The sequence below is a fragment of the Natator depressus genome, chromosome 20, assembly GCF_965152275.1.
Source record: "Natator depressus isolate rNatDep1 chromosome 20, rNatDep2.hap1, whole genome shotgun sequence".
In the NCBI taxonomy this organism is placed as follows: domain Eukaryota; kingdom Metazoa; phylum Chordata; order Testudines; family Cheloniidae; genus Natator; species Natator depressus.
In genome coordinates this window covers 1,991,061-2,104,472 of record NC_134253.1, presented here as the reverse complement: position 1 = coordinate 2,104,472, position 113,412 = coordinate 1,991,061, and the positions used below count along the sequence as shown (strand labels likewise).

General features: G+C 53.3%; 6 protein-coding genes across 10 annotated transcripts; 4 read left to right on the top strand and 2 right to left on the bottom strand.

The window, feature by feature from the left end:
- Window positions 1–8,281: 8,281 nt before the first annotated feature.
- Window positions 8,282–11,828, top strand: PYM1 (PYM homolog 1, exon junction complex associated factor). Its single transcript, XM_074935538.1, has 3 exons — window positions 8,282–8,358; window positions 9,266–9,353; window positions 11,312–11,828. Exons 1-3 carry the CDS (start codon window positions 8,328–8,330, stop codon window positions 11,826–11,828), a joined length of 636 nt encoding a protein of 211 aa, XP_074791639.1. The 5' UTR covers window positions 8,282–8,327.
- Window positions 11,829–18,860: 7,032 nt separating this feature from the next.
- Window positions 18,861–24,470, top strand: MMP19 (matrix metallopeptidase 19). Its single transcript, XM_074935046.1, has 9 exons — window positions 18,861–19,100; window positions 20,272–20,360; window positions 20,659–20,789; window positions 21,273–21,488; window positions 21,667–21,912; window positions 22,199–22,321; window positions 23,073–23,237; window positions 23,403–23,530; window positions 24,185–24,470. The coding sequence occupies exons 1-9, from the start codon at window positions 19,008–19,010 to the stop codon at window positions 24,419–24,421; spliced, it is 1,428 nt and encodes a 475-aa protein (XP_074791147.1). The 5' UTR covers window positions 18,861–19,007; the 3' UTR covers window positions 24,422–24,470.
- A 450-nt stretch (window positions 24,471–24,920) lies between these two features.
- LOC141974859 (transmembrane protein 198-like) lies at window positions 24,921–32,127 on the bottom strand. The gene is made up of 6 exons (XM_074934878.1): window positions 31,900–32,127; window positions 30,059–30,101; window positions 28,009–28,241; window positions 27,106–27,681; window positions 26,296–26,444; window positions 24,921–25,949 (listed from the first exon to the last, which is right to left on the bottom strand). Exons 3-6 carry the CDS (start codon window positions 28,226–28,228, stop codon window positions 25,824–25,826), a joined length of 1,071 nt encoding a protein of 356 aa, XP_074790979.1. The 5' UTR covers window positions 28,229–28,241; window positions 30,059–30,101; window positions 31,900–32,127; the 3' UTR covers window positions 24,921–25,823.
- Window positions 32,128–38,466: 6,339 nt separating this feature from the next.
- DNAJC14 (DnaJ heat shock protein family (Hsp40) member C14) lies at window positions 38,467–51,105 on the top strand. 3 transcript variants are annotated; one of them, XM_074935011.1, is made up of 7 exons: window positions 38,467–38,553; window positions 40,392–42,143; window positions 43,246–43,352; window positions 44,448–44,567; window positions 44,939–45,099; window positions 45,432–45,534; window positions 46,469–51,105. In XM_074935011.1, exons 2-7 carry the CDS (start codon window positions 40,680–40,682, stop codon window positions 46,668–46,670), a joined length of 2,157 nt encoding a protein of 718 aa, XP_074791112.1. In that variant the 5' UTR covers window positions 38,467–38,553; window positions 40,392–40,679; the 3' UTR covers window positions 46,671–51,105. The 3 variants fall into 3 exon arrangements, with proteins under 3 accessions (XP_074791112.1, XP_074791110.1, XP_074791109.1); XM_074935009.1 differs by lacking the exon at window positions 38,467–38,553 and adding an exon at window positions 39,685–40,022; XM_074935008.1 differs by lacking the exon at window positions 38,467–38,553 and adding an exon at window positions 39,685–40,234.
- Window positions 51,106–51,350: 245 nt separating this feature from the next.
- ORMDL2 (ORMDL sphingolipid biosynthesis regulator 2) lies at window positions 51,351–55,196 on the bottom strand. Its single transcript, XM_074935376.1, has 4 exons — window positions 55,137–55,196; window positions 53,242–53,416; window positions 52,553–52,704; window positions 51,351–51,825 (listed from the first exon to the last, which is right to left on the bottom strand). The coding sequence occupies exons 2-4, from the start codon at window positions 53,413–53,415 to the stop codon at window positions 51,690–51,692; spliced, it is 462 nt and encodes a 153-aa protein (XP_074791477.1). The 5' UTR covers window position 53,416; window positions 55,137–55,196; the 3' UTR covers window positions 51,351–51,689.
- Window positions 55,197–55,332: 136 nt separating this feature from the next.
- On the top strand, window positions 55,333–102,829 carry SARNP (SAP domain containing ribonucleoprotein). Of its 3 annotated transcripts, none has more exons than XM_074935373.1 (11): window positions 55,333–55,492; window positions 57,835–57,934; window positions 58,553–58,599; window positions 62,393–62,496; window positions 65,724–65,775; window positions 69,364–69,437; window positions 70,451–70,479; window positions 71,133–71,158; window positions 73,317–73,385; window positions 100,394–100,483; window positions 102,393–102,829. In XM_074935373.1, the coding sequence occupies exons 1-11, from the start codon at window positions 55,457–55,459 to the stop codon at window positions 102,432–102,434; spliced, it is 669 nt and encodes a 222-aa protein (XP_074791474.1). In that variant the 5' UTR covers window positions 55,333–55,456; the 3' UTR covers window positions 102,435–102,829. The 3 variants fall into 3 exon arrangements, with proteins under 3 accessions (XP_074791474.1, XP_074791476.1, XP_074791475.1); XM_074935374.1 differs by having other exon boundaries at window positions 55,334–55,492; window positions 62,393–62,460; XM_074935375.1 differs by lacking the exon at window positions 73,317–73,385.
- The last annotated feature ends 10,583 nt before the right edge of the window (window positions 102,830–113,412 follow it).

Below are 113,412 nucleotides of genomic sequence, written 5' to 3'. Positions count from 1 at the left end.
GCAGCTGGAATTTCCCCTTCGCGGGCTGCCGAGCATTTCTCTGCCGGCTGAGCGGGTGTGTGGGCGGGAGGTGCGAGTGCTGTGGGGAGTTGATGCCGCCTCTGCACCTGTTTCCATCTCACGTTCCCCTGCTACCCTCCTTCGCGAATCCGCCCGGGGCCTGCTCCGCGGCCTGGCTTTGCAGCTGGGGACAGCGGGGCCGAGAGAGGAGAAGGGACTTGCTCAAGGCCCCGCAGTGAGTTAGTGGCAGAGTTGCTTGGCAGTTCCTGGCCCACTGCATGGAGACCCAGGCGGTGCTTCCCTTCATGGATTGCACACTCCCCTCAATGCAGCACACCAGCCTGGAGCCGGGGGGGCCGGACTCTGGAGCTGTGTGCTCTGCCCCCCTCTCTAGTCATACATCCCCCCCCCGTTTACTACAGAGCCTGGGAGAGCCTCCAGCAGCCGCACCCAACCAGCTGCTCACGCCGGGAGCAGCTCAAGCAGCCTGCAGCGCTCCGGCTCGCCCCTAGGACCATGCAGACCGGTGCTGCAGCCAGACCTGCCGAAATTCTGGCCTGTCGCTCAGCCGCAGCGGAGCCGGAACTAGGAGCTGAGCAACAAAAGAGCCTGAAAAGCGGCGCTTTTATCTCCCCTGGGGAACTCCGGCCATTGCCGCAGCGTGTGCCCTCCGTGCGAGGGCAGGATGTGCCCACCCCGTGCCCTGCCTCGCCCCTGGAATCCTCCCCCCCACAGGGTGGCGACCGCGGGGCGCAGCGGCAGATAGCGCCACACATCCCGGGCCTTGGAGGGAACGAAGTCAATGGCTGTGCGTGTGAGCACGTGTGTCCATGCGTGTACACACGGGTCACGTCGGGAGGATGGAGGGAAGGCCCCACGACCGAGCATGTGGCGAGGGGGGATTTCGTTCCTGGGACACCCAGTGCAGAAGCCACCTGGGAAAGCCGTTCCCACCTGGCAGCCTGCGTGGGCTGCCCTGTGCCTGGAGACCGTGTCCCCCTGGCTGACCCAGCTGGCCAAACGGGCCCCTCGGTCAGTGGGAAGGCCCAGGATCCAAGGAGCCACGTTGATGGAGCTCGTGGGGCAGGAGGGGTCCCTCCAGGCTGGGGCTTAGGCCCCCATGGTGGCGGGCGGGGGAAAGGCACTGTGCTGTGGCCCTGGCTCTCAGAATGAAGCGGGCACCGTCCCCAGCCTGGTGTTCACTCAGAGGACTGTGCTGCCAATAGGGCTGTCGAGTCTAAATCCCAGCTCGGATGAATCACACAGCTGCGGCGGGGACAAGGGCTGCCATGGGCCGACCCTGCTCCCGCTGATGAATTCTTCGAAGGCAGCCGGTTCGTCAGGCTTTCAAACGACAGCCAGGGTGGGGGAGGAGCATATTTACCATCCTGTGGACCCCAACGGGAATGGGGGAGGGGAATGATTCAGATTGGGGGGATCTGAAAAATAGGGGTGTCCAGGGGGTTCCTAGCCACGCTGTGTAGTGCATGACAGCCTCAGTTTGGAGAAGAGGTGAGGGTTGGGCTATACCGTGAACGGGGTGTATGTGTGTATACACACACCATGACTCACACTCACGACTTCACCGCGACGGCAAGGCTAGAGCCCAGGTCTGCTTGCTCCTACCCCTTAAAGGAGAATCCCCAATAGCTGAAAGCAGTCGGGTGCTATGGTACACAGTTGCCATCCTCATCCCATCCCGTAGAGGGCAGTGTTGAGCATAGACATGAACCAGGCCACTAGAACCTACGTATTGCTAAAAGCTCCCCCATTTGTCAAACATAAGAACAGCCAGCCTGGGTCAGCCCAACGGTCCCTCTAGCCCAGTTTCCTCTCTTTGACTGCAGCCGGTGCCAAGTGCTTCAGAGGGAATGAACAGAACGGGGCAATTATCCAGTGATCCATCCCCTGGCATCCAGTCCCAGCTTCTGGCAATCAGAGGCTTAGGGACACCCACGGTTGCATCCCTGACCATCTTGGCTAATAGCCAGTGATGGACCCATCCTCCGTGAACTGATCTCAATCTTTTTTGAACCCCATTATAGTTTTGGCCTTTACAACATCCCCCGGCAAGGAGTTCCACCGGTTAACTGTGTGTTGTGTGAAGAAATACTTCCTTTTGTTTGTTTTAAACCTGCTGCCTATTAATTTCATTGGGTGACCTTGGTTCTTGTGATATGCGAAGGGGTAAATAACACGTCCTTATTTCCTTTCTCCACACCAGTCACGCCTTTATAGCCCTCTGTCATATCCCTCCACGGTCATTGCTTTTCTAAGATGAACAGTCCCCGTCCTATTAATCTCACCTCAGACAGAAGCTGTTCCAGACCCCTCATCATTTTCGTTGCCCTTCTCTGTACTTTTTCCAATTCTTCTAAAATATCTTCTTTGAGATGGGGCGACCAAAACTGCATGTAATATTAAAGTGTACTTTGGATTTATATAGCAACATTATGATGTTTCCTGTCTTATTATCTATCCCTGTCCTAATGGTTCCTAACATTCTGTTCGCTTTTTTGACGGCCGCTGCCCATTGAGTGGATGTTTTCAGAGAACGATCCACGATGACTCCAAGATCTCTTTCTTCTGAGTGGTAACAGCTAATTTAGACCCCATGAGCGTATATGTAGAGTGGGAATTCTGTTTTCCAAGGGGTATTACTTTGCACTGATCAATGTTGAATTTCATCTGTCATTGTGTTGCCCAGTTACCCGGTTCTGTGAGATCCCTTCGTAACTCTTCACAGTCTGCTTTGGACCTAACTATCTTGTATCCTTTGCTAACTTTGGCACCTCACTCTTTATTTCTTTTTCCAGATCATACATGAATGTGTCTAACAGCACTGGCCCTGGAACTGATCCTTGGGGGACCCCGCTATCTACTCTTCACTGTGAAAACTGATCATTTATTCCTACCCTTTTGTTTCCTATCTTTTACCCTGTTATTGACCTGTGAGAAGACCTTCCCTCTTATCTCACGACTGCTCACTTTGCTTGAGAGTCTCTGGTGAGGGACCTTGGTAAAGGCCTTCTGAAAGCCCAAGTTCACTAGATCCACTGGATCACTTTTGTCCACGTTTGTTGGCCCCCTGGAAGAATTCTAATAGATTAGTGAGGCATGATTTCCCTTCACAAAAGCCACGTTGACTCTTCCCCAGCAAATGGTGTTCATCTGTGTGTCTGATCATTGTCCACAAACAATGCATGCCCCAACCATGCACCCCAACTCAGGCCAAGTCGGGGAGAGCCTTTCCAGCACAGGCCAAGAGCCTTCCCATGCACAGACAGGCAGCCTGCTAAGGCTGACTCTGTTGAGCAATGACAACAGCTGGCAGGAGCCAGCTTTGCGCCCTAGAGACTGCAAACAGAGCGGCGCCGGTCGCCGTTTGGAAGGCTCACCCCCATTGGGACCAAGATGGTGGAGGGAAGGGGGTGGACGTGGGGAAGTGCAGAGAAGCCAGGTACAGAGGAGCAAGTATGTTCCTGCCCTGGGATGAGTCACAGGGTGGGGCCCTGCCCACTTGTGGCACCCACTTCCCTGTCAGCCCCAGTGCCGCTGCCCACGTCTGAGTGAGAGCGAGAAACCGCCAGAGAACAAAGAGAAAGGAAAGGAGGAGCGAGGCTGCTTGAAAACAACTGAGTCGCACTCTGCAGAGCGGGGCCCCGGCGCTGACGCCACCACAGATAAGCTCTACTTCCTTCAAGCAGGGCTAGAACCCAGGAGCCCTGACTTTCCGCCCCACTGTGTTCCAGCCACGAGCCCATGCTCCCTCCCAGAGCTGGGGACAGAACCCAGGAGTCCTGACTCCCAGTTCGCTGCACTGGCCATGAGACAACACTCTCTCCTAAGCTAGGATGAGAACCCAGGAGTCCTGACTCACAGCCCTCCCTTCTAACCACTGAAATTACTGAACAAGACTAGAACAGAAGCCACGATGCAGCAGTCCCACTGTGGATTTCTGCCTGGCCGAGAGCGCCGGAGCAGAGAGCTGCGAGGTTTCCGTCTCGCTTTGCTAATGATTGAAAAACACACAAAAAAGAAGGAGCAGAATCGTTGTTCTGGGCAGCCCACCGACATCTCCGCATAGCCCCAAAAGCGCCGGGCTCGGAGCTAACTGATGCAGCCTGACGGCATGTGGGAATTCACAGGCAGCATCTGCTCTACGAAATGCACATGGCCTGGATGTTAGCTTCATCACGGTCTGTCTCCCCTGCACCTGTGAGCTGGAGAAGGGGGAAAGTGGCAGACTGGAGGAATGGAGTGAGAGGCAGGGAGGTGTGTGTGTGTTAGAACGCGTGACCCCGGGGAGCAGCACTCCAGAACTACCTGGACAGACAGACAGACCAGACAGACACAGAGACGCCCTGAGGCTGGTCTAATTTACACTCAAATTCCCTTGGCTCCCTCTGGCCCTTGGGGAGCAGGGAACAGCCACAGTGCAGCATGCTCTGGCCACTCCCCCACGCTGCCCCTCTCAGGCCCCAGCCTGCTGCCAGAGCCTGAGTGTAAGTGGGAATCAGACTTGATCCCCTGTGTCACGCTGCTTTTCTACTGGCTCAAGCCCAGCCCACCCTGCAAGTGCCCGGACGGACCATGTGTTTGAGCCCTCATGCCGTTGTTTACACTAGAGCCAAGCGAGCGTGCAAACCCCTTGCCCCCGTGCAAAGTTTACCGGTGGGTTTCACACCGGTTTGCACTGATGTTAGCGACGAGGGAGTTGGAGCCCGGTCTGGCTCTGCGGGGCCAAGTGCAGCTGTGTCCAAGCCATGGTTTGGGACTGATGAGGGGGGGCGTCCAGCCTGTCCCCACCCCCTTTCCTAGGCCCACTAGAGCCAAAGCATTGGGCCCCTCGCCCAGGTGGAAATGATCAAGCCAAAGCCGTGCTGTCTTGCCCTGTCTCCCCAGCGCTCAGCACAACGTCTGCTGGGCACTCGCCGCAGGACGGTGAGGCGGGAGCAGCATAAGGCAGGCGGAGGGACCTTCTCTGGGACCTTGGTTTCTCCTGAGCTCAAGCCGGGTCTGTGCAGGCAGCCGCTCGAGGAGGCGTGAAGCAGACACAGATCAGCAGCTCTGCTTCCTGAACAGGCATGTGTGTATCTCTCGCTGACATCAGAGCTCAGCCCTGCCAGCACGGCTTCCCTACCTGCTGGCCACTTGACTGATAAACCTCAAATCTCTGCCGATAGGGATCACCCACAGAGGCTCCTCAGGGCGTGCCCCGATGATTGGAGCACGCTGATTGAGTGCCAGGGCTGGCAGCAGCGCCCTAGGGCCACGAGCCCTGCGGCGGGAGGGCTGCTTGGCTGGGACGCTGCTGGCGTTGCCCACTTGGCGGGGATACCGAGGGAGTTCAGCCTGGGAACTGGGAGGGCTCAGGAGTGAGGGGCACCGGCACAGCTGTGCGCTGGCAGTTGAGGGGAAGGAAGGGACGTACCCAGGCCTGTTATCCCTCACTCAGCAGGCCTTTTATCCCTCACCCTTTATCCCTGCCCAACAGCTGCTGTCTGTCTCCATAGCAATACAGAATACAGAGATTTGTAAAGTCCTGGCACTGTGCTGCCCCCATGTAGGAACAGCAGCAAGGCAGAGACGTCCCGCAGCTAGAGCAGGGCCTGGGGCGTGGGGCGCCTGGCTTCTGTCCCCTGGGGGACAAACCTCCACTCCCTCGGCCTCAGTTTCTCCAGCAGTAAAATGAGGGTGACAAAGCGCACACCTTGACCAGGGCCCCAGGGAGCAGCCATTCACGGATGGGCCAGCTCCTTGGATCGCAGGTGCCTTGCGGTTCTCTGGCCAACACATGCTCACCCTCCCTTGCCCCTGCTGCCAGAAATTCCCCTGGTGCTGGATTGCCTCCCTTTTGCTCCCCTTGAGAAACTTCCATACAGCCCAGTCCTCAGGGAAAACGGTGTTAAGTCCCCCCCAGGTAGCAGTAGCGGTGTTAAGGCCCCCCTGCCCCATTAGAGTCTTACTAAGTTTCGCAGCATACAAAGAAAAAGTGGAAGGGTGGAGCCTAGCCCACAGCCCCACCCACAAAGCCTCTATAAAGTCCAATCAGCTGCTCATCTTTCTCCCCAATATGGCTGCTGCTGGAGACCCTAATGCAACAGGTGAGGGTAGTGAGATCCCTATATCGTGAGAATCCTATTTCCCTGAGAGGTGCTTCTCTGTTTAGTTGGCAGCTGCTGGGGTGCAGAGGGGGGCTCCATAGGGTGTCTGCAGGCTGGCCCCATGCCTGTGGGAAGGCTGGCCTCATGGCATTGCTGTTTACAGAGTCTATTTTTAAGCTGCTGTCATTCTGTTCCAAAAGCAGGGTGCACTTTATGGCTTTAAACGCATAGGGAGCGCCTGGGTTTTGCCTAAATAAATTATGGGTGTTCCCTGCCTGAGGAATGGATCTAATCCCTGTGTAACTAAATTACCCCATGCTCTACTAATTGGATTGATCATTGTAAGTAGTTAATGAACTCCAGCCAATCTTTTCAAACCAAATTCTTTGCTGATATGGAAATAATTATCTACTGACCTGGAGGTTGTGAATCAAATCAGAGGCTTTATTGCAACTCCAGGGGAAATTGTCTTTTCCCTGCCATCTGGCCTGGCTCTCCAGCTGTCCTGATGCCTTGTTAAGGGTGGCAGGGAGGAAATGCTATATAGCTGGGCAGGGCAAGTGGCTCTTCTGTCACTAACTAAAGAAACAAAACGAAACACACATCTCTTGGGTTGCAAACTTCATCCCCAGTGTTAATCAGAAGGTGGAATATGCCGCAAGAGGTCTGCTTGGCCCGTCTGCTTGCTTCCCTGGGGAGGCAGGATGGCCCAATGGTTATGGTGCTGTCTAGGATGGGGGAAACCCAGGTTATGTCCTTTCTTTGCCCCGTGAGTACGACCAGAGCCTCTCTGTGCCTGTTCTCCTCCTGTAGAACGGGGATCGTTGCATTTCCCAGCCTCACTGGGTGTGTGGGGTAAGAACGTGAGAGGCTCCGATACTAACTGTTGGGGGCTGAATACGTGCCTATGACAAACAGCTCAGCAAGGGTGGAAATACCGTCTGTCACTGCCAAAAGTGGTCAGGCAGCTGCTGTGCTGTGATCAGCCACTGTAACAGCTTCCCTAGCGTGCTGTTCCCTTGGCCTCCCTCCCCGCCCCGCTGCCACTTGTCAGATCTTGGGTTGACAGCGCCTTGAGGTGGGGGCTGGCTTTTCGCGGTGGGGGAGGTGTGTGGACACAGGGTTTCCAACCCCAAGTGTCCAACAATCCATTCTAGAGCCTGGAGGCCAGTGTGGCCCATTCGATCACCTGCTCTGACCTGCTGCCTAGCACAGAACAGAGGCTTTCGCCCAGTGCCCCCTGTGTGGAGCCGGAGAGCTAGTGTGTGGCTAAGGCAGCCAGGAGACCCCAAGCGATGATCACCCACCGCTGTGGGGAGCTGGGTCCAGGGGTTTAGCCCCAGAACGTTAGCAGGGAGGGGGTTATGTCCCATTGGAATCAGCCTGGCTTTGGCTTCCAGGCGGGTTCTTGTGCCTGGCTTGGCTGGTGACCCAAAATCACCTTCCCGGTCTCTTGGAGGCACTAAGTAGGCTGAGCTCTGGGTATCTCCCCGGGAGCCTCTTCTCCAGCACTCGTGATGGTTGGGCGGCGCCATCTCCGCTTCCTCGGCATCCTTTTAAAAACGCCCCACCCTAGGCTGGGCCCTGTCCAGGGGGAGAATTGCCCCCCCAGCTCCTTGCTGCTACTGCGTGTGAGTGTGGACGGACATAGATGGGGGGCCGGGGGCTGTTTGCGGCTCCTGGCGGTGGGGGGGGGGATGTGGCTGTCATGAGGCGCAAAGGGCCTCAGGTGCTGACCCCCAGCCCAGCTGCAACCCCATCGCCCAGGCCAATGCGGGGCTGGGTTTCAACCTCCGACCCTGCACCCCACCCTTGGGAGACGCCCCGTTCCCTCCCCCTCCTCTCCCAGCCTGCGGCTAGTCACTCCCCGGGCAGCACCGTCTTCCCCCCAGCCTCGGGCAGGATTCGAACCCCTGACTGCCCCATGAGCTGCCCCATTTCTGCCCATCCCCCCGGGGCAGGGTTTGAACCCGGAACCCCTCCCGCCCCCCAGATGTCCCTCTGGAGGCCTGTGTCCCACGTGACTCTGTGTGTGTGTGGGGGGGGGGTCGCTTAGCCTGAGCCCCAAAGGATTCTGGGAAATGTCTCCCCACCCCTTCGAGCCCTCTGGCGGTCGGTGTCTCTTTAAAAACAAGATGGCCCCCGGCCCGGCTGCCCCCGCCCGCCACGCCCCTTCCGGGGGGCGGGGCAGAGTGGCCGGAAGTGGGTCGCGTTTCCAAGATGGCGACTCCCTATGTGACTGACGAGACCGGTGAGTGCGGAAACCGCTTCCGGGAGGGGGGAGCCCCCCCCCGCTCCGGCCTCACCTCCCCCCCCGGGCCCCTCCCCCCAGCTCCGGCCTCATCCCTCCCCAGCTCCTCCCCCCACGCCATGGCCCCTCCCCCCCTCCCCCGCCTGGGCCGCATCCCCCCGCCCTCCTGCCCCCAGCTCCCCCTCCCCCCCGCCCGCATCCCCCCCATCCTGCCCCTTGTCCCCCCCCGTGCCTTGGTGTCGTGCAGCCCCCCACCTTGTCCCCTGCCCCCCTTAACCAGTCACGTGTCTGTGCGCCCCCCCCTTCAGCCTCACTCAGGATCGCGCTGGGCTGTTTCCTCCCTGTGGCCCCCCCGCCCCGAGAAGCCCCATCCCGGTCCGTGGCCTGGGGGGCTGCGCTGGTGGAGGGGCCGCGGGGCAGGCCCTGGGGGTAGGAAGCCCCCTTCCCCTGCGGTAGGACGCGGCTCCCGGACGGCCCCATCGACCCGGCCGCACTGGCGCAGCCTTAGACTGACCCTTCGGAGACCTGACTCCTTGGGTGACCTAATTCCCTCCCCTGCCCTGTGCCTCGGTTTCCCCATCCGAGGCGCAGCCTTAGACTGACCCTTCGGAGACCTGACTCCTTGGGTGACCTAATTCCCTCCCCTGCCCTGTGCCTCGGTTTCCCCATCCGAGGGTCCAGTGCTGACCAGGGCGCGTGGCGGGGAGGAGCTGGTTTTCAGGTTGTCTGTAAACTGTCTGAACATTGCCAGAGAGACAAGGTGGGGGAGGTGACCTCTTTTATTGGACGGGGGCTCTTGGTTGGCCGTGTCTTACTGAGCAGCCTTTAGGTGAATATTGAAATCACTTTTTCCCTTCCCCCTCTTTAAAATATCCCATCACAGACAAAGATGCTTGTAACGTTTCAGGGAAGTACATTGCCTCCACACAGCGCCCTGATGGGACCTGGAGGAAGCAGAGGAGGGCCTCTGGGATCTCTTGTATGGCCCATAGTGGGTGGGCTGTTACACAGTCCAACTCCTCACGTCTGGAAACCTCGACAGCTCCTAATGCTGTGAGATTATCTGCTTCTACAGCACCAAATGTGTGGCTGGAGCTTCAGCCCATTCGGCGGACAGGTAGCCTGCTTCCTCAGCTGGGCTACCCAAGAAAGTGGCACTGGTTTCACTTAAGGTGTGATGTTAAGCTGGTGCGAACTGTTGTGCGTGCACTCTTTTGGATTCGGAGCGGTTTCTTTTGGTTTAGCTTAACCCTGTTCTTAAAGGCCATAAACTAACCTGAAGAAAGCCAGTCTCTCTGCAATAACTGTCCCCATGGGTTTGCACTGGTATAGGTTAAACTGCTACAGTTTTTGCATGTAGGCCTGAGACCCCTCCTTCCTTCAGCTGGCTTCCCTTTAGGGTAACGGCACATCTTACCATTGTCAGTCCTCTCCCAGTCCACCTCTTAGCTGGGTGCAGCGTGACGAGCCAGGCAGTTGTACATTTGGGGCCTGCTCACTGCTTGGGGTTGCTTTCCCCCAAGGATCCATGGGAGGCTTTGTGGCCGAGTTTGAAACACGTCCTTTAAAAAGAGAGGAGAGCTCAGTGCTCCACAGGCCAGACTAGGTGATCCCAAGGGTGTCTCTGGCTTTAAATCTATGAATTCTCTTCATTCCCTAATGCAAGCCAGGCATTCCTGTCAGCCCCTGGAGTGCTGATCCCAGCTCTTCTCACGTGGCAGAGCATGTTCAGTGAGCTCCCAGGGCATCTGGCTTGGCTTCAGAATTCCCATGTCCCCAGACAGGTAATTAGTGAGCTCGAATGGGGGTTGGGCTTAGCATGGTGCTGTGGATCTACGTCGGCCCCCATGGGGGCTCATCGACTCTCAAACATGGGACGTGGCTCCCACTCCTCGCTATAACCCAAGGCCAATTGGCTGTCAACTTTCTAGGCTTCCAGATTGGGCCACAAAGTTTTGGGAATGTGGCCATTCGTTGGAGTTGAACCTGCCATCTCCAAACCCTTTGGGGAATACTAAAGATGGCCTCCCTGACCCCGTCTCTCGAGGCCTTGCCCTGCCTCAGAGGGAGTCTCTGCATTAGGAATCTTGTGAGGTGTTTTCAGCATGCTAGTGCTGTACTTACACACCAAACATCCTCGCACTGGCCCAGCGTGAGTTGATCTGAGAGGGGCCACAGGGCAGCAAACCTCCTGTCTCCCATTGGGCCACATCTATTAGGAACGGTGAAACAGAGAGGCTGTCCCATGTTTCCAAATCAAGCCCCTTGAAAATCCCCCCCCCCCCCCCCAGCCCAGCGCCCCCTCGGCTGTAATGATTTATAACCATGTGTATGTACTGTTGGGTTACATCGTGAGATCTGAGTCTTTTTTCAGGTGCCTGACCAACTTTGACCCCTTCTTATACCATAAGATGTAACCTGGCGGTATGTATTAACTCCCCTTATAAATCATTCTGGTGGGTGGCTTCGGCAGGGCTCCGGATGGGTCCTGCCTGCGAGGATAACCTCAGCTGGCATTGCTAGTCTCAGGCATAGAGCTCAGGTACTCACAAACAGTGCTCAAATCCTGTAATGTTCGAAGTGTGTCTGTTCCATGGAGGCTCACTCCTCAGGTCCTGGGCGTCTCCTCCCGCCCTGAGGGTGGTGGCCAAGTGCTGTGATTCCTTTGCCCTTTAGAGTTCTCACTCAGTGATGCTGCTGTCCTGTGGGGCCTGAAGAGTGGGGCTGAGCGCTCATGACTCATTGGGTGGTGATTGGACCAGTGGGTTCTCAGCACCTCTTGCGGTGGGCTGGATCTGCAGGGGCATGGCCTTGCGGCTCTGGGTGTGTCCAAAGCGCCGCTGCAATGGGATTAGAGAGCGTTGGAGCTGATGGCCGCCACATGTACCAGCTGGCTGGCTCCTGTTCTTTGTGTGTGGGAGAGGAAAGTCCTGATGGATTTTGTTCTGTGCAGGTATGAGAATAAGTATGTGAAGTTTTTCAAAAGCAAACCAGACCTGCCCCCTGGTCTGAGCCCCGAGGCCAACGTGCAGCCAGGCAAGCAGGCTGCCAAGGCAGAGAGCGGTGAGACAGGACTGTCCAAGACAGCCAAGAGGAACTTGAAACGTAAGGAGAAGAGGAAGCAGCAGCAGGAGAAAGGGGAGAGGGAGACAGACGAACTGATCCAGTCGCTGGAGAAGGCCACCCTCTCGGGGGGCAGCAGCAGGGACAGGCCCCCCCCAGGGGATGGTAAGTCGGCCCCACGGCAGCAGCAGGCCTGCGGCGGAAAGGCCCTGGGGGACGGGGACTCCTCAGCCTCTGAGAAAACAAAGAAGATGAAAAACCTGCAAAAGAAGCTGCGGCAGGTGGAGGAGCTGCAGCGGCGGCTGGACTCCGGGGAAATAAAGCAGCTGACGGCAGAGCAGCTGGAGAAGCTGGCGCGGCGGAAGGCCTTGGAGGAGGAGCTGGAGGACCTGGAGCTGGGTTTGTAGGGGGTGGGGGGCGGGCCGGGGGGGAGACTCTGACCCAGACTCGGTGCACGCAGGGTGAATGAGTTCTGCCAGCTGTGCTGACCAGAGCCCCAGCTGCCCCGCTGGTCTCTGCTGGGTTTTTGGTTGGGTGCTGCCCGGTTTTTAAGAACAATTTTCCCAGCTATCGATGTTAGAAACTCGAGAACTCTTCACGCACCTCTCTCCTTTTCCATTGTTTTATTTGGGGGGTGGGGGGAGGGAAGGCTGGGGATGTTGTTGGGATGGGGTGGGCGGGGCTAGCACCCCATGGCTGTTTCCCCAGCCCCGTAGGATTCCCAGGTCCTCAGTGTTCTGTGTTCCAGCCACTCACTCCTCCTTTGATTTTTAAAAATGACGCAATAATAAAATTGCAGCAGTGACCTCGGCGTCTGGGATTTTGTTTTGCCTTCAAGCCAAGCTGCCTTCGGGCCCTTGCAGAGTCTCACCGGCTTCTCTGGAGAGTCTGTGCTCTGCGTGCTGGAGGGAAAGCTGAGGCGCGCGCCCCTCCCTCAGGAGAACACACCCATCCTCCCCACTTCAGCCCCACAGTGTGGTAAAGGCCTACCCAGAATGCATGGCTACCCAGAGTAGATTGTGTAGGTTTCTGGAATATATGCTTGCTCTGCGTCTTCCATGATCTGATGAGCAGAGAACTAGTAAACAGTTGCTGGCCTTTAACGTATCTTCACCAGCATCTGAGACAGCACCCACTGGAGTGACCCACAGTGGTTGTTTTAGGCTCTCTGCAAACTCGGGAAGGTGCTGCTCCAATTTCTAGATCCAATTTTCCAAGTTTTTTCTGTGCAAGTCTCGCTGCTAGAGCCTCCTATAACTGAAAGAACAGTCGGGGGCTGAGGCTGAAGAACCATCGGGAGCGGGGGCTGACTGCCCCGGCTAGTCCTTAGCGCACCCCTAGGAAGGTGAGCACAGCCCCTCGTGTGTTGGGAGTATATTGGTGTAAGAGTAACTGGCTTGAGAACAGGGACCTGTTCTGCCTGGCACTGGCCACCAGGGGCTCTGTAGGGCCGTCTAGTCCCTCGAGTGTGGTGGGCAGCCCTAGTGCTGCCTGTCCCCCTGCGGCGCGGGCAGGGGGCCTGCGAGAGCGAAATCTGAGCCGCCTCGTCTGGTCGTGCAGTGCGGGCCCGTGGACAGGTTCTGCCAGCCCAGCGTCAGCGGGAGCCAGGAACGCTTGGCCTTAGAGTGCAGGAGGGGGTGGGTGTTGCGTTTTGGGGGGTGCGGGAGGCCAAGCCGCAGTGTAGCGCTGCTGGAGAGGTGCGGGAGTCGGGGGCCTGGGTGGGTGGGTGTGTCCTACTCCTGCCAACACCGAATGAAGCTTTGGATCCCGTTGATTTGTGTCTCTCTTGGGGAGGGAGTTGCGAAGGGCTTTAAACAAAACCCTTCTGGGATTGTTGGTGGCTTCAGCGGGAGCTGAGGGAGCGAGGCCTTGATCCCCTTTGACTGGGCTCTCCAGAACACGGCCCATGGCTCCTGCTCCCCTTCGCCTTGCTCTCAGAAACAGCTGGAGAGTTTTGGCTGAAATTCCCCCAGAGAATTCAGCAGGAGGCAGATGCCGGGCGTGGGAAATTTCAGCTCTAGCTGAAATTTAAAGCTTAGCCAAGTTCTAAGCCATGAAAACAGGGTCTTGTAATGGGAAAGGTTGGAAGACCTTGAGAGGTGGTGCTAATGGACAATGGTGACTGGCCTGGACATGACCCCAGTGCTTAGATCCCCCTGGCATGTTTGTCTCCTCCAATGCCCAGGGCCTGGCAGTGCCTGTCTGCCTTGGGTTTGTGGGGATGCTGGTGGGAGCTCCCGGGGGCAGGTATTCTGTATTGGTGCAGCATGCTGGGCCCCCGATCACCTCTGGGGTGTAAATAATACAGGCCCGAGTCTTCTGCAAGTCACAGCTCTGCCTGCGGCCACCCGCTATTGACCAGCCAACCCCTCTTCAGTTCAGTGCGCAGACTGGTTGTGAGAACAGTTCTGCCACCAGCATCCTTCCCTGCCTGCCTTGCGAACTCGCCGGGGCTGATCGCCCGTGTGCACTCCCACACCGCAGGGCCAGTTTGCTTCAAGAGCAGCTCAGCAGACCCCACGGCATCGGGTCGGCGTCTCCCCTCTGTCTGCTCCTGCCCTGGGGCTGTGATGCGCTGACGCACTCTGGGTTGTTGGTGCAGCCGGGTGTTCAAAGGGCCCAGGCGGGAAGCTCCAGCCCCATTAACAGGCTGTAAGTGGCCTGCAGAGCGTGGCTCAGAATCAGCTTGGCCTGTAGGTCCCACAGAGGCAGCGCGTTAGCACGGCCAAGGAGAGGTGGGGCAGTGGGCGTGGGGTGCCTGGGGGGGGGAGCAGGGTTCTAGTTCCGACTCGGCCTCCAGAGACCTTGGGCAGGTGATTTGGCATTGCCTCAGTTTCCCCAGCTGCACAGTAACACAACAGCTGCTAGAGCGACTCAGAGTCAGGGTCCATCTCGCCCCATATCTCCCAGCAGAAGACCCTGCAGGGGGTAGATGTAGGGACATCTGCCCCCTTGCTCCCCAGCCAGCACTGGGAGAGCAATGGATGGCAAAGGGGGTGGGAACTGTGCAGACCCCGTGGTCTCCGGTGTCCTGGTGTGGGATGAGGGTTGCCAGGGGCAGCAGCCCCCCCTGTGTCTCATGGGAATGATATGTCCCTTGTCCTCCTGACAGATGTCTGAGTCATCCCTCCCTTGCCCTTAACAAGCTGCAGCTGTGGGCCTGGGACAGCAGCCCCCTGTGCATGACCCAGGCTGGCGGGTTTTTGGGTAGTGACTGGTCTTTAGGGCACAGACAGGGTGACTGACTGAAAGCTGCACCGAACACAGCTTGTCTTGCTTGCTGCCATAGCGAGAGGAGCGTGACTAAGCTGGAGAGATGCCAGCGTGACTGGCTTGGGTCTGGTCAGTGTCACCGTGTGGGTGGGCGGGGGGGGGTGTGCAGCGGTGGGGCTGCTCTGCGGGGCCTGGTCAGCGGGAGCGTCTCCTGGGTGCGCAGAGGACACTTTGTTACCAGGGTGGCTGCCTTTTTGGGAAACTGAGGTGCAGAAGGCGGGGGCATGACTTGCCTAAACTCCTGCAGTGAGATAGCAGCAGGTCTGGGAACAGAACCCAGGTGTCCTGGCTCTCACTCTGCCTGTGGTAACCCCTAGACCGCGTGGCTGTGTGGGGCCAAAGCAAGGGGAGAGCAGGATCCTGCCAGGCTTGGCCTGCGGGAGGCTGGGGGTGGCAGAAGTGGCATGAACCCGCCATGGGCTGCGGCCTGGGGCCCACAGCTGTGTAAATACCTGCCCATGTGCCAGCTCCTGCCCCACCTCTAGGGGGCGGAGGGGGGCTCACTAGCTTATTCGGGACTCTTGCTGGCTGTGAGATCGGACTCCTCGCAGAGCCTCTGGGCCGTGAGTAGCCCCGGGCTGGCTCGGAAGCAGACGGTTCTTGGCCTTTCCCCGGGCTATACAGCGGCCGGGGCACACGGCTCCGTTCCACCGCTGAGCTTGGCGCTGGGCATGAAACCCCTCGCTGCGTCTATTCGAGCTGAGCCGGTATCGGTGCGTGGGGTGACCTGATAGCCCCCCCACCCAGTTGGGGGTGGGGAGGGCACAGGCTAGCCCGTTTCCCTGCAGCTCCTTCTGACTGTGGGAACCCGTTAGCATCGTTTTGAGAGTGGGGTCCCTGTGGGTCGGGCGCTGGGCGAACACAGAGACCAGGTCCTGTCCTGGAGAGCTAAAGGCACAGACCCAGGTGGAAATGGGGAAACTGAGGCACAGTGCTGGGAAGGTGACTTGCTAAAGAGCAAGTAGAACACAGGGTCCGGACTCCCACCCTGGCGCTCTAACCACTGGACAGTGGGAGGAAAGCAGCTGAGCGGGTTGGAGCAGGAGCTGGGGCTGGGATACAAAGGCCATGTGTCATCCCCCGGCCAGCTCCCCCTCCAAGCTGCGCTCTCCCGCTCAGTGATACGCCTCCCCCGCCCGGCCTGTTAGCTCTGCCAGACCAGTCATCGCCCGCCTGCAGTTCCTGGCAGTGCTGGCTCACTGACTGCCCCTTGCCCAGCCACTCACCCATGCCAATTGAACCAGCCCAAGGCGGGGGCGAGCCCCAGGGACCTGAATGGCCATGGGGGTATTTGTTCGGCTTTTGTGCTTGAAGGTTAAACTCTTTCCTGGGGGCTAGGCTGGGCTGGCAGATGGCCTGGGGTGGGGTGGCTGGAGGAAGTGCTGCTCAGGGGGATTGGGGGGGAGTTGGGACTCCCAGCTTCTGACCCCAGAGCTGGGGATAGTAGTGGTTAGAGCAGTGGGGGCTGGGTGCCAGAACTCCTGGGTTCTGGCCCTAGCTCTGGGAAGGGAGGGGGCTCGCCTGAGTTAGAGCAGAGCAGGGAGTGGGATTCAGGGCTCCTGCGTTCTGTTTCCTGGAGTGGGGAGGCCTAATGGTTAGAGGGGGGCAGGGCCTGGGCAGATTCAGAGTTAGGACTCTGGGTCCTCAGCATGTTTTGGGGGAGGGGTCTGAACGAGTTCTATCGGGGCGTTTATACTGTATTCTGGAGACCCACTTCAAGCTCCAGCCACTATCTTACCCAAGGTGGCACAGTGAAAGGTCCTGCTCCTCTCTGCCTCAGTTTCCCTCTGGTACGGCCCTCTTTCTCCCACTGTGCCCTGATCCCAATGCTGCGCCCCATCCCTCATTCCCGTTAGCCCCGCAGGGCTGGTGTGGTGCCAGATTCTGATCCCCCTGGCCAGGCTGCATCTCCCTGTCAGCTGGTGATGGCAGGAACCCTGGAGCCGCGCCCTGATGGTTTTCTCAGCTGGGGAGTTGGCAGGAGCCGGCAGCATGGAAAATACCCGTCGTTCAAAATAGCAAATGTGGGGCAGAAGGAGGGAGCTGGGGTGTGGGAGCCGGTGTCCTGGCCCTCCCGCACTGCTGGTCTTCCCTATCTGCCTCCCTACATCCCTCTGCAGCTTCAGCCGGGGTGGGGTTCTGCTTGTCTATGGGCTCGGGCAGCTCTGCTGTGCAGGGGTTAACAGCTGCCACGTTCCACCCCAGAGATGGCTGCATTTCAGTGGTGGAGGAACTGATTGCTATGTGGACTCATTGGCCCTTGTAACTTTTATCATGGCTAGGTCCTGTCCTTAGTCCTATACATATCTAACCCCCTTTAATCCGATGCCTCTGTGCTATCCTGTTGCAGTGAGTTCCCCAGGTTAATTGTCCCATCACACCCCAATTCTTTCCCCCTTTCTGCAGGTGAGTGGAGGGGAAGGGGGGACCCTTGAACTGCCCTGGTGCCCTCCTCAACATGCTGTGAAAGGGGGGGAGCTCTTAGACTCAGGCTGCCCAGCAGCTGGTAGCGTAACGAGCTACCCATTCCCAGGTGTGCGTGTGGGGCTCACATTGCCATGGCTGCGGCTGATTCCCTGGTGCCCGGTCCTGGGGGGAACAGGGTGTGACAAAGTGCAACTGTTCTTAATGTTCTTTCTGAATACGGTGTGGGTGCCTCAGTTTCCCCTATGCATTTCTTAAGTACCTAGGTGGTGGGATAAGGGGGTGCGATTGTTGCAGAGCCCTAGAGGGCCAGTGTGATGGTGTCTGCATAGAGAATGGCCAACATCCTGTCTCCTAGCCACTGATGGCCTGGGGCCCTCCCCTGCAAGGTGCCAACTGAAGGGGTTGGAGAACAAAGAGAGTAGGTGGCCTTCTGGCCTGGGAAAGAGACAAAGGCCGGAGGAGGGGCTGGAGAGTTCAGTTTGGAGCTGGCTGGGGAAAGCAAGCCCTGCCCCCCAAGATGGGCCTGACTGAGGGGTCCTGTTCTCTGCACCTACAAGCTCTGTGTTAGCCCGTGTTCCTGTCGTCTAATAAACCTTCTGTGTTACTGGCTGGCTGAGAGTCCCGTCTGACTGCGGAGTTGGGGGGCAGGACCCTCTGGCTTCCCCAGGACCCCGCCTGGGCGGACTCACTGTGGGAAGCGCAGGGAGGGGCAGAGGAGGCTGAATGCTCCGAGGTCAGATCCAGGAAGGTGGAAGCCGTGGAAGCTTCTTGCCCTGCAGACAGGCTGCTCCCAGAGAGGAGGGTCCCCCAGAGTCCTGCCTGGCTTCGTAGGGAGCAGTTCCAGAGCATCGCCCAGAGACCCCATGACACAGGGGCCGGAGACAGAGAGGGGAGACTGACCACGCTTGTCCCGAGGGATGGGCCCCGGGGCCTTGCTGGGAGCCCTGGTCCTTTGCTGCAGTTCTCCTGGCAGCTGTTCTGAGGGGCAGGTTTGCTGGGCAGGGAGTAAGTCTGCGAGGAGAATGGGCTGCCGCGACCTGGCCGGCGCCCCGGGGCATCAATGGGGCCAGAGCCCAGCTGGCGCAACCCGGCCGGCGCCCCACTGACTTCACCAGCTTTACACCCACTGGGGTCCTGGGGGATGGGTCCCAGCCGGTTCCTAGGGGCACGTTGCAGACCCCCAGCAGCTGACCCCAGTGTTGGGTGTCTGGCTGGGAGCCAGTGGGCTGGAGAGATCCCGGTGGGGGAGGGGCTGGGGCTGTCCCGTCCGGGGGCAGAGGGTTAATTCTACTGGCTTGTTGAACTCCACCTTGCCCCCAGGGTTAGGCCAGGGGGACAGCTGAGAGCATCCCACATGAGTGACCCTGGGCTGGGTCTGGGCAGCATCTTACAGGGAGAGTACACAAGGGGAAACTGAGGCCGGGGGGGGGGGGCATGGTTGTCCCAGGGTCACACAGCAGAGCCAGGATTAGAACCCAGGAGTCCTGTGTCCTACTCTGGTGCCCAAACTGCTCAGGGCAGAGACCGTCCCGTGCTCTGTGTCTGCAGCACCTGGCCTAACGGGCCCTCCGTCCATCCTGCAGACAGGAACCGCCAGCCCGCTGGGGAAGGGGTTAACTGTCCGTCTCCCCCCCCACACCCCAGGGGCTCTGGCCTGCGGTTGCAACATGGTTTAGTTTGGAATGAGTCATCGGGGCTGTTCAAGGTTTATAAACTTGGGAAAGGGGCGGGAGGGCTGGAGAGGAGCGAAGGGCCGCAGGAACCCGGCGTGCAGGAGGGGACGAGGGACAAGGCCCAGAAAGACGGTTTCCAAGGGCTCTGAGGAGTATCTAGTGCCCCCCCTTGGAAACCGCCGTTTGCTGCTGCGGCTGGAGGCTCAGGGGAGGATGACTGGGCTGGAGCTGCTCTGCCAGGTCTGTGCCCTCGCCCTCTTCGCCAGCGCCGCTGCCAGCGACCCCTCGGAGGAGCAGGAAGCCGTGGTGAGTCGGGGCTGGGGCTGGTCTCCTGCCCCGAAGGGAGCGCTGGGGGGACCGGGGATGGGGCGGAATGGTTTGCTGAGCAAAGTGAGAGGCAAGTGCTGAGAAACTGCCCAAGGGAAGCTTTGCCGGTGCTTCCAATCCCCACCCACAGCCCCCTGCTATCCCATTCCTGAGATCCCCCTGCTCTGCCAGTGCCCCTCACTGCCGACCTGCAGTCCCCTGCCATCCCAGCCCAGGACTCCCTGCATGCCCCCGAGCTCTGTCGGTGCCCCTTACTCCTGCCCCGCAGCCCCCTGTTATCCCAGAGCTGGGGCTTGGGATGCTCCCCCAGCTGCTGCTCACACCGACCCTGATCTGACGGTCCCCCAGGGCTCCCCAGCCCAACCCTGCCAGGGTTCCCATGCCAGCCCTGAGACCTCTTCCAATCTGTGCTGAGGTGGGGACTGAGCTGGGGACAGGGGTGACCTACCAGTGCAGGGCCCCCCCACATGCCAGGGGCCTTGCAGCATGGCTGGTCTGTGCCCCTGGGGTCAATGGGACATGGCAGCGAACCCAGGCTGGACACCATGGTTCCTCCCCAGCCGGGTGGCCCTGGGAAGGGGGCCCTGTCCCCGGCTGGGACAGAAGGCCAATCTCACCGCCTGGCCAGGCTCCCCGCTGACGCGCCAAGCAGGCCGTGGGAATTTCCTGTCGGCTTGTTCACCCAGCTGTGCGGGCCACGTAGGCCTGGTGGCCAGGATGCCTGGGTTCTAACCCTGGCTCTGGGAGTGGAGTGAGGTCTAGTGGTTAGAGCAAGGGGACCGGGAGCCAGGACTGCGGGGTTTTGTCCCCGGCTCTGGCACTGACCCAAGGCAAGTCTCTTCCCCCTGCCTCAGTTTCCCCATTTGTATAATGAAGACAATGATCCCACACACACGCTCCGGGGGGCTGTGAACCGTAATTAAGGGGACAGCATTTTGAGCTCCTCAAAGCATGATGGGAAATGCCAGCCCCTAAGTGCCCCAGCATGAGATCACGCAACTCCTCTCCTGCCAGGCCCAGAGCCTGGAGGCGGTGCCGCACCCCTCTGGTCAGGGCCCCGTTTCCCACCTGCGTAGCGATGCCCAGGTCCCTGGTGACCGACGGGGGGGGCAGGAAGTGTCCTGCTGACTCATGTCCCGTCACCCCCCAGCGTTACCTGCGGCAGTTCGGGTATTTGCAGAAGCCGCTGGAGAGGCTGACGGAGGAGTTCACCGACGCCGAGCTGACCGAGGCCATGAGGTAAGGCGGGTGCCAAGCGCCCTAGGAGGGGACAGGGCCGGGCTGGGGCACGTGGGCAGAGCGGGGCCTGGGCATAGCGTGTGCGTGACCAGTGCCACGCTGCCCCCTGCGCGTGCTGCGCCATGTCAGAGAGGGGATGCCACCGGGTGCCCTTGGCTGGGCCATACCCAGATGTTCTTGGCGCCCCCCCCAGCCTGCGCCAGGGGGAACCTGTCTCCTCGAGGCTGCATGTGGAGGTCCCCTTCCCTCGAGCGTCACTGCCCCAGCTGACCCTGCTGTCTGTGCCCCCCACGTCCAGGTCTTTCCAGCTGGTCTCCGAGCTGCCTGCCACCGGCCTCCTGGATGATGCCACCCTGGCGCAGATGAGGCAGCCGCGCTGCGGGGTCGAGGACCCCTTCAACCAGAAAACCCTCAAGTACCTGCTCCTGGGTGAGGGGCGGACGGACTGCGTGTGACCCGATGCCCCCGGTGGGGGTGGGGGGAGCTGAGTGCTGGGCCGCCTGGTGGGGTCGGGGGCACAAGGCGCTCAGCGCCCCATGGTGGGGGGAGTTCTCTGTTCTGCAGACCCTGGAGTCAAATGAGGGGCTTGGGGGTCCAGCTGGGTCTGGCCGGAGCTACTTTAAGGCGTTAGGGTCATGTGGGGTTGGGGTCCAGGTTCCGGCGCTAGGGATGGGCGGGGGTCAAGTCGGCATTACGGGGCTAGGCCCAGAGGTGGAAGTTAGGGGGATGGAGCCAGGATCAGGGTGTCCCTTCGACCCCGAATGCCAGGGCAGTGAGGGGCCGGTGCTCTCCTGCCACCGGGCACTGAGGGCTAGAGGCCGGGTCCCAGCATCCCCTGTGGCCTCGGAAGGGGGCTGGTGGCTCCCACCCCTTCCCCGCTGGCACAGCCGCTCTCCTCCCTCTGCCCCCCAGGCCGCTGGCGCAGGAAGAACCTGACCTACCGGATCTACAGCTCCACGCCGGACATGGCGGCCAGCGCTACCCGCCGGGCCATCCAGGCTGCCTTCCGGTACTGGAGCGACGTGGCCCCGCTGACCTTCCGGGAGGTGCGGCACGGCACAGCCGACATCCGCCTCTCCTTCCACGGTGCCTACTCCTGGACCTGCTCCCGCCCCTTCGACGGACCTGGTACACGGAGCCGCCCGGGGCAGGGGTCGGGGACGGGAGACCTCCCCGTGAGGTGCTGCACCGAGCGGGAGGGGCGCTCCCCCGGCAGGCCGTGCTGCCCGCAGTGTGCGGCAGGGAGCGGGGCGGGGGGCTCCGTCGGGCTGGGGGGGCCGCCCTCATGTCGCGTCTCTGGGCGCAGGGAAGGTGCTGGCTCACGCCGACGTCCCTGAGGAGGGCACGGTGCACTTCGACGAGGACGAGCTGTGGACGGAGGGGACGTACCGCGGTGTCAACTTGCGCATCATTGCGGCCCACGAGATCGGGCACGCCCTGGGCCTGGGCCACTCCCGCTACCCCGCCGCCCTCATGGCCCCCGTCTACAGCGGCTACCGGCCCCACTTCCGCCTGCACTTCGACGACATCGACGGCATCCGGGCCCTGTACGGTGAGGGATGCCGGGATCTCCCCCGCCCCGGTCCTTCCCCCTCCCACACCACTATCCCACTGGCTCTGTTCCCCTCCTCACCCCAAGTCCTGCTGGGCCTGGTATCCCCACCCCCTCTGGTGTTCCACGGGGGACCCCACTCGTCCTTGCCAGGCCCCACCTCCTGCCCCATGTCTCCCCCGGGTCTGGGTCCAGCTCCCCTTCCCCCCATGCCCTCCTGGAGCCCCTTCATCCCCCGCCCGGTCTGTAGTGGGCCAGAATAATCACTGTCTGGTGTTACTTTAAGGCAAAAAGACTCCGGCAGTGACGCTGTCTGGGACCTTGCCGAGCCTATCGCCCACCTCCCCCAGCCTGCCGCCCGCGAAGGTGCCCGACCCCTGCACCGACGGCTTGGACGCCCTGATGTTCGGTGAGCCGGAGGGGCTCTTTTGTGGGGGGATTCCCAACGGGCCATGAAAGAGAAAGAACCGAAGCCCCCTGGATTCTTCAGGGTTGGCACCTGGGGACGGAGACAGATGCCGGGTGTTCGGGGAGGGCTGCCCAGGGAGGGACTGAATTAGACGTGAACATAAAATAATTGAGCCAACGGGCATGGGAACCGGGCCACCCGTTGCCGCCAGCCTGAGCTGAAATGGAGCGTTCGGTGGGATGGGGCCCTGAGCAGGACGAGTGGGTTTATGACCCTTTGGCGAGTGGTGGGGGCCGGGCAGCACCCACCTAAAACTGAGCCTGTGCCCCCTCTGCTCACTGCTGAGGAACTAACGGTCGCCCACCCTGCGCCGTGTCCCTGGTTCCGCGTTCAGCGTGGGCTCAGCCCAGAGCCTGTGTAAACCCCACGCCAGCGGCATGAGCGTTTGCCAGCCCAGCCCCGGGAGCTAAAACGTGTGCGCGAACCAGGGCAGCCCAGCCCCCGTTTGCAGCAGGGCCTGGGGCTGGGCCCCGACTTCTGTGCCATCGTTGCGGGGGCCCCAGGCCGCACCGGCTCAGGGGATGCCGAGTGAGGAAATAGATTTTGGGGCCAATTCACATTGCGACCCATCTCTGTATAAAGACAAGGCGTCATCGCTCCAGGCCGCACAGCCCTCCCCCCAGTGCCCCACATCTGTGAGATTGGGGGCAGCCCATGGGGCATTAACCCTTTGCTCCCCTCTGCCTCCCAGGCCCTTATGAGCAGACCTACGCCTTCAAGGGGGGCTATGTCTGGACCGTGACGGATTTCAGGACTGGCCCCCTGAAGGAGATCCCGGCCCTATGGAAGGGGCTCCCCGAGCGGCTGGACGCGGCCGTGCACTCCCCCCGCACCGGCAGGAGCTACTTCTTCAAAGGTGGGACGAGCCTTGCCAGGGGGTGTCAAAAGGGAGATGGGGGTGTTAGAACCAGTGGGGGATGGGGAAGGGTAGGTTGGGGGGGCTGGCTCCTGCCCCGTGGGCTTATGGGCCCGGCTTTGGGCACCATTCTGCATCGCAGAGACGCCCCCGCTTCTGCCGCAGGTGACAAGGTCTGGCGGTACCGAGGCTTCCAGCTGGACCCCGGCTACCCCAAGGCCCTGACCCGCGTCCCGGCCAAGATCGACGCTGCCTTCTACTGGCCAGTGAACAAGAAGATTTTCCTCTTCAAGGTAGGCGCCGGTGCCCAGGTGCTGCTGGTCTCTCAAGGTCCCCAGCCCGGGTGCCCCCTCCCGCCCCGGCCTCCCCTCTGGCCCCTGAGCCAGGCCGCTCCTCCCGCGGCCCAGGCAACCTCGGCACACTCCGGCTTTAGGACCCAGCAAGCGGAGCCGGCTGGGGCAGGAATTCCCAGCCCCGCCCCTTTGCCCTGCCAGCCCCTTGGGGCAGGGAGCTCCGGGACCGCCTTTCGCCTTGTTCCCATGGTACCCAGCTGCCTCCGTCCTGAGGGCGGGTTGATCCCAGGACAGGAGGACGCTGGTTGGCTGGCAAAGATTCCGACAGGGCGGGCAAAACCAGTCGGCCAATGGCAACGCAGCCCCGCTATTTGCAGGACCACGCCCCTCCTCATGGGCTATATAATAGAGCCTGGGCCCAGAGCATCCTGGGAAGTGTAGTTCACCTCCTGCAGTGGCCATTTCCACGCTGGTCCTGAGGAACTCCCTCCACCCCGCCCCAGCATCCTGCCAGATGCATTCTGGGAGAATCCTTCTGGCACATTGTTGGCTCCAAGCCAGGCGCTGGGCGAAGGGGCCAGGCGGCATGGGGAAGGGGACCTAGCCCTGGAGACCCGAGCCGCCAGCACCCCTCTGCTTTGCCTCCCTGCGCAGGGCACCGGCTACTGGCAGTGGGATGAACTGGCCTGGAGCGACTTCAGCGGCTACCCCCAGAAGATCTCCAAGCTGTTCACCGGGGTGCCCTCCCACCTGGACGCGGCCGTGGCCTGGGAGAACGGCCGGGTCTATTTCTTCCAGGGGGACCAGTACTGGCGGGTCAACACGCAGCTGCGGGTGGAGAAGGGCTACCCGCTGAGCACGGCCGAGCGCTGGATGCACTGCGAGGCCTAGGCGCCCCCTGCGGGATGGGCCCTGGTACCTGGGATCGGGGCCAAGGGGATGGAGAAGAAAAGGGGGGGAGGGGTTTTTAATGGGCCAGAGGCGCCACCTGCAGGCAGCTGGCGGGAACGGCTCAGGGACAGGACATTGCGGGGGATGGGTGCCTTGCCTGGGCATTGTACCCCAGGGAGCCCCTGCTCCCTCCCTGCACAATAAAGCCCATCACCAGGGCACGGGCAGAGCGTCATGGGGACCCTGCGAGCTCTGCGCCAGGGCAGCATGGCAGTGGGCCTCCTAGGAGTGACTGATGATAGGGGCCCGGCTGTTTTCTGCCCCCCTGTCGCCACACCAGCCAGCCCGCCCTGGAAATCCAGCACCCCCCGCAGTGGTGAACCCCAGCCCTGAGCTGCTTGGCCCCTGGGATCCTGCTGAAGGGGGCAGAGCCGGCGCCCCCAGGGCTCGCAGCCTGGAGGACACCCTGCAGACAGACACACGGAGCCAGGCGGCCAGATCCGCTCCGTAAGGCAGTTTAATGGGCCCCCCCCCGGACAGTACACAGCGTATAAACAGGGGGACCGGCTCCCCCCTGGAGCCAGGGCTGAGATGTGGGGCCAGGGCTCCCCTCCCCCATGGCCGGTGCCAGAGCCTGCGGGTTAGAAAAGTACAAAAGCAAAGTACTGCTAGAAGAGTTAGCGGGGCTGGGCTCTAGCCAGCGTCCTCGCAGGCCGGGGCGGGGATCTGGGCCCCACCCTGCTGGGCCCAGCCCCGGCAGGGGACGCCCCCCTTGCAGGGTGTCTGCGATGGCTCCAGTGCCCCGAGCCTGGGCGCTCCCTGTGCCCCCTGGGGCCAGCTGCTGACTTCCCAGAATTCTCTGTACCAAGGCCGTGGCTTGCCCCAGAGCAAAGGGCTCCAGGCCAGCCCCTCCGCACGGCGTCTGGGCCCCTGCGGCTGCTCCACCTGCAGCCCCCACAGGCCCCTCCTGGCCTTGGGAGATATTTAACTCAGGGCCCCCAGGCAGAACCCCCCAGCAATGGGCAGGGGGCTCTGCCCCCACCCCAGTGCCGGGGGGTGGGGAACAGGGGACTCTGAAACTCTGGACGTTATAGGGGGGCCCAGAGGAGGGTCCCCAACCTGACACTGGTCGAAAGGAACCAGCTGTGGCCCCCAGAGCCCCGCCTCCCCTCTGGACAGGCCAATAGGGGCAGGGGAAGGCAGCTGCTTTGAATATTTAAAGGGGCAGGCGGGCAGGTGCCCGGGCCAGGTGGGCAGCGCAGCTGCTGGACTGGGGAGAGGGCACCACGAGGGGTGAGGGAGGGTCAAGTGTCACCAGCAAAATGGTCCCCCTGCCCTCTCCCCACTGCTGCCGCCTCCACCCCTAAGGCACAAGTGGAATGAAGTGAAGCCCCTGCCCCCGTCAGAGGCGCCCGCCAGGCGTGGGGGCTGTCAGGGGCACGGTGGAGCCGCAGTCGTAGTCCAGGTCGAGGATGGTGTGGGCGGTGCCGGTGCCCAGCTGGCGATCCCGCAGGCTCTGGATGTAGCTCTGGATGCGCGGAGGGGACAGGTCAACACAGGGTGCACCCTGAGGGGGGCCCACTGCCTCCCACCCACCGCGGACGAAGATCCCCCTTCATCCCACGGCGCCAGGACCCCAACCCCTGGCTAGGCAGGAGAGCCCAGCATTCACCCCATACACTGGACATGCGGCATCCCCTTTCCTACCCCTTATAGACAGCCTGGGCCTCTCCGCTGCCCAAACCCAGCTGGCTCTGGGGCGGAGCATGGCAGCCAAGTATAACGTGGATCCCAGCTGAGCTATTCAGCCTCTGACAAGGGAGCAGGGCTCCGTGATCGCTCCGGGGAAGGAGAGAAGGGGGCTCCCCACTTACCGGTGCCAGGACGTCGCCCGCGTAGCGCTTGACGGGGTTGGGCTTGCGCCGGTAGCTGCCCTCCTGCGGGGGGAGGCTCTGCCGCTTCTTGGCCTCCCTCTGCCGGATCCGCAGCAGCTGCAACCGCTGCTGCCGCCGGCTGATGATCACTGGGAGGGTGAGTCAGTGTGAGCCTCCGCGCCGGCCCCCCCCCCGCCGGGCCCCTCTCCCGCCGGCCCCCCTGCCAACCCCCCCCGCTCCGCGCAGGCCCCCCCCGCCGGGCCCCCTGGCTCTGCGCCAGGCCCCCCCCCGCCGGGCCCCTCCCCTGCCAGCCTCCCCCCACTCCAGGCCCCCCCCGCTCCGCCCCAGGCCCCATACGTGGGAAGCACAGGACCAGCTGGGGCTCGCTCCTTCAGTGTGGCAGGGAAACTGAGGTACGGCCAAGTGAGGGAATTACCCAAGAGAGGGTCAATGGCTGGGAATAGAACTCAGGAGTCCTGATTCCCTCCCCCGACCCCACCCTCCCTGGGCTCTAACCCACCAGACCCCACTCCCCTCCCAGAGCCAGGGAGAGAACCCAGGAGTCCTGGCTCCCAGCCCCTCCAGGAAGGGGGGTCTCAATGCAGCTTGGGGCGGCGGGAGAAAAGAGCCAGGAGTAAAGGAGGTCCCTACCCCTGTGCCCCTTACCCCACCCCCAGGCTGGCTCACTGCCTCCCAGCACCACTGCTCTGCCCCTGCCCTGCAGCCCCGGGTCCCCACCCACAGGACCCCCACTCACGCTCCATCCCTGCCCCCCACGTCCCCCCCACTGCCCCTATGTCCCCCGCTCACCGTCCGTGTGTGAGTAGCCCCCGGCCGTCAGTTTCCACTGCAGCAGGAGGCCCAAGAGGCTGAGGGCTGGCCAGAGCGCCAGCACGGCCCAGCTGTGCCAGCAGAGCGGGGAGGAGGGCGCCAGGCGCAGCCGGTCATAGACGTGGTGCAGCAGGGCCAGCAGCTCCACGAAATAGTCCACGCAGACCACGATGACGGCGGCCCCGAAGACGGCCGTGGACAGCACGGTGAGTGGCTTCTGCCAGCGCAGGGCCAGCAGGGCGCAGAGCAGCGCCAGCCCCAGCAGGCTGCCCACGGGCACCCACAGGCTCTGCGGCTGGTAGAGCGGCTCGGTGGCCACCAGGGCGGCCGTGGCCAGCAGCAGCCCCAGCAGCAGCCCCGTCATGAAGAGCCCCACGCTGTGCACCAGCATGGTGACCAGCCCGCACAGCGCCCCGATGCCCAGCGCGATGCCCGCGCTCACTTCCAGGCTCAGCTGCGTCTCCAGGACTCGCTCCTTGTAGCACAGCAGGAAGATGACCAGGGAGCCGAAGAGGAGCCCCGACAGGAACATGATGGCTTTGAAGCAGCGGTAACCTGGGAAGTGGGGCCGGGGGGGGAGGGGGAGAGGTTAGCAGGACCCAGCGCGTGGGGCAGGGGCTCCGTGTGTGTGTAGGAGATGGGGGGGCCTGCGGGTCGGGAGGGCGGGGCATGGGCAGAGCTGGGGAAGGGGGGAGCCCAGAGCTGGGGCAGCAGGGGCTGCGGGTCAGGAGTGAGGGGCACCAACAGAGCTGGGGGGAGCCCAGGGCTGGGCTAGCAGGGGGCTGCGGGTCGGGAGCGAGGGGCAGCAGTGGAAGTTGGGGGGAGCTCCACGGTCACTGCCCATAGGATCCAGCCCCACACGAGCCCCTGCCGCCCGCTCACCGAAGCAGCTGTAGATGACGCCGAAGAGGCAGCAGAGGGCACAGACGGCGGCGGGCACGGCCTGGTAGCGACGCTCCAGCTCCAGGCTGCAGGGTTCCAGGCCGGGGGTGCCCGGCCCCAGCTCCGTGGCCTGCTGGTTAAAGCCCCAGGGCTCGGCTGTCAGGACGAGGGGCAGGAGGTCGGGCTCCATGCTGGGCGGGAGCCAGGGCCCTGCAGCCATCCACACAGGGAACCTGTGGGGGGGCGCCTGGTGTTGGGGGGGGGTCACAGATCTCGAGGGCTGAGCTCCTGGCTTCCCCCGCCCCCTCGTGCAGCCAGAGCCAGTCACGTCAACCCCCCCCACCTCTCCTCCCCCGCCCCGCCCCACCCCCTCCCTCTAACCCCCACCCTCTCGGCCCAGATCTCCCCTGAGCACCCCCTTCCCGGGGTCTGATCCATTCCCCGCCCCCCATCCTCCTGCCCAGGAGAGGCTAATCTCTTCACACGACCCAAGCATGGAAAAGATGACTAATTCCCCCCCAACAGCTGGAATCAACACGCAAAACGCCAGCCCCTCCCCCCCAACATCTGGCGGCTGCTCCAGAGCCAGGACACAGGGACACATCTGGCAGCCTCTCCTCGGGGCGGGGCGAGCGTGGGGGGGAATCAGAGGAGCACAAGAGGGATCTCCCCTAGGTGCTTCATACCGCACCCATCCCCACTGCTTCCCACCTGCACCCTTGCTGGCCCCACAGCTCCCTGGAAGACACCCCCCCCTCATTCCCTACAGAGACCCTCCCCCCCAGCTTTCTCCCACCTGCCCTAAAGCCCCCCACCAAGGGTTCACCTCCCCAGCTAATGTCCATGACTCGCTGCTCTCAGACCCATCCACCCCCAAAATGAGGGAATCCTGCAAAATCCAGGGGCTGGCAGCCTCTCCCTCTCCCCCTGGGGACAGGGTCTCAGGCATCGTCCTGTCAGAACCCGATGTGGGAACTGGGCCGGCCCCCCACAGCCAGGGGAAACAGAGCCTGTGAGCAGCATGGGGCCTTTCTCAGCTCCCCATTACCCGCCTGCCCTGCTGGGGGTGCCAGGAAAGTCCCCACACACTGGGTTCTGCTTGGTCTAGCCAGGTCCAGGCAAGCTGCTTCCCTGTTCCATGCCTCAGTTTCCCCTTCTGTGGAATGGGGCTCCTCTCCCTGCAGGGGTTTAATCCCTCCATGGGGGTGTGCCCAAATGGCAGGGCTCTCAGCCAGGCGGGGTTTGGAGAGACAGAGGGGACATGGGGTGGCCGCTGTGCTGCTCGAGCAGGTCCAGGGGGCAGGTGGCCTCCCAGCTGGGAGGGGAGTGGGGGTGTGGAGGTGGGGCAGGCAGCCTCCCAGCTGGGAGGGGAGTGGGGGTGTGGAGGTGGCAGCCTCCTGCATGAAGGGGGCCCGGTTATTTGATCCCAGCCCACAGTCATTTCCCCCCACCCTCTGCATGAATCCTGATGAACCCCCTCCCAAGGGCGCCAGGAACAAAAGGGCCCCACCTTCCTTGGGGCCAGAGCTGGGGTGGGGGATGGGCTGTGCTTCTCTCGACTCAGGGACCATTCATCACCCCAGAGGGGAAAGGGTCAGTCCTTCCCAGCTGGGGGGGGGGCAGGAGGGCCCTGAGCCCCCACATCCCAGGGTTCCCCCTGATGGGGCTATAGGGGCCTGATGACACCCCAGAGCCCTGCTCTGCTGCAGCCAGATCTGCCAGTGCCCCTCACTCCTGACCCGCAGCCCCCTGCTAGCCCAGCCCTGGGCTCCTCCCAGCTTTGCCGATGCTCCTCACTCCTGACCTGCAGCCCAGCCCTGGGCTCCCCCCAAACCCGCAGCTCTGCCCATGCCCCTCACTCCTGCCCTGCAGCCCCAGCTCTCTCTGGCTACAGAGACTCCCGACAGTGAGGTAGTTTAGGAGACACAAAAACCAGTGGGGACATAGACGGGACTAAACTCATTTCACTAGTGACCTGGAGCAGGACTGGGAGGGCCAGGCCCAAGGACTCAGGTTTTGTGCACTAGCCCTGCAGAGCCCAGGTGGGTACCTGTGAGCGAGGGGGGTGGGGTCACTGCTCTTCGGAGGAAGGCCTGTAGGATTTAATGGAAAGGGGTTAAATCAAGGAGACAGAGAAATTCCACAACAGACCAACAATGCCAGCAAATGGGACCCGTTCTGTGAACCATCCTGTACCATTCTGTAGTGGGGAGCGCAGGGGCTGCAGGTCGGGAGTGAGGGGCACCGGCGGAGCTGGGAGGGGGGAGCCCAGGGCTGGGAGAGCAGGGGGCTGCGGGCTGGGACTGAAGGCACCAGCGGAGCTGGGGAAGGGGGGAGCCCAGGACTGGGAGAGCAGGGGGCTGCGGGCTGGGAGTGAGGGGCACTGGCAGAGCTGGGGGGGCAGAGCTGGGAGCGCAGGGGGCTGCGGGTCAGGAGTGAGGGGCACCGGCAGAGCTAGGTGGGGGGAGCCCAGGACTGGGAGTGCAGGGGGCTGCGGGTCAGGAGTGAGGGGCACCGGCAGAGCTGGGTAGGGAGAGCCCAGGGCTGGGAGAGCAGGGGGCTGCGGGCCGGGAGTGAAGGGCACCGGCGGAGCTGGGGAAGGGGGGAGCCCAGGGCTGGGAGAGCAGGGGGCTGCGGGCCGGGAGTGAGGGGCACTGGCAGAGCTGGGTGGGGGGAGCCCACAGCTGGGCTAGCAGGGGGCTGCGGGTCGGGAGTGAGGGGCACCAGCGGAGCTGGGTCGGGGGGAGCCCAGGGCTGGGAACACAAGGGGCTGGGGATCGGGAGTGAGGGGCACCGGCAGAGCTGGGTGGGGGGAGCCCAGGGCTGGGAGCGCAGGGGGCTGCGGGTCGGGAGTGAGGGGCACCGGCAGAGCTGGGGAAGGGGGGAGCCCAGGGCTGGGAGCGCAGGGGGCTGCGGGTCGGGAGTGAGGGGCACCGGCAGAGCTGGGTCGGGGGGAGCCCAGGGCTGGGAGCGCAGGGGGCTGCGGGTCGGGAGTGAGGGGCACCGGCAGAGCTGGGTCGGGGGGAGCCCAGGGCTGGGAGCGCAGGGGGCTGCGGGTTCGGAGTGAGAGGCACCGGCAGAGCTGGGTGGGGGGGAGCCCAGGGCTGGGAGCGCAGGGGGCTGCGGGCCGGGAGTGAGGGGCATCGGCAGACCCCCGGGGGGGGCAGGGCTGAGATTCTGGGGCACAGCTTCTGTGTCAGGACCGGCACCCTACATGCTGCCCTCAGAGGCTCAGGGACACCAGCCCAGCCCCCAGCCCCCTCTGCCCTCGCTGGGCACCGCGCACAGGGCTGGCAGGAGGGGGATGAGGCCCCTGGCCGGAGGGGCTCGGGGCATGGGGGCCACGGGACCAGGGAAATCAGCTTTATGCTGGGAGCGAGGGAGACAAGGCTGAATAGTGGGGGGCATAGATGGGGGGGTCGGTCTGGGAGCTGGGGAGGGCACAGGGGCTGGGCTCGGTTCGGGAGCCCACGGGGCAGGGGGACTTGGTCTGGGAGCCCCGGGGGGCACAGGGGTGCGGGGCTTGGTCGGGGATCGACGAGGACACAGGGGTGGGGGGAGGCTCGGTCCGGGAGCCGGGGGACGGGACACGGGGGGGGGGATTCCCGATACTCAGGGATTGTTTAAAAGTTTGAGGGGTCTCGGCCCCCCCCGCTCTGTCGATACTTTGTTTTGCTGTAAACCTCCCGCGGGGGCCCCAGAACCGGGTCTCGCCTCCCGGTGCGAGCTGGGGGCAGAGCGGGGGGAGTCACCGACCCCCCCCCGGGCACCCGACCGCTCCCCAAACTTCTCCGAAGCGCCCCGGGCAGCCCCCGGTAGCCCCCCGCCCCGGGCAGCCCCCAGCCCCCGGTAGCCCCCGCCCTGGGCAGCCCCCGGCCCCCCAGCACTCACCGCCGGCCGGGCTGCCCGGGAAGGGCCCCGCGCTCCGGGGCTAGCGGCCCATCCCAGCTCGGTCCTTTTGTTGCGGGGCGAGTCCCAGGAAGGGGCCTCAAAGCGCCGCCAGCCCGGGCCCCCCGGGCCGCCCGAGCCCGGCCCGCTCCGGATTAAACTCCGCCAACGGCTCCGTCCGGCAGCAGCTGCGGGGTGACATCAGCCGCGGGCGGCCGCAAACCGCGTGGCCGGGGCAGGGGGCGGGGTCGGGGGGACCCAGGGGGCCGAGCTCCCCCCCTCCCCCCCCAGTCCGGGGAGAGCGGCAGGGAGGGGCCACTGCTGGGGCGGCTCCGGCGTCCCCCCCCCCGGGAGCCACCCCCCCGCCGCTCGCTGGATGCGGGTCCTGGATGCTTCCAGCTGGAGGCTCTGGCCGGGAAAGGGGCGAGCGGGGGGCTGGGGGGCTCCCAGTGGCCACAGGGCTCCAGGGGCCCGTCGGACCCAAGGGCGCTGCCAGGGGCCCAGCCCCTCACTCCCAGCACCGGCTCCCCAGACTCCTGCTCCCGGACCCCAGCCCCAGGGTGGGTCTGGCTGGGCTGGAGTCGGGTCTCGGTTCCCCTTGGGCAGGACTGCAAAGGCCGCAGGGCAGGGCCCATCTTGCGTTAACTCGGGGCCCTAGGCCAGGCCTGGCAGCCCGGGCCCTAGGCAGAACCGGGAATCCGAACCTTTCAGCGGGCAGCGTTGTCTGGTGGTTGGAGCACGGTGCCCCAGGCTCTGATCCTGGCCCCGTCGCTGTCGCCCGGACAAAGGCCCCTGCGGCCTGGAGCCAGCGTCCCACGGACGGGGCTTTAGCCCAGGATGTCCAGAGCCGGGTAATTAGGCCTGTCACTTCCCCCGTGGCCAAGCCTGGATTCTGGCTCCTCAGCCCAGCTGCCTGCCCTCTGCCCCCAGGACACCGGCACCTTGGGGCCCTGGGAGTCAGGACGCCTGGGTTCTATCCTGGCTATAGGGCAGTGGGGTCTAGCGGCGAGGGCAGGGGACGCTGGAGTCAGGACGCCTGGGTTCTATCCTGGCTATAGGGCAGTGGGGTCTAGCGGCGAGGGCAGGGGACGCTGGAGTCAGGACGCCTGGGTTCTGTCCTGGCTATAGGGCAGTGGGGTCTAGTGGCGAGGGCAGGGGACGCTGGAGTCAGGACTCCTGGGTTCTGTCCTGGCTATAGGGCAGTGGGGTCTAGTGGCGAGGGCAGGGGACGCTGGAGTCAGGACTCCTGGCCATGTCTACACTACACCGAGTGGTGACTGATCTGGTTTAGCTGCAGGTGGAGTTGGCCCCTTTCAGCTTCCCTCCCTGGAATGCGGCGCTGCCCTGGCCCCGTTCCTGGGCAGCCCGGCCTCTCCCTGGGGGCTTGCGGTCGCTGGCCGCGGGCCCAAGCAGGTGCCTGAAGCCACGCCAGCGTCCCAGCAACCAGCCAGACGCCAGCTGGGCTGCAGCAGAGGGGTCCCTCTGTCCTGTGGGGAGGGGAGGGCCTCGCGGGGTCAGGCAGCCCCTTTGCTCCTTCCCAGGGCCTGGCCATAATGGGAACAAGAGCACTGTGCGATAGAACCCAGGCGTCCTGGCTCCCAGCCCCCCCTGAGCTGAGGGTAGAACCCAGGAGTCCTGACTCCCAGACACCCCTCCCCCATTGCAATCTGCTCTGACCCAGCTTCAGCTGTGGGGACAGATGGTGCCAGCAACAACCAACAGTCACCGGAACCTGCCCCCAGGCCCTGCCTCTGCCCCAGCCCCAGCAACCACTGAGCCCCGGGGAGACCAGCTCCCTCCCCGGCCGGGCCTGGAGGGGCCTTAGCGTCCCTGGGGCAGTAGGTCCAGTCACAGGGGGTGACCATGCCCCAACACCGCCCTGGGAGCTGCCCATCTCCCCCTGTGCCCCAATACCCCTGGGGACTGCCCATCCCCCAACACACCTGGGTGCCCCCCATCCCCCTGATCCTGCCCCCGGCCTCGTTTTCCCAGAGGCAGGTTACTGCCTTGGTCTGTGTTGCCCCAGCCCTTTCCCCCAGCCTGCCCATTCCCCCCTCGCCGTCCCGGTGCCCTCCCCGCCCGGGGCCGGTGCCAGGGGGAGCTGCAGAGAAGCACCCGGCCCATTCACAGGAGCCAGGAGCCTGTGGGAGCCTGAGCTGCGGCCAAAGCCTGGCTCTTGGCAGCCGGATTTTCTCACCCTCTCCCCAGCCAGCTGGGCCAGCCCTGACCCGGCCTCCCCACCAGCGCAGTGCCAGGCTCCCACAGGGCCAGCAGGGCACTAGCTGGCATCCACGGGACAGAGACACCAGGAGTCTCTTTGCCATCCAGGCCTGGGGAGCGGCTGGATCTCATCTTCCTCCTTATGGGATCCCCGGACTGCCCGGAGCTATCTCTATTAGCCACACCTGGGGGGTCAGGGTCGGAGCCTTGCCAAGCATGTGGCAGAGCCACCGCTCCTGGGCCCTCGTGGCCCTGGGGTTCCCCCAAGCAGGCTGCCACCCGCCTTGCTCCCCCCGCTTCAGAGCTGATCCCTCGCCCAGTGCACCCTGCCCTCCCCTCCAGGATTGCAGCCAGGATGTGAAGGGACTGTCTGTTTGGCTCTGAGTGGATCAGGTGCAAGGTACATTGCAGATCTCCGGGCTGGTGGGGGGAGTCCAGGGCCGGGCTAGCAGAGGGCCGTGGGTCAGGGTTGAGGGGCACCGGCAGAGCTGGGGGGGAGCCCAGGGCTGGGAGAGCAGGGGGCTGCGGATTGGGAGTGAGGGGCACCGGCAGAGCTGTTGCAGGGGTGAGGTGGGGGAGCCCAGGGCTGGATCAGGACTGAGAGAGGCATGTCAATGTCATTTTTTCTATGTTACCTGTGGGGAAACTGAGGCACAGAGTGGGGGCGCTGGGAATAGAACCCAGGAGCCTGGACTGCCAGACCTCGGTCTAACGCAGTCCTCGGTCTCGCTGTCTCTCACGCCCCAGCCCTTGTGGGAGCGGGAGGCCACGGGGGACGCCGTGTCTTGGAACAATGCAGAACGGCACCCCTCCCCCCGCCCGCCCCCTCCTTCCTCCATGGTACAGTGGAAGCTCTCAGGCCCCGACACTGGAGACAGAGGGAGCTTTGTGTCTCCCCAGCACCGAGGTCGAGGGAGCACAGCACATGATCAGCCAGCCGAGCCGCACAGCCGCTGCGTCAGCCAGAGCCAGGCCGCGGGCACCTCCTGGCAGAGGGGCTGGGGCAGCCTTAGGGGCCTCCCCAATGCCTGCTCCACCTTCACAGTGATGGGCAGCCTCCTCCCGCATTGAGCTGCCAGGGCCCGGCACCCCCAGGAGGGCTGCACATGCTAGCAACAGGAGGGCTGCACATGCTAGCAACAGGGTCAGCAATGTCCTCTGGCCACCACAGGGGGAGGTTAGTGCAGCGGGACTCGGAGCAGGACTCCTGGGTTCTCTCCCCAGCTCTGGGAGGGGAGTGGGGTCTAGTGGATTGGTCCATGGGACTGGGAGCCAGGACTCCTGGGTTCTCGCCCCAGCTCTGGGTGGGGAGTGGGGTTTAGTGGATTGGTCCATGGGACTGGGAGCCAGGACTCCTGGGTTCTCGCCCCAGCTCTGGGTGGGGAGTGGGGTCTAGTGGATTGGTCCATGGGACTGGGAGCCAGGACTCCTGGGTTTTCGCCCGAGCTCTGGGTGGGGCGTGGGGTCTAGTGGATTGGTCCATGGGACTGGGAGCCAGGACTCCTGGGTTCTCGCCCCAGCTCTGGGAGGGGAGTGGGGTCCTAGCCCCAGTTCTAGAAGTCGGATTCTTTCTCACGTGGCGAGGGCCGGGCTCTGCTACTGAGTTGCTGCCTCAGCTAGGCGCAGCCCTAGTGCCCCACTCGTCCCGGCCCGGAGACCCGGGGGCACAGTGGCCCCACCTGGCGGAGGGGGGCAGAGCCGGCGTTAACGCGGGCGAAGCCAGTCACTGCCCTTGGAAAGACGCTGCTAAGACCAGGGGGGCCAATTATCTTTTTTCAAGGTCCAGACTCCAGAGAAAAGGATGCAAAAAGAACAATCATGACAGTAAGTAAATGAGAAGAAGTTGGGGTTTGGTCACACGTGCCTGGCGCGCCGGATTTGGCCCGCAGGCTGCCTGGTGACTGCCCCTGTGCTAAGGAAACACAGAGAACCCCTGATACCATCTTCCTTTGTTTAGCCCCTCTCATGGGGGAGCCTAACATGATTTACACAGTTCACATGGCAAGCGCCTCGCCCAGGACAGCAACACTTCCCAGGGTTCAGCTGTCCAACACTGAAATGCAGCTGTCCCTGGGGTGGAGCATGGCAGCTACTTACCAGTGCACAGCGACAATGAACAGGGATCAGCTACCCAGGAGGGAATTGCAGCTGTCTCTGGGGTGGAGCACTCCGGCTGTTTAACAGCAGGCAGCAGTAGGATGCACATTATGATAGAAAGGAAGAAGACTGTATCCAATGGAAACAATGGGAACTGAGGTTGGTTAATTAAGGTCACATGGTGGGAAAGGACCCACTGGCTCCAGGATTCACATCTCTGGAGAGGGTTGACGCAGGAGGTACGACCCAGCCCAAAGCCTCGGTGCCCCTCTGCACATCCAATTGTAGGGCTAGTTCCTGGTCCTGTTTACATGGGTGTAAATCCAGATCGGCTCCAATGGAGATACTGTGGATTTACAGTGTGACAGCCGAGGTCAGGATCTGGCCTTTACCTTCTCAGGGGCTCGGAAGGAAAGTCCCAAAGGGTTGGAGGAAAGGGGCAGCTGGGAGACTGGAAGGCCCCAGTCTGAACCTGTGTGGGATCATGGGCCAAATTCATACCCAGTGCAACTCAGTTGGCCCCGGTGGAGTTACACCAGGGAGAAGTTTGGCCCCAGCTGTGTGTGGGGGCGCATGTGTGGGAATACGAACCTAAGAACGGCCAGACGGGGTCAGACCAAAGGCCAGACGGGGCCAGACCAAAGGTCCATCCAGCCTAGTGTCCTGTCTGCCGACAGTGGCCAGTGCCAGGGGCCCCAGAGGGAGTGAACCTAACAGGTAATGATCAGTGATCTGTCTCCTGCCCTCCATCTCCCCCCTCTGACAAAGAGAGGCCAGGGACACCCTTCCTTACCCATCCTGGCTCATAGCCATTAATTAAAACCCTTCACCTCCATGAATGTGTCCACCTCTCTTGTAAACCCTGTTACAGTCCTAGCAGCCTAGACGACTGCTCCTTCCCCTGCAGCAGGTTGTCTTGCCCGTGATCCAGCTGTGAAGTCTCCGGGACTCTCCCGAGGGCTGTCTCTGCCTCCCCGGGTTACAGGGGCCACCAGCAGTCACTCGGGAGTCGCACTCGGAATCAGAAAAGGAGGACTTGTGGCACCTTAGAGACTAACCAGTTTATTTGAGCATGAGCTTTCGTGAGCTACAGCTCACTTCATCGGATGCATAGCATATCGTGGAAACTGCAGAAGACATTATATACACACAGAGACCATGAAACAAAACTTCCTCCCACCCCACTGTCCTGCTGGTAACAGCTTATCTAAAGTGATCATCAGGGAGGGCCATTTCCAGCACAAATCCAGGTTTTCTCACCCCCCCCCCCCCCACCACAGACACACATACAAACTCACTCTCCTGCTGGTAATAGCCCATCCCTCTTTGAAACCTCTCTTTATAATGCGCATGATCTCGGAATCAGGGGGCTGGAATCATTCGTACCGCGGGGGTGCTGAGAACCATTGAACCAAACTGTGAATCCTGCATATGACGGAAACCTCTTCAAACCAGGGGGTGCGGTAGCTCCCCGAGTTCCAGCGCCTAGTCTTGGAATGCCGCGCCACCCGGCGCAGATCTGCTTCCCCCTTCCCTGAGCCAACTGAAATAGCCGTGGGTGCTGCCTCCCTGCCAGCAGGCTGGAGTGGGGTTCGAAGGGACACGTTGCTTTCTGCTGGAGAAAGGGCTGATGCTTCTCATCGGGGGCTCTCCAAGCAGAAACACCCATTTCTGTGTCGTGGGAGCGCCGGTCAGGCACTGGTAGCCCCCTTGTGCCAGGTGGGGCACAGACCCGGAACAAGGAGATCGCCTCTGCCCCACAGAGCGTGACAGTAACACTAGCCCCACTGAGCTCTGCTGACCAGGGGGTCTCGTGGTGTGCTACAGAGTCATGGTCCCCGTTTTACAGATGGGGAAACCGAGGCACCGAGCGGGGTCGTGACCTGCCCAAGTCACCCAGCAGGCCGGGGCAGAGCGGGAATAGATCCCAGAAGTCCCGGCTCCGTCTCTCCGGATTCTCTTTCTGCGGAGGGGGCTGGGCAGTGCCCAGGGTGATGGAGCGTTGCGGGGGGCCCGGCTGGCCTGGGGGGGGGCCCGGCTGACCCCAGGGCAAGGGACTGGCTGGCTCGGGGGTGGGGAATGGGGCCCGGGGCCAAGCTGGGGCCCGATTCAAACCCGCTGCCTCTGTCCCAGCCCCAGGCTGAGGCCCGACGCGCTCAGCACAAGGCGCAGCCCCGCAGAGGGCTCCTGGGGCGCTGGCCCTTTAAGGGGAAGCCCCGCCCTCTCCCCCGGAAGTGGAAGCTGCCGCGGTCACAGGCGGGCGGAAGGCGGAAGTGGGGAGAGAGGCGGACCCGGGGGGGCAAGAGGAGGAGGAGACCCCCCCCCGGGCACCGGGAGCAGGTGAGTTCCCCTCCCCCCCGGGTCTGCCCCCAACTCCGCACGGGGGGGGGAAAGCCCCTCCCCCTCCCCCTCCCCCTCCCCCCGGTCTGCCCCCAACTCCGCACGGGGGGGGAGCCCCTGCCCCTCCCTCCCCCCCCGTCTGCCCCCAACTCCGCACGGGGGGGGGAAAGCCCCTCCCCCTCCCCCCGGTCTGCCCCCAACTCCGCACGGGGGGGGAGCCCCTGCCCCTCCCTTCCCCCCCCCGATCTGCCCCCAACTCCGCACGGGGGGGTGCCCCTCCCTTCCCCCCCCCGGTCTGCCCCCAACTCCGCACGGGGGGGGAGCCCCTGCCCCCCCCCAGGCTGAGCCCCCTTCTCATGGCGCTACCCGTGGAGCGGGGGTCGCTGCCCCCCTGCTGCCCCCTGTGGTGGGGGGCCCAGGTGAGGGGTCTCTCAGCGGGCGCTGACGTGGGGGGAGGGTCCTGGAGGCCTTGTCCCCCCCCCCCCATCACTGCGAGTTTGGCAGCTTCCCTTCCCCGACGCCCCCCCCCAGCCAGCAGCCCGAGGGGTGCGAGTGGGGCTGTCAGACCCCCCCCCCCCACTCGCCTGTCTCCAGCCCCTGGCGTGCGGGGAGCCTGTCAGAGCTGAGGCCCCGCGATGGGGGAGAGGACCATGACCTGGCCGGGTCTGTCTGATCCCCCGGCCCCCGCTCTCTGGTGCCTGTGGCCCGGTGCGGCGGGGCAGTGCTGGTATCCCCATTGTACGGGGGGGGGGTCCGAGGCACAGGGAGGCCGAGTGACACCTGCAGTGAATGGGACCCAAGTCCGAGGCTCCTGCTCTAACCACTGCTCTGTCCTTCCGCTTCGTAAGCCCAAGGCAAATCAAAAGCCCCCCCCCCCCCCGCAAGCTTTTTGTTTCAAATCTCCTGGCTTTGAAGCCAATCTCACCACTTGTTGGGGCCTGACTGTGTGATATCTGAGTGCAGTTGGCAGAACAGGAAACTGACGCAGGATGAATGTGAAGTAGCTAGAGCCCTGATACCGTGGTGAGAGGCTCTCTAGAAATAGGAGGCTGGTACAGAGATGCCACCACCCAACTGGATTAGGTTGGTTTCGATGTCAAGGTTTGGGCAAGGATTTCAGGGCCATTGATAGGGTTAAATCCAAGCAAGAGAGCTCAAGCTTGTCCTAATAGTGAGCGTGGGTTCACCGGGACTCTGCCATTTCGTGTGGGTTGTTTGTAATCCAGAGTCAAATGACTGCACTTTACTATCTCTTCTCCTCATAGGCACTTATACGGCTGTGCTTTTGTACTGACCCCTGCTGGGTTGCAGGAACAGCCTCACAGAGGGTCACTTCTGATTCTTGGTGCCAGGGCAGGAAACCTGGTGATTTAAGCGATGGCCAGTGGATTTCTCTCCAAGTGCCGGTGAAAGCTGCGTGCAAGGAAGTTCTGTATCGCCACGGCTAGCACGTCGGCTTCCCGTGTGGGGTGAGAGGGGAATTCACTGGCACTTGTGGGGGTAGATCTTTGAGAGCTGAATACCTGGGATCCGGACTACGACCGTCTGCTGACCTCAGTGGCTCAGCCGCAAGCAGCTATTGGGTGGCTGCTGCTGAGCTACGAATGAGTTGAGGTGGGGGAAGCTCTGTCTCCCCTTCCAGGGGCCCCCAGTCTGCTCTGCTCTCAGTGTGTGTCAGAAGGTAGGTCCAGTCGCATGGACTGTGGATTTGAGAACAAGCCTTGGAGACCACTCTTGATTCATGGCCAGGGCTGCCCTTCTATCCCTCACGCTCTGTGTCTTGGCCTTGAGCCTGGTTTTGATGCCTTTGATTTTATTTTATTTTGTTTAATTTGCAGGACAAAGGCTACAAAATGACAGTTGTAACTTAACCCTTGCTGGTCCAGGACAGCTCTTGGGGCAAGGCAATAGAGAAGCAGATCTCTGGAGGAAGAGGGATGTGTGAAACCAAACCGGATAGTTCCTGCTGCTGGAGTGGCAAGCTCTCCTGGAGCAGGGGTGCACCAGGTGCCAGCCTTTGTGGGCATAACAGATCCTTGTTCTCAAGTTTTGGGGATCTGGGAAGCACTGGGCCTAACGGCTGCCAGTTCTTCCAAGAATGCTGCGGTTCTTAAGGCCCAGAACGTATGTCTCCAAGCCAAAGCTGGCCGAAAGAACTCCACAGAGCCGCCAAAGGCTTGGAACCGATGGAGGCTCGGGGGCCAGCTGCTGCTGGGACTCCTAGTGTACGTGAGACATTGCTAGCCGAACTATCAGCCGAGAGGCTAGGGAAGGTGGAGGAGGCCGGCCATTCTCCCCCTCAGGGCTTTCCAGAAGGCGGAGGGCAGAGGACTTCCTGCACCACAGGGGAGGATGTTGGTTGGAATGGAAGCTGCGACCAAGTACCGATGGGGTTGCTGGAAGGGGACGGGTTGTTGCACTTCACTGAGTACAGTGCCTCTGGCTCCTGTCTGTCCAGTTACGAACGTTCCTGTAGCTGTCAGGGGGAGAGTCTGGATCCCTCCAGGACTTACCTGGAGAAGGGGAATTGCTCGTGTAGCTTCACTTGCCAGCGCTGGGCTTCGGAGTCCCTTGCAGCTGAGGATGAAGCCTTTGGTCCTGATTCAGCACCATGGCCGCAGGGCCAGGGGGAAGACGAGGAAGATGACGGAGTGTCCAAGGCCAGTGAGGACCTGTACGGCTCTGGCAGGCTGCTCAGCGGCAGGAAGAATGGGAGACGCCAGAGGCACCGCTCTGGCACGAAGGACAAGGAGGAGGGGAAGGAGAATGCCAAGCGGGAGGGTAGGTCTGTGCCGGCTGGTGGGAAGCACAAGCAGGCCAGGAAGAGGAGCCATGTGGACCGGCGGCGCCACCTAAAAGCTGAGGTCCCCAAGCAGCTGGAAGAGCTGGCCCGGGTCTGCGTCTCCTGTTTCAAGAAGCTCATCAAGCTGGTGCTGGTCATCACCCATGAGTGCGGCGAGTATGTGGAAGCTGGTGGGAGGTTCCTCTACTCGTGCTGTCAGCTCGACGCCTGGGCCCTGGGCTCAGCCCAAGGCAGCACGAGGACGTGGATCCAGCGGGCCAAGAGCAGCTCGGGGAAGGCAGCCCGGTGGCTGGGTTCCTGGGGGAACTGGCTGTGGCGGCTGCTCAGGATGCTGGGTGCCCTGCTCTTCCTGGTGCTCGTGCTGCTCCTGGGCAGCCTGCGGCTGTGCTGGCGAGTCTCCAAGTCCCTGTTTCTTGCTGGGGTAGGTAAGCTGGGCAGAACCAGCAGCATGGCCTGGCTCCTCTCGCTCCTGGGCTCGCCCTTCCTCCGCAGAACCTGGGCTCTCTTCAAAGAAACCAGGACTTGCAAGTACATGTCACACTTGCTGCAAAAGTGGCCAGGGCTGCTTGGGGCAGCCAAAGGGCTAAGGACCGATGAGTTGGGAGCGGCTGCGACTGGCCCGGATCTTAGCGCAGGGGGGCGCTACCAGCCCAGCCAGGAGGTGGCACGGCTGCTGGCCCTGGCCGACGTGCCCGAGGAAGAGCTGAACCCCTTTCAGGTCCTGGGGCTGGAGGTGACTGCTTCAGACTCGGAGCTGAAGAAGGCCTATCGTCAGCTGGCTGTGCTGGTGAGTGTGCCCTGGCGTGGCGGGGGATGGACATCGCACCCAGCCCCATGGCACCCGAGCACCCGGGGGGGCATGAGGCAGGAACTCCATTTGAGCTGCATTGTCCTCATACAGGGAGAGAGTGAGCCACTCTTCTCTAGCCTCTCCCCACTGAGGCTCAATACGCTTAATCCCCCGCCCCCATGTTACAGATGGGTAAACTGAGACACGCACTGTTAGGGTGACTTGTCCAAAGGCCACGTAACATGTCTGTTTCAGAGCTGGGCTGAGACCCAGATTCCTTCCTGCAAATTCCTTGCTTTGGCGGGTCCACCGCAAGGCCTCCACCGCAAGGCGGGTCCACCGCTAGGCCAGAGGCATGGGGATCGGTGTTAATAACTGGCAGCAGCTCCCGAGTTAGGCTTGTGCTGAGCCTGGCGTGGGCTGCAGGACCGAGCAGCTGACTGACTCTAGTCCCCGGAGCTGCCTGGTATCTCAGCGGGGGATGCTGGGCTTTTGCTGTCCTTTTATAAAGTGAAACTTCTGCTTGATGTTTTGCCCCATGTTCTTCTTGTTTTCCTGGGTTCCTCTAACAAGCCATGGTGCAGGGCAGCCTTCGCGTGCTTCCCGGCCCTGATGGCTAGGGGCAGTGGACTGATGCTGCTTTGTCACTTGGAGTCACCATGTGAGCACCGTAGAGTCATGGTGCGGGCCGCGCTGGGAGAGCTCGATGGCTTTGAGGCTCCCCTGGGTGCTGGCTGTCCCTTCTGCCCCAGCTCATCAGCTGGGCACCCCCTTTTTTGCCCTGGCCGGGATGGGGAGCCCTCCTGCCTTTGCTGCTCTGCTTGTGGTGCCTGAGAAGGAAGACAAGGAGCGACAGGTGGGGGCCGAGGCTCGCCAGCGCAGCAGCCTGGCCTTGGCCAGACCAGAGTGGCCCGTTTGGCCTTGTCTGAAGACATGTAGCACCCACTCCTTCTTTCTCCCCCTCCCCCGACCCATCTGGCGGTGCTGTTCTGTCCTGTCCCTGGAGGGGGCTCCGTCCCGGCCAGACCCCTCGCACCAGATGAGGTCAGCGCCAAAGGAGCCTCTTGGTGGTCTCAGGTTCCCATGTCTTGCTTCGCAGGTTCATCCCGACAAGAATGAGCATCCGCGGGCGGAGGAAGCCTTCAAGGTGCTGCGAGCTGCCTGGGATATCGTGAGCAACCCGGAGAAGAGGAAAGAGTATGAGATGTGAGTTGGGGGCCCCTTCCCACCCCCTAAGGCAGGACGGGGGCGAGGGATGGAGGGGAGCCTGCGGTTGCTGGTGGCGGATTAGAGAACATGGCCTCCTCCGTCCCATCTCTGTGTACTTGAGGGACGGGTGACGGGGAGGAAGGTGGGCTGGGATCTTGGGCTGTGCTGCTCAGCCCCACCGTGACTTGCTGATCTGATCTGCCCACCGAAGTCTGTGCTCTGGCTTCAGGCCTGCCCTGGGGCTGCTACTTCCCCTGCTGACTGGGGGAGCAAGGATGGTACCTTAGGACGGGTGTCTTGAGTGGGACCGGTCCTCTTCCGGTCCTCGCCACTGCAAGACGTTGCTTTCAGGCCCGAGGGGGCGATGCTCCTGTGCTGTGCTGGGAGGACACAGCCAGGAATTTCTGAGTGAGGCATCAAGGGCTTTTGATGAGCCGTGGGTCATGAGAGCAAAGGCAGAGCACGAGGGCTTTAGCCGAGAAACCTTCTATACTTAAATACCCTTTAAAAGTCGCTGTTAGGGGGCCAGAGTCTCTGTCAGAGAACCGGCAGGTGGGAATTTGAGGTGTCCGATTATAAGTGAAATCCCTCCGGCTGCTCTTCTCTGCTTGCCTATGATCACCGGTGGCCCAGGTCAGGGTGCGGGCGCTGTTGTGCAAGGAGCTGTACAAATGTGTCCTAGGGAGCTTACTGCCTGGGTTAATGAGGAGCTGCCACAGGTGACGGGAGCGAATGGGGTGGGTGGGTGGGGCTTTGGTGCGGCGTCAGACCTGGGCTGATGGAAGGAAGCTGAGGCTCTCCAGGCCCGGCTGCCCGGCGTGGCAGCCTCCCTAGTGCTGTGAGTGCTGATCTTCTGCCGGGCTTCTGACACCACGTCTCGGCCAGCGATGGCCTGGGGAAGTGGTAAGGATGTGTGCCCCCACGCTGGCTGCAGCAAGAACCTCATGCAAGCCAGCCCTGCTGCCAACGGGGGCTGAGCCCAGCAGGGAAGGGCGTGGCCTGACTGCTGGGTGCAGAGGCTGTCCTGTGCCAGTTCCTCCTGTGGGCTCCCCGCCTGGGGTGTGACTCACCCCCATGCCGTTGTGATTGCAGCAAGCGGATGGCAGAAAGTGAGCTGACAAAATCCATGAATGAGTTCCTCACCAAGCTGCGGGACGACCTGAAAGAGGCCATGAACACCATGATGTGTAGCAAGTGCCAGGGGAAACACAGGTAGGTGCTGGCGTTCGGTGACTGCTTTAACCTCCTGCTTGCAGCCCTGGTGCCCTGCCTCCTCCTGGGGCACCAAGCGTTACCCCTCCATGGGGCCTGGAGCTCAGGAGTGGGTCTGGCCCTGCGTGGCGGCCGGAATGGATCAGCCAGACAATCTTGTAGCTGGTGGGCTCATGTCCTGGCTTTCCCAGTTAGCTGCGCTTAAGACCATTGTGCTTCTTCCTTAAGCACAAGTGTTCTGTGGTGCGGGTTGTCCTAGAGCATCCTGGGAACTTGGGGTGCTGTGGGAGGGAGGACGCGTCCCTCTGGGACGGGACATGGCAAAGCTGGCCCTGCTCGAACAGCGTTTGACAATCTCCCTGCTGCTCTAGGAGGTTCGAGATGGACCGAGATCCGCTCAGCGCTCGCTACTGCGCGGAGTGCGGCAAGCTGCACCCTGCCAAGGAGGGAGACTTCTGGGCTGAATCAAGCATGCTGGGGCTGAAAATCACCTACTTCGCCCTGATGGATGGGAAAGTCTATGACATCACAGGTACGGGAGGCGTCCGTGGGGCCACGATGTGCGGCCTGACCAGACCGTGAAACTGATCAGTTGTTTGCCAGCCCCTTGAATTGCAGTTACACCAGGCTGATGAACCTGTTTAAACAGTCCCCTGCTCCTAATGTTTCAGGGACTAGCACTCCTCCCCCTCAGGATCCCTAGCCCAGCTGGAGAGGAGGATGCCAGCCCTTGGTGGGGGTGCAGCTCTCTCCTGCTTTTCCTGGGCTGTGTCATTGCTCCTGTGCTCCGGAGGCCGGGAGGTGTGATGGCTGCGGTTGCTTCCTCCCGCCGGCTGATGGTGTGTCCTGCCTGTCTGTCTGCAGAGTGGGCCGGCTGCCAGCGGGTTGGAATCTCTCCTGACACCCATCGCGCCCCGTATCACATATCGTTTGGATCAAGGAGCTCCGGCTTGGGTGGACGCCAGAGGTTGGTACTGGATGCTGTTCTGGTTCCTTCATGCTCTCACCTTGGTCTGAGTGGGTGGGGAAGGGTCAAATCTCCAATCTTGAGCACTTCTGGGGGAGCTGTGGCCAGCCATAAGTTCCCTCTGGCATCCCACTTTCCCCCCATCAGAGGGCCAAAGGGAGCTGAGTTACTCAGTGTTCGCTGGGAGTCTCCTTGTTGGGGTCAGCAAAGCTCCCCCGTTCCTAATCGTGCTACTGCTGGGCTCTGGAGCACTGCCCCCTTGTGGCAGAGTAGTGCACTGCTGCTTTAAACCATGTGGTCTGAAGACAGGTTATTCTGCACAGATAAAAATCCCGCCCCCCCCCACCCTTTCTGTGGGCTGTTGGAGGAACTCTTCCCCGCCTGTCCCGGGTCCTTGCAGATGTGTTTTAAACCAACGCCGGCCAGCGATCTGTCATCTGTTGCTCTGTCAACCCATCCTGCGTTTCCAGCTGCCTCCCCCGTTGGGTGGAAGGGTCACGGGAGCACACTGATCCCAGAGACCCCTGCCAAGTGCCATCCAATGCTGCTGAAATTAACAGAGGGCAGGTCACTGAGCCCCTGGCAGGATCTGGCCCCTTAGCCTCACAGCTCCCTTGCTGTGTGGTGCTCTCCCTGGCGAGGAGACCAGGAGTGGAGTGACTTGAGAGCCCATGACAGTGCTGGGAATAGAACCCAGGAGCCCCTGCAAACCCACTTAGACCCCCACTGCCTCCCTGAGTTGGGGACAGAACCCAGGAGTCCTGAGTACCGACCCCTCTGCTCTAACCCACTAGCCCATGCAAACCTCCCACAGCTGGCTATAGAACCTAGGAGTCCTGACTCCTTGCTGTAACCACTAGAGCCCACTGAGCTGCTTCTTGACACCCAACTACATGTGTAAGTGCCGTGTCTATAAACACTTCTTTTCCCCCAGAACTGCCTCTGAAGGCAGCCCCGCCTCAGCCGCAGACCTGCAGGACTTCTTCAACCGCATATTTCAGGGGACCCCGGGGCAGATGCCCAACCCCCAGGCAGCAGCTCCTTCTGCTTCAGCCCCGAAGACAGAGAGTGCAGCCCCAAAAGGGGACTCAAAGCAGAAAAGGCGGAAGAAAGTGCGCCGTCCCTTCCAGCGCTGAGGAGCGGCGTGGCCAGTGCGGGAGAGTAACCGGGTGGGGGCGGCTTTGCACTTGGCCTGGCAGGAGGCCACAAGCACTGACAGGAAACAAAGCTCCTGTGTACGTCCCAGTGGGCAGCTGGGCGCGTCCCGGGCTCTAGGTCGGGCACTAAAAGGGCTCTTTACAAGAAGAAGAATCTATTTTTTTTCTTTAGATATTTAAAAGCCAACCAGGCGTTTGGGGAATTTCTGGCTGATGCCGTTAACTTCTAGTGTAAAGAACCAGACCCAGTGATACCAAAGAACTCCAGCAGGGGGTGCCCTGCAGGATCCCTGGAGACACCAGCCCAGTGTGTGTGGAAGGAGGGTGTCCCTGCGGTTGGGGGGTGGGGAAGCTGGACAGAGCCATGGAATCTCTTCAGGGTTACTTTAAAAATCAGGGGATGTTTCATTTCCATAAAGGCCACATCTGGGATCCATTGGGAGGCAGCCATGTCCCTTCCCTCCGCTTGCCCCCCGTTTCTCATGCGCAGCTCCCCTTCACTCCCCCGCCCATTGACGTCTGCGTCTTGCAGCCCTCCGAGAGCTGCGGGGAGCCATAACGCATCACACACAGCACTGAGCAGGATCCCTTAGAACTGAATCGCAATTTGGCCTCTAAAGCTTCTGCAGCAGACCGCATTCTTGACCCCTCCCATCCGCACAGCTCATCGCCCCAGAAGAACCACGCCAAGCGTTGAACCCCGGTGCTGGAGGGCGGCTTGCTCAGCTGACTGGAGAATGCTCCTAGAGAGCAGCCCAGCCTTGGCCCTGGCAGACAAGACTGAGCCCTTTGTCTAACTCTTGCAGGGTCTTATCCATACCTACTCCTGGAGCCAGTGCATCTGTCTGCGCTCTCTGCTGAGCCCTGTTGCCCCAGAGGTGAAATGAGGCGTGGGTGGGTGCTCCTGTGCTGTGACTGGCTCCGTTCCCACTGTGCTGGGAGCACAGGCTGGCCCCTAGCTTCATGCTGACCCCCCGTCGGATTTTTGTTGCTGATTCCCCCTCAGCCCTGCTTCCCGGCCATGGACACCTTTTCTGCTAGCTGGGCTCAGCCATAGTCCTGAGACTTGGGAGAGCGGTTGCCCAGCGGGTTGCTCTGGGAGCTCAGTTGTGAGATGCTGTCTGCACAAGTCTCCTGATCTGTGCAGCCAGTATTGACTTTACTGTTCACAGTGATGCCTGCTGGGGCCAGCCGCTCGCATACGGGGACTAGGCTTTCCAAAGAAGCAAGGTCAAGTTTGTAAGCGCAGCCCCAACCCATCAAAACCCTGGTCTGCTTCTGCTGGGCAAGCTCCTGGCAGTCAGTCAGACGGGTCTGTAACTGTCCAGCCTCTTACTGAAGGGTTGGTCTTGGGTTCTAACAGCTGGTTCCTATTTGTCTGTACATATCTCTGTTTAATCCCATGTGCATACCTCTTGTGATAAATCTAGCTCAATCCCTGAGAGCAGCTGGGGGAGTGCTTCCCCCCCTTCCCTGGGCAGCACCGGTCCGTTCCATGTATTACACCTCGGCTTTCTGTAGGCACTTTCTGTAACCTCCTTAGGTTTGCTCTTCCAGTCGCTAACGTGCACCCAGCTCACAGAGCTGATGCTGAATTACTCTAACCCCAGTTGGAGTAAAGCTGATTTTTAAGTTGTGCCAGGAAATAAGACTCGTTTTCCTTGTCAGGGTGTTTATGGCATTCCACTGCTGAATTTCCAAAATGAATTGGATTTAGGGTAGGGCCTACACAAACAATGGTGTGGGTGTGAGCAGAAAGCTCTGCTTTAGGATTAAACTGGTGAGTGTATATTCTACAATTACCCATCCCCTGCAAAATAAACCCCCGCAGGATTACATAAGAGTATTCTCTTCACACCCAACTTGTGTACAGACACCACTGTGCAGCTGTGAAAAAGGGGGACATAACAAGCAGGAGGCCTGACCCCTGCTAAAACTGGATTTCAGGCTAGTGGAAGAAAACTAGGACAGTAACTCAGGCACTTGTCCTTATTTATCAAATCTGTCTCAAAGCGACACAAGCCACCAGGGGCCAAGCTGGGGTTGGACACACTAAACTGTAGTTTGTGGTGCCTGTCTGTTAAGTAATGCCTGAGCAGGCCGCACTGGACGGGGGGTGAGGGCAGATATTTCCTCATCACCTTCCTTAGAATGACAAGACTAAGCTCTTTAAAACAAGCCCTCCCAGCTCAGCCTTCCTCTAGGAGCTTTGTTATTTGAGCCCCTTTTCATTATTTGAAGGGTGTGATGGGAACCACCTGGCTGGCTTCTGTCAGCTGTTTCTCCCCCCAGCTGTCACTCACCTGCAAACCCTGATTCCTCTTCCCAAGGTGAACTCTGGGCAGCAGGACTGCAGAGCTCTTTCCCTCTGGCGAACTAGTTCTAAGGGCCACTGAGCTGGGAGCGAGTCTCAGCATCACATGGCTATTTGGGGGGTGTTATGTGAAGTGAATCAAGGGTCTTTAGCTGGTTCCTTGCGGACGTGCATCCATGTCCCTAAAAATCCCAGCTACGGTGGGTGCAAATGTGGTGTCCTCAGAGAGGGCAGCATGATCGTATGCAGGACCGCAGGGCCTGACCGGACCCCTGAGGAGGTGCAAGCTGTGCTCCCTCTGAGGCAGGGGGGCAGCTTGGACTGTTTCTGCCAGGGCTGTACCCGGGCTGTGGAGAGGTGGCCCACAGCGGGCGCCCCATCCCCTCTCCTGGGCTCAGTTACCTTGAGCTGAGCAGGCAGACATTAGCTCTAGGTTTGAAGTTGGTGGGAGGAGGAAGCCGTATTTAACACAGGGCCAATCACGGTCACTGGTGCACAAGGGCTGAATGGACAACGTAAAGCCGTGTAGTCCTGCTGCGCATCCAACTGATCATTTAGAAGGGCCAGGAAGCTGCCAGGAAGGGAGCTAATCATAAGAACGGCCAGACAGGGTCAGCCCAATGGTCCCGCTAGCCCAGCGTCCTGCCTTCAGATAGTGGCAGGTGTCAGGTGCTTCCGAGAGAGCAAACAAAACAGGGCAAACATTGAGAGATCCAGCCTGTCTTCCAGGTCCAGCATCTGGCCGTCAGAGGTTTAAGGTCACCGAGCACATGGGGCTGTGTCTCTGCCCATCTTGGCTAACAGCCATTGATGGACCTCTCCCCCGTGAACGTAACTCATTCTTTTTTTGAACCCAGTTAGGTTTGGCCTTCACCACGTCCCCTGGCAAGGAGTTCCACAAGTTGACTGTGCGTTGTGGGATCCATGGTTGGTTTTAAACCTGCTGCCCATTAATGGCATTGGGTGATGCCTGGTTGGTTTGTTATGGGAAGGGGTAAATAGCACGTCCCTACTCACTTGCTTCCCAGCAGTCATGACTGTACAGACCTCTGTCACCCCCCATCTCTTTTCCAAGCTGAGCCACCCCATTTTTAATCTCCTGACCTGGAAGCTCTCCCCAAGGGAGACCCACCCTGGCTCACACTCATGGAGAACCGGGCTGCTGGGGATTTGCTCTCTCTAGTTCTCAGCTGCAACAGACACCTTGGCTGGTAGTGCCTTGGTGACCCCAAAACGTACATTAAGGGGCCTTGGAAATATACCAGGTGGGAACCACTCCTCCAGTCATGTTCTAGCTGCAATCACATGGGGCAGGAAATGAGGCAGCTCCAGCATTGTAATGTCCTCCTGGTCTGTATGCTCAGGGCTTCTTGTTGGCTCCTCTCGGGCAGCTGCCACAGCCACCTTGCTGCTCCTTACCCCTTCATGTTTACGGGGAGTCTGTCTACTGCTGGGCTGTCAGCCTCCTTAGCTTGTCTCTTCATCATGAGCAAGTACAGTAAAGCTTGCCTTTGGCAGACGCCAGAGCCTCTCTTTCGCTGGGGACTCCCTCCCTGTACACTGAAAGCCACAGGCTCACCACTGCAGCTGTTGCTTTGAGCTGAGCAGGCACAGAGCGCTGGAGAGCAGCCACGCCCTAGGACACTTACCTGGTCTCACCTGCCAGCTTGCTCTGTTCTTTGCTCCCCTGAGCTTGTGTGGCTTCTGCGGCTCTGCTGCCAGGGCTGCCTAACTCAGTTCACCCCGGGGGAGCCAGAAACCGAGTTATAGGCACGTTCCCTCTCCCCCCCCCGCCTCCGAGCAACTGAGCTCCTGTCGATGTAGCTCGGCAGCCTCTCGGCGCTAGTGGAGGTTGGGGGAGGCGGTCTGGCCGGAAGCGCATCTGCTTGGGCTGCTGCGGGGCAGAGCTGCCTTAAGACGCTTAAATACGTTTTGCAAAAAAATAAGTCTTGGACAATCAATCACTCTTCCTGACCTGTATTGCCATGCGAGTGTTTGATGTCGGGTGTATTCACTGTTCACCTCCTTTGTCCTGAGGGCTGAGCACGGAGGTTTTTAAGATGATTGTGTATCTCTTTCTTATCACTTTTGTTAAATTAAAATACGATTTGAAGAAGCCTGTCTCCTCTGGGAGGTGGGGAAGGAACAAGCAGGGGGTTGTGGGATCCACTCCACATCCTCTCCCACCAGTGAATATCTTCTGTTCTTTACTGTCACACCTGGCTGATTCCTCTAAGCCTAGGGCCCCCTTGCAAGAACACCACTGTTGTCTGTCAAACGTCTTTATTACAGTAGAAGTTTATAAAACACAAGGATGGGGAGGATGCACAAACTGGCTATTTCCCCCCCTGCTGGGCAGCAGTTCTCCTCTCTCGCAGTTACATGAGCAGCAGACAGCTGACAGGGTAGCTCATGAGACACTTAGACCCCCTCCCTCCTCCCAGCTCAGTTGCCTCTCTCTCTCCACCCAAACAAAAGATAAAGCCCAAATACCGATGATTACTAGGGAGAGTAACTTAATCCCTGCAAGGGGCTCAAGCAGTGGCTGGTCCCTCGCTTGCGCCGCCGCCCTAGTTCACAGTCAGGACAGCACAGCTCATTCCTTCTTTGCCAGAGCAGGAGGCTGTTGGGATGGGCCCTCTCTTCCCTCGCAGCTGGCTTGGCAGTGCCGGGCTCGCTGAGTCTTAGTATTTGTTGATGCCAAAGACGCGCACGCCATGGAACTGAGGCAGCTTGGGGAGCAGGACGCTGAGGAGGGACGTTGTGTTGATTATAAAATGTGCAGGGTCGTATTTGGTATAAAAGCTGGTGAGGAGGTAACTGGAAGAGAGACAGAGGCAGGGTTAGTTCTGTGGCCATCCAGCCCCCAGCTGGGGTGAGGGCACATGAAAGCTATTTCTGAGGCTTGATTGACAGCAGAAGCGGTGATGCAAACTTCCCAGCCAACGCACCTCACGCCTGATGCAGAACCATTTCCCCAGCACGGGCAGAGTTCAGTCACCAAAGCCCATGCTGCCCTTGGTGCCTCTGTGCTGCCAGCCATGGGGCCAGCTGCTAGCAGTCGGGGTGCTCAGTGCACAAGCCTTCAAGGACTAGCCTGATGCCCACTGGTTCGTTTCAGGCCCGAGAGCTTGTGCCCTCCAGTGCAGTAGGCAGAGGGCAGTCACCTAGCTAAGGCATGCAGGGCTCTGGCCAGTTCCATTGAAAAGCAACGTACTCTATAGCCGCGGTGGCTTTCCCTGCGTACGGGAAGGCCCAGCATAGGCTAGTGCCTCAGTATGGCTTCACGCAGACTACAGCAATCCCATCTTCTCCCTGAGCCATTCACGCCTGCCCCACTACAGCTGGAGCCCTACACAGTGTGCTTCTGGTCTCCACGGGCTACGCAGGGGTATCGGAGAGGAGGGGAACTGCAGTGAGCCCCACTGAATGCCTGGGAGCTGCAGCTCTGGGCAGGTTTGGAGCACTCCTACCATAGGCCCCCTCCAGAGCAAGCAGGTCCTGGCAGGTCAACAGCTGACCTGCCGCAGCAGGAATGGACACTCACAGAACTACTGGTGAGATGCTGAGGAACTTGCGGGAGGAGGTGCACTGCGTCCCATAGTCTATCTGTTCCCAGTGCGTGAGCAGGCGATCCTTGCCCTGGTCCGGCGTCTCAAACGGGGTTCCTTTCACAGTGTGAAGAAACCAGTACATAACCTGCAATTTCCATGGTGAGAAGGGAGGATGTAAGGAGAGGGCCTCGGTCCTTTTACTGTTGTATCATCAACACAAGAGGGGGGCAGGGATTGGAGAGGAAACAAAGCTAGAGGGCCGCTGAGCTGTGGAACTCATTGTTACAGGAGGCCAGAGTCAAACACCACGTCTGGTTTTAGAAAAGGGCTGGCTGGGCAGGTAAGTTCTCCCTAGGTAAAGTGACTTGCTTAAGAGAGTGGCAGCTGGAACCAGAACTCAGGAGTTCTTGCTCCTAAAATAGGAGAAGGATAACGAAATGTCGTGCATCAGGCCATAGCTGATCATCAGTGGGAGTCAGAAAAGTACTTCCTATATCACTTTAAGTTTTCCCAAATACAGCACCCTCTAGCTACATCTCTCTGAGTGCTGACCCAGCAGGGAGGGACTGGGCCTCATCCCAGCTCCTCCAGGCCCAGTGGGCAAGGGCCCAAAGAGCCGAGTCTAACGCTGCTCTTTCTAGCAGGGCAGGAAAATGAGTCGGGAGGCTGAGATTTGACTCACCAGGTTGTGTATAACATTAGTGAGGGTCCAGACCACTGGAATGCTGAAGAATGGGATGCTGAGGAGAATGATATGGAGAACTCCCACCGAGATCACGTAGGCCAGCCAGATGCCACGGCTGTTCATCACTCGGGTGTTGGGATTCACCTCACTGTGGGCCACCCCAACATTCATCCTGAAAGAGAGATGGGTGTAGGAGAAGAGTCAAACGTTACTCATCTGAGAGGACGAGGTTTTCTGATTCCGCCATGCGCCTGGCACCATCTTTCCTCGGGATCACAGCTTTCTGCACATGCCCATTCCAGGTTTCTTTCTAATACTTTGTCCTTCTGCAACATCTTGCAGCCAGCGGTCCCCAGATGCTTTAAAAACATTAATGCATGAATCATCACAGCCCCTGGACTGGTTGGTAAGTCTCTGTATCCCCATCTTACGGGCAGAACATCAAGTCCCAGAGAGGGGAAATGACCGGCCCACGGCCACAAACTGAGGTAGCGGCAACGAGAAGTGGGACCCAGGCATAGCTGCCTCCTTTAGCCACTAGACCCCACTCCCTGCCCAGGGCTGGGGAATAGAACCCAGGCATTCTGACTCCCAGCCTCCTCCCCTCCCCTCCATTTACCCCCCCACTCTCATCCACTGTACGGCACTTGTTAGTGACTCTGGAAACCCCACAAGCAAAGCTGAAATTGCAGGGACCCTATGAGTTGTTTTTGCTCTGTAATTCAGGTCTTAGTTTCTCCCCATCTTTATGGCCATGCTGCCCTGCCCCCGCAATACCTACTGCTCATTCTGCATCCCATATGTCTTCCTCCCCCTGTTCCTCCTCTCAGCCCTTATATGGCCCCGTCACCCCTTCCAGTAGAATGCCACCACCTTGCTCCTTAAATCGCACTTTTCATCAGTGGATCTCAAAGCTCTTTACAAAGGAGGGCAGTATCATGCTCCCCATTCTACTGATGGGGAAACTGAGGCACGGAGCGAGGAAATGACTCGCTCAAGGTCACCGAGCAGGCCAATGGCAGAGCCGGGAACAGGACCCAGGTCTCCTGAGCAGAGCTTTAGCCACTATTACCTCTATAGGGGTTTGAGCACTGCCTCCCTGCCAGAGATGGGGCTCAGGACTGGCTTCTTGCAGGAACCACTAGACCCTGCTCTCAACCTTGCTGCCCCCTACAGGCACCCCTGCCCCCTACCATTGCCACACCCCCCCATCAGTGCCCCCCCACAGTCTGCCCCTACCATTGCCACACCCCCCTCAGTGCCCCCCACCGTCCGCCCCTACCATTGCCACGCCCCCATCAGTGCCCCCCACCATCCGCCCCGCCCCCCACCGTCCACCCCGCCCCCATCAGTGCCCCCCACCGTCCGCCCCTACCATTGCCACACCCCCCTCAGTGCCCCCCACCGTCCGCCCCTACCATTGCCACGCCCCCATCAGTGCCCCCCACCATCCGCCCCGCCCCCCACCGTCCACCCCGCCCCCATCAGTGCCCCCCACCGTCCGCCCCTACCATTGCCACACCCCCCTCAGTGCCCCCCACCGTCCGCCCCTACCATTGCCACGCCCCCATCAGTGCCCCCCACCGTCCACCCCGCCCCCTACCATTGCCACACTCCCCATCAGTGCCCCCCACCATTCGCCCCGCCCCCTACCATTGCCACGCCCCCATCAGTGCCCCCCACCGTTCGCCCCATCAGTGCCCCCCACCGTCCGCCCCTACCATTGCCGCGCCCCCATCAGTGCCCCCCGCCCCTCCCAGATCGCCCCGCCCCCTACCTAGCTTCCTGTCGCCCACCCCAGGTGCCCCGCCCCCTACAGGCAGGCGCTTAGAGCCGCTCTTCCCCCTTCAGAGCCCTCGGGCCCCGATAACGGCCCCCCAGCGCTCACCCACCCGGCGGCTGCTGCCGAACCTCCACACAGCTCCCCCGGCTCGTCTCCCGGAAGTGCCACGGCCTGCGCCCCACCCCGTTGCCGCCCGCTATTGGCTGCCCGCCTCCGACTTCTGCGCACCTATTGGTCACCGCTGTCGTCGCTGACCTCTGTCCCCGCCCCTCCCGCTGTGGCTACCAATAGGAAGCGGCGGGGCCGGGTGCCACAGGGCCAGTAGGAAGGCGCGATATTGAGGGGCGGGTTGGGCGCCCGGTCAGGAAGAGCGCGGGTCATTGGCGGGGCGGGCGGGGCCCGGCGGGAGCGACCCGAGGAGGCGACAAGATGGCGGCGGAGACCGTGGAGCTGCACAAGCTGAAGGTAACGGAGGGGGGGCGCGCCGAGGGGCCCGATCTCCCTCGCCGCAGGGCAGCCTGAGCCCCCCCCCCCGCGCCTGCGGGATAGGCCGGGCCCCGCCGCCCCCGCGCGCGGAGCTCCCGCCGGCAGCACGTGCGCGCCGCTTCCCTGGGGGCTGAGCCTCCCCGCGCTCCTGGGCGGGCTCCCGTCCTCGTGGCGCCTCCCAGCGGCCCCCCCCCGGGCTGCTTCTGGGGGGGCTTCGCCGATCCCCCCTCCCCCACAGCGGGTGCCCCAGCCCCGGGTCGTTCCTCCGTTCCCTGCGCCGCTCGGGACCCCGCCGGAGCCGTGGGGAGAGCGGGTGAGGCCTGGGGTTGCCGCAATGGATTGGGCCTGCCCCCAAGCGCCGTGAGCCCCGCCCCGCCCCCCAGTGCGTGCGGACTGCGGGGTTCGGCTGGGTGTCCCGCGGGAAGAAAATCGGCGGGGGGGGGCGCTCCCACACCCCGGGGCCGGAGGTCGCCTTCCAAACCCGGGGGCAGGGCGCCCCCCTCAGATGCTACCGCGGCCGAGAAACCCCGCCCTCCACCTGTTAGCGTGAGCTTGCTGGGCTTTCACGCCCTAGCGCGGGCACTGCGCTGAGGACGCCTCGCTGTGCCTTACTTTCGCGGAAGCAAAAGAATAAGGATTACAGGGCAGCTAAACGTCAATCACTGCACGCCAGGTACCTCTATTAACCTACCCAGAATAATCAGCGTTCTGGATTTTCTCCGCATGTCCTCTAGTTTTTGTCTTAGTAAGGCATATCACCAAACCTGTGTGATGCTAATAAACAGGAAGAAAAGGAGGACTTGTGGCACCTTAGAGACTAACCAATTTATTTGAGCATGAGCTTTCGTGAGCTACAGCATCCGATGAAGTGAGCTGTAGCTCACGAAAGCTCATGCTCAAATAAATTGGTTAGTCTCTAAGGTGCCACAAGTCCTCCTTTTCTTTTTGCGAATACAGACTAACACGGCTGTTACTCTGAAACCTAATAAACAGGCAATGTCAAATTTCTGCAGGGGAAGAAACTTGGCCAGCAAGATGTTTGACTGTAATATAATCTTGCGAGGATTGCGATTGAAGCCTGTATTTAGGACTCTTAAAATTAGCCTGGTCAGAACACTAGAAAGAACTCATTAGGGGATAATCTTGCATTGGGCCCAGGCAGAGGGACTGGATAATCTAACGGCTCTTTTGTTTCTAACTTCTGTGGTTTCAGTAACATGACTATGGTGTCATACAGAAGGGCCTTTCATCTTAATGTCTCTGAAACAGTTAAACAGAGAGGCAAATATTTTTATTTCTTAGATTTGGGGGGAAACTGATCAGAGGGAGAAGAACTGGCATCAATAAATCACTGGCACAGTTGAGGGTAGATTCAAGGAGTCCAGACTCCCAGTTTCCTGCTCTAACCACTAGAACACACTCCTCTCAAAACCCAGCAGTTGTGACTCCCAGTCCCTGGGCACTAGGCATCATCTCCTCTATGCTCTTATCTTCAGAATTTTCAGTTGACTATTACGATAACACTAATGGTAGCAAGTAATGATTGGAAGTTCTTCATATCTTGGGTATTTTGGGGTGAGTAGGAAGGTTTATACTTAAGGAGTATGGCTAGAGAGATGTAATTTTTCTGCTGCTTTTGTTCAATGTGGAGTATAATGTCTGCAGCTGTTTCTGTTCCAGTCCCCAGAGCAACTCAGAATCTGCAGGATGTAAAGCAGCTCTCAGGGGGAGCATAGCACAGATTCAGATCCTCATAATAATATCTTTCTCAAGCTTTTTTTGTCCAAGGATTGTGAAGTGCCTGTCTACAAATCGGAGAAATGGAGGCACAGAGAGAATTACAGAAATTGTGATGAAGACATTCTAGTAGAAAGAAAAGGAGTACTTGTGGCACCTTAGAGACTAACCAATTTAGTCTCTAAGGTGCCACAAGTACTCCTTTTCTTTTTGCGAATACAGACTAACACGGCTGTTACTCTGAAACATTCTAGTAGATTATCCGACTCCCTTCTAGTGCAGCACTGTTCCCTTCTAGTACATTTTTCTGTGGAATCCTAGATGTCAGTGGTAAAGTAAATGTCAAGGCTACACAAAGGGAACCAATGAAAAAGCTGGAAAGAACCCAGTCATTGACTCCTGGTCCCCCCCAGCTCTAACCACTAGTCTTAATGCCTTTTTTTTGTCAGTGCCAATGCCCATGGTTTATCTGGTCTGCTTATTGTTTGCTTGTTTTGATCCTTTTGCTTTGGTGGTGTTCCTCCTGTTCTTTGCAAACTTGAATGAATTAAGTATGCTAATGGGAAGTCTCTTCTGGTACGCAGCTTGCTGAACTGAAACAAGAATGTCTTGCCCGTGGCCTGGAGGTGAAAGGAAACAAACAGGATCTCATAAACAGACTCCAGGCCTACCTTGATGAACACGGTGGGTAACGTGCTGGGCTGGAGCAAGCGTTGCAGATCGAGGGTCCCTCTAGCAAGGTCGACTCAAGGCCCAGCTGTGGCCTCTTTGTTTTTACAGGAATTTTGAACTCTCCCTAATTGGTTCCTTTTTATAGGATTCTAGCTGTTGTGAACGGTCCCCATTACATGGGCTTGCTGTGATATTCTTTCGATAAGAGCTGTCCTGTGGCTGTAGCCTCTGAGAATCTCCCTGATGAGACAGTCCTCAGAATTTTCTTGGTGCTAGGCCCAATTCATCAGGTGTTCCTCATGTGGAGCTCCCATCCAAGTCTATGTATGGAGAGTGACTGTAATATTGAGTAATTCAAGGTGTATTCTTTTCTTCTTTGCTCCCAATTCCCACCCCCTAAAAATCCCCAACTTTATGAAGTGTCTGTATATATGTTTTGTATAACACAGGCTACAGAGCTTCTCCAAAATGATTCCTAGAATATATGCTTACATATTGTGGTGATGGACCTGATGTAAGAACCTGAACAGAATCTTTACAACATTAACTTACTTACTTAGTGTGGAGAACATCAGCCTTCTAGGAATTAATCTCTCACTAATCTGTGGATTTTTAAAAAAATTCTTTTAGCTGAAGAAGAAGCAAATGAAGAAGATGTTTTGGGAGAAGAAACAGAGGTAAATCCTATTACTGTGAGCAGATTATCATACTGTCAATCTATTTTAGGTATAGCTGTGTACCAGTTTGCCTGACGTCATCTGATCTTTGAGCAGTTTCCAGTCTGGTGGCAATGTACAGATTAATTACTCTATATCATGTCAACCACTGTTGCGGTGGGGAACTCTACCGTGAATTATCTGTAGTGTATTTGACATTGTTACTAATGGGGTTTCTTGGGGACTGCATAATTGTGGTATATGGCTGACATTACAGAATTGGACTCTTTTAATACTAACCCTAAGTATGAAGTAACGGAGTTAGTTTTAGGCCTCACCACTGAAGAGCTGATCTTATCAACTGGAAAATATTGTGCTTAAGAAAAGCGCCTGGTTAGTGTTAGGAAAACTAGTCTCTTTAGGTATTTTTATCTACCCCCAAATGTCATGTTCCTTGCTACTAAGTAGATATCTATCTATGTGTGAATATATATCCTTGTGGGTTTATTTTAAGTACCTAAAGCAGAAAAATATTCAGATGAAGAAGCATAATGCTAGGTTTGGATCATACATGTTGTGTATGCTCTCTTTGCCAGCTACCTCGCTGTGAGAATGTAGGATATTGTAAACTTGAGAATGTTCTCATCCGAAGCACATTTCCTATGTCCTCAGAAAATGTGGATTTTTTATTTTAAGTATTAGCCTTGTCAAAACAAATCTAACCCACAAATAGATATACATAAAATAAATCATTCATCCTAACACTTACGAAACCTCTCTAAGACTTCATAAAAAGACCTAGCATGAATAATAAGGTCCTTGCCCGCAAGCCTAGAGGAAAAGTAGAGCCAAATAAATCAATTGCCAATGACATCTAGGTTAAATTCGGATCTGACATATCCAGGTGTGTATCTGCTGAAGTCAAAAGAGTTGCATCTTTGTATGTAATCTCTAGATTTGGCCCCATGTCTTTGTTTTTAAATACATTGTGATTTAGTTGTTTGTTATTGCACTTTATGTTTTCAGTGTCAATAGAATTTTTGTTATTATTAATACTATAAATTCAGTTGGAAAAAAAGCTCTAATCCTGAAAACACGTATGAGATGTTGCTCATGTGAGTGGTTTTCAGTGTTGCAGAATCATGTCCCAAAATATTAGTGTGTGGAGAAGCCGGGGTAAATCTTAGCCCCTTATATTGTTCACTCAAAAAAATTAATTGCGATTAAAAAAAATTAATCACGATTAATCGCAGTTTTAATTGCGCTGTTAAACAATAAAATACTGATTGAAATGTATTAAATATTTTGGATGTTTGTCTACATTTTCAAATATGTTGCTTTCAATTGCAACACAGAATACAAAGTGTACAGTACTCACTTTATATTATTTTTATTACAAATATTTGCACTGTAAAAATGATAAACAAAATAGTATTTTTCAATTCACCTCATACATGTACCGTATTGCAATCTCTTTATCATGAAAGGGGAACTTAAAAATGTAGATTTTTTTTGTTATATAACTGCACTTAAAATCAAAAAATGTAAAACTTTACTGCCTACAAATCCACTCAGTCCTACTTCTTGTTCAGCCAATCGATAAGAGAAACGAGTTTGTTTACATTTATGGGAGATAATGCTGCCCACTTCTAATTTACAATGTCACCCGAAAGTGAGAACAGACGTTCGCATGCACTTTTGTAGCCGGCATTGCAAGGTACGGTATTTAAGTGCCAGATATGCTAAACATTTCCATGCTGATGACGCTTGTTAAATAATGCATTAATTAAATTTGTGACTGAACTCCTTGGGGGAGAATTGTATGTCTCCTGCTCTGTGTTTTACCTGCATTCTGCCATATATTTCATGTTATAGCAGTCTCGGATGATGACTCAGCACGTTCTTCATTTTTAAGAACACTTTCACTGCAGATTTGACAAAACGCAAAGAAGGTACCAACGTGAGATTTCTAAAGAAAACTACAGCGCTTGACGCAAGATTTAAGAATCTGAAGTGCCTTCCAAAATCTGATCGGGATGGGGTGTGGAGCATGCTTTCAGAAGTCTTAAAAGAGCAACACTCTGATGCGGAAACTACAGAACCTGAATCACCGAAAAAGAAAATCAACCTTCTGCTGATGGCATCTGACTCTCCTGATGAAATTGAGTATGCATTGGTCTGCACTGTTTTGGATTGTTATCGAGCAGAATCCATCATCAGCATGGACGCATGTCCTCTGGAATGGTGGTTGAAGCATGAAGAGGCATATGAATTTTTAGTGCATCTGGCAATGCAGGCTACAATAGTGCCATATGAATACCTGTTCTCACTTTCAGGTGATGCTGTAAACAAGAAGTGGGCAGCATTATCTTCTGCAAATGTAAACAAACTTGTTTATCTGAGCGATTGGTTGAACAAGAAGTAGGAGTGAGTGGACTTGTAGGCTCTAAAGTTTTCCATTGTTTTATTATTGAATGCAGTTATTTTTTGTACATAATTCTACATTTGTAAGTTCAACTTTCTTATAAAGAGATTGCACTACAGTACTTGTATTAAGTGAATTGAAAAATACTGTTTTATTTTTACAGTGCAAATATTTACAATACAAGATAAATACAAAGTGAGCACTGTACACTTTGTATTTTGTGTTGTAATTAAAATCAATATATTAGAACATGTGGAAAACATCCAAAAATATTTATATAAATAGTATTCAATTGTTTAACAGCACAATTAATTGCAATTAATATTTTCAATTGCTTGACAGCCCTATAATTTTCAAAATAAATGCCCAGAATTTAAAATTCAGGCATTTAAATTAACACTATCTGATCACTACAGATAGGTATAGTGACTACATTATGGGGTAAGCACTAGTATAGTCTTTTATGTAAAGCTTTCAGCTGTTTCCCAATGTATCTATCCTCACAGCACCCTCCATACAGTAGGGGTGTCTGTAGCGTTATCATTGTTTTTACAGATGAGGAAGGTGAGGTAGAGGTAAAGTGACTTGCCTCGATCACCAAGGAACACTGTTTCAGAACCAAAACTAGAGACAGGCTTTGCAATAGCTACTGAAGGTCAGCAGTCTGGCTCTGGGCTCTGATGACTAGACCTCAGCCCCCTCTAATAAATACTAACAAGGCTTTTGCAACAGACGTTATCCCACAGCGAGGTGCTCATTGACCAGGCTACACAGACTTGTGGGGAAGCAGAGTTTGTGCTGCCCTCTGAGTACTCTAAGGGGAGAGGCCAGCAGTGAGAATGCAGAAAGCCCAGCAATTTTAGCCCTTTTTTTTTTTGGGGGGGATCAGGAGGAATCTTAAAGTACATTAAAATGGGTAAATAGGTTCATTCTTGGGCCTCTTAACCTTTAGAGAGACTTTCCTCAGGTGTTACTAGGGCAGCTGATGAAATGTAGCTGACAGCCCTCTGGTTTAAAATGAGATAGGTCTGGTGACATGGGGCTCCCAGTAATTTTCTCCTTGGTTTGCCAGAGTCCGAGATTGTTAACCTTCAGCAGATGTTGCAAAGCCTGTCTCTGTTCCCAGGGACTGGGTGGAAAGGGAAAGCCAGATCTGATGTGCAGAGATTCAGGGGGAGAAGGATGCACTGATTGGGGACATTGTCTCCATTTGAATTCTGTATGTAGTGTGGAAAAAACTTGTTTCCAAGCACCTAGAGCTCTGAGTAGATGGTTTTTAAACCATCAAAATCCATTAATGTTGACAGTGTCCCCCTCCAATGCCTCTTCCTTCCATTCACTTGACGGGAGTATTAACCTGACCCCCTTTCTCAACTAATTGAATTACAGGAAGAAGAACAGAAACCGGCAGAGCCTCCTGCTAAAGAGGAAGAACCTCCTGAAAAATCAGCTGATGTGTATGTTTCTGGGGAATGCATGGCTGTAACTGAGGGGTATGTCTGGGTGTGGAGACCGGAGCACTCTAGGAACACTCACTAGTTCCATGGAACCTGCTTCAAAGGAGTTGAACTCTACAAAGACAAGTATCATAGTTGTGTATGTGGAGGGGGCATAGTGGAATAAACATCAGGTGTGCAGTACCTTGGACTCCCTGGAATCACAGGTTCACATCCCAGCAGGGTAGGCTCTGCCCCTCATTCTCCCCTGGCAGATAAACTGACTTCCAAGCAGTTTAGATCTTTTGGAGGAGACTTTGAAAAGCAAGGTCCTGTCTGCCCTGTTTGATCACCAAACATCCTTGACACCTGTGAGAGCAGAATTCTAGCCTGGTGTCCTTGGCCTCACCTTGTTGTTGGACTGGCTACTGCTGTCCACCTCAGGGGCAGCTGCATTTCACGGGAACTGTATATAGTTTGTGAAGGATTTGGGGATGAAAGATACTATAGAAATGTGGAAATATTCATCTGATTCCCAGTCAGTTGGCCTAGTTGTCCTCTTCCTTCTCTTGTGACAGTATCTATGCTGTATATTTCTCATTTGCTCAGGCGACATGCGGTGACGTGGAGTCGGATGGAAGAGGATCAGACTAGTAAATTAGTCTCCTCGCTTTTGCATCATGCCAACAAGTCACAGCACAGGATGTCTCTTTCCAGGCTTTTTTCCTTTCATTGTGGTTCCTAAGCATTTGCTTCCATAGCTCTGAGTTGAGTTTCCTTATTAATCCACAGACAGTTGTTTGCTTGACGCAGGGAGTGTGATTTAGTAGTTACTGCAGATGTAGAATGCACAGGGTTTAGTGGCAGAAGGGAAATAGGAAATTAGCCTGCAATTTTTGTTTTTGCTTGGATCTGAGAAGATGCATCATGTCTGTATAAAGAGAGGCCCTCTTTCAGTTTAACTGAATGGTGGAGGTTAAACCCCAGTGCATTACTGCTAGCAAATCCCTGCAACACTGAACTGACCTTCATGTGGTGCTTTTCCTCTGCAAAGCCCTTTGCTGCTAACCCTCACCACTCCTTGGCAGGCAAGGAAGTATTTATCCCCCTTATTTTCATCAGATGGCAAAACTAGGGTGCAGAGAGGTGAAGTGACTTGTCCAAGACCACAAAAGGAGTTATTGTCCCTGCTGCGATTGGCATTCAGGACTTCTTTCCTCCCGGTCCTCTGCTTAGCCCCCACCTCTTGCTACGGGAGGGTGTTTCCAGCCTGTGTTTTGCTGTCTTCCATTGCCAGTTACTGTGTGCAAGTAGTCAACATGAGCTTGTTAATGTTGCCCTCTTGACATTCACTCCTGTGCTGTGGGTCAGAACAAAGCCTCACTTAAGCCATCAGGATAGCACAAAAGTGGTGCATAGGTCTAGTGCCGGCCCTCTGCATAAGGGTAAATTTCACCTTAATTGCTTACATTCATGCTCACTCCTGGGCAGTTGGGGATACCTGAGGGAAGCTGCAGCAATGAGAATGAAGAGTTCTTTAGAGCTCTGTTCTCTGTTTCTGCATCGAAATGAGACTGTAGCTCAGCACATTGGCTTGTGGGTGCATGTGAGTGGTGTAGTTCAGATGAAACCATGTTCTGGGGCCCTTCATCTCAGCTGTAGGCACTGGTCCAGCTGTAAGTTAAAGGTTTTGTAAGGAAAAAGGGATAATTCCTTGTGTCCCAACCAACATCCCCCATAACTATAAATCAGGTTCTGATGTCCTTGGCTGCCTGGGAGCTCTGGCTGAGTGTGTCATGGCTGACTGTTTGCCTGCATGATTGCTGCCTTACCGGTACTTAAATGGTTACTATGAAAGACATGAGAGAGAACAAACTCTGATGTACAACTGTCTGCTAAGGTGGTAGAACTGCTTCAAGCTAACTTGAGTTCAGTACTTAATTTTGGACAGCAGGGGGCATCCTTTATCTGCGTCCCGAACAAGTAGCTCCTGTGGAGGCTGGAGAGTAACAAGTCCTGGTTCCTGTTCCGAATTGCTTCCTGTGAAAGTGTAATTAAACCATTACTACCTTTCAGGGCATAAAATAGGAAAACTGTCCAGGAATCTGGAACAAAGGCAGCACATTTCTCTAAATGGGAGACCTTAATGAGGCTGGTTATGACCCACTGGTTTATGGGAGTTGTTTGGGGGAGGAGGATGCTGTTTCTTTTACCCTGGGAACTTCCGAACTTTGTCTTTTCCTCCTTTGTTTTCTACCTCAAACCTCAGCCCTATTTTCAGAGCATAAACTTTGGAGCACGCCCACTCCATTATATTTGTGTTTAATCTCTTTACTGGGTCTTCACTGTAGCCAACTGTTTATTGTTAAAGAAGCGTGCATTTGAAATATCGCCAGAGCTGAGGAAGCTGGTGCTGACTTAGTGAAAGTAACCTGTGGCTGTGCCGTGAACTAGAACAGAGCAATCCTTTGTAAATGAATAGCTGTAAAGGAATAAAGCTCACACGGTGCAGGCTTTGGGCTTCTGATGGGGGAGCTGAATATTACTATTGAGAGCCTCTGGGAAATAATTGATAGGTCATTCTTGGGTGTGTGGAAGACTTGTGGTACATTGCATTTCCATATTACCTTTCAAGCAAGCTTCTCCGAGTGGTGTGTGCGTGCTGGTTAATCCTCACTTGGGAAGTATCAACACTTTCCTCAGCACTGAAGAGACTTCTTCCCTCTTGAGGCTGCGTTGGTGACAGAGCAGGAAGAAGAACCCCAGAGTTCTTGTCCCCATGGATCTTCTGTGGCAACTAGGCCACACTTCCTATCAGAGCCCCTAATGGAATCTAGGAGTCCTGACTGCCAGAGCCCTAACCCACCCCACTAGTCACACTATAGGTAGGACCCATGGGGCCTGATTGTCAAGGCTGTGGCCTCACCAAGAGAGTGCTTCCCTTTCTGTCTTATCCCTAACCTTGGGTAAGGATTGTACTTCCATACCTCATGTTCTCTTTGGTGCCTAGGTGCCACGCTGTGCTTGCAAGGGGCTGGAGAGGCATTGGTGTCCTAGGAGTGATGGCTGAGGGTGCTTTTGTTCTGTAGACCATGAACCCAATGATGGTTGAGATCCGTTGGTTATACTTACGGAGGTGGAGGGAGGCAACCCACTATCTCTGCTACTGGGACATATTATCTTAAACTAATAGGAATTCGCTGGTTGGAAATTAGATTGGTGATTGTAGGTTCCTGGCTCTGATCCATCTCTCTTCCCTCCCCCCCTGCCCCCCAATCTTCTAGGACTGCAGAAAAGAAAGTGGTGAAAATAACATCAGAAATACCACAGATGGAGGTAAGAATCCTGTCACCACCCCATCCCTTCCCTCCTTTTAGGGGTATCTGTTTTAACCTGTGTGTGTGTGTGTTTTTTACATTTGGGGATCCCTCCCTTAAGTTCCTTATCAGTGTTTTCGTTGTAAACCCTGTGAGGTTTTTCAGAGCTTTATATTGTGATTCTGAATTGCTTTAGGCTGTAGATTGTCTTTAAGAGATGTCGAGCTCTTGGTGCATTTGATTGGGACACCAGATTTTAAGGTCTGTTCCTGTCCATCGTCTGTCAGTGTATGTCACTTTCCTTTCTTCCTGTCTCATTTCTGCCACTTTATTCCTTCTTGCCAACAATCATCACAGGCCACACATCAGTGCCACCTGTCTGGCAACAGCAAGCAGGACATGGAGCTAAATTCATCCCTAGCTTGTAACTGTATTGCAGTCAGTGGATGAACTTAGTCCATGGCATTCTCTGATGTGAGTTGGCTGAAGGGGTTGCTAGAGAGGGACTCGAAGACAGACCTGCCTCCATTATCACATGGGCTATGTAAGATGCATCTTGGTTTCTGATGTCTCTAAAGCCCTATCACTGGACTGCTGTTGCCAGCTATGGTAGGCTGATATCCTGGATTCCTTGAGACATGTCAAACTGGAGAGGATAGAGCCCTGCAGAGAATATGCTGTAGGGAATAATCCTGTTTGGGATTAACTGATGAGTTAACAGATTCTCATCTTTACCTTTCGTGATTCTCTCTCTTCTTTTATGCTTACTGGTCTAATTTAAAATACACACACCAGAAGCAGCTGATGCAGTCCCCCTGTGGAAACTTTCTGCAAAATTTTTCATTCTCCAAAACACATTCTGCTTCCTCTAATGCTTTTTTCTGTCTTGATTTTTTTTTTCTCTTGTTCGCTGTAACTCGGGAGTTAGTATGAAAACACGATTTGTGTCTCCTTGCTGGTCAGCCACCACCTTGAAGTTCTAATCTTCCGTTTGTGACGTGAACAGCTCCACAGCAACCAGGGGGTGATGTCGCAAATGGAGGATTTTGACTTCAGCTGGGGGAGTAATGAGGAGAAATACATAGAAATTGATCTGATGTGGAGCCAGAACAAATCACGAAGGAGTGTCGTCTTCCACGCTTTGTGGGATGCCTTTGTCATTAGCTGTTTAAACAGCTCATTAAATGCATTTGCTGACATCATATCTACAGCCTTGTTTTCAGTTCCAAACTCTGCCAAGACCTATTCACAAAGAAAGCATGTTTTTGTCATGTAAATTACCTTTTTAATCAAGGTCTGTAGACACCTACTGGAGTAGATTTGTGTAGATGGCATCCCACTGATGTTTCTAGGACTCCTGGGTTCTAGTCCCAGCTCAGCCACTGACTTGCCATGTGACCTAGGGCAAGTCATTTCACCTTCCTGGGCCTCATTGGTCCAAGTGGAATGAAATGCAAGTGTAAAGTAAGAGCATAAGTAAATCACATTTTTTAAAATTCTGTTTTAATACCATAAGGAGCTTAGTGTAACAAAGGGTTAGTAAGTCTTTAAGAACTTAAGAATTACCTGGATCAGACCAGTATTCCATCTAGTCCAATATCCTACCCCCAACAGTGTCTAATACTAGCCCTTTCAGTGATAGGTGCAAAAATCTGCACATAAACTGCCCCCTCGTAGCCCGTAATACTCAGGCTGGCATGTGCCCAGAAGCAGGAGTGTGCCTTCCAAAGCCCTTGTCTGTGGTTATATTGTTTGCTATAACAACTCTGGATATTCTTGTTGTTCATATAAATGTCCAATCCTTTTTTTTTGAATCTCGCTAAGCTTTTGGCCTGAATTCTACCTTGGGGGCCATGAGTTCAGCAGGCTAATGCATGAACAAATATTTCTTATAGATTTTAAACATATTCCCTTTGTTTCATTAAACATACTCTTGTGCTATGGCAGAGGGTGAGTTGCAGAGCTTGGTCTAACTTCTCTAGACCATGATTTTGTATACCTCTTACTGCATCCCCCATATTGCTCTCCCCTCGAAGGTAAACAGTCCCAGTGTTTTCAGTCTCTTTTCACATAGAAGTTTGTTCCATGCTTGACAATAGTCAAGGGAATGGTTACTGCAGCTACTTTTAGTCAGAGGCACTAAAAAATTCCCAGTTGCTCTTAGCTGTAAAGCACCAAATTAACTTGTATGGTCTTGTATAAATAATAATAAGGCACTAAATAGCTAATCAAATTTCTTTCCTCTTAAGTATAAAAATACTTAAAGGGTTATAAATAAGTATGTATGTGTGTGAACACACATGCACCCCTGTGCTTTCAACACTTTCGTCCTTCGTTCCTTTCCAAGCAAGGCAGACTGCATCTTGGTCTGTGGGAGCTTTGTCTGTGGGAAAGGATGGCAGGCTGGGTCCTTCCCGTGATGGTGAATTTCAGCATTAATCGTATTTTCACTGCTAAGTGATAAACTCCACTTGAAAGGCTGAGCCAGCTGTGTGAATTGTGCCTGTCACCCTCAGAAAGACTTGTTCTAAGATTTAAGAAACAAATTCCATTTTTTGAAATAACCCTTCTTTTCGAACATTTCTTCTTCTTGTTTCACTTTTAAAAAAAAATTCTTGTTTGCATTTTTTTGGAAATCAGCTGAGGCCCGTTAAGCTTGCTGCTTTCTTCCTGCCGCTGGAGGGAAAGTCACAGTTGCTCAGTGCCAGGGCTTCTGCTTCTTTGCCTTTTGGCACAAGGTTCTCCCCGGATGAGATGTGCACGGTTCTGTCTCACCGGCTTGGCATGCCAGTCTTCGCCCAGCAGCAGATCTGTATTTTTCTAATTTAAAAAGGAAAAAAGTCCATCCTTTTGCCTCTGGGTCAGTGTGCTAATCTGTGCCTCCTTTGGCAATTCCCTTTCCATACAGATGTTTAATAAGTCATGACCTGCTGTGGTCAGGTGAGCTGCTGATACCCTCTGCTCAGATTTAAAGTTGGGGAGCTGCAGGTGCCCCGGACTTCACCGGAGAAAAGCTTTCTCTAGGATTAGATAGATTTTTATTACTATGTTGTTCATCACTGCCATAGAAATAAAGGAGAGCGACATTGCTAGGCCTGTATCCCAAAGTTTAAGGGATGGCCATGATACAGACCATGCAAATAGCAACTCTCTCCCGCTGTTTGTGGGATGAGGGCAAAGCTGATCAGCTGCAGGTCTCTGCTCTAATGATCTGTTAAGGCAGATCTCAGATGATTTTGTGACAATTTTACACACCTTTTGTTTGGTTTTCCCTTCTGTAGTGCTTTCTCTCCAAGGATCTGTAGTCCTCACAATGAGGATGGGGAATAGCTGTTTTAAGCGGGGAGGGGGAACTGAGGCATAAAGAGGTGAAGAAACTTGCTCAGTCCTGGTGAGTTTCTGGCAGAACTGGGGATGGAGCCCAGGAACTCTGATCCCTGTGTTTACATACTAGGCCGCAAATTAAGAGTGGGCTCTTGGCCTCCTAGCTTGATGGTAATGCTTTCTTGGGAATTGAATGCGGGCATCCCCAGTTTAAGATGTGCCCCTGAACTGGCTGCCAGTATGGCTGGATTAAGTCTTGCTCTTTTTCGTCTCCCTGTTTCAGAGAATGCAGAAACGGGCTGAGAGATTCAATGTCCCTGTGAGCTTGGAGAGTAAGAAGGCGGCACGAGCAGCTCGGTAAGTCTCTGCTTGGAGCGCTGTCACAATTTTTTTATTTGGTGGAAAAATGCTAGACTCTTGTCTTGTTGACAGGTCATACTGACATGGATCCTCGCCACAGCTCTGTGTGTGGGGATCTGGGGCAGCATTGGGGATTGAAAGTCTCTGGATTTTTGAGGCATGTAAGGAGGAGGTGAAAGCTGCTTCCTAACTGGATTGCCTTTCGGGAAGCTGCTTACCTGAGTTTCTGGAAGGCTTTGCCCACTTTGTAGTCCTTGTTGCTTGCCTAAGCATCTCTCGTCCTAGTACATCAAAGCACTTGTCAAATATTAACGATTGAAGCCTCACAACCCCTATACTTGTGCCTTCCCCAACAGGAGAGGGAAGTGGTTTTTATCCCCATTTACAGATGGGGAAACTGAGTCTTGGGAAGGGGCTTGGCCAGGATTATTATTGACAGAGCTCAGAATGCAAGATGGGAGTCTTAGAGCAGAAGCCTGCGAGTTAACTGCTAGGTAACATTGTCTGGCTGCCCTCCTGAGTGTCACAGGTGGCTAAGGCAGGGGAAGATTGTGCTCAAAATATGAGGCAAGTGTTTGGTATTCAGCACTTGGACGATACTTTTAAACCTGATTTGCTAGCACTAGCACAGCATGCTTTGTGTATGTAATCCGTGTCACTTACCTTGATCCTAAAATACCAGGAAATTTATGCTGCCTACTCCCTGTGATGTAGAATAACAAAGGGAAAGGTGGTTATTGAGGGGCTTTGAGGCTGCTTGTATGGAACAATGGTGCTGATGCTAGCTCTGCAGAGTTTTCCATTTTGCAAAGTAAATACAGCAGTAATCACTACAGTCGTAGCATTAACTGGAAGCTAATCCCACCCAAAGATCAATTTGTCTCAAGTGCCCTCATGAAGAATTTTTGAAGGAAACGCTCCCCCTACATCTTATGCTTGGCGACTCAGACGCTTTCCTACCCTATAGTGCAGCTCTGAGTCTCTGACAAAACTCTATTTACTTTCTACAGGTTTGGTATGTCCACAGCTTCCACTAAAGGTAAGCAAATCAAGTAGAGTTAATCTATAGAATTAACCCTTCAGCAGATATTTAACGCTTCCTATACAGAAAAAGCCAAATGGGACTTCGTGGTCTTCCAACTGCTTGTGTCCCTTTCCCTAGTGATCACCAGAATCAGTGAGCTGGAAGAAACCAGGATAGGAAATGGAAATGCATCGTCCTTGTCCTTTTTCAGAGTGGCTCTGAGCTACCTAGTTCAGTGTGTCTTTCTTGTGTCTAAACGTGGCTAGACGCTAACAGCCAGATTTTTGTACAGCGCCCAGCTGCCATGAGCAATCATTGGGAGCTGGGCTACCTTTAAAAATACCACTCCTAATTGTCAAAGCCCTCTGCTACCTCACAAGAGGGCTATCTGTATTTTTACATATGGGGAGACGGAATCAGGGATGAAGTGACTATCTCCAAGGTCACACAGCGAGACAGTGTCAGCCAGGATTAAAATGGACTTCAATTCCTGGCACTCTCACTTGTGTTCAGCTCACTAGAACATGAGGGATACCCAGCTAGTTCTGTTCAATCACGATCCAGTGGAGATTGCTTAAACTACATCTTTGCCAAGGGGGTCAGAGAACTCTGTTTAAAACTGTTCTTGCCATTTCTGATCACTGTGTCTTCCCCTTCCCCAATCTCAGGTCTGTCTGCAGACAGCAAGCCTACGGTAAGGAATGCTTATTGCTTATAATTATAGCCGATCATGCCCTTTAATCACAATACCAAAAGTGTTTAGCTTGTTCAGACAAGTCTCCATCCCCAGGAGTAAATAGTAAACCCCCAAAACAAACCAGGTAGGATATGCATGAGGTTGCTTAAGGTTATACAGGCATTAAGTTTGCTAGGACCCCCTCCTCTGTGCAATATTTGGCTGCCTCTCTCAGCTGACCGCACTCCTGGATAAGCTGGCTTTAGAACTAAATGCCTGAAGGAATAAAGGCAAATATTTTATTAATATTGCATGTGAGCTTCCCGCTTGTGTGCCTGGTGTTCTGTCTTTGGCCTTTTCGCTTGAACTGTTATATGCATTGCTCCAAGAACCTAGATTCTGTACAGCCTCCTGTTTTCCTACAGTAAATGACCCTTTCTTTCTAATGTCCAAATGGTGCACTATTCTACCTCAGATTTCAACTGGAAATGTAAGTTCTGAGCTGCGTGGGTAGCCTGTGTCACGGAGTTACCGGGCGATGCTCTGGAACTACTCCATACGAAGCCAATCAGGACTCTGGGGAAGTCTCCTGTCTCTGTGAAGACTGTTTCCAGGGCAAGAAGCTTACGCAGCTTTGACCTTCCTGGGGCTGACCTCGGAGCATTCAGCATCCCCTTCTTACACCGTGGGCTTCCCGCAGCAAGTCCGCACAGGCAGGGCTCCTGGGGAAGCCAGTGGGCCCGCACCCCAATTCCGCAGTCAGACATGACTCTCAGCCAGCCAGTAAAACAGAAGGTTTTTTAGATGACAGGAACGTGGTCTAAAACCGAACTTGTAGGTACAGAGAACAGGACCCCTTAGTCAGGTCCGTCTTGGGGGGCAGGGAGGCCAGAGCCTCATCTGGGTCTCCCTCCATTTCCCCAGCCAGCTCCAAAGTGTAACTCTCCAGCCCCTCCTCTGGCCTTTGTCCCTTTCCTGGGCCAGGAGGCCACCTGATCTTTGTTCTCCAACACCTTCAGTTGGCACCTTTGCAGAGGAGGGGCCCAGGGCATCAGTTGCCAGGAGACAGGGTGTTGGCCATTCTCTATGCAGACACCATCACACTAGCCCTCTAGGGCTCTGTAACAATCACATACCCTTATCTCACCACCTAGATACTTAAGAAATGTCTAGGGGAAACTGAGGCACCCACACAGTAGTCAGAGAAAACATTAAGAACATTCCCACTTCTTCACAGTCTGCTTAGTACCTTGCTGCTTGATCATGGTAAATTATTGGTGCAAGATGCAACAGAAAGCTAATTTAAGCAAGTTTGGGGTCTAATCCAGGATTCTCTTGTACTGAGTGTTTTTGGAAGATGTTTTGCAAATACTGCTCAGAAGTAGGTTAGCGTCAGGGACCCCATTTTCTTCCATGGCACCACATACTGTAGAAGACTTGTCAATGAAATCCAAAACTGGGATTCATTAGACTGTGGGATACTTCCCCAAAGGGAAACCCTATTGCTTATGACCTGGGCAAAGCAAGGGAAAATAACTTGACATGGGGCTTGACTAGATGTGTCCTAGTAGTTCCTGAAGAGTAAGAATGAAACACAGTGGTTACTGAAAATGACAGGAGTTGGAGAGAGATGGCTGGTGTGTTTGTCTGAGAGGCAGGAAGTTTCCTTCCATCGTGTTAATTGTATCTGGCTGCTGAAGGAAGAGTACTAAGTTCATTTGATTTACAGTGTAAAAAAAAAAAAAAAAAAAAAAGGAATCTGTTGAACGAGCTGGTCCTTCAATGGGAGAATTCACCATCTGTAGCATTGTCCTTTGGGCCAATACTGGAGCTTTAAGAGATGCCTGTTAATGAAGCTTGGGAGCAGAATACAGCTCTCTGGAAGTTCTTGGCTGCTTCATTTGGGGCACAGTTTTCTGCCTTGTGGCTCTTCTTCCCCTCTGTAGCTGACAGGTGTCGCTGCTGAGTCTGCCGACCTAGCACAGAGAGGGAGTGCTCACAGGAGTGTCTCTCGCTTGACCACATTTTCCACAGACCCATCAGAATGGGCTGTTCTGTCCTGGGACCCTTCTCACAGGCTGCCCTCTCCCAACCACAGTTGGTCTTTTAGTTTTCCTAATCTTACAGTTCAAGTGACAATGACTTAAACGTTAAACTGTTTCCTGTGTCTTTGTAGGTAAACATGGATAAATTAAAGGAAAGGGCTCAAAGATTTGGTTTGAATGTCTCTTCAGCCTCCAAGAAGGTAAGGTGCATTGGCCTCTAGGACATTGTCTGCACCTACAGATTAGCACAGTGCTCAGAATAGTGAAAGTTCTAAGTTGTCTTGCTTCCTGAGATTTTTACCTCTTGTTGCTGATACAGGGCTCCATGCATCACGCCACATGAGGACTCTTGTCAGCATCGTTTTCCTTACCCCCAGTCCTTTCCTCTCTTTGTTTGGCTGTAATTTTGTTGGTTTTGAGGAAGCCTGACTGCCAAGGCCAGGCTGGTGGATAGAGGGCTTCCTTCCAGGGGCTGTCAAGATAGTCTTCATAAAATGTAACAAGTGGGAAGGAGAGACAGTTGAGGAGTCTTTATAATTGGATTGTTTTCAGGCATTTGACTTGTATTCTATAGGTGGTAGACCTGATCGGTCTTCACAACTGATCTTTTTCCGCAAGGTAATGACTTCCCTTGGGATGAGAGGCTCCAGAGCTCAGTTTGAAAAGTGACTCAAAACTGTAATGCATCAAATGATTGAAAATGCCGGACAGAGCTCTAGGTCCCCTTAGCCATTAGGTTCAAAGACTCGTGTGCGTGTATGCGTGTGCGCCCGCACACAGGATTTGACTGAGCGCGTCTGATTGGAACTACAGCGAACGAAGCACAATTCCACCTTGCCTGGAGAGACTGGATCTTTTTGGTGACAAGATGTTGAGTGAGCTGGGAAGGGCAGTATACATGTCAGGAGGAAGAGGAAGAGTGTGGGAGCACAGGCATCATCACCAGTACAACAATCCCCTGCATAGAAATGTTCTGCAGTAGGAGAGATTAAAATGGACAGGGGAAAAGAGCTGCATCTAGTCCTGTTTGGGGGAGACTGATAGAAAAGAGGGGGATCAGTAATACCCTCTTACATTGATACAGCAGTTTGAATCACTAAACATCAGACAGGAATAACCTTCTCCTCCTCTGGGGTGAAGTGCAACCTTGATTTACCAGTGCACAACGACACTGCGCAGCACTCTAGGACAGGAAGTGAAGAAAAATCTTGTCCATTTGCAGTGGCTGTGCCAGTGGGGTTTGGAAACCCTTCTTCTCTCTTTGAAAGAGTGTAAGGGGATGGATTTGTCCTCTTCCCTCCACCACTGATATATAACCCCCTCTTTCTCACGGGGTTTGTACCGTGGACATTTTACTGCATCTGTTTCTTCAGCAAGTCAGAGTGAAATGCCAGACTCTGCAAATGTGGAGCCAGGAAGTTCAGTGATGTAGAAAATAATTGGTGTTGGAGGCCACTGTTCCTCCCCCACACATCCCTTTGGGGGTGGGGGAATCGGGCAAGTGCATTAAAGCTGGAATATGTGGAAGGGCAGGTCAGGGTGAGAGGCTGCTCAAACATCATTAACCCTGTCACTAGGAACTGTTGTTTTTCAGGAAGGATATATGCCTTGTCAGCGTTCATGGCTGCAGCTTGTAGATCTGGGGCTTTGTAATAACGCTCAGCATTTCTGAGAGGGCCTTCAATGGTCTCTTTGCTCCAGAATCTTGAAGAGATTGAAAGCAGTCACGTGCTGCACCTGATCTGAATGAGTGCTTTACAAACATAAATGACAGGCTAAGTTCATTAATGAACTGATCTCCTTCTACAGATGGTGGCATAGCAGGATGGGAAAACTACTTGCCCAAGGTCACAAATCCATGACAGAGTTAGGTCTAGCATCCAGTTTGCCCGACTTCTAGGCTTGTGATTTAACTCCAGATGCCGCCCTTGTGCCTTTTACAAAGCAAGGTGTCCAGCAGTGATGGCAGCCTTTGCAGTGCTATGTCTTTTTTTTTTTTGTTTCTGTTCCATCAGGAAGCTGAGTTCATAGGCTTAGCAGTGGCTTCTCCCACTGAGCGGAACACACTCTCACATTCCTGTGAGGAATATTATTGGTTACTTTAATTAGCCTGTAGTATTGTGCTTCCCACCTGGGTGTTCTTTATAGCTTTTCATTACAGCGGAGCCTGGCAGTTGCTAATGTTTACATGTGCCGTGGCAGGTTTTTATACCCTGCGTAGCAGCAAGAACTTTACAATAAGCCATTGTCTCCACAGAGCCACACTTCATTTCCTATTCAAATTGGTTTGGAAGAAGGGAAGGGGGGTGGGGTGAGAGAATCATTGCTTAAGGGGGATTTCAGACCTGCTGAGAGAAGGGAGCAAATGCAGAGCTGCATTAGTGGCTGAGAACTCATCTGTAGCTTTGAACCCCCTGACTAGCCCTCCAGGGTGAAATCTTTCAAGTTTAAAATCCTCTTTCTCTCCACCTAAAAGGGAGGAAAGGCCCCAATATTTCAGAAGGGACCTAGCAGGAAAAGGCTGATTTTGGCAGAACAGAGGGCAGGTGCTTGCTTGGGTCTTGGCGGTACAGGTCCATCAAATTAACATTCAAAATAAAACCAAGCAAGCATTTATCTCGCCCTAGTACTAACCCACCCTCCCCATCCTCTCTTGTGAAGCCTCCTGTTAAAACACAATTCCTCTGACCTGAAGCTGCCATCCCTTGATTCCTACTTAGCCCATACACACACTTGTAAATTTCCCTCTCCCTGTAACACTGGGAGCTCTTGGCTCCCCACGGGCTGGAGTTATAGCTGCATGTTTTATGGGTAGGCTTCGTGGTAGCTGGTGATGCAGAAGCATTTCTCCAAGGGGTTGGTTTGCTTTTTTTCTATAAAATAGCCTTGTAAGTCTCCTGCTGAGAGTGTTGCCACCAATGTAAAAGTCAAAGCTCTAGGGATAACATAAAAGCACAAAGCTCCCCCATGCCCTGCATTGCATTATCAAATACCTTTCCCTATCTGAGCAGATGACCAAAGTAATTGGCTTTTATGCCTCTCCTTTAATGTGGAGGTCTCAAACTGCCTTACAGACAGTTGGCTGATTAACCCTCAGCCCCATGGACGTTGAGATCAGATAGATGAAGTGACTGTTTCGAGGTCATGCACTGAGTCGGGGCAGTATTGCAAATCGAATCCAGGAGTCCTGAATCCTTGTTCCCTACTCTAAGCACTAGAAACACTCCCTCCCAGAGCTGTGAATGGAAAAAGAGAATCTTGACTCCAAAGTCTCTTTAACCGCAACGGGGTGTGTATACACACATAGGTTTCTACCCATTACTCAGTGATGCCACGTGTGGGAATGGTTGTTCATGGTACAGAGGGTACTGTGATGTCCAAAACACCAGGTTGTGATGACATCGAGTTAGGGTGGAAGAGGGCAGTTGCAATGAAGAGCGCTTCTATGTATTCTACATCTCTTTTTAGAGATGATATGGTCAGCTGGGGTTAGAGTGGGGAAAACTGGAATGCAGGACTTCTGGGGTCCATTCTCTGCACTGACACTGATTCAGGTAAATCGCTTCACCTTTCTGTGTCTGTTTCACTATCTGTAAAATGGAATGAGAACTTGGTCATCTCCTATGGCTACTGTGACGCTTGTGTAATGCCTTTGCAGTGCTTTGAGAGCTCCTTAGACATGCCAGCTTGGTTATTAGTCAGCAGTGATGGAAGGCTGCACTTTTTGGTGGAAAAAGTCGTCTTTGTGGTTCGGAAGAGTTAAATAAGAATTAACATAGCTACCAGTCACTGCTCCGGTTTAATTCTCTTTAATGAGGGTTTATTTTACAGGTGGCAGATGAGAATTATTGCACTCATCGTTTGAGATTAGGTGGACAAAGCTGGCAGGCTGATTATTTCATGACGTTGGTGTGATATTGAGGGAGAGCAGGGGTCAGGAGCCCAGCAGAAAGTTTGTGTGTGTACAAAATATCTAAATGAGAGAGAGAAAACAGTTGGCTTAATTGTTTGGCTTCCAGCAAGCTTATAATAACGTGCTGAGGAGGAATCCTTTTCCTGGAGAATTTTTCTGCCTGCAGGCCAGTACCCCCTGCCAGCGCTGGATGTGAAAATATTAACCACCAAAGAAGCAAAGGAGGGGGAAAATGCTGATGGCAGATCAGGAAGGAGAAAACTACCTGAAAAAGAAGCCCCTTCTAGCTTACCCAATAGGCATTTATATTTAATAAGACCAGCTTGGTGCTCTGTGACATTGCTGGTAATTGCAAATGGCTTATGCTGAGCTAGGATGCTGTCAGGGCGTGAGCTTCACGTCAGTATTCAATCTGAGACTTCCTAAACCCTCCATCAGTTTAGGTATCATGTGAAGAATGAAGCTTCCTCGTGACCTCTCATATGGAGACAGCTATAAATCCACAAAGCTCAGTCTTCAGGAGCTCTGTAGTTGGTACAGGAGATATTAGGACTGGTTCCTGGCTCGTTTTAGCAGCAAGCTCCATTCCTGGTTGGGTCTTGTTTTTTAAACTTTCTGTGGACTCTCCAGCTGATTCCTAGACCTTGTTTACCTCTGCTCGTGTTGTAGGTCTTCCTTGCCATCCCTGCGCACAATCACAGCCCTGTTGGCCCAGTAGCCTTCTCCTCTGCAGCATCTGGAGTAGTCTTAAAGGACTCTCTCAGATGATACCTGAAAACATCCCTTCTATCTTCTTCACACCTCTTAATTTCTCTCCTTCACTATTGTTTTTGCCCTCTGTAGTGCCTTGTGGTACAGTTTGTATAAAAGGTGCTACAGGAGAGTATATTCACTATCTGTGCGCGCGCACAGAACGAACGTACATACATATATAAGCACATCCCTACACCATTGTGGTGCTTAGATCCATATAATAGCTTGTGTATATCCTGCACCTTTGAGCACCTCCCCAGTGTTCTGCCTGCTATCTCTTCCCCACCAGGACTGCTCTGAATATTCCAAACATCTGAGCAGCTTCTTACAGCTGGGAGTTCTTAAAAACCAGCCTGCCACAGAAACGTTTTTCTTCTCGGAGGAATGGTCACTATTCAGTCCGAGAGCACTACAAGGCATCTGGTACTTTTTGACACGGTGGGGCTACAGACGGGAGCTCTGCCTTTGAAAAGGAAAGATTTTCAGGGGGATGCACAGTACTTCTTCCTAGACCTGAAACTCTCGTGATACTGGCTGTTTCAATCTTCTTATTTTTAGGTATTTAAAAAAAGTTGCTCTGGGTAATTTGTAGAGGATTTTCTGTTTCCCTCTGAGTTGTGTATAGTTGGGCTAAGAGTAACTAAGGCATTGAGATTTACAGGTGGGGGGGTTAAAAAAAGTTCCATTTTAAAAAACAAAACAAAATGCTAAATCATTTGAAAAATCTTTTGCTATAACACACAGTAGGAAGCGAAAGGGGCGTGGCGTAGAAATCTTGTGAGCCCTCATTTGGGTTGCCCTGCACAACTTGTCTTCATTGTTTGTGCGTGATCTGGAAGAGTCCCAAATTCACGCTGCTAAACCCCTTTATATTACATCACTACGTATATTAAAAAAGGAACCTCTGCTGTCTACAGTGTATGGGCATGAGGGAATATCTCTTTACATAGCCCGAGAGCCCAGTAATGGCCCTCAGCGTCTTCAGAAGCCACTGAGCCCTGCCAGAGCAGCAGTGCTTGATGTAGTTAGCTCTTGCATGTTGTGTACATTTAGTAAACGTTGTCATTTGGACCCAGTTGTTCCCCCGTGATTCCTTCAACTTAAGATGTGTCACTCTATAAGGCAAAATATGAATGTGGGGATACCACTTGTGGCTACACTTAACAGTTGCAGATTGTCTCTGAATTTTTTTAGCATATATATACTATGTACTAATATTTGGAAGCCTTAATTTCCATAAAGAAAAGGAGGACTTGTGGCACCTTAAAGACTAACCAATTTATTTGAGCATAAGCTTTCGTGAGCTACAGCTCACTTCATCGGATGTTTTCCATGTTTGTTTCAGAAAAAGCTTGGATAGAATACCTGTATGACTTAGTGTTCAACTGTGTGTGTGTGTGTGTCTGTCTGAGAGAGACACACACACTTACACAACACCGTAACTAGCAGTCTGGTATGTTTGCACCCCTTGCTGCTCCTCCTTCCCCCCATCCCCTTAAAAACCAACCTCACCATTTTCTAACTTGAGTAGCTGTGAATGCAGGCCTGTTGATTTAGGATAATGGGAAGTGACAAGGTGAAGAATAGTGCTGGCAGTCATGGAGATTTTAACACAAGGGTGTAGTAAGCTAGGCTGCCTCCTCCCCCACCCACTGGATTGCTGGGAGAAGGAGTTTCTCTACCTAATGGCCTGCACATGGCTGCGTTGATGGCACAGGCTGCATGACTAAAGGAGGGCTGTGAGTGTGAAACATGGATTTGTTTTCCCTCCTGTAATAAGAATGCTTTCTAGTCTTTTACTTAACACTCATGTCTCCTCTCTTGCATGCCCCACCCCCACCCCGCCAGCAACTTGGTCTCCATACGTATGATGATTGTATTTCCTAATTGCAGCTGCTGTCTGTGTGATCATTAGCTTTCTGTGACAAAGACCTGATTAGAAACTGGACTCAGGAATGGCGGGGAGGGGGCAAAAATATGTTTTCACATATTGGTTTGCTGCTAAGTTCAGCACCAGACCACCTCTTGACAAAGGCCAGTAAGAAAGCTGTCAAATGCAGGCTAATACGGTGTGCTTAAAAAGAAAGGCGCTCACTGATCTGGGCTGCTTAAGAATAGGGCAGGGCAGGACTCCTCAGGATGTAGGCATGAGAAGGAATAACTCCGGAGAGCTAGCATACACGTGGGTAATGTACTGGTTTGCCTGAGAAAGAAACCCAAATCCTAGTGGGGCTGTACCCTTAGTGAAACCAGTAAGTGCCTAGGTGCAAGGTGAATGTAAAGACTAAAACGATATTTATAGCTGATTTTTCTCATAAAAATAGCCTCACAAAAGGGAGTGTGTGGTGAGGCTTTGGAGAGGGAGTGAAGCAGTATATTAAACTGGCAATGAGTATGGGGAGAACTACAACTTGCAGGGGGAAATAGAGGTAGATCAGTGGTACCCATGGTAAATTTCACACCAGTCCTGAGCCCATGTACCCTGGCTGGCACATAGTGGAACCGTAGAGGGAGATTTATGGTAAGTGATGAGTCCTCATGTGTCTCCCACTGAAAGCAAATAGGCAAATTTGTGAAATCCAGCAGCTTATCCCCTGGAGGATTTTCAAGAACTCCAAACTGGAGGGAATAGAATCCATGGATAGGGGTTTGTAAGAAGGGACCTCATTGAAAGCTCAATGGGGGGGGGGGGGGCGGGCGGGCTGTGTGTGCTCCATTGATTATATGAGCTACTGTCCAATCGGTACAGGAACCAAAGGTAAGAAAAGGTAAAATTTCTTTACCCAGAGTAGTTGATACATGGACTAAACTACTAAGAGCTCCCACCAGAGACCTTAAAAACCCACATTGGTAGGTGTGCTTTGGGTGACAACTGCTTTAACAAGAGGCCCAGACTGGCTTCCTGGTTCATTTACCCTAAGGTGCTGAGCACCTGCAACCTCCCAACTTACTCAGTAGAAGTAGAAGGCACTCAGCACTCTTCTGGATCAGCATCTAAAGTGTCACTTCCCATAACATGGGTTATGTAAGGATGATCTTATCAAAGCAGATTTCTCAGTTCCATATTTCTTTTAGCCTTCTCCACCATATTGTTTGAACTATCCAACACGTTTAAAAATGGCTACCCAGCCCAAACTGAGCCTGACCACTGTTTTCCAGCATGGCTATTCCTAATGTCCTGGTTTTGAGATGTTTGTTTTTTCAAGTCCACAGTCTTAGCCTCTAGTTTATGGCAAGGTTATAGTATAACTTATTACTGTTAGATGTGGACACAAAAGCATCTTAAAGCTGTGCTAGACTAATGTGGGTTTGATGCTGTTATGAGCCTGCAAGCATGCAGTTTAATTCCTTTGTAGAGAGCAGAATAAAAGGGGTCTTTATGAAATAATAGGAAATGTGAACAGACTGCAACTGTCTGAAGGTGGGCAGGTTTGTCTATCGGGCAGAATTCCTTTACTGGATTGTAAACTTTTTGTGACAGACTGTCCTATCATTGTTGCTCTGTAATCCACCTAGCAGGTTTTTTGGGGTGCTAAGTAAACACCATTGCAAGAATTCTTGACTAGTAATGGTTGTGTCCAAGTTCTCCCACTCCCGGGACCTAGATATCTCCCTGTGCTGACCTAGCTTATCTGTATGGTCTACTTAGCCAACGCTGCGTACCGCAATCGACATCTGAACTTAAGGTACAGGAAGTGTGGATAAAGAGCCATTGCTGTCTCTGTTTTGTGAGAACAGTGTTCTTCCACTGAAGGAAAAATAATCCTTTCCCTCCTGTCTGTAGCATTCCTGTTGCAGGGTTTTTGAAGGACACCAAAGTGCCCAGTTCCCACTGACTTTCACTCTTGGACACCTTTGAAAATCCTATGCACAATTGCTGCTTGAGGTGTGGATGAAGATCTGTTATAATTTAGATAAGCTTATCCTTTTAAGGAGTTATAGGTAGGTTTGAAAATTGCTGATTCGCCACCCCACCCCACCCCACTCCATCTAAAACCAGATTTTAAAACGTGCCCATGGTTAATCAAAATGTAACGGGAGAAGTTTGACAAAGGACTGAATATCCCCTGAAGATTAAGTGCATGGGTTTGAGCTCCAGCATGGAATTCATTATTCCCTGACGATTAAAAGTGAGACACTAATATAAAACATTAGGATGAAGTTACTTTTCTGTTTCATTCTGGACTTCTATAATTCCCCCATTTACATTTTGAATAAATAACAATTTATCCTAAAACGCATTTTGATTTTTAATTTCCTGTGAGTACAAAAATGTAAGTAGTTCTGTTTTTTTGTTTTTTTTTTTTTTAAAGAAGGGAAATCTGTGTATTTGTTGGAAATCTTTGTAAACCTACTTAGAAAAGTAGCATTTCCTTGAGGGATGCTGAATGCTTTGCAGAAGCTGCAATGACACCAACCTGCCTTTCTGTCTCTGTGTGAAAATTAAATAGTTTTCACCTCCTTTGAAGAGGTTCTTCTATAGCCAGGACATTTTAAAGAAGTAGGAATCAGTAAAAAGTTGCTCCCTGAAAGGGACATCATCAATTTGAAATCTAATTAAACAGTTTAAAGCAGCTCCAGGTACAACACCTTCCCCCCGAGTCTTTGTCAGATTTTGTGGCTTTACAATCACATTTTCCTGTTTTTAAATGTTTTTCCTCGCCCCTGTTGCTTTGTTGAATGAACCACATAAATGGGAAACAGTGAAGCTGATGAGATGCAAGTGCAGTTAAATGCACAAAGTAGTAGGGTCCTTAGGTGTTACTTGTAACAAATTGTTCAGGGTGGTGTGATTTTTTTTGAACTGTGCTCCTTCAAGCACAGAATCCCAATCTCATCCCCATGTGGTTATAACTCTTCTGGGAACTCTCTCTCCTGCTGGCTTGGTAGTGGTGAGGGCGCTTCCCTGGCATTCCCCTAAAAAGTCATTGTGCCAATGGAGATGGCACAGTGGAAACTCAGCCCAGTGTTGTGTAAGTCACTCTGTCTCTATGGCTTTTGTTCAGTTTGCTCTTCTCTTGTAACGTGGTTGCCGAAGGAAGAGGCAGCTATTATTCAGACCCTCACCAGCACCTACATTGGAAGGGTGGTTGGAAGTGGTCTTTGGATGACAGAGCAAATCCCTCCAGATTCTCAAGCCCCTTCCTTTGCAGTCCTGGTGTTCTCTTTGGCTGGCCCCTTCGTGTTCCTTTTGCAGTAATCTTGGAGCTGCTGCCATCTCCTCATCTGAATTTCCTTCTCCATTAGATCCAAAATTCTGCAGCTAACATAATTTTCCGCCTTGCCCATACCACATCACACATCTCTCCAGCCCTGTCGCTGGCTTTCCTTCCATATCAGCTTCATGCTCTCGTTCCTTGACTTGGATTTTAAGCTGCTCATAGGTCTGTAAATTACCCAAGGTGCTGAATTAACAATGGCAAGGCTCTGCGTAGCTCTGTTCTCAGGCCATCCTGGGCCCTGCACTTTCCAATCTCCGTGATGCCCATAAGCTCTGACCAATTTTCCCTATCTTCTTCAATCCTCCCTCCAAATCCAGTTCTTCCAAGCAGGCTTCCTCTGTTTCTGTCCCACCAACCATCTCTTTCAGTGTACATTTTGATTTTTCCGAAGTGTCTAGCACTGTTGTATCTAAGCAAAGTCTTCAAGGCATTCTTCTTCATCTAGCGAACTCTTCACCTCTCCAAGGTTCTAGGTCCTCCCTCCTCTACTTACTAATGTTTTGCTGTCTCTGTGGCAATAAGCTTTAGTAAATGGGCCTTTAGTTTACTCCTATCTCTTCTGGGAGCTCATTCTACCCCTTCTTATGTATTCATGTTAGGCTGCGTTGGATTGTGCCCTTTCGAGGCAGGGATGGTGTCAAATTCAACCCATACTTGTAGGAGCTATTTAAAAAATTCCAAGACCTAGGGGGCCAGAACCCTAAAGGGACCTCACTTTCCAAAAGTGCTGAGGAACTTCTGTCTGGAAATCAGCCCCTTTAAGGTGGCTTCAGTTGGGGGTATCCAGACATTGAGGCCCAAGTATCTGTCTAGGCTAGGACTTTCCAGTGGTACTAGGATTTTTACCCCTTGTGTCTGTTTAGTATGTTAGCCCTTTTCTGAGTTGCTGGCAGTTTGTGTGCCGTGCCATACCACTCTTGTTGGTTTTCCTTTTCTCCTGGTTCTCAAACGCTTCCGTAAGGTGAACCTTTGAGGGAGGGGTCTCCTGGACTTCTTCTTTTCTATTCATGTTACATCCCTGTGGCAACTCCAGAACTGAGCAGCTTATATGGAACAATAACAGGAAAGGCCTGAGGGCATTTGTGGCTGTTGGATACAATTTAGAAGCTGAAAACAAGGAGGAGGCAGAGCCAGGACCATGTGACCAGTGAGTGCGATATGGGGGGGGGGGGGGAGAACCACTGTCCTGCTTGAGTTTGTGAGCATTTTTCTTCCTCCCTCTTTAATGGAAAGTCTTTTAGTCCCTCCTGATAATATTAGTGTCTTTCTTACGCTTCCTCAGACTTTAGACACTGGACTGTAGAATCCCTCTGTCTTGTTTCTCTTGTCACACTGGTGACACCATCTGTTTTTGTCTCCCCATTTTGGTTACCGGCTTGTGAGTGGTTCTCTTTTTGGGGAGGGTTGCATATCTCCCCCAACCCCGAACAGTGCACTCTAAATAATTTCACTTGGTGTGTTTCTGCTAGGCATAGGCCAAACCAAAACCCTGCATTGAAACCGTCCAGAACCTTTGCTGTGTTCTCAGTCTGAATGTGAACTATGCAAATGCCTTCTCTCAAATGGACTGAACCAACTCCTGTCCTCCAGACTTCAGGGTGTTTTGCATATTTCAGTTTGGCCATCATTTAATGAACACAATACCCAAAGTATGCCCCCAATTTCAGATTCGTGGCAGGTTGCTTCCCCAAACGAGCTGCCAGTCTAGGGGAGAGGAAGAAATGGTGAAATCTAAAAACACGGTAATTGAGTGGTTCTGGCGGGGGCGTTCCATTATTTTGTTGTCCTTTTGCTTTGCCTTTCCCCTTTGTAACGGCTTTAATGTTAATAGTAATGTAGTGTTTACAGTTACTCCTTTCTTCGTGTTTGTCTCTTCCCCTCCTGTTACCTCTTTGCACACGCTGACACACACACGATGTCATTTTAAAAATAAATGACGAGGAGCTGCGAGGGGTCAGCAGGACTCCTGATCTTTTCTTTATCCACGGTGCCATTTGAAAAGGATTTGCGTCCCTAACAAACCTTTAGGGAGTGGGGAAGGGGTTGCTTAAAGGGAAGACAATGCTGGGGGGGACTCTGTGACCTCACTCTGTCCAGTCATCTGGTTCTTCGTTTGTCCCTGCTGTGAAACAGAACTTATCTTTTGTCTGTAACACAAATACATCTTTTCCCCACTCCCCCTTTCCCTTCTATTATGGTTCAATCAATGATGTCATTATGTATGCCATTCAGGGGCTGTTGAACCACTTGGCTGCAGGAATTTGGAGGAGCGACTGGGGGAGAATGGCAAACGGCAAACGGTGCTCTTGCTCTTAGCCTTCAAGGATCTATTCTAATTTGAAGGAGAGAAACGAAGTCAGGTTTCTCTTTAACCCCTGTTCACCAGGAAAGACAAAAGTTTAAACCAAAAAACCCAACCCACATAAAATGAAGGAGTGAGTGTGTGTGAGAGGTGGTAGCATGAACTGCTAGGGCTTTTTTCAGTAAAGGTCTTAAGCCTATAAAAGTTCTGTTTGCGGTACCACCCTCTGAATTTTTTAATAAAGATATTTAAGAAGCTTTCTCCATTGCTCTTAAGAAAACTGTCAAACATCTCTGTGAGTGCTGCTTACTGTGATTTTACTCCCTTCCCTCATTCGTTGGATTACTTTTCTTCTCCAACATTTTTCTGAAAGTACCAACTACGGAGGGAGTCCTGTGAGCTCCAAAACCTACCATGCAGTCAAATCAATACACTTTCAGTGAGTTGCTATGGCATTTGATTTGGAATTGGAGTACCGCTTTTGCTTCGATGGGTTTACTTTTTAACACAGTCTTGCAGGACATTGTGGAGCCTCACTAAATGTAACTGATCCAAAATGCATTAAATCAATGGAAGACTCCCATGGGGCTTTCGATCAGGCTGTTAAGAGTATTATCATCCCAACTAATTCAGCTTATGGAAAATGCTTCATCTCACTTTATTGGACGCCTGCTTTGATTTAGTTAATTAAAGAAAAGTCTTTCCTAGCTCTCATCCCAGTTCAAGGAGATAGCATAAGAATGCATTAAAAAAGTTCTGAGACTACTTTGCAGCTCAGAGCTGCAAAATGGATTGATCCAGATCAGAACGCCATCAAACGGATCTGGGTTTAGGTTCAGGCCCATCTGAGTAATACCTTTGTGTGTCAGCTTTCCTACAAAAGTCCCACAGGAAATGGCTGTGTAAAACCCTACTGCCCTAGGCATAAAATGGTTTTAAATATAATATTAGTTTAGCTTTAAAGGGATTCTGATGGACCTGTCTTTTGCGAAAACATAATAGATTTATATTGCTGAGTATTTTAACTCTATTTAAAACAAAAAGCAGTAAGTCTTTTGGACTAATGTATGAGTGGTTAGGCTCAGACGCCTAAGCTTGATGGTGTTGTTGGAAAAGTGATTTGCATTAAGGTCTGGGATTTAACCTCACTCCTTTTTTTTTTTTTTTTTTTTTAAAGGAGTGCTTGTGGCACTTTAGACTAACCAATTTATTTGAGCATAAGCTTTCCTGAGCTACAGCTCACTTCATCAGATGCATGCTGTAGCTCACGAAAGCTTATGCTCAAATAAATTGGTTAGTCTCTAAGGTGCCACAAGTCCTCCTTTTCTTTTTGCGGATACAGACTAACATGGCTGCTACTCTGAAACCTGACTTCTGTTACTAATAATCTGGAAATTCCTAACACATCTATTCCTTGCTCTGGTTATTCCCTCTAATAAGATGTGTCTTCTGGTAAAAGGAACACTTACTATTTCTTCATTTCTCTTTGGATCTTGTTTAGAGGTTAAACTGTCTTAAATGTGTTTGGCCAGCAAATTTTTCTCTGCATGTGATCTGAAATCCTTGAAAAATGTATATGGAGATTTAAAAACTAGCAACATTTTGATCTTGACAAAATATTTGCAAAAAATCTGCTCCTTCATTGACCTTCCCATCTCCCTGAATTTGTGGCTGCTTTTGTTGGCACCACAGAAACCTTAAGCCATGAAGCAAATAGAAAAGGACAAATATGTATTACTTTTCTACTGGGTTTACTTCTACTGCCTTATTCCAAACCAGAGAGACGCTCCTGAGTATTTTGTAAGGCATTTGAAGTGGCTAACATCCAGAGTAGCTGGACTAATTCGATGGATGATGTCAGGTATGCTTGATGATAGACAAGATTTTCAGTAATTGCATGCCTTTTAAATATGGCAACAGATAAATTTTGCTTAATAAAATTCTTGCTTTCCGAATTCAGAGCGACAATCTTGTGGCTGTGGCTATGGCTCTGGACCAAGACTCAGGAGATCTGGGTTCAGTTCCCAGTTCTCCCACACACTTTCTGTGCTACCTTGAGCCTGTCGATTAATCTCTGCCTCTTCCTGAGCTGCAAAGTGTAATCCACCTAATGTACGTCTATGGCCATCGTTGCCCTAGCATCTGAGCACCTTATCATGTTTGCTGTATTTACCCTTACAGCACCCCTGTGAGGTAGGGAAGTGCTGTTAGCACCCTTGTACAGGTGAAATTGAGGCCCAGAGAAATGGGTCATTGGTGGCGGAGCAGGGAGTTGAGCACCTGAGTCTCCGGCTTGTCGCAGGCTGGTATCCTGGACACTGGAACGCCTTTCTCCCACCCTCTGTAATGTCTATGAAGATTGTTAGCTCTTTGATGCAAGGCCAGTCTCTTGCTCCATGTTTGGGCAGTGCCCGGCACAATGCCCTGATCTTGGTTGGGACCTCTAAGGAGTACTGTCATACAAATGACATATTTTGATTCTCCGTTCACCTTAAATAATTAAACGCCAGTAATGCCTCTGCTCACCAGACTACAGGGGAATTCAGCCAAGCAAAGTTGGTCATGGAAGGGAGTTAATCAACCCGTTCTTTGTCTCTGCCACTCTGCAAAAAGAGAAACCAAGTATAAAATGGTGAACGAAGGACTCAGAGCTATTGCTAACTCTCTCACTTGTGTGTGTTGGGAATCTTGCATTTAATCTGGTTTATAGATTAGTTCAAAGCCTGTCCTAATGAATCTCTGTCGTGAAGTAACGCTCTGAAGTACTATAGTGTATTGCCATTTGTTCTTTATCCCATAGCCTTTTTAGTTTTTGACCACATATAGACTTTAAGTCTAATGGCCACTAATTACTCCCAGTCTCTACTCCCTGTGTACTGAGTTGGATCAAATCGCTTTGATGTTAATAAATTTTCATTTATTGTCTATTCTATAGAATGGACATACTAAGTCACTAGGATACCTAGGAGTGCTTAGCCCTGCATGAGCTCCCAGTGCTGCTATGGGAGAGTGTGGGGGATTCTCTTTGGCCTCTGTCCAAATCTGTAACTCAGTACTGATTGCAGAATCACTTACCATTGGGGGTCACAGATGGAAAGAGCCCAGCTGCTTTTCCAGGTCCCAGGGGAAGTGCGTGAGGCCTGCAGATAGAAGAACCTTCATTTGACTTGTAAACTGAGCCAGTTTGATCTGAAATCCTGGAGGGGGGATAAATCTGGGGACCCTACACGGACACTTTTACACACTCATTTTCAGCACGCTAGGACTGTGCTGTCCATTTCAATGAGCAAGGATTCACCCTGAAGGTTTTTCCTTGCACCCCAAATTCACTGGCGTTCCAGTGCCTTGTGATATGGTTTGATTCTACATTTATCTCCACCATTGCTGGTTGGTAGAATGGCTAGTCATATTGGCCTCAGATGATAAAATACAGTTGAAATATGATCCACTTCCCTGGATAAAAAGTTCTCCCTTCCATAAATAGTGTGTGGATGTAAACTGTCTCAATGCACAGGAAGGGTTAACATTGCTGTGGTGTGTTGCCGTTTTTGCGCTTGTTGGTTTTGAATAGGATGGATTTTTTTTAAATCTGTGGCTAATGTGCAATTCAAATAGTGTTTAGTAATCGCCCGATTGCTCCTTTTTAATAACAGCTGGACGCTTCAAGGGAAAACTTTCCCTGCGCCAAGTAGCTTTAACTTGAGGTGGCCTCTTGTTTACCATAAATACCGTAACTCCTAAATACGTTTTTGTCAAGCAAAGCCTCTGGTGTCTACACATCGGTGGAGATTCTGTACGTTGTGGGCTTGTCAAAATCTTTCTGTGCTGGTAAAAAACAACTTAGCTGAAATGCTTTGATGATGTTTAGGACGCTGTTCTTAAGGGACTGTGAAGATGCTTCCTAACCCCTTTGCCTTGCCCTGCACCTGAGATGTCTCTCTTTCACTCTGCCATGTGGCATTCCTTACGTGTGTCTGTCTTCCTCTGACGTCTAGGTCAAAGAATGCTTTTCAACTTCAGTATTCCACTTCTGGGAGAGTTGCAGGTGTACTCTTAACACATGGCTGTGACTTTTTTGTCTTCCTCCCCTGCTGATTCCATTTGGAGAGAGCATAAACTTTTAACTGTTAAGGCCTCAGCATCTTGACACACAAACCTCAGAACTGCCAGCTGTTGTAACTTTTGGCCTCAATCAAAACCAGCGTCGAAAAAATACATTAGCTAGATTCCTTCATCCTTCCCTTACCTGATCTGTGTTTCCTGGATTTTTACTGGAAGGGAGGTGGGGAAGGGGAGAGGAGCTAAAGGTAGCACCACGGTCACTTTTTTTCCCCAACTAATGTATTATAGCAGAAATTTGCTTACTGTGAACTACAAAGTTGCTGTCTCAGCTTAGCGGCCTGCTACTGATCTTGCCTGTACTGCATTTACATTTCACTGATTTGAATGGCGATGCTCTTAGTTCGCACCACTGTCAGATCAGAATCCGGCTCAATAAGTTTAACAAGTTGGCCTCTTTGTTGTATTGGCACTCACAAAATATGTACTCGGAGTTGCTGCCCTTAAAAGCGACTGGCTTAGATACATTTTGATTTGTCCCTAGTGATATTATAAAAGTTTTAATAGACCATGTTAGCTGGCAAATGAAGCATCACTCCAGACTTACATGATATAGAGGCTGATTCTGTGAAAGTCCTAGTCCTTAAAGACCGCAAAATGTGTGAGAACCTTCCAAGAGGGGAGATTGGTCAGTAAACTTCCCACACCTAGAGAGGCCAGCTAAAGTTGCATCAGTGAAACACAGATGGTCAGTTCTTAGGGCTGGAACTTCTGTGTTCTGTCACTGATGTGCTGGGGGAACCTTGAGTGAGCCATTAACAAAATGAGGATGATGCCCACTTCCCATGGGGATGTGACTGAATAATGCTTGTGAAGTTCTGAGAGATCCTTCAGCGTACATCTCTTATACTACTGTATATAAATAAAATAATCGCCCGCCCGCCCAGCCTGGGAGGAAAGGTGATACAAAAGAGCAGTGTCTTTTTATAAGTAGGCCGTGATACAAGCCTTTCATGAATAACCCTTTCGTAGGCATCTAATATTAATGGAGTTGAAAAGGTGAATGTATTCCACACTAGGTTGAGGGAATGTTCTCAAGGGTAGCATTATTTTTTTAACAAGACTTTGAGCTGCTGGAAAGAGAGTTTTTCAATCTCACCATATGTCTCCCTGTAACTAGCTCCAAATGTTGAATGACGACATGAAGTGAGGTGAACCTTACAATATTTTATTTACCTTCGTTTCATGAGGTTGGAGATTAAAGAGCCGTGTTGACTTGGGTTGAAAGGGACAGCTTGAAAACAACCAGGCATTTGGAGGCCTTTTGGGGGCAGCAGAATGGGGGTGGGGAAGTGGAGTCTATAAAACCAACAGCTCCTTGGTTGTTCCTATAAGATAGTTTACAGTGTATGCATAGTATGAAACTGAGGTCTCTCACTGTGATATCTGTGTGAAAAGCAATTCTGGGGATGCAAATTGAAAGGTAAGCCACATGAGGAATGCTTACATAAAACCCCTGGGATTTCCAATTGTTTCACAGCCCCTACTAAATATTTGCTGATGTACATTAGTTTATCAACTCCAAATGGACTTAGAAGCTCTTGAATGGAGTCTGCAAGGCAAAAGAGCCAGGAGGTATAAATACGTTGAGATGAATTTCAAAAAGGTGGTGGGTGACAGCTGTGCGTCCCAGGATTGGAGTGTTTCTGAGAATAAAACCATCAGTTGCTGTCATTCACCCTCTGGGTATGAAATTGGAAGCCCAGTTACCCTTGAGTGTTTCATAACCTTTACCTTTTGGAGGTCAAGGCCATGTCATCATTAATCTACCATCGCCTGAAAGCCTCAGGGCTCTGCTTTTCATCCTGCCATCCGTCATGCTGCAGCAAGATACAGGAGAGTAGATGACCAGAAGGGTCCATTTTTATACATACATGCGCGTGCACACCCTTCCATTCTCTCAGAATGAAAGCTCCAAGGATGAGATTATGGAGGTTTGTGTATGTATCTCTACATTCGTGATTAGAATTCCTCTCCAGTGTTGTTCTGGAAATCCAGACTTCTTTTCTCTAGGGGACTCTTAATCTATGGAGAAGGCATCTTGCCCATACAATACTGTGAGGCTTGGCTTTCAGCAGTGTGAGGTATTGTACCATGGTTTCTTGTCTGTAAGGTCTAGGATTAGTGGTGAATCTAGCATGAACCCAAGATTACCCACAGCTTTGATCATCTGTGATCTGATGCCCCCGTCAGAGATGAGGTTAGAATATTGGCAGGTTCTTCAGAGTGTAGCCCCTTCCCTGCCACTTCTGTTTCCTGTATTGAGCCTGAGCCCAATGCTCATCACCTGTCTGCTGCTACTAAAGAGAGGTTGGTCCTCCATTTATTTTTGCCTATCTTAGTTATTGGTAATGAGCCCTGTGCTGTATCCTCGAGGTGTCATTCCATAGCACCTACAGCCAGGCCACTGCTATGAAATCTAAACAGCTGAGGATTAGGAGCTGCTGCTGTGTCACTTGCTTGTGCTTCCTTGGTGTCTAGGGCTAACCATAGGGAGAAATGTGTGTTAATATGTATTCTCATCTCTTACTGTCCCTTCAGAAGCACCCCTTCTTTGTTTGCAGTGATTGACGCAGTGCAGAGTCCTCCCATCACTTCAGATGAGCTGTTCGTTAGAGCAGTGTTTCTCAACCCTTTTGGTACCAGGGACCAGCTTGCTGCCTTCCTAAACTGTGTCATGGAGGTCTCGGGAACCGGTGCCAGTCCATGGACCGGTTGTTGAGAAACACTGTTTTAGAGCACTAAAGCTTGGGCCTGGTCAACACCTAAAATTTAAGTCAGCCTAGCTGCATTGCTCAGGGGTGTGGAAAATTCCCCCCTGAGAGATGTCGTTAAACTGACCTAAGCCCGACAAAACTAGTGTGACAGGAGAATTCTTCCATTGATCTAGCTGCCATCTCTTGAGGGGGTGGATTTACCACAGGGACAGAAGCCCCCCAACCGTTGTTGTAGCAAGTGTCTCTACGACAGTGGGGTAGTTGCAGCATTGGTGGTGTAGCCATATCCTTAGTAATTGCCAGGGCCGCTGCAGCTGATCTGGCCCCCGGCCCCTAACATAGAGGACACCAAGAGGTTTCACTTGTACGGGGATCAGCTGGGAGCTGCCTCGCTTCAGAAGGGAGAAAGAACAGGGCTTCTCCTGTCGGAGCAGAGCCGAGAGCCGCCATTGTTGCAGGGAGCTCTTGCGTGTCCTTTAAAAAGGTAACCAGCTGCGCCCTCCCCTCCCAAGTTAAAATCCAATTCTGCTTGTGGGGATGAGGTTAGAACCAGAGCTGCTCCGTGCACCATGGAAACCAAGACTTAATGCATTTTGGCATTCACCCTTCCAGCACTGAAACTGGCAACTTGCCCGCCCTGTGGGGTGAGGGGAATGATCTGATTTTTTTAAAGGGTCCTTTTATCTTTTGGGAATAATCTGGGTACGAAATAAAGGCCAGATAAATTTGGGATTGATTAATTCTCTCAGGCATTTTTAAAATCTGGAGCTGTGCTGGCCGCACCTCACTGTTGGACCTCTTCAGTGGATGTACATGTTGGGTTTGCCCACCTGCCCCCACTGTGTGTCAGTGTTGCTTCACGAAAAGGCTGCTTCTGGCCTGTTTGTCTGGCTGCAGTAAAGAGGGTGTTTTAATGCTGGTTTGGGAGTGTGGCCGTTTGAGAGTCTTCTGGCTCAACTGTCGAGTACCCCTTTTCAGGTGTTTCCCAGAGAGACTGAAGAGCTCAGTCCAGTTAATGTCGTCGTTCTTTCAGTTTGATCAAAACCCTTCACTGGACGCTGCCCGCATGCTCAGTGGGTACGTTCCATAAGAGACATTTTGGTCCCTGTCCCAAGCTGCTTACAGTCTATAGAAGTAATCCTGCCTTCAGAATGAATTACCTGATTGTGCCTGGAGCTCAGCTGAGCTCCAGCCGCTCCCATTGAAGTCGTTTGGCATAGAGGATGTTCAACAACTTACAGGCCTACGGGCTGATTTGAAGGATCATTGACAGTTCAGTTGCTGGCTGTAGAAAGCTGCCACTTATAAAGAAAGAGCCAGAATCTTGAAGGGGTTAGAAAAGAGCCTGAGGAAGATCCATGTGGTGTGTATTATTGACGACAGCACTGAGGTGAGCTGTGTGATTGTGGCCCTGTGGATGATGTTAGCTGCTTATTTCATTCAAAATGACAGGACAGCGCTAGATTGAAACGAAAGTGCTGCAGCTAGATAAGCGCAGTAGAAATGCCTGGTTTCAGAGTAGCAGCCGTGTTAGTCTGTATTCGCAAAAAGAAAAGGAGTACTTGTGGCACCTTAGAGACTAACCAATTTATCTGAGCAAATTTGCTTCTTTTTGTAGAAATGTGTAGTTACACATGTCTAAAATCCCGCACATTGCCCCATGCCCATTACGCTTTAAAAGTTTTTAACTCTCAGGCTTGGATCCTTCACGGAAAGCCCTCCACCACCTCCGTCCCTCCCCCCTTTTTTTAATATAAAAAAATCTCTCCCAGTGTGAGTGCAAAGGGAGCAAACCTAGTAACAGAGAGGTTAGAAAATTGGTCTGATGCTGCTGGAAAGGTCAGCTTTCGCTGCAGATGCACATGTGCCCATTTGCACACTCAAGCATGGCCCCAGGGCTTGATAAATGCAGAGATAGCAGTGTTTTGATAGAGGTAATTTTCCTCAGATGGGTTTCAGCACCCCATGAATCAAAACCTGTCAGCGAGGAGCCAAAGATGGAGTGAAGTTTATTGTAAGCGTGTTTGCATCTGACACTGTCATGCTAGGGGGTCAAGTGAGCAAGATCATTAGAACAGTGTTGATTTACTGAGACTGTTATACTCTTTCTCTGCAGGGCCACAATCGGGGGTGGAGGGGTTACCGAAAAAATAAATAACCTGCAGCTCAGAGCAGTTCCCCCAAGAGACACTCCCATGTGTCCTTTTAAAGAGACAGTGCTCCTGTTTCTCCAGAAGTTTGTATTTGGGCCATTCTCCCACCAGCAGGGTTTGAACAACACTTTGGTCACCCATAGCAATCGAAGAGCCTGGTTGTAGATAGTTAAATGAGCAGATTGGAGTGGATTTTCTCTACCAGCATCAGTGCTTGCAAAGATATATTGAACTTGGGAAAGGTTCAGAAAAGGGCAATAAAAATGATTAGGGGTAGGGATCGACCTCCATATGAGGAGAGATTAATAAGACTGGGACTTTTCAGCTTGGAAAAGATGGCTAAGGGGAGATATGATTGAGGTCTATAAAATCATGACTGGTATAGAAAGTAGATAAGGAAGTATTGTTTACTATTTCTCATAACAAGAACTAGGGGTCACCAAATGAAATTAATAGGCAGCAGGTTTAAAACCAACCAAAGGAAGTATTTCTTCACACAACACACAGTCAACCTGTGGAACTCCTTGCCAGAGGATGTTGTGAAGGCCAAGACCATAACAGGGTTCAAAAAAGAACTAGATAAATTCATGGAGGATAGGTCCATCAATGGTTATTAGCCAGGATGGGCAGGAATGGTGTCCCTAGCCTCTGTTTGCCAGAAGCTGGAAATAAGCGACGGAATGAACAGAACAGGTAATCATCAAGTGTTCATTCCCTCTGGGGCGCTTGGCACTGGCCACTGTCGAAAAACAGGATACTGGGCTAGATGGACCTTTGGTCTGACGCAGTAGGGCCATTCTTAGGTTCTTATAGATTACACTTCTCCAAACAGTGATTTTTTTTTTTGCAGCCCCTATGATTCCAAATGATACATAATTCTTCCCACCATTGGTGGTTCCATAGACTCTAAGCTTCACAACCACCTTTCTAGGGATGGTGGAGGTCATATGACCACACTTAGAGAGGATGGCCTCCTGGATTGAGACACAGGAAAACTGGGTTCAGTTCCCTGCTCTACAACAGACTTCCTGTGTGTCTTGGGAAGGCCACTTCACTTGTCTACCCCTCTGTTCCCCAGCTGTAAAATGGGAATAACACCATTTCTTTTCTCCAGTCCTTTTTGTGCCTTGTCTAAAAGTTCTTTGGGTGCAGGGTGTGTGTGTGCGTGCACGCGAGCTCAGCTAGGGTCTCTAGATGTTATGATAATACAAATGGGGAACCAAAACTCAGAGTGCTAAACAGCCATGCCCGGAGAGGCGCTGTGATGCTCCTGCGCTGGAGATTAGGTAAGGCGCTAGGTAGTGGTAATGTTGAGAATAGAGTCCCAGTCCCTAGCAGGCAGATGGATGCCAGAGCTGCTACGTTGCACTGCTTCCTTTAAATGACTGTTTATAGTCAGGGTCTCGAGAGCCCTTCTGGGAAGGGAAGTTAGAAACTAAAAACATGGCAGATCTGTGGGTGTTCAAGGGCTAAGTGGGACCCTAGAACAAAAGGAAAAGTTAGCAGTTGTATTTAGCAATAATTACTCCAGTGAAGTGTCGTAAGTGCACAGAAAGAAATGAATGCGCTGTTTGGGCCATAACTGCCTATGGAGCCAAAACTCATGAGAAATTGCTGAGTTTTCAATTAAAACTTTTCAGTCGCCCCTGTTGCCACAACACATGGAGATGTCATAATTAATAATACTGAGCCGGTTGCTATGGTGTCATTTATGTAAGGTATTGACATAACGAAGGCTGTCCAGCTGCTCGCTGAGGGGGTGTCAAGTGTCACTTTTGTCATGAAAATTGGCCACCGCACCGGTGATGTCATTAGGTCTGTTTTGCGAGTTTGCATTTAAATGGATCTTTTTTCTAAGTGTCCGGTTTGTTTCCTCTGCTTGCCTGGCTAACGTCAGTTTATTAAAATGGAGCAATTGGGGTTAGAAGTTACTTGTTACTAATATATAATTTCTGTTAGCTGTAGACAGTGGGCCTCTTGAGTTCTTGCTCTGATGGGGGGGGTGCCTTTTTAGTAAAGCAAAACGACGACCAATTTCATACCCATTTACTTAAGATGCCTAACGGACGTGGGAAGTTGTGCATCCAGTGAGGAGTTCCAGGCAACTGCCTTATTGGTGATGGTTTCGATTTGTTACATCTCTTATTTGTCATCACAAGGATGGCTCTGCTTGCTTCACCTGATTGCAAATGAATGCCTTTTTAATGTCTCTGTCGGACCATGCTCTCACGAGTCATGAAATGTAACGAATGGTGTTGGAGGGGAAGACATGAAATACACTTAGTGACAGGGGACAGAGGAGAAATTATAGGAGTGTAGCAAGGTAATTGGACAGCGTGAGTTGACAAAACTGGCTAAATGAGGGCTGAAATAGCCAAAGCTAGAAATAAATCCATTGAAAATGGATGCATTGAGGCTTTTAAAGGGTAATGATGGCCTTGGTTATTACTGATAGTCAAGGCATCCGTGTGGGTAGTGGTAGTGGAAATAAAAGCCTCTGGTTTTGTGGAGAATCTCAAGAAATGTAGGGACGTGACGGTTCTGCGAAATGTCAGTAAAACTGTCCATTCAGACCGCAAATCACTGAAACGGAATTTGTGAAGGTAGGTTGAGTGAGTGCTGAGATGGTCATGTCAAAATGGAAATGCGTTTAAGAGGAATGGTGGTCAGTGCAGTAAATAGAAAAGGGGGGCAAGAGACCTATGACGCGTATAGGAGTAGTTGTCTGGCTTATCAGACTGTCTCCACTGCCTCTTGCTAAACTGAAAACCATTAGTAGATCAGATCTCTCATCCTGCCAGCGGCAGCCAAATGTATTGTGTCCATAGCAAGAGAAGGACTCCTCTGAGCACGCATGCCCGCCCCTCTGCTCTTGCTGAAGGAGCAAGGAGTGAATAAGTAAAATATCCTAATCAGAAGCATCCCCCATGAAAACAGTTTGGAGTGCAAAGTGAATGTCAGCAAAAGAATTGAGTCAAGCTCCGTGAGACAGACATCCTTTGTGATGCTTGCAGAAATGAGACCCTAGCACTGGATAGCAAGCCAGATTCTACCCGTGGGGTTTATTGAACCACAGCTAACAAATCCAAGGGCACTGCAGCAAATAATTCAAAGGAAAGGTGCCTTCATATTTAATGGTGTAGAAAAATACCATTTGACAGGGTTGTGAGATACCTCGCTTGTGCAGATCCTGGAGGAGGAGCAGCTGTAGAATTTTACAGCGAATTACAGGCCTGGTCTTTTTCATCCAAGGCTGCCATCAACTTATTGGGGGTTCTGCTTACTAACAATCCACAGGAAAGAGCCCTAAGCTTGTAAGTGTTAAAGGTGTAGAAACCCTTAACTGAGAATTAACCACAGTATAGTTAGGACATTCCCAGTTTTAAGGGATGTATGTTTTTTGTGAAGGCTTCAAACAGAAGGTACCTTTCAAAAATCCCGAGTGACCTCATGTACATAGTTTACATTAACATCATTAACAATAGAACCACAGAGCCGAGCCTCATGGTCTGTTGAAAGTGTAAGAGTTTAGGGTTTTTTGTGGGATGGATTATTTGTCACATCAGTCTGTAGGAGTCGAAATGTGAAAAACCAATATCTATGCTGTCTAATCTGCCTGCTCTACTGTGCAAATGTACATAGGATATATGCTGAAATGTCCTCTTGAGGCTGAACCAAAGATCTTTGGGGCCCATGCTAAGACTTTGTGTCTAGATTGAGCTTCGGTGGGATTTTTAGGGTTCTTCCATTGCACTGGAATGCTGCCTTGCAGAAAATGCTCTCCCTTGGCTTAGAAAGGATACGCTGACAGATGGCATCCTCCTGGTCAGTGGGCACCTCTCTAAATAGGGGATTAGAAAATGCAAGAAATGGAGTGTTGGAAATAATAATAATAAAATAAATCCATATAGCCATAAAAATCCTCCTTGGAAGCAACAAAGAGAGCTCATTCGTTAACTCGAGAGACTTTTCAGTAACATCAGCGCTCCCTTATGAACGGGCCAGAGGGCTCTCTGGATAAAAGTTGAGACCATTGTTATGATCCATGAAGTCTTCAAGGGCAGATGGGAAACTAGTGCAGCTAGTGCTTAAAGCTTAGGGTCTATCGCATCGGGGCAGGCATAGGAAACCATACAACATAAGCACTGGGGAGTACAGTGTTCCCTGGGCTTATGTTGGATGATTCACATAGTCCTATGGCTGACCGTCTGCTCCGAGAGAGAGGTGATGTTGCAAACGTGGCATTATGGTGTCACTGCAGGATCAAGTGTAAGATTAAAAAACTGGGCCAGGTCAGCTTGGCAAAGAGATGACTGTGGCGGGGGGAGATGACAGAGGTCTGCAGAATCATGAATGGTGTGGAGAAAGTGAATAAAGAAGTGTTCTTTAGTCCTTCACATAACACACAAACCAGGAGTCACCCAGTGAAATTAATAGGCAGCAGCTGTAAAACAAACACGTTGAACTACTACTTCGTACAACGCACAGGCAGCTTGTGGAACTCGTTGCCAGAGGATGTTGTGAATACCAACAGTATATTAGGTTAAAAAAAGAATTAGAGAGGATTATGGAGGATAGATTCATCAATGGCTATTAGCCAAGATGGTCTGGGATGCAACCCTATGCCCTGGGTGTCCCTAAACCTCCAACTGCCAGAAGCTGGACTAGGTGACGGGATAGATCACTCAATTGCCATGTTTTGTTGATTCCCTTTGTAGCATCTGGCACTGGCCACTGTCAGAAGACAGGATACTGAGCTAGATGGACCACTGGTCTGACCCAATCTGTGCATTCTTCTGAGGGTGCATCCTCTTTATCATGTTGATTTATCACATTCCTTAATTTCCCAATGAGGAAAAACATGCAGCAGGTGGATTGGTGTTAGTCAGTGGTGATGCTCCAGACAGTCCCTCATCAAAGTGAATTGGGTTCTTCCCTTTTGCTACTAGTTTCACTAGAGCTGCTGAAGAGTGTTTATGCTATTCTGTATTTTACATTCATTCTGCAGGGTGTAGCCAGCTTCACTTTCTGCTTCTAGTGCAAATTCTCTTCATGTTGCAAACTTTACGGGGCAGTTTTTAAAACCATTTCCATTGGAGCAACATTTTTTATTTTAATGTGAGATCTTGTAAATCCTCAATGTTTGGCCTACACTTGGGTTGGTAATAGGGATACAGAGGCTTTCACCTCTAGGTTCCTAACTGAAATTCAACCCTGGTCTGCTGCTCAGTGGCCTATGTGAAATGAGTTTGGGTTACAATACTGAGGCCAAAGATTTAATGGGGTCATTAAGGGAGAACTTAGTAAGGGGCCCTCCCTGTCAGGACTGGGACACATTGACTGGAAGCTTACACTGCCACTGCCAGGTAATTGTACTGCTTTGGTTAAACAGAGACTCGCTCCCTAAGGCTGCCAATCCAGTGCCTTTCATTTACTCCATTGGAAATATAAAAGCTTTTCCTTTTTCCTCCCTACCTCAATGCACCATGCCTTACTAGCTATCGTGGTCGGCTCTGCTTTGACTTGACCTGTTAAGGTGTGGACAGTTACAGGATAAAGACATTTAAAGTGGAGGGGACAGAGCAGTTGCAAAGTTAGGCAGGTGCAAAATCACAGGTTACTTAACTTTAGCCATTAATCCTATAAACTCCATGAAGTTCACCACTGTACTCCCAGAGAAATAGGTTTCACTTTTTATTGATTACCATGGAGGGAGAGCAGGTTTAGCAAGGGAACTTACTTATCATAAATACTCATTGGGAGGTTCTTTTGAGCATCTGTTCAATAAATCCCCTCTGGATGGGGCACCTAACCATGCCAGCATGATGATGCCTGCTAAAGTGTATGTTCAGCTCTGTGCAGATTCATGTGCACCTCAAAATCATCTTGCAACTACTCTTTTCTAGCAGCTGGTCTTGTAGCTAAAAGCAGGAAGATTTGGGGGGCAAGGAAAGGAACCTTATCAACTGTTAAAATGATTCTTTCGGGCCTGTCTGGCAAACTAAATCTTCTACCTTCTTTCCACTCAGAGCGAAGATGATGAGAAGCTGAAGAAGAGGAAGGAGCGGTTTGGCATTGTAACAAGTTCGGCTGGGGCTGGAGCCACAGAGGACACAGAGGTAAAATGCCAAACCTGCAAGCAGAGGGACACGTGATAAGAAGTTTGGGGGCGGAAGGGCAGCTGAGAACACTTTCCATGCTGAATTATTAGGAGAGTTGAATATGGTACTGTAACTATTGCACACATGACATCTCGCTCCTCAAGTGGATCTCATCCTACTGGTCCGCAAGCAAGTACTTATATTCAGTTCCTTCAGGTACCCTAATGATGATACTGCAAAGATAATTTATCATCTTTACCTTGATGATGAGCATCTGCCTCTTTTGGGTTGCATGCATTCTAACCCCCCTGTGGAGCTTGTCAGACTGGTTTGGAGCAGCCCAAGCTACAAGATCTGGCTGGCGCTGGCCAGTGCGGCTGAGCTCTTAGTCTTGCAAACTAATACAGATGCCTGCAGAAAATTGGGAGCAACCGTTCTCCTCCAGTTTCCTCCACACTGCTCCCTTTATGCCTGGAGTGGCCTACTATACCACCTCCCTTTCACCTCCCTCCGTACAACTTCCTTTATCCAGGAAGCCCTTGAGCTTTAAACTTGCTTCACTCCTTTCATCATAAAATGCATGTAAATTTCACAACATAAAAAAGGAAGGAACAAGTAAGGATCAAGAAATTGACTACACCCCTTGCTTTTCTCTCCTCCATCTTTTGTTTTGACACCTCTGTCCTGCTGTTGTGTCTTTTGGTCTGATTTTTAATTTGTAAGCTCTGCAAGACAGTGCCTCACCATTTTATTTGTGGGGTTATATGCCTTGCTGTGCGGCACCTGGTACCAGAGACCAGGCTAGATGGTCCTGTGGCAGTTCCTACGTTCCAGTTTGTCGAGTACCAGGCACACCAGTGGTGCTGCATAAATCATACTCTAGCATAAATCAGTGAGAGCTGAGCCCCCATCACTGTCCACAGAGGAGCTGCTGGAGGTGGATTTTAATTTTAACAATCATTTGGCAAAGGTTGCGGGAGGGTGAGCTGTTGGGGTCTCAGAAGCTACTTAACCAGATGGCTTCTGGATTTGACATACAAGAAGTGGTTTTTTGTTTGGCTCCGAAGAGTGATCTCAGCAATTCAGGTGGGGTTTGGGGGCTTTTTTTGTTTTGTTTTTGTAGCATTTTGATAAACGCTTCCCTTGAATGAAATGGTGCACGGCATTCCCAGCCTTCTGCAAGCAGCACTGGAGAACAAGCCCCTGTTCAGCCTGAGCAGAGGGGGTGGCTGGGGGTGAAGGATTCCATGTTTTCCCACTAGGTCACTTACAGGTTGTGCCTGGAACAAAAAGGTCTTTTTACTAGTATTGTGTGCGCTCAAATGCACCTTTCCCCTGGAGATTCTTGGTTCGGGCTTTTGTTGCCCCCAGGCTATTTATCCTGCTAAAAATTAAGATTTATACACCCCTCGTGTATCAAGTTAAAGGCATATCTGAGAGACGCAATAGAATATTTAATGCAGTTTAGTGTGTCCCTCTCACCTTTTCCATGAATAGAAGAGTGTTAACCCTTTGCCCTTTTAAATTTCCCACCTCCCCATTGCCTGGAAGGGTTTCCAGGCCTCTCAAGTAGGCATTGTTCCCTTTTGTAGCACTGTTGCCAGCGAGATGAAGTGACTTCAGCAGCACTGTATCTTGGGCACTGTATGCTTTGCAACTTGATTTCAAGCTCTGTTTGTTCAAATGCTGGACTAAAATCTTGTAGCTCCTTGCCAAACATTGATACCGAATACCCTCTTGAACTAACCCTGTGATCCCGTATTTAGACAGGGGCTGGGTCAGTCATGCACTAGGGTCATGTTCTACCATCAAGTGTGGTGGTTTTTTTTTTTGGTTTTTTTTTTAGTTTTCATCCAAATGTGTGTGAGGTTTGAATTGTGAATGTTTTTCTTTTTGGTTTTGATTTTTCTTTCAATCCCTTTTGCAGGCAAAGAAGAGGAAAAGAGCAGAACGCTTTGGGATTGTCTGATATCTGTCCATGTTAGGCTTTACCTGTTGTGGGGGAGCACGCTCATGTGTGTGCTCTCGCTCTCTCTCCCCCCCCTTCCCCCACCACACACACAGTAGCACTAGTAAGGAGTGTAGGCTCTCTTCCCCGTGCAGGACCTAATAGAGAATCCCTGATAGCTGTACAGTTGTGCTGCTTATTTTTTCAACTGTGAAGTTTAAAAAAATATATATATATATATACAGCGCAAAGAGCAAAAATGTTCTTAGTGTATCTGTGGTGGGTAGAAATCCCAGTGCCCAGTTCTCCATTCCCCTGCCACTTGTGCAGTTATTTACAGCAGTGCAAAGCAGGTGTGTAATGCCACCACATCAAAATTGGAAGTTTTTTACACCCATCGTGCACTGGTGTAAATGCCCACACAAGGTTCAGGGATGAACCTAGGTAGTGGGGAAGGAGAACTGGAGTGGCCAAGCATCTGTCAGATGGAGGATGAGGAAAGGATAATGCCATTCAGGGATGAAGATGAAGGGTTTGATCTCCCTACTATGTCTTGGGGAATTGCACCCTTGGGTTGAGAATCAGGTTATGCCACTTAAAGCAGGAACTACCTGGAGCCTCCCTTTTATTTTAACGTTGCTGTTTTTTATTTTCTCCGTTTCTCTGGGCTGTCCTGGGCAAAGAAACCCTCCTCTCCCTCCTTCAGCCTGAGGAAATCACTCTTTAAGTTCAGCAGAATCAGGGCATGCACACCAATAGCCTGGCTAAAAACACTCTTCAGCTCAAGTGCACCATGCATTCCTACTTAGGTTCTGCTGTGGATCATCAATTTCTACTTGAGTTGCCCCTCTTAGCTTGTGACATCGTGTTTGCTGCCTAGCTGGCCAGGGAAGGGCCTTTCTAATATATTGCATGATATTGCCTGAAAACATAATAGTAATTCTTGTATGAGATAGGCTTTAAACTTCACAAACCACCCTGTATGTTAAAGGGTCTTTCTCAGTTACCTCTGCTCCCAGGGGTGGCCTAGTGGGGAATGGGTTGGAGCAGCAGCTGGTGATTGGCAGAAGATCAAGGCCAAAGGCTTGGAATAAGGAGAGGGGAATACTAGGACACTTACAGATTAAACCACTCAGGCTGCTGCACTTCACCTGCCTCTAGGGGCTGTTCTGGGGCTTGTGGCATTTAGTATAAATGTTCAGATCTCCTGGAATTTTTTTGAAAGGCAAGAGAAATATCTCACTAACCTTCCTTTGCTCAGTTTTTATTCCCAGGTTGAATTTTGTGTTGTCCTCATCTAACATCCAGACTAGCTCAGTCAGGCTTGTTAACACCTCACACACTCTTATACCAGCCTTCCCAGCCTCACCTCTTGCAAAGGGGGACAGCAGCAACCTTGTCCTGGGAGTACGTGGTTTGAAAAAGTGTTGCAGTGAACCTGTTCTGCATCTGAACTGAATTTCCCTCCTGTCACGTTAACGTCTCCATTTTCCCTGCAACGTTGCTTTCACAGCTTAACATCACGCTTGGTACAGGAGTGAAACACAGCATGGCTGCAACTTGTTATGCACCTTTTGTCTGGTTAGCCTATCAAATCGTACCTTCTGTTTTTAGGGAGCCGTAGGAATGCGTTCTCCATGTTAAGTTGTATAGATGGAGCAAGAGTGTTCGCTAATACCAGAGAGCTGTTGTCCCATGCTTTGCTCTAGGCCTCTGAGGCAAATAGCTATGTTATTAGCAGTGATTCAGCAGAGAGGGAAGACGTATGGTGCCTTTCTTCGTCTGCTTAATAGGTTTTTACACACAGGTATTCCTTGTGCATCTAACATCTTATGTAACTTTTTTACCCTTAAACTTAGATCAAGGTCCCCAGAAAAATAAAACAGCTGGGCAGATTTCCCCTTGATTGATCTTTGCTTTTAAATGTCCATTTTGATTGGAATGTGCCTGTGCTTCAGAGCTTTGCATCCAGGGATTGTTGCTTCTGGCCATACCCTCTATTGGAAAGATGTTTGCCTGGTCGCACACTGTTCCTTCAGATGCTAGAGAGCAGCACCTCTGTGTGTACAGACTCTTGAAAAGCAGTATATTTTTCTTTAAATGTAGAGGTCTTCAAATTGCTTGTGCTCTGCACCACTGATGCACCAGGCTGATGTCTCCGCTGTATGCCCCAGGTGATTCTAAGCAATATCTGAGGTTGGTTTGCTTGCCCAGCAGCTATAGGATCCAGGTTGCATTGTGTGTGTCTTGGGGTGTCTATGGTAGAATGAACCGAAGCCCCCTGTCTCTATCCAGACTTAGTGGAATAACCTTATTCTGGTGGTGGTTTTTTTCTGTATGTAGGATTTTGTAATATGTATTTTCTATTCCGCTCATGACTTTTTGCTGGTTATTTGCTTGAAATGTTTTGAAGTGTGCCAGGACAAACACTGCATTTCACTCTTGGTTTCATAATAAAACTGCTTCTTCAAGGCAACACCTGTATCTGCCTGTCTGGTGTGTGATGTAACAGTGCTTTTCCCGTGGTGTCAGGGCTGGGCAGTACTAGCAAGGAGCCAGACATCACTGGGGTCTGATTCTCTCTGGCTCTGCATCTTGTGGTGTTCTTTACACCCATGCACAGTGCACGTCAATCCCATGGCCAAATGAAAATGCAATTTACATCCATTCTGCCCTGGTTTAAATGACTTCCCACGGTATACAGTGCCCCTTGCCTTTGAATGAACACAGAGATCCTGAGCACTTGTAGTCATGAAAGATCCCATGATACTTTTTGTTAACCCCTGGCATCCCGGACAAACCCTAGTTCCCAGTTCTGCCTCCCTAAATTCTTCCCTATAGTTCCCTATGTATAGTTGGATACAGAATTCCTCTTCACTTCCTGTTGACCTCATTGAACTTTGCAAGCCCTTTCGAGTAGGGACTCCACTTTTAATTGTCCTGTAAAGCATCTTACACATGCAGGGTGCTGTGTATATAGTGTCCAGGTCTCCTTTGTTTGTTTGTTTTGGTGCTAAGAAGTCAGATGCTCCCAGTTCTAGGATTGCCCTTGGTCTGCTTGGCAAATGCAAATATCCTTTTGTGTCCTTGGCTGCTTTATTTTTGATCACTTCCTGTACTTCTCCGTATACTACCCACGTGGTATAAATGATCGGCTGTTTGACAGTACTGCAGGGAGGGGTGCTGGTGGTACTCAAATCCCCCCTGGGTGGTAGGTAAGTGGGGTCTCCTTTGTACAGGTTGACATACGGTAAAGGGACTCAAGACTGTACAGCAGAGTTGGGCGTAGAACCCAGGAGTTCCAGTTTCCATACTTGTGCTCTGACCACTGGAGTACACTCTCCTTCCTGAGGCAGGAACAGAACCCAAGAGTCCTGACTTCAGTCTCCTGTTCTAACTAATCAACATTTTCTCTTCCCAGAGCTGGGAATAGGAGCCAAATATCCTGTCTTGCCGTCCTGTTGTCTGACCACTGGAACCCAGCCCCTATTGCCTCTAGAAACCACACAAGCACAGCTTGTTCAGTTTCCCTTGGGCATATGGGATCACTACAGCCATGGACAGTGCCTCCATGGCACGTTCTCTCGGCCGTTCCAAATCATTCCTGACGTTCCAGAGCCGCTAATGCATATTCTGCCCCCTCCTCTCCCCAGGCATTCTCTCCCCTCCACCCATCCTCAAACTGATCGCTTCCCTCCGCTCTGGTAAAACTACCTGAGTGTCTCTTGCTCCCCCATTTCACCTCCCTCCCCTTGTTCTGGATGCATTTCCTTTGGCCATGGGAGCAATATAATGATGAACCCAGGTCTACTCCCTCCCTTCTCCTTTATCAACCTCTCTCTCCTTTTGCCTGGATATAGGCACTTTCTGTATTCCCAGCCCTGGTCCAGCAGCTGCCTCCAGCAGCCAGTGCTACAGGGGGCATCGCTGCCTGTAGAGATCTCCCCTCCCCTCTCTCTCCCCCCTGCTTCTTTTTCCCTCTTGGTGGGAGTTTATTTTGTAGAGGACACTGCTTCTTTTAAATGCTGGGCTTTCCCCTCTGTGGGGTGGGGGGGAAATCATTCTAATCACACTGTGTTTAAAACACCACCTAATTTATTTTTCCTCTCCAAGCTGGGAGCCGCTCGTGACTAATTTGGGCTGAATAGGTGGAGAAAAAAAGCAGCGGGCACACAATGAGCGGGGGAAAGTGTGGGAAAGCGAGCGAAAGAAAAGGAGGGCCAGGGCTTGCAGCGTGAGAGCTGGTAACGCCGCACAGTGCCCAAATTCAGCATGAAGTCACTTTTCACAGCAGACGCTTGGGCTGAAAATGAAAGTGGGACTATAGGTCAGGCTGGCGGGAGGAGTGGGGGTGGGGGGCGGGAGAGTGAGAAATGGGTGGGCTTGCACAATGTGAAGGGAAGGAGGAGGTGGGGTGAGAAGAGAGATGGGCACTGTGCGTGTGTGCGCGTGTGCGTGCGTGCCCCTTCACAAAGAAACACAAACACATCATCTTCCCGCTCGCGCTGTCCCCTTCACCCCACTGGCCTCCTGCCCCTGAGTCGTCTGTGGCTGGGTTGGAAACTTCTTGTGTTTTAAATTCAGAAAAATAAGGAAACCGAAGCAGAGCATGAGAGAGGGGGGGGGAGGGGGTTAATACAGAGCAATATACTTAGATTTCTTCTGTCCCTTTCTTCCCCTCCCCACAGTTTAAAATACCTTATAGGCTTATATTAAAATCTCTTCTGGAGTCGCCTTGAAGCTGACTGTAGGTAAACCCCCTTTCTTGAAATTGTGTTATGTTCAAACTGATTAGGTTACAGGTTATCCTCTTCCGCTGCCCCCCATTGTCACAAGGGCTGGTTAGTTTCACAGCAAGGGCACCTCCTGTTCTGTACTGCTGGGTCTTGAGGTGCTGCCCTTTCTGTGCACCTGAACAGCTGTAGTTCTGACCCCTCTCTTCCCCTCCTCCCTGCGTTTGGAGTTGAATGGACTGTTTAAAAAATAAATACGTCTATATCCCCCTGGCAGCACCTGGGACCTGGTGAGCTGGTGCTGCGATTGGCTCGATACCTGAAGTCTCTGGCTGGCCCAAGAGGTTCAGGACTAGTTAAAGTGTGATTTACGCCGCTTGCTTGGGCCGAGAGTCAACTGTGCTTTTCCCCTAGAAATCGGAGCTCAGGAAGGCATGTTAGGTGATCTAGCCCACATTGCCTCCATAATCCAAGGCCAGGGATGGATTTTCTATATAATGAATATAATTTCACTACCCCAAATATTTTTCAGGACAGAAGGAACATTGCTGAGTAGTTAAAGCAGGAATCCTGGCATCTCTACACCAAGGCTTAGAGCAGGGGCTTTGGTGTCAGAACTCCTGGGTTCTACTCCTATCTTCAGAAGCGGTAATGTCTAGTGGGTGGGGGCGGGGGCTGGGAGTCTGGAGTCCTGGCTTCTGGATTGGCTGAGTGGCCGTTAAGACATTTCAGGGAGCCTCTGGCTCCCTCTCTGTGGGGAAGCTTGGGCTGTATGATGGCTTTCTGAAACCCTTTGAAAGCAGAAGTGGCTTGACCCAGAGGGAGCTGGCAGTAGAACCCAGGCATCCTGGCTCCCCTCCCTTGCAAGAACGGGTCTGGACATTAACCAACTCCATGGTTGCTCCCTCAGCCCTGCCCCTTTCTGAAGTACATGTCTGTGTGTTACCTGCTCCCCACAGCACCTCTGTTTGCTAGGTGCACTGAAGCTGGAGGGAGAGGCGTGTGCCATGGTTGGCCATGTGATGACCCTTCAGGACATGCTTCGGGAGGCACATGCTCTGGCAAAGGCCTGAAGAGAAGGGAGTGAGCTGGGCTGTCCTCTCTTCCCCAGATCGCTCCTGCAGTCAAATCTTCCTCCCCAGCACCTCGCCCCTTGGCTGTCAGATCACACTTCTCATTGCTGTCCTACTGTATCTGCTCTTGGCACTACTACACTGGAAGCATGGTGCCCAGAGCTCAGCCAGGCCAGATCCCCATTGTGCTGGATGCTGTATGGATGTGTCATAAATTCAGAGATTACAAGGCCAGAAAGCACCACTATGGTCCTCTAGTCTGACCTCCTTCATACCCCAGGGTGGAGAATCCCCCAGTCCCTGTGCTCAGGTGGAGTGAGGGGACTGAGCCAGGAGCTCCCAGAGATGAGGGTCAGATGTTAGATGTTCCCTGTTGCTCCTATGTGGTGTAATTGACATGTCAGGGGGTCTCAGGAGGGAAGATGTTTTCAATAACTGGGGGATTTCTCTCCCCCCTCATCTCATCCCAGGTGCCTTGGAAGAAAAGAGACTCGGGGGGAATGGGGAATAGAGTGAGGATCTTTATTTTCTCTCCACAGTTGTGTGCATGCCATTCTGCTCCCGCCACGCTCACGGCAGCCCCAGGGTGACCTGCCCCTCTGCTTTGCTGCTCCCCAGCCTGCTTGGCCTTTCTCCATCAAGGACACCTTATCCCAGGTGTGAAGCAAGATTCAGAAGCACATACAGTGGCAGGTGGAAGTGTCCATATGCATGGATCCTTAGCTGCTCTCCAGAGCTTTGGTCCCAGCACCCTGTGTAAAGCTGCCACTTAGCCCTACTGGCTGGTAGGCTGAGGTTGACAGGGGACGGACCTTTAGAAGACAGGGATGTCCCTGAGGAGGAGGTGGTGTAGGGCTCTAACCATCGGCTTGGAACTGCTCCGCGGCAGGGTCAGCTCAGCCTTTTGTCCTTCCACGGTGATACGGTGTGTTCCGTGGGGTCTACGGGCTGTGCCCATGAGACCTTGGACAATCAAAGGACGTCCCACAGCTGAGTTTGGGCTGGGCCCATTGGATGAAAATTGCCCTAAACCATCTGTTGTGTCATGGACTGGCTGCTGCCCTGTACAGCGCTGTGGGACCCATGCATGCTTTATCAGGGGCAGGGTGCATTAGCTTGTGTCCACCTCTCCAGGGTGATTGCCCGGCACTGGCATTACAGTCCTTGCTTTACAGGCAGCACTGGTGTCTCCTGCTGCAGAGTCAGCAGGATCGGTGGATCCCAGCCAAGCTCCCTGCCTGCTGGTATAATTACTGTGAACGTTGCATGCGGACAGTCTTATTAGGCAATGGAGGGGGAAGGTTGGAGAGCCAGTTTATGGCATAGCTGGCATGGGGTTGCACCCCCTCCCTCTGACATGGCTGTGGGTGGTCACCAGGATGGAGGTAACTGGCTCTGTCCCTGTCCTAATTTGTCTGCCCTCCATGCCCCTGCGTGCCTGCACCCTCTGTCTCTGAATTAGGTCAGCCGAGGGCTGGGGGAAGCAGGTGATGCAGGGCGCAGCTCCCAGCAGCCTCGAGGGAGACGCGACCAGAACAAAAGCGAGTGCTCATTAAACTTTTGACATTGTCCTTCGAAGCAAACCAACCAACCCAACCAGGAATGTTACAAGTGGGCTGACCTACCCCAACCCCCATGCACCCCTCTGACGGAACCACTGTCCCTCTGGAGTGGAGTTCCACGAGGAGTGGAACCAAAAGGTCTAGATTCCATCTAGAGCTCTAGATGCTCTGCCAGCTGCTACTATCTGTTTCTGCCTCCGGGTGTGTAGTAGGTGGCAGCTTGGAGATGGGGGTTCGGTAATATTATAGACCCTTTAAGAATAACACAGTGGTGGGAGTTACCAGCCAGTCTGCAACAGAACCTGCAGCTGGAGGCCTCGTGTTTGAGCAGTCCAGGCTTATCTAGCTCAGGTACTGATCTGAAGCATACAATAATAGGGGACCAGTAGGGCAGGGCCTGGCTGTTTTTCCAGGTGTCTGTACAGTGCCTTGTCCCATGGTGTTATGGTCCATTACTGGGGCTCTCAGGTGCTACCACAGCTCAGCTAAAGAGTATCTCAGAGGTTATCTACCTCCCATCACAGTGTATCTGAGTACCTCACAACTGTTATCCCCATTGTACAGGTGGGGAAACCGAGGCACAGAAACTAAGTGATTTGTCCTACGTCACTCAGGAAGTCTGTGACAGAGTCAGGAACTGAACCCAGGGCTCTCAAGACCCCTGTACCCTCCCATAGCTGGGCCAGCTCCTGGCTGGGGGGGAGGGGGAGCAGATCTGGGGTGTGGGAAGTCACTTTCCTGACTCCATGCTTTAGGCACAACCCTATTTCCCTTTTCTGTTTTCCTCTGACAGCGACTGGCCTGAGAATGTATGTCAGTGGGGTGAGTCTGTTGGGGACCTGGGCCCCCTCCTGCCCTCTGGCTTCCCCGAGACCTTGTCCGGGCTCAGCACCTCGGAAAAGTAGCTGCACGCACTTCAAAACCCAAAGCACAGCTGTGACGGTAGCAGTGCTGGAGTGACAGCCCTAGGGCGGCGTTTCGTGTTTCTCCCCGATTTGGCAGCTGTCAGACAAGGCTGGGAGAGTCTGGTCTCTGCTTCCTATTCAATCTTTTATCTTCAGAGGCTGGACAGGAGGGGCAGCTAGTGCCAACTGCAGTGCGCTAGGGGATGGTTTGTGACATGGATGCACCTGTCTAGAAAGAACTCAACTGCGCCCCTCAATGTGTTTCACACCAGGCACCCGCAGGCTCTTGGATGGTCACAGCTCAAAGAAACACCCTAGAGCGAGAATCGAATCCTATCCAGGCAGAATGAGAATAGCGGCCAGGAAAGAAATGTCCAAAGACAGCCAGAGCAAGGTACCCCGTAGCCCAGGGCTGTTAGCGATACATGCACTCCCTGCAGATCCAGCTCGGCCCTGGGCCTTGTCTTGAAGAAGTGGCTGGTTACAGCAAGGTGGCTCCGTGGGGGGAGGTTTTGGATTAAATGGACCCAGAATTATCCCAGAGGGGCGCGTGTGACTGAAACGCAGGAACTGGGCCAAGGGAGAGTAGGGATGGAGAATGGAGAGTAACATCACAGGAGCAGAAGGGAGCAGTGGTAAAATGGCGCTTACGCCATGCAGGGTGAAGGTACAGAGAGAACCCCAGTGCTAGGTGTGCGAGGGCTGGGGCAACACCAAATCTGAACCAGCCAATTAGCTAATGGGGCCGGTACCCGTGCCAGCCTATTCATGGAGCTCATGGGTTGGCATCAGGAAGTCCACGACTAGTCTTTCCCATTTTGTTTGCTCTGAGGTCCCTATGGGCTGGACCATGCTTGAGCCAAACTGCTCACAGCCCCACAAATGTTCCCCTTTGGAGTCCTTCCCCCTTGTCTCACCAGCGTTGCTAGCAAATCCCTCTGCTGCTCCATTCCTTCCCCCATCCTTGTATTCCCCCAGCCTGCTGGCACACGTGCTCTCTGATCTATAGGACCCAGCCAGCCTCGGGTTGGTTTAATGTTGGTGTGTGTGCCCCCTTTGTCCCCCACTCCTTCTGATCACAGATGTAATTAGCTGTGACATTCTCGGCATACCTGCCAGCTCCTAATGAGGGCTCCATAAAAGCTGCCGTGATCTGGTTTCCTCTGGCACTTCGAACCAGTTGTAAATCTCAGCTTTACAATTTTGAGCTGCGTGAGGAGGAAGCAGCAGTCCGTGTGAAGCCGGGGGGTGGGGACGTGAACATCACTGTGTATGCAGGAGGATGTCTCTGTCATCCACCAGGGCGTTTGGAGTCTCAGCAGATGTATCGAACCCACACTGCTCTGTATGCTGCATGTGTGCGGGTGGCCCGTTGTACTGTGTGGACCCTTCCTAGACCCATGCCTAGGTGGGTCTCGGAGTTCAACAGCTAGAACGCTGCTCAGACCCTGACTCGGACCGTTACAGTGACTACAGCCCGTCGACCTACGGGCATCCACCTTGGCAACACCAACCGCACCACTGCCCCTCTTGTCGACAGCTTTGCTTTGGCTCTTTTGCCCTTGGCTAGTGCCTATTCAGCTGGAGATCCCAAAGCACTTGGCCAGCAGTTATTAAAGTTCCCAGCACCACCCCATGTTAGTGTATGAGACGGCTGTGTGTTAGCCCCACTCTATGTGTCAGAGGACTGAGACCTGGAGAGATCGGCTTGCCCAGAGTCACATGGCAGAGCCGGGACCTGATGCAGGGTCTCCTGATTTCTAGCCTGCTGTTCTGTCTGCTGAACCATGCTGCCTTCTGCAGGGAGAGCCACAGTGTCCTACGTTTTCACAAGTGATTCTGGAGGCCCAACCTGCGGCCTCTTTGAAGAGCCCAGTTTTCACAGTGTGGGCGACAGGCACCGTCTGGCAGTCGGGTCCTGTTAAGCTTTCCTCAAATGGGATACCTAGAATCACTGTTGACTTTGGAAAAGTTAGGCCCATTGCATTACCCAACCTGGGACTGCCCAGAACCAAGTTAGACAAGCTGCTCTTCCTCCTAGCCCCAGATGGAAGGCCAGAGTCCTACCCCCCTAATTAGCATAACCCAGAGCCCTGCCTGTCTAAATTAGCATAACCCCGCCCCTTGGGAGGGGTTTTCTATTTGTGGCCTGTCCTCCCCTTTGTTTTTCCTTCCAGCCCTAAGGAGAGCATGAGTGAGCAGCTGGCAGCCCGTGAGTTTTAGCCAAAAGACAGGGGACAGGGAACCACCAAACAGGTGCGGCCAAGACAAGGTGCCTGCTGGATAGCTGTGGGCCTGGATGCCCTTTGGTTGCCGTAGCCTGGGGCCAGGGCGAGCGTCACGCACTCTCTTGCCAGCCTGCCTCCTTCTTTGGGGTTGGGTCAGGAGAGGGGCGTTCAGGCTTCATGACTCATTCAGCACATAGCCCCTCTGCTGAGGCAGCCCGGGAGGGAATGGTGGTTTTCAGGAAGCGGACGCCTGGAGCTGGGCTGAGATCCACCAAACTCGTTTCAGCCAGAGGGCCACCTGCTGCCCTTTGGCTGGGAGCAGCAGATGGTCCCTGCTGAGCCAGTTGGCCAAAGACTCTGCGTTGCAGTTTTGGGGTGCTGCTTTTCCCCTGGGGTTAGTAGCCAGCAGGAGCCCCCAAAACATCACAAGCCTGTTCAGAACATGTGGGATTCCTTAACTTCCCCTGGGGGGTTGCTCTATCCCTTTCTGCCCTGGCT

Bases quoted from the DNA above. Each gene is read 5' to 3' on its own strand.
- PYM1 (XM_074935538.1), top strand. From the start codon at position 8,328: ATGGCGACTCCCTATGTGACTGACGAGACCG. The intron at 8,359-9,265 runs GTGAGTGCGGAA...GTAACGTTTCAG, and splicing joins CTATGTGACTGACGAGACCG to GGAAGTACATTGCCTCCACA. The intron at 9,354-11,311 runs GTGGGCTGTTAC...TGTTCTGTGCAG, and splicing joins TCTTGTATGGCCCATAGTGG to GTATGAGAATAAGTATGTGA.
- MMP19 (XM_074935046.1), top strand. From the start codon at position 19,008: ATGACTGGGCTGGAGCTGCTCTGCCAGGTCTGTGCCCTCGCCCTCTTC. The intron at 21,913-22,198 runs GTGAGGGATGCC...TGTTACTTTAAG, and splicing joins CGGCATCCGGGCCCTGTACG to GCAAAAAGACTCCGGCAGTG. The intron at 23,531-24,184 runs GTAGGCGCCGGT...CTCCCTGCGCAG, and splicing joins AGAAGATTTTCCTCTTCAAG to GGCACCGGCTACTGGCAGTG.
- LOC141974859 (XM_074934878.1), bottom strand. From the start codon at position 28,228: ATGGCTGCAGGGCCCTGGCTCCCGCCCAGCATGGAGCCCGACCTCCTG. The intron at 27,682-28,008 runs GTGAGCGGGCGG...CCCACTTCCCAG, and splicing joins CGTCATCTACAGCTGCTTCG to GTTACCGCTGCTTCAAAGCC. The intron at 26,445-27,105 runs GTGAGCGGGGGA...TCACCCTCCCAG, and splicing joins GGGCTACTCACACACGGACG to TGATCATCAGCCGGCGGCAG.
- DNAJC14 (XM_074935011.1), top strand. From the start codon at position 40,680: ATGTCTCCAAGCCAAAGCTGGCCGAAAGAACTCCACAGAGCCGCCAAA. The intron at 42,144-43,245 runs GTGAGTGTGCCC...CTTGCTTCGCAG, and splicing joins ATCGTCAGCTGGCTGTGCTG to GTTCATCCCGACAAGAATGA. The intron at 45,535-46,468 runs GTTGGTACTGGA...CTTTTCCCCCAG, and splicing joins GGCTTGGGTGGACGCCAGAG to AACTGCCTCTGAAGGCAGCC.
- ORMDL2 (XM_074935376.1), bottom strand. From the start codon at position 53,415: ATGAATGTTGGGGTGGCCCACAGTGAGGTGAATCCCAACACCCGAGTG. The intron at 52,705-53,241 runs GTGAGTCAAATC...TGGAAATTGCAG, and splicing joins CTAATGTTATACACAACCTG to GTTATGTACTGGTTTCTTCA. The intron at 51,826-52,552 runs GTGAGTGTCCAT...TCTCTCTTCCAG, and splicing joins AGCATCTCACCAGTAGTTCT to TTACCTCCTCACCAGCTTTT.
- SARNP (XM_074935373.1), top strand. From the start codon at position 55,457: ATGGCGGCGGAGACCGTGGAGCTGCACAAGCTGAAG. The intron at 55,493-57,834 runs GTAACGGAGGGG...TCTGGTACGCAG, and splicing joins TGGAGCTGCACAAGCTGAAG to CTTGCTGAACTGAAACAAGA. The intron at 57,935-58,552 runs GTGGGTAACGTG...AAATTCTTTTAG, and splicing joins GGCCTACCTTGATGAACACG to CTGAAGAAGAAGCAAATGAA.